This window comes from Corythoichthys intestinalis, chromosome 2 (genome assembly GCF_030265065.1).
Source record: "Corythoichthys intestinalis isolate RoL2023-P3 chromosome 2, ASM3026506v1, whole genome shotgun sequence".
NCBI lineage: Eukaryota > Metazoa > Chordata > Actinopteri > Syngnathiformes > Syngnathidae > Corythoichthys > Corythoichthys intestinalis.
The window spans coordinates 63,854,764-63,998,942 of record NC_080396.1 but is presented as its reverse complement, the minus strand read 5'-3'; the positions used below and the strand labels follow the sequence as shown (position 1 = coordinate 63,998,942).

At 39.8% G+C, this 144,179-nt stretch overlaps 4 protein-coding genes across 9 annotated transcripts in view; 1 reads left to right on the top strand and 3 right to left on the bottom strand.

The window, feature by feature from the left end:
- slc66a1 (solute carrier family 66 member 1) overlaps positions 1–17,450 on the bottom strand; it is a 20,691-nt gene extending 3,241 nt beyond the window's left edge. Inside the window, exons 1-8 of one of the 2 annotated variants that reach the window (XM_057855621.1) lie at positions 17,331–17,450; positions 16,483–16,676; positions 16,281–16,410; positions 9,098–9,185; positions 8,642–8,790; positions 7,978–8,070; positions 3,411–3,596; positions 1–864 (exon numbers count right to left, since the gene is read on the bottom strand). The exon at positions 1–864 is cut by the window's left edge and continues 3,241 nt beyond it. In XM_057855621.1, the coding sequence (XP_057711604.1) occupies positions 778–864; positions 3,411–3,596; positions 7,978–8,070; positions 8,642–8,790; positions 9,098–9,185; positions 16,281–16,410; positions 16,483–16,673 (924 nt within the window). In that variant the 5' untranslated portion in view covers positions 16,674–16,676; positions 17,331–17,450 and the 3' untranslated portion in view covers positions 1–777. Of the gene's footprint in view, positions 865–3,410; positions 3,597–7,977; positions 8,071–8,641; positions 8,791–9,097; positions 9,186–16,280; positions 16,411–16,482; positions 16,693–17,330 lie in introns of both variants that reach the window. The other variant, XM_057855630.1, reaches the window with a different exon arrangement.
- Positions 17,451–22,976: 5,526 nt separating this feature from the next.
- Positions 22,977–111,396, bottom strand: trim33 (tripartite motif containing 33). Of its 3 annotated transcripts, XM_057855591.1 has the most exons (21): positions 110,690–111,396; positions 72,782–72,900; positions 68,915–69,068; positions 62,828–62,960; positions 62,561–62,677; positions 62,007–62,121; positions 58,901–59,047; positions 50,545–50,662; positions 47,948–48,222; positions 35,635–35,829; positions 33,987–34,043; positions 33,580–33,780; positions 31,583–31,715; positions 31,361–31,424; positions 30,070–30,217; positions 28,565–28,845; positions 28,352–28,463; positions 28,196–28,270; positions 26,101–26,253; positions 25,000–25,050; positions 22,977–23,378 (listed from the first exon to the last, which is right to left on the bottom strand). In XM_057855591.1, exons 1-21 carry the CDS (start codon positions 111,240–111,242, stop codon positions 23,145–23,147), a joined length of 3,435 nt encoding a protein of 1,144 aa, XP_057711574.1. In that variant the 5' UTR covers positions 111,243–111,396; the 3' UTR covers positions 22,977–23,144. The 3 variants fall into 3 exon arrangements, with proteins under 3 accessions (XP_057711574.1, XP_057711583.1, XP_057711592.1); XM_057855600.1 differs by lacking the exon at positions 25,000–25,050 and having other exon boundaries at positions 110,690–111,395; XM_057855609.1 differs by lacking the exon at positions 33,987–34,043 and having other exon boundaries at positions 110,690–111,392.
- A 17,944-nt stretch (positions 111,397–129,340) lies between these two features.
- On the top strand, positions 129,341–131,630 carry bcas2 (BCAS2 pre-mRNA processing factor). The gene is made up of 7 exons (XM_057830644.1): positions 129,341–129,527; positions 130,299–130,391; positions 130,493–130,563; positions 130,690–130,851; positions 130,927–130,977; positions 131,063–131,143; positions 131,217–131,630. The coding sequence occupies exons 1-7, from the start codon at positions 129,435–129,437 to the stop codon at positions 131,341–131,343; spliced, it is 678 nt and encodes a 225-aa protein (XP_057686627.1). The 5' UTR covers positions 129,341–129,434; the 3' UTR covers positions 131,344–131,630.
- otud3 (OTU deubiquitinase 3) lies at positions 130,343–142,124 on the bottom strand. 3 transcript variants are annotated; one of them, XM_057830643.1, is made up of 6 exons: positions 141,863–142,010; positions 140,159–140,378; positions 138,681–138,829; positions 138,438–138,550; positions 136,310–136,432; positions 130,343–132,627 (listed from the first exon to the last, which is right to left on the bottom strand). In XM_057830643.1, exons 2-6 carry the CDS (start codon positions 140,362–140,364, stop codon positions 132,466–132,468), a joined length of 753 nt encoding a protein of 250 aa, XP_057686626.1. In that variant the 5' UTR covers positions 140,365–140,378; positions 141,863–142,010; the 3' UTR covers positions 130,343–132,465. The 3 variants fall into 3 exon arrangements, with proteins under 3 accessions (XP_057686626.1, XP_057686625.1, XP_057686624.1); XM_057830642.1 differs by lacking the exon at positions 141,863–142,010 and adding an exon at positions 142,025–142,124 and having other exon boundaries at positions 131,053–132,627; XM_057830641.1 differs by lacking the exon at positions 141,863–142,010 and adding an exon at positions 142,021–142,123 and having other exon boundaries at positions 131,067–132,627.
- Between the last annotated feature and the right edge of the window lie 2,055 nt (positions 142,125–144,179).

The following is a 144,179-nucleotide window of genomic DNA, read 5'->3' as shown; positions in this document are numbered from 1 at the left end:
ATCGTTTGTGTGTGCGCGTGTGTGTGTGATTGCTCAACGGCAAAGTGCATGTTTGTTGAGGTCACTACGAGGCTGTTACCGATGGGAAAACATCGCCAAATCATTCACGAATTTACAGTCACTCAAAAACAAATGAACAGAAAGCAGAAATTGTTTCTCTTATAATCTATTAATTTTTTGTACAGTAAACTGACCCAACAAAACTTTCTTTTCCCAAAGTACAAAAATATGCAAAAACAATAGTGTGAAAACGCTGGGAAAACTGTAGATTAACCATGTGTGATTTAGTGTATCCCTGTTTATGTGACATCTCACCAGCAGTGCAAATATCAATGGCTATTGGTGGTGGTATTTAAAACAAAACCATAAAACTGAAATTAAAATGTGTTTAAAACACCCCAAAACAAACAAAACTAATAATAAAGCACCTTTTTTTCTGATTACAGGACTTAAAAATGTACACGTTCTACATAAAGAGCAGAAAAACCCTAACGATTCAAGTTACAGTAATACTGTAAACAAAATCAGAGATCTTCATGCAGCAGCATTTGGCAACTTCGTGAGAAGAAAAATATTTTTCGATGGGAGAATTCTTTATAGAATTCTTTGCATTCGCTTTAAAACTACGACAGTACACTGTTTAAAAAAAAGTCTACCAGAAAAAAGGTGAAATAAATACAACTGTACAATTAAAAACAATGAAATGTGTTCATCCTGATCTGGTTATTTCCTTTTTTCGGTGGTGTTCAATAGAAGCGGAGTGGTTTGGGGGAATGGTTATCCCCCCATCAGAGGTGTCGTCTCCGAGGAACTGGCGTCCAGCCTGTCCGCTGATTTGCGGTACATAATGAACTGGACGGAAATCTGAAGCAGACCATTAAGGATAAAACACCAAGAGAATTAGATGGACCACAAACATACCAATACTAATTGACTTTTCCCCTAAGCTACGGTTGCTAAGCCAACAAGTTTCGTCATACGCCATTGCAGCAGTGCTGTTTTTGGCAGCCCTTTTTTATTTTTGTCTTGTCTTTTGGACGAGAAAACCGTACTAGTCTAAGACTAGACTAATTAGTCTTAGTTATATTTTAGTCATTTCAAAATGTTTTCATCTTCATCTAGTTTTAGTAAACAAAATCGCATACAAATTTCGTCTAGTTTTAGTCGACAGCTACTAAAAATGTTTTTGTCTGTAAAATTAAAAAGTTTTAGTCCCAAATAAAAAAAAGGTGGCCAACAATTTCGAATGAACATAGATGAGCACATGTTGTAGCATCTATAAGGACAACACCAACTTTGTGATGTAATACACTCAGGAGGAAAACCATTACATTTTTTATTATTTTTTTTTTTTATTAAACCCACCGAGGAGCCACAATGTATGTTTAGGGGAGAAAAAAAAAAAAAAAAAAAAAAAAGGTTCTCAGAACGTTTAACATCCTCTAGACTTACTGATCAAAAAAGCCAAGTGGCTCTTCTTTATACTGGCCAGTGTTTTAAGAGGACCCTCGCCATTCTGGAGCTAATGCTTACGTGAATGCTACGCTAACGCTAGGAGTTACATTTAGCGTCTGAGACCTCAGCATGAGGACCTTTAAAGGCTGAAGCAACACTGAAAATTCTCTCTTGCCAAGATAAGAAAACAAATCTTACCATGTTTCCAAACAAGCAAGATGGAGTGCAACCTAGCTTGAGATACATGCTACACCCCAATGAGGAGTTTAGTCACCTTTCCTTTTGGCAACAACCAATAAGTATTTGGAACTGAAGTCGCCAATTGTAGAAACTTTATAGGTGGGGATTATTGTCCATTCTTGCTTGATATCAGTACATCAGTAAAGTTTGGACTGACAGCAGTCTTGCTGAAAAAGACGTTGCTTGAATGAAAGTGTATGTTGCTCCAAAATCTGTATGTACCTTTCAGCTTGATTATGCTTTGACAGACGTGCAAATTACAAGTGCCACGGGCAAAGAACCATCACAGATGCTTGATTTTGAAGGTTTTGCTAATAACAATCCAGCTGGTTCTTTTCCTCTTTGGCCCGCAGATGACACAACCATGATTTCTAAAAACAATTTGAAATGTGGACTCATAAGCCAACAGCTCTCTTTTCGACTTTGCATCAGCCCATCTCAGCGACAGCAATGTTTCTGGGTAACTCACATTTGGATATGTAGCAATGAATTGTGTAAACTGAGAACGAAGTTGTAAAGTGTTGTTTTAAACATTGATAACTGATTTAAATGCAGTGGCAACCGCGGTTTCTGCAACTCAATGTTGGTTATCAGCGTAGCTGCTTTTATGCAGAGATTTCCACAGATTCTCAGAATTTTTTAAAACTATGAACCTTAGATAAAATCCCTCAATTCTTTGCAATTGTACTTTAATGAAAAAAACTTAAAATTACTGGGAATTTTACATCTTACGTTGTGTGTTCACATCACAAAATAATACATCTCACCTAATCCTTGCTTGTGAAAACCAATAATGTGCTAGCACAGGCTGAAGGGTGTGACGAAGAGCGCGCATGCCCTCTACTGGCTAACTCCTAATCTACAGGCACCAATAAGTCAGCAATTAATTATGATTCATCCATGGATAACATTGGATTTTAAAAAAATAAAAAGATAATCCATTGGCAGTGTATCAAATACTTGTTCTCCCCAAACATTCCAAAAAACGCAACATCAGGCTCGACTTGTCAGGCTTTCATGCTGTAAAAATGAGCATTTTGCAAATGCACATTTTATAGCTAACCAGGACACCAAACTGTTTTCAATTAACGTGTTCACCTGTCCCTGCTTTTTTAGAAAATGTCACAGGCATCAAATTCAAAATTTGTGAATTCTCTAAAAATATTTCCTCGTACAAACATAACCGGTAAGTCTCATACACAATGTTTAGAAGATTTTTGTTTTGTGTGCAAAAGAATTAAAATATTCGAGGAATCTATTATTCTACCAATTTTCCTATTAATTACTCAGATAAAATTGATCAGTAAATATGTCATTATCAAACAATAAAATGTGCATAAGAGGTAGAGGTATTGTTGTCTCAAATATTTTCCACTACTAATAATTATTTTTTATAATTCGGGTCCATTAATCAGATTACAGCTATAATACGGCTGAGTTAGTGGCGTGTTTAGTTATTAAACATTCAAAATACTCTTTCTATGTAGCATATTTGTCTATTATAACGATCTCATGTTTCAGCGTGATTTTTTGTGGCTTAGTCAGTGCGGCTTATCATCAGGTATGCTCCATAGTGCGAAACTGAGGATGAGCGTTTGGATGTTATTGATATTACGAGTACACACAAATACACACACGTGCGCACTGAGTCACGAGAACCAGGAATGTAGCAAGCATACGATGAAGTTGCCGTAAGCACGGATGTGAAAGGATACGAAGAGGTCCAATGAGAGTGTTCCTAGGCTTCCGATAAGCCAAGGCAGATGATGGATCACGTAGCTGTTCTCTCCTTGACCCTGGGCAGGGTTCTTAAGCAGTACGCTCAGGCCATACGTGGTGTTTCCAAGGATGACCAGAGCAAAAAGGAAGAAAGACACTCCCTCGGTTGACTTCCTCTTGAACTGTGAGGAGTAACAATTTAACAAAGTCAAAAACTGAGAGATGACCATTATAGATCAGCATCACTTGGTAGAGTACAATGTGACTGATAAAGCTAGGGTTGCAGGGCTATTTTATTAGGAGTATTGTATCCCCGAAACCAAAATTTCAGGGCTGCAAGCAAAACATAAAGAGAAGCAAAATGTAAAACTACTTGCAAAATAAATATTCACATTTCATCTCATCAATTCCTATATCACTGATATTGATCTACTGCTCGCTAAAATATAGAATTTGCTAGAGTAACAATTTGTACCCATCAGAATTTGTTTCCTCTGGCTGGCACACTTGCCCGCAAACTATTTCTGAAACATCTTCAATCCGTTGCCCTCTGGCAGGCGCTACAGTGCCATACCAGCTAAAACAAACAGACAGAGCGTTTCTTTCCAAGAGCTGTCACCATACTCGAGTTTGCACTGAAAAAAACTGACATGTCACTGTCATTGCACTGCTAACGCCACAACATTGTCACATGCATCTCACTAAGTAACATAGTCTCAGACATCTGTCTCAATCTGTGTACTGCATTTGCAATATTTGCTTTATTATAGCATTTTTGCACTGTTACATCAATATCCATGCACAAACTGTCGCTTGCACTATCATATCAAGTCAGCCATCTGCCTCCTAGTCTGAGTACTGTATCTTGTCATATATACAGTTATATTACTACTACATCACCATATGCTGCTAGTCTCTTATTCACTTTATTAGCAATCTGTGTATCCTCTAATCTGTGTTTTAATAATAGCCTTATTGTACATGGCGAAGCTTTAAGTCTCACTGTACTCTACAATGACAATAAAAGCTCTCTATTCTTTAAATGTCAAACAAGGTGATACCAAACACTGTGTTTTCAACAGTACAGATTTCTAAATATTTCTTTACTTCAGTCCAAGGCACACCGTTGCGCTTAGTTTGTGTTCAAATCTCTACATTAGAATCAACACTACGTCACCAAACGCAAGGAAAAAATACAAGATTTTGACAAACCGAGAGTGCGCAGAGGAGTCGGATGCTTTGCGAGCACGTTACGTACATTTAAAAAGTCACTAAAGAACTTCAAGTATAAACTGGCACACCAAATCGCACGTAACCTTAGTTAAACGAGCATCACAGGATTAAGATACCAGTGTTTTACGTCTACTTTTTCGTGACATGAAAGGGACTACTACCTACTAGATGTTACATGCCATCACTCCTGATCCAGGTTTGGGTATTTTTTGTTTTTGTTTTCACGGTTTCTTTATACATTTGTTCAATTAGATCCCTAAGCTACGTTTGAAGTGACTCACCTTTGTTAAATTGAGAGTTCAGAATGTTGAAATGGTATTTAAAACATGGACTGTACATTTACTCTAATTCAAAGTGTTACAATGGCAAAAGCTTGACCATGGGAAAGAAGACCGTACAGTGGTACCTCTACTAACGACATTAATTTGTTCTGGAAGTAGCCTCGTAACCCGAACATTTTTTAATTAGAGATGCGTTTTACATGTAAATGCACTAAACTGTTCCAAGCACTAATGACACGCCACATTGAATTTTGTAATTGCGGTAAAGCCGGAATAAAACAACAGCCAAACACATTTGAATAATTTCATATACCTAACCTAACCGTTAATACCTGTAATGAAGCAGATAATAGAACAAAATGCAAAGAAAAAAGAAAAATATATCTTACCTTTTGAGAGAGGCAATGTCCTCTTTCACGAAATCGATGGTGCCTATCGCCTAGCTCACACTTTGTGACACAAAAACGCGAGGAGACCTATACTCTAATGCAGGGGTCCCCAACCTTTTTTACACCACCGACCGGTGTGATTAGGGTCTTTTTTTAGACGGACCTGTGTTCTGTCAAATTTTGCACCCTTATAAAATTTTGCTCCCACAACTTTTGTGGCGGTGAAAAAAGCCCTCTTTTATGTTCAGTTGGACTCTCAATGATATCCAAGAGTGCTAAAAAACTATTTACATCATAAACATACATGTGCAACACGAAAACGGCGTAAATTTTAATGCTTAACGACACGGCGAAGTCGTTAAGTGAGAGAGCTGTGTGCAGCTGTTGTGTGCAGCTAACATGGCAAACATAAGTTAATATTCCTTTCTTTAAAGTAAGTTTGTAGTGTGTACTTTGGAAACTCTGCATTCGCGGTCATTTTTAACGTTACGCGAATGCCAAATTTGTCAGAACACCGGCAATGTGTGGCAGAAAAATACAGCAAAAATAAAATAACATTTGTTTTTAGCCCTGTCGTGTTAAGTTCAGGGAAAATACAACTCACCCGGGGAATCAGTGGGAGGCCTGAGCTTGTTTCGTTTTAGACGAGATGGCCCCGAGATGGGAGAGTGAGAGAAGCCCGCTTCACAAAGATACGATGTTGGAAATTGTAGCACAGTTTTCAGCGCTCTCCTGGCGATGTCAGGATAGTCCGAAATGACTTTAATCTAGAACCTCGGTAGAGTTGTTGTCTCAAATGTATGTTTAAGGTCGCCGTGATTTGCGATCTCTACAAGCTGATATTCCTCTTGCGCAGACATGCTCGAATCACTCGGTTTATTCACATACGGGTCACGAATCAACTCCTTCGCAGTTTGTGGGTCTTTAGTGATTGGGAAGTAGCATAGACTTTGTTTTCTTCGAGGTTGTAGGCTCATCTTCTGGCTCGTCAGGTGTCCTTTTCCCCATAAAAAATATGTCCAAAGACGTCTGTTTTTCAGTTATTCTAGTGTGGGGGCTAATTATTTCCGGGAACAAATGTGATGGGCGACAACCTACGTCATACGTTATTATCGAGGCCAAGTGCACATAGATATACATAACAAGATGTACTGCTAACAGTCTAATCAATGTATTTCTATGACGGCCTCCTATCCTGTAGTTCTATACCTAGAGTAGACAGGGACATTGGTGTGTTAGTGGCACAGGCCAAAGTCAATCGGCCAGAATGCAGCCGTTAATGAATTATTTATTATTTCTGCGCGGCCCGGTACCAAATGCTCCACGGACTGGTGCCGGTCTGCGGTCCGGTCGTTGGGGACCCCTGCTCTAATGTGCTACTAACGTAATGAACCATCTTTGGGCTTATAAAAAAAACACTCTCCGTGAGACAAAAACACGAGGAGCCTTTTGCTCATTTGGCTCAGACGTCGACCCCCTGAAGAAACAATAACACCGTCGCGCCTCTGCACATCCTCATACTGCGACACCCAAATTGAAACGTCATCAACAGGGAAATATTATAACCAATAAATTGGGCAGCAGAATCTTATGGCGTGCCATTTAAAAGCAGAAAGCAGGAAGTACATGTGTATCTTTAACAGTATTGTATAGTATTTTTGCGTCTCTTAACCTGACATTTTATTTCTTCAGAAGAGGCCCGCTTAAACGTAGCGTAACCTGCAAATAACGTTTGTAGAGACATTCGTAAGTAGTGGTACCACTGTACTTTCATTTCCTACAGAAACACATACTTTAAAGGACTTCCTACAATGGTTCCACTACTTATAAGCAGAGATGAAGACAATTATGAAGTAAGAGATGATTTACAGGGAATTTGAAATGTTGACGCAACATTAAATTTTAACTTGCAGGTTGACATAGCTGAAGATTTTTGTATTACTTATTCCTGTTTTTCAACCACTGTGCCTTGGAAAATCATCCAATATCACCTAAATGGTATTAAAATGTTTTTTGAAAATTAATCTGCAAATGTGCTATTCCTGAGTGTCTGTGATGTTCAATAGTTGGTAATCATGCAATACTGTTCCATATCCGTGGGTGTCAATAGGTAGCTAATTACTTTGTTTAGTGATGCGTAAGAGATAAGAGTGGCATTGGCGCTAGCGGCTAGCTAGCAAAACTATAATGGTGACAGCGATGGTAAAGGTTTTTAAAAAGGAAAAATGCTAAATCAGAACTGGACCCTGGACAAAAATCATTGAACGGCAGTCAAAAGGAAGCAAAGACAGTTTCCTCTCGAGGAGTCTCTAGTGAAAGGCAATAAACAAAAGGTATCTATCTTTCATTGGGATTAACTTCCATGGGGAGTGCAGCGATACCTCCTCCCAATACAACAAGCTCAGGTGTCACACTGAGTGAGTAACAATATGAATATTTGGTGTTTGATTCCTATTCAATACACGACTTTTTATTATTAATATACAGTACAGAAATTCATTTTTTACATGTAGTGTGCCTGGGATTTTTTTTTAATGAAATAAGTGTGCTGTGGCCCAAAAAAGGTTGAAAAACACTGATGCATTCGAAAACCCAAAGCTTATGAAACTGACAAGTCTGCAGAAGAAAAAAGGTCAAAGCGTCTATGTTGTCATACTCACATTAGTATATATCTGGGGAAGTCTGGAAAACAGGTACAGCACTGAGGATACAGAGCCGATCGAGAATCCAATAATCTCTTTTGGGGTAAATGACTGAAGAAATAAAAATAAAAGAGGAGCAGAGAAAACAAGATTTAAAACCTAGTTATTCCCTGGGACTTGTTTAATCCTAAATGAGCAAAAGACATGAGTGACATTTTGTTCACTCAGTTGCAAAAGGAATTTCAAATCCTGGATTTAACTTGGCCTTACTTTTAGCATTTAAGGCATTCTAAATACTGCAAGCACAATACATTCAAAGCAATGAATACAATTTAAATCTTTTAGTTTTGACAGAAATACATAGCTTAAGTAAATCAATATGTACACAGCATATTCAGATACATCTTAATAGATTATATATTTGAAACTTCTGCCCATCATACAGTAATAGGATTTTTGCTTTTGCTCATAAAATTGGGACTTCTTGATCAAAATTTGACCCCCGCTAGAATTTCTTAAAATTTGTAACCGTACTGTGCTTCACATTAACAAACCCATGTCGATGAAAACATGGCATTTGCGGCATTGGTTAAAATACAAAAAAAAAAAAAAAAAAAAAAAAAGCAAAATGTATCTAACGTAATAAAGTCTAGTTGTAGAAATGAAAAAGCCTCATACTGACCGCGGCAAGATCTGTGCTAGAGAGCAGTGTACGCCCCCTATATGTCTCAGGCATTGCTTCCTGTTGTGTTGAGACCCACGCTGGAAAGTGGGCGAAACTTGCAATGCTCAGGACACAGGCCACGCCCACTACGTGCAAAACCCGCCTGTCTAGTAAGGAACCGAAAAGAGACATTTCAGCACTTTCTTTCAGAAAAGGACTGCAAAGTAATGCAAATGCAAATAGATAGCATTAGAGGGAACAACATGACAGCATTTAATAATTGATGATGTCAGGACACCATCTTCCTGTGTCTGGAAGTGCAGCAAAGACTCCTCATCTCTGCAGAAACAAGTTCCCTATTTCACATTCATGAATGGTGACTCTTTTGTTAGGAGCACATGTCTGTAACCTTATGATCTTCCCCAGCAAAATATATTTGCCACATGAAAACAAATTTAAAATAAGATTACTCACTTTCAGCCATTCTGTGTTTGGTCTTGTAGTACAAATACATTGCCAACATCATCAGATCCGCCAGTACGTAATAAACTGCAGTGTAAGTCTAAAAGAAGAAAAAAATATCAAAAGAGAAATATTTCATGAAAACCAACATTCTAAAGTCAGGGAGCAAGGTTTAATGTTGCCCACTGAGGATTTATACTCTTATTATCATTGACCCTGGAGTTACACCGCCTCTTGAGGAGTCAAGCACACCTGCATTCATTACCCAACGGACTCGATCCGCTGCATCAACACGCTAAGCACTTGAGATATTATCGACAATTCATGCTTTGTCACTTTCCGACAGCTCTGACCATACTCAAGTTTGCACTGAAATGTCACTGTCATTGCACTGCTAATGCCACAACATTGTCACATGCATCTCACAAAGTAACATGTTCTCAGACATCTGACAATCTGGGTACTGCATATGCAATATTTGCACAGTTATTAGGGATGTCCCGATCGCATATTTTTGCAACAGAGTCAAAGTCACCTGATTTTGGGAATCTGCCGATACTGTCTCGAACAGATAAAAAAAAAAAAAAAGCTGTTTTTTTTTAAAAATCTTAACAAAAGTTCCAAACATGTAACAGTACGGTATGGTTTACAGTACTTCCTCTTCTCTTTTTCTGGGAGTGTTGCGGAGTATAAAACGTTTTGTGTTTATTTCTTTTGGCAATGCCATTGTATTTCTGGATTATTTACTTTTTAAACTTAAAAAATTTAATTAAAAACCTAATCCTTTTTACCCGATTCCAATCCTCTGAAAAGTGGTGCGATCAGCCAAATTTCCGATCATGTGATTGGATCGAGGACATGCCCAACAGTTACATTATAGGATTCCGATATTTGCACTGTTACATTATCTAAGCATACTTTCATTTTCACTATCATATCAAGTCAGCCATCTGCCTCCTAGTCTGAGTACTCCAAATTATTTTTTACAGTACAGGCCAAAGGTGGGGACACACCTCATTCAGTGCAGCACAAATGATGGTCCCAACTAGAGCTGGGAATCTTTGGGCACCTAACGATTCAATTACGATTACGATTCAGTGGCTATGATTCGATTATAAAACGATTATTGATGCACCCCCCTCTTTTTTTTTTTTTTTAATGTTTTGTACATTAGTTCCAAAATTGTTCAAAAATACTCTCAGGCTAAACCACACTACTATTTCAGTATCAAGTTAACATATAGCAGTAAACAAATATACAAAAATAACATTAAACAAAAAAACTCCAGTCCCCATTCTGTATCAGCAGCTTTAAACTACATTCAATTAATTTAATGTTGTGAATCAACCGTTAAATTTGTTAAAATTGCTCCCGTTATTCCATAATTTCCCTTTTGTCTACTTTCGACATGTGAAAGTTTTAAAACTATTTTAAAGATAGATTCAAGTAATATTTTACCGATTTAGGAGTATTTTAGATAAAAAGTTAATTAGGTTTGCTTGGAAGGTTCGCTACAACAGCCTTGCAGGGAAGTGTACTGCTTTAAGATGGCGGCCGTTTACTAACGCCCGCATCTAGCTTTTTGTAGATGTGCTGCTAACACTACCAAATCTATATTGCATCTAGTCATATATAAATGATATCCACCGTAACATTATATGGATGTACTTTGTAGCAGCTTTTAGGCAGCAGTCAGGTATGTTGTTGTGTTTTTTTTATCCCGTTGCACGAGTTGAGCTAGAGCCGTGAGTTGAGCATTGGCATTACCCGAGGGGCCGGGTAATGAGAAGCATGAGGTTTAGCTACTCTCGCTCCATTCCGTCCCGAAGACCGCGCGGCGCGCTGAGTGTTGTGTACTTCCGCTTTACTTCGCATATTTCAATAATCGGAATTTGGATGTTTGTGAATCGTTCTCGAATCTTCCACGGCCGAATCGCGAATAATCAAAGAATCGGAAATTTTGCACACCTCTTGTCCCAACCACATTGAGAAAGCTAAAAATTCCACCAATTAACCATGGTAACTGACATACCTGCGAGGTAAATCCAATTTCAGGTGACTACCTCTTGAAGCTCATCGAGTAAAAGCCAAGAGTGTGCAAAATGTAATCAAAGCAAACGGTGGCTAATTTTAATAAACTAGAATATAAAATGTTCAGTTATTTTACTCTTCTTTTATATGTGTGTGTATGTATATATATATATATATATATATATATATATATATATATATATATATATATATATATATATATATGTGTGTGTGTGTGTGTATACATATATATATAAATGTGTTCATTCATAGTTGTGGTACCCTCATTGAGAATCTACAATGTTAAATAGTCATTCAAATGAATAAAAGACATGAAGGAGGTGTGTCCAAACTTTTGGCCTGTGCTGTTATGCACTGTTATACTGTATTACCACTGCATCACCACTAGGTGCTCGACACTTACTCACTTCATTCCCAATCTGTGTACACTGTAACCTGATTTTTTCATATGGTGCACGTTATGGCGAAGCTTTAAATCTCATTGTACTCTGTACAATGAGAATAAAGGCTTTCAATTCTGTTCTATTCTTTTGTCTGTCTCTTGCTTTTAAATGCGTACACTGATATTTACAGGCGTTACGTTTTGCTTGCGGCGTATGGCAAAAGTGGAAGCCTTGCAGGTCATCTCTGACCGCCGGAACAGCAACGCAACATAGACACAATACAAACGTAGGCTGTTTAACTACACACACGAATCATAATGGTTATGAATTTGTTGCGGTTGCCATTCAATGGTGGATGGGAGCCGTGATGTATGCGGTATACTATAACTCAGCCATTGAGAGTTCTCAAACTATAAAACTACTTTGTTTTCCATTTGCTTTATGTTGAAAATGTGCATTACAATCACATTGGTAATAAACAAATAATTTAATTGAAAATGAAATCTTTTTATTAATAAAATCAATAGAGCTGGGAATCTTTGGGCACCTAACGATTCGATTACGATTACGATTCAGAGGCTCCGATTCGATTATAAAACGATTATTGATGCACCCCCCCTTTTTTAATATTTTTTTTTTTTAAATGTTTTGTACATTAGTTATAAAATTGTTCAAAAATACTCTCAGGCTAAACCAAACTACTATATCAGTATCAAGTTAACATATAGCAGTAAAAAAATATACAAAAATAGCAGTAAATAAAAAACTCTAGTCCCCATTCTATATCAGCAGCTTTAAACTACATTCAATTATTTTATTGTTGTGAATCAACCGTTAAAGTTGTTAAAATTGCTCCCGTCATTCCATAATTTCCCTTTTGTCTACTTTCGACATGTGAAAGTTTTAAAACTATTTTAAAGAGAGATTCAAGTCATTATTTTACCGATTTAGGAGTATTTTAGATAAAAAGTTAATTAGGTTTGCTTGGAAGGTTTGCTACAACAGCCTTGCAGGGAAGTGTACTGCTTTAAGATGGCGGCCGTTTACTAAGCCCGCATCTAGCTTTTTGTAGCTGTGCTGCTAACGCTACCTAATCTATATTGCATCTAGTCCTGTATAAATGATATCTACCGTAACTTTGTAGCAGCTTTTCGGCAGCAGTCAGGTATGTTGTTTTGTTTTTTATCTCGTGGCATGAGTTGAGCTAGAGCCGTGAGTTGAGCATTGGCATTACCCGAGGGGCCGGGTAATGAGGAGCATGATGTTTAGCTACTCTCGCTCCGTTCCTCATTGTCCCAAAGACCGTGCGGCGCGCTGAGTGTGTTGTACTTCCACTTTACTTTGCATATTTCAATAATCGGAATTTGGATGTTTGTGAATCGTTCTCGAATCTTCCACGGCCGAATCGCGAATAATCTAAGAATCGGAAATTTTGCACACCTCTAATAATCAACCATTTTATTTATTTTTTATAACGCTGTCTCTAGCTGGGAAACTCACATCTCCAAGACCATCACTTTCCGGGAAAACTAAAAAAAAAAACAGCAAGTTTGTCGAGCAGATTTCTCTGTCAAACCTCATTTTTACATGCTGGTAAATAACGCAGGTCTTCATGCAAAAATCAAATTTTTTTCGCGTTTTTCGGACTCGAGTGAGGCATTCATTTGACGGTCTGAACTGTACAAGTTGCATAGAAGTGGACCATTTCAAATCCGATCTAAGTCACTTTCGTATGTGGTTAAAATCCAATATGGGCCGCATTTTTCCAGAATGCGGCTGTGATCTAAACTGTCAAGTCTCCCAAATTGGAATTCATGCAGCAATTACATCAGCAAAGAACAAGAGAGGCAGGGAGGACGTCAGCATTAGCATTAGCGCCTAGACAAGCCTGAGAATGCACAATTTTCTGTCTGTGCCCCAAATGAGAAATATTTCAATATTGCTTACATGGGCGAAAGTTAGGTTAAACTGACTGTATGTGTGTGCGTCATGCATATCAATCCGTATAAACTTTGGGTCAGTTTGCTCAGCGTGTGTCGGACTGCGAGTTAGTGCGTATGCATAATACATTTACGGGCTCAATAGAAAAAGGCAGTCTGAAAAGGCACACCAAAAAAACAGATATGAAAAAAAATCTGACTCGTGCATCAAGACCTGCGGTCTGAACCTAGCCTAATTTACATGTGGCCTGAAAAATAGCATGGATTTGTTGCTAACAAAATTAAAAGAAGAAATTCCCCGTATTTGGTTTAACTCAACACAAACATTGCTTTTCTTTTTACTCTGTGTGCAGACAACCTGGCCAATATGATTGTTTCAAAATAAAATGTGGTCTTAAGGGACACAATTTTGTCCCACCCCCTTTGTCATAAACTGACAACATTGTTGATGTAGATCTAGTCAAATGACTATAATGACCAATTAATCACCACTGATCTTGAGGTTGTGAAGGATACTAATAGCCCTACCAGTTAACCCTTTCAAGGACAGTGGTCACGTCAGTGGACATCTATTCAAAAGGTATCATTTAGCTTAACTCATTCACTGCCATCTCAGGTTATAGAGTATGTATGTTGTGGTCAATAGTAATAGAGGGAAATTGATATGGGGGGGAGGGGGGGGTTGACCGCTTCCAGCCCCTAAATAAATAGATAAATAAAATTCCCACAGCAAAGTACACACAGGCCACACTTATTAGAATTTATGTCTATAGTCTTCCTTTTTTCAATTAATTATTTCAATTTTAAATTATGGATATACTTTTTGTTTCCCATTGCAAAACATCTCCGTGCAACAAAAACTAATACTACATAATTGGATGTCAAATGGGGGCCGCAGATTTGAGACCGGTGTTCTATATGAATGTAATATAAACATTTAAGAAAAAAAAACATCCTAATTCGTGCATGAAATAGTTAAAATGAATTTGACGTCTATCTCCACCAACAGCAAAGAAGTTAAGAATGGTAAAGGTTTATGCATGACGTAAGTATAACTTAATCATTCATCATCTTAATCATCATCATTAAAGTGACAAATAATGAACAGTGACTATGATTGTTAGGGGTGTAACAGTACACAAAAATTTCGGTTCGGTATGTACCTCGGTTTTGAGGTCACGGTTCGGTTCATTTTCAGTACAGTTTAAAAAAAAAAAAAAAAAAAAAAAAAGCTAAATATACAGGACTGTCTCAGGAAATTAGAATAAGAACTTTATCACAATATTCTAATTATCTGAGACAGTCCTGTATACAGGACTGTCCCAGGAAATTAGAATAAGAACTTTATCACAATATTCTAATTATCTGAGACAGTCCCAGGAAATTAGAATAAGAACTTTATCACAATATTCTAATTATCTGAGACAGTCCAGGACTGTCTCAGATAATTAGAATATTGTGATAAAGTTCTTATTCTAATTTCCTGAGACAGTCCTGTAAATGCTAGTTGTTTATTACACACTTTTGTGCTTTCAACAGTAAGAACATTAGCCTATACAAAGCTAGAATTCTGCACAAAAAGTAGCAGGTATTTAAAGATAATCCAACAAAAATTTGACTTTCAGACCACACGTATTGGTCAGCTTTCTTTCTGAAAGAAAGAAGAAAAAAAGAAGTCCTGTGCTATAGAGAAAAGCAATCCCAATGACAAAGATTTTAACATGTATTTTACAAATGAAATGCCTCAATGAATCATTTTTTTTTCTTATGAACGGTTTTCAAAAGCTTTATTGGTGGATTTTCTCAAGTTAAAGTGCCACACAGAAATTAATAAATTTAATTGTGTAAGTAGGATGTGTGTATTATTCTTATTATTTAATTACAGGTGTTTTAGCTCATTTCAATTTATTTTATTTAAATGGGCCATTATTTATTTTATTATGCGTTTATATTTTACAAATGGGATGTAGTATTCATTTATATTGTATATTTATATTGTATATTTTATGTTGTATAACTTTAGTTCCTATGTAACTATTAGTTCCTACTTGTTTTGTGGTAGGAAGGTTTTGTATTGAACACGGGGCCGTGTTGGTTATTATTATAGCAGAGAAGACAGCAGTAAATCAACAAAGACAAGTCAACTGTGCCCCGATCTACCACTCAAGAGATCTGATGGACTCAAAAACTAGGTCACGATTGCATATTAGTTTGAAAATCGACCAGATCCACCGTATTATTACACGAGTGACTTCCGGCCGCACTGTGACCGGTGTGCATTGGCTGATTCTTACGCCCGCGTTTCACTGCGTTCTCGCGGCGGCCAGGTTGTCGCGCCGTTGACGTTTCTGGACTGTCCTACCGTGTTGGTCCTTATTATAGTAGAGAAGACAGAGTAAATATAATCTACACAAAGAAACTGTAACCCGATCAACTCACAGCCTCGAAAAGTAAGGGTTATATTACGTCAGAAACTCGTTCGGTACGCGTCCATTCCGAACCGACTACCACGTACCGAAACGGTTTAATACTATTACATGTAACGTTACACCCTTAATGATTGTATTTACTTGTATGGTATTTGAAAAAAGTGTGAAAAGAAAAGTTGTTATCAAGATAGTTTGACACGGGAACCCATAACTTCTACTTCAATTGTTTTCCTGGTGATATATAGTTTGGAAATGTGGACAAATTTGAGGCCAACCAGCTACCTGGAATACAATGTTTCCGAGTTTCCCCCAAAAACACAATCAATATGTTGTCACTTGAGCCACTCCTCACCACAAAGATGCACTGACAAGAATGGAATCTACATTTTACCTGAAGCGGAAGCTGGTCTGCCAAAAAAGACCCCACCAGATTGCAGGTGTCGCCTCCCAACCACAGCAGCAGAAACCAAATTGAGAGTGCGCTGTCCATATTTCCAGTCTTGCACGAGCTATAGTACTGACTGTGAACAAATGTACATGCATTATGCTGCACTCAGGTGACCGTTTCTTTACCTTCAAAGGGCAACACTTACGGCAGAGACGACATCATGAAGCACAGGATTGACAGCAGACCCAGGTAGACGCTGGCCATGTCTCTCGCATCCTGGGCGCATTCTCCAAGACCTTCCCAGACCCATTTGGACCCGTTGGGGCACAATGTAGTCAGGTTTCCACCCGCAGCCCATCCAAAAGGTACATTTGTGAGGACGCCGTTTTTCAACATATTCTACAGACAACAATAACTGTGAAAAGCAATTGTAATTGATTGTCTACGAGCTGGTAAACAACACACAGTAGTGGCGTCATATGTTTTACATTAGACCCATGACATTGCAAACCCCCACTCAATCGTTTCGTTTAACCTCAAGTTCTGCTATCTGGTGACAAAACATTTCATTGTTCTGTCACTATATGCTAAGCGCATACTGTGGATAAAATATGGTAGAAAAGACTTAACTTTCGTACAACTGATATGACAACTGAAGACAAAGAATTGGTTGGGTTGTCTCGTCATGCGTCCAAAGAATTGATAGACCAAATTTAAATGATTGATTTTTAAATAAGCCTATCTTTTCGATTTAAATGGACAGTCGATGAGCTCAATAATCTCGACCCAATTCAGAAAACGCGGTTTCCAATAAAAACAAATTCGAAAGGACAAAGGTGGAACGCGTGACGCCACTGGTGATTAGATCAGCGGGAAAACCGAGTTATACATCTGATCACATATTGTGTTGTCAGCAATGAACAAACAGCATTTGTCTTTTTAGACATTACGCTAGCTTCTCAACTAGCTAGTTTCGTGATCAATTTCCTTTCTACTGTCTTGTCAATAAACACGCAAAGGGAAACTAATAAGAGCAATTAAACTGCATCTTGCCTGTGTGGTAGCTGGACGGCAGATGTAATAAACTCCAAGCAAGACGAAGGAACACCTCTATCGCTGTGCGGTGCCGTGCTGAGTCGAAAACAAGGAAGCGGATGACAAATAAATAAGATCTCTGGAAGCTGATTGGCTCGAACATATTGTCATGTGATTAAATTGGGCCAATCGTGAAGGCGTAAACACACTTGCCCTGAACGCACATATATCAACACGGCTAGATGTCTGATGAGCGCAGTGACTTCACGGGGACTAGCATCGTCATTTGTCGGCCATTTTAGGTCAGAGCTTTTTAGTTTAATGTCATGACGATATATGCCACTTGTCGGCCATTTTGCGTCAGAGCATTTCGCTTAATATGACAGTCAATGGAGCGCGTACTTTGAAATAGCGATACTTTTTTAATGCAACATGTGGAAAAGCGCTATACAAGTATAACACCAAGTATAATTATGAGGAAGCCGCCGACGCAAGATGGCCGCCAATGGTTTACGCTGCCGAATATATTTAGAATTCTAATCTAATATATGTGATATCTATAGTTCTGAGGCAATTAAAATAAGAAAAAACACGTTTTTAACTTCATTGCTTGGTTGTGTCTAAACTATGTACCGCGTCACATATTTTGTGCTGTAGTGTGTCAAGTAAATAATGTAATGACGACAATTTACCTATTCGAGAGAATAGCAAAACAATCCAATACCCTTCCAGGAGATTGGAATTAAAATTTTATACTCGAGCTTTATTTTTGTGCAGTTATGGTAGGTCACAAACTGCTATTTAAAAAAACAAATTTTGTGGCCACGAAGATGCGCTCCATTTACTTACCAAACAGTCTAAGGCTCTAAGCTGTTGATGGTAATTATTTTAAACGCACCAATATTTTATGCGCAAATGACCATTTTGTGCTCAAGGTAAACGGTCCTACCCACCACCACCATCTCACATGTCTGGGGATGCATATATGCCCCACTTCTAGAATATGAATATAGTCTACATGAGGGGGAAAAAAACAAAAAAATATTGGCTGCCATTGACTGTGATAGACGTCCAATACATTTTGACTGGGATCGCTGCCATCCCCTCACAATAAAATTGAATTGACGTCTATTGCCCTCAATGTTTTTTTTAAAAAATACATATATTTTTATTATCTACCACAGCACATAATTTGTGTATACTGACAGCCAATGCGTTATTTTTTTAGGGGGGGGGGCATGTCTTCTCATGCCACGTGACATTACACCACCTGCCATTGTTCATGTTTAAATTTAATTAAGCCTTGTGGATGTCTGTTAGGTGATGTGTTGTTAATTGCTTATTACAATGGGTTAGACAAACTGACATTTTGTGGACGCTGCGGAACAAGCTCATCTTATGCTTTCCAAGTAAATACCACTTTGCAGAGAGGTGTCATTACTGGTGCCGCGGCGCATTCCATGTAACAGCACACAAACATTTCACACGGCCTCGGCACATATCCACAAACCTTGGCAAAATTTGTATCGTGTCTCTCCACGTGGCTATTTAGTCTAGTCCATACTGTCACCCGCTTCTCATTTTGTAGAAGGAGGTTGCAAAACATTCACTGGTAACAATATGCCATCCCGTGCAAAAATAATAGTGGGTTGTTATTGATTTGTTCAGATTCAAGGACACGATCCAGCAGAGCCAACCGGAGGCTTAAGTCAATCATTAAAATAATTTTAATAGCAATTGAGAGCTCATATCCACATTTGTGGACAACACAATTTGCCTCATGTAGAATATCGCGGCCTAGATGAGGCAAATTGTGATGTCCACGAAGGTAGATGTCAGGTCTCAATTATATTTTTTAATCAGGCTTCGTTATTGTATCTATGTTTTAATGAATAAATACAATGTTGATAAAAGCAAACCTAAAATGAATTAAAACACAAATACCCTTTGGTAACACCCCCCCAACTCATTGTCTGCCATGAGCACAATAGACATCCAATTCATTTTTACTGGGAGGATTGGATGTGAATGCGCATTTCTCATGCTTTTATCTCTTTTATAAATTCAAGTTTAAAAAATATAAATATATAACATATAAAACAAAAGTTTTATTTTTTTTTTATCAGACATTTTAAAAGTCACTTTCCTTTTTTGTTTTTAATGGAATTTTTTTTAAATCCTTTTTTTTTTTTTGAAGTCTTGTTGTAGAAAAATTCTTTTACTTTAAAAACGTAAAATAAAAATATTTGAATGGTGTGAGATGGCAGGTCACTGCCAATCTCTCGCAGTTAGACGTCTAGCTCAGTCAATGGTACCAATGCGTTTGATGAGTGCTCATTCGTAAAGGGAAAATGTGCTCAGTACATAAAATGTGTAAAATGTTGAACAGTAATATATGCCAACCTCTATTTACATGTTATTCTGAATGATTAATTTACTCCATTTCATGATGAGTTATTAATGATTAATGATAAAAAAAAACATTTTTTTCCACTATTGAAAAACAAGCATGCTGGAGGTAAAAGGAAAAGCTAATTTCCTGAAACGTCAGCTGACTGTCGACTCAGCGATGGCTGGCCTGCGTCAGTCAGTGCCACGTGCAGGTTTTAATCAACAGGTCACGTGCCTTCATTCCGATACAGAGGGCCCTCAGTGTGTCGTCGACAAAAACATTTGGATTTTTTTGACCACCAGGAGGGAGGTCTCAAGTTTTCGCTCACTTTGCTCTTCTTTTATGGGAGGACACTAAGTATAATTTCTCTTCCTCCATTATTTGTGGACGAAACAGAGTAAAATTTGGTGTATATACACTATTGATGTACGCATATCGATTCTTGCGATAAAAAAAAACAAACAAAAAAAACAATTACAGTAATCGATCTTTCGCAAGCAGTCTCAAACAGCCATAGACTAATCCTACATCCTAGAGACCGTTAAGGGAGCATGTCCGACATGGGTGAAAGTGGGCCGGAACGGTCCGGAACGCTGTTCCAATATAAAATTTAGGGGCGGCACGATACTTTAATCCTGAAAATATCACAGCAGCTGTCAAAAATCCATGTTGGAAAAAAAAACTGCCAGGCTGCCACACACACATCTCCAAGAAGAAAACAATCTACAGTACTTAAGTCAGATCTACATACACAACTTGTTAACAACAAGCCTAATAAAGTGCTTGTGTAGCGTTATCAGTTTCCACCGATATTTATTATTTATTTATTCAACGGAGTCCTCCCAGCGTCTATCGGAGTCTGACAAGACAGTTGCTGCATGCGCTCAACAAACCACCCTACCTGGACTCCAGTTGTCCATTCAATTGGCTGACATACTGACATGTGAACAGCATGGATAGTTAGCTCGGATTGGTTCAAATGCACGTGTTTCTGAGACAACAAAAGAGGAAAAAACTTTTTCTATTAATGCGATAAAAAAGGGCCATGCAACAGAAAATTGATCAGATCTTTAAGAGAAAGAGGTGAAGAGGCTTATTTCATTTGCTCTGATGGGGAGGTTCAGAAAATATTCCATGTAATAATGCCTGACCCAGTTTTTTTTTTTTTTTTTTTTTTTTTTTTGCTTTATGTGGGCCTAAAACATGATAAAAAAAAATTAATCATTTTTTAAATTGTATGTTCCTTTAATTTGTATCATAAGTGATACATTATCCATTAGATGCAGTTCTCGTTGTAAAATAAATATAACTAAAGTGAGATTGAACACAATAAGGTTTCAACATTTTTTATTGCAATGAGGTCCAGAAATGCTTCTCTCAAATGTGATACATTTGGCAATATAATTAAGGTGCACTCTGGACTTATGTTCTTCTACCTATGTTAGGCTACTCATTTATTTCCGTATATAAACGTGTTAATGTTTGCGTTATCATCATAATAGATTCCATTTCACTGTGCATAATGGAAGTCTTTTTTTTTTTTTTAGTTTATATACTTTTTAAAAAATATTAAGTCAATGTTTTCATTAACATCAATTTTAATGTATTGTACATCCTATGTTCTTTAGTACTTGAAATTTAGGTTTTGTATTTAAATGTGAGGAAATGAGGGAAAATAAAAATTAGGAGGTTGGGATTACTGTATGGTGTTTTGTTAACTTATTTTGCACATCACTGAAAAAATAGTTTTGAATGAAAATCAGTTTCTCATGTATGCCTTGTTACAGTATGTGTAATGCAGTAGCCTGATGGATGTGTAAAACCTGTCATGTTTTATTGTTTGGTATAACTGCCAAAAGCAGTTTTCTTTGCATTTCTGTGATTTTAGATCAGTCCCACCTAAATGTCTCCAAAATAACAATTATACAGATTTCATGTCTTTGCAGTCCGTTTTATCAGTGTGCTAACATTAAAGTGATGCTTCTTTTTAAATCAACAGTGTTCTAATAAGCACCTTTATTCTCCATGTAACATTTTGTGAACGGACACCTTAGTATCCCTACCCTTGCTTGCTGTAAGTGTTCAATCTGTATTCTTTTGCCTTGATATCTTGCTACAAAGGAGCAGAGCTTTTGTGAAAGGCCCATTGCGGTTTTAATTGCTACTATTCCATTATTTGTGGATGGATTAGAAATTTGGTATATTCTAAGAATGTATATGCATTTGATTGGCAAAGTCCGATTTTTGTCCCAGGGCTGATTAAATACATGAATTGCGGACTTAGCATTCCATGTAGGTTCCAAGTTAGCCAATAGAGGGCATGCACTCTACGGTTGTGCTTTTCATGTCTCTGGAGTGATGCCATTTAGAGCGGGAGCCAGGCGGTCGTAGTTCATTTAGAATGAGTTTTAACCCCCAGATTTTTGTTGCCAAAATGTTAATCATCCAAATATTGAGTGCAAAAATATAAACTTCCCATTTTACACAGGTTACCTTTGCGCATTGGTGTCCGTTGGTTTTATTTCTCGCTTGTTTGTTCAAGTACCTAGTTAATACTGGCCCAGATGGTAGGCATGCTCACGGACACCCAAAATAAAGTGGTGTTTGCCCTTGTTATACTTAATTGCAGTTTGTGCACTGCAAGAGCTGTAACCCACGGAGAGCCAGTGTGAGCAACAGTAATCAAATGTGAATCTGCAAACCTATTGATTAAATAAAATTACAGTATATAATTGCACAGCTAATATTGCATGACAGCAGCCACAGTATTACCTGTACATACATTTTCAAATGTACAGTTTTAGCATGATGGTAGCATGTGGGTTGTGGTTGAAAGATCAACTAATAAAATTTAATCCATGATCTGTTTTCCACTTGCAGATTGGCTGGTAAAAGACAGCCTTGTTCAACTCCAGCGCCCCCTTGAGGACATCACGTTAGAGAATGGATGGATCTCTGGCCAAATTTAAGTGCACACGAACACCCAAAATTTTGGAAATAAAACAGACCTCGTCATGGCACAAAATCTGTCTGTACCAATCCAATAGTGCTGAAAAATAAAACAAAAGCAGATCCGACTTGAGCACGCCCACAAGCCCAATTTTACAACATATATTTCCTTTAATATATTTCGGTTGACGATGCACCCAGTCATGAATATTATAGTAATACTTTCATTCAGTGGGCTAAGTTACTCTTATACACAGATGTCATCAAGTCAACACTTGACAGTATCCAAATCAGAAAAAAAGATACTGTATGTTACTCATCGGTTGGTAGGATTGTTTTATAAAGAAATTGTCACGACAAATATACAAATGAAAATGCTTGATCTAAATTGGAAAAAAAAAATCTTTACAGCTGTCAAATAAATTCAACTTGAAAATCTGAAGAGGCAAATAGTGAAATGTTCATGAAATCAGACACAACAGCTTTCCTTCTCACTTGATGTGGACCAATTTCTCAACTGCATCTACTTTTAACCGTTTGCGTCGGGGTGGAATGAAGTCATCCTCAGAATCCTCCGTTTCCTCGCCATCCTTGTCATTCTCTTCAAAGTCCGCGGCTTCCAGTTCATGCGGTTCTGGGAAGCTCTGTCCCGGGAAGATTTCCTTCATCTTCTCCTCAAAGAACAAACTCACAGCTTTACCGGAGACTGCCATCTCTGATCCGTCCTGTCGGGGAAGGGTGAGAAGATAGATGGGGACAGGAAGGGTTGAAGAGGAGAAGACAAATTAAATGTGGTTAAAAAGGTGCGTTGAGAGGGCAGCCCTGGCTCAATGAGAGGTAGGTGAGTTCTAGATCGAAATTGTCGATTTAAAAACAAAATGTCACTCTTGGTGATCAGCGGTGACAGATTTAATCGAGCAAACATGGTAGAGATAGAAATTGACTGTAGTTTTTCAGATAGTAAAATATTCATCAAAAAGAGTCAAATGTTGGTTTTCAATCAGTTTATCACAATCTATTTGTTAAACTGGAACACCAAATGCACTGTGCATTAAAACACAAAATAATGTAAGGTTTAGATAGCAAGTTAGATTAATACTAATACACAATTGAAGACACTAAATTTAGCTTAATTTGGCTTATTTAACTCTTAAAATAAATTACTTATGTAAATAAAATTTTATACTAATTTCTGTTTTCTTATGTTTTCATTGCAGAATTTTGAAAAATGCCAATTTAAAAAATAAAATAAAATAGAAAAAAACAAGCTTGGAAAAAAATCGTGAAAAGAATCGAGATCATAGCCCAGCCTGAGGTTCAACCTTGGCGTACACACAGCAGTAATATCTAGAGGTGTGAATCTTGGGGCACCACACGATTCGATTGTGATTCAGAGGCTACGATTCGATTATAAATCGATTATTGATGCATACCCCCTCCAGCTATGGTTGGTTAGGTCAGTCATGCTTGTATGCATGCTTTGGATCTAGGGGCAAGAGTTGTGGATGACATGTACTCGCGGTCCGTTCCTAATTACGTCCCGAAGACCGCGCTGACTGTTTTAGTTTTGCTTTACTTGGCATATTTCAATAATTGGAATAAGGATGTTTGTGAATCGTTCTCGAATCTTCCACGGGCAAATAGCGAATTATCTAAGAATTAGAAAATTTCACACACCTTTAGTAATATCCTGTCTTTCCATACAAGAACATCCCAGATGCCCAACCCATTGTGGCTTCCGGAAACATTTTTCTTGGTATGTATGCACAGCCTTGGCCACCATAGGTGCCACACTATGCCGTTAAAGCTGGCAATCATACTGAACTCCGTCTGTTTGACCAACCTAGACTATTGCAATATCAATGACAGCTTCACCAACCATTTATAGCAGTCTAACACAATAAATAAAACTGAATGGCTAAACAATCTCTTGGCCTTAGCTGAAGTCTTTGCACTTGTGATTTTGTTTTCTTTGAAAATCCTTGTGTATTTTGCAAGTGAACGTACCACTAAGCTCATTTTGAGTCACATAAGGCCACTCGCTTAAGGCAATGCTGCTCGTTTGCTGTGTGAATCCACCACCTGTTGATTTTAATGAAGCATCTCACTTCTTGCCAAAACACAAAGATTAATCGACTTCAAGTTATAACTGCTATGGCAGAGTGGTCAAGTTCCATTTTACACAAATATTCCCATCTTTTATACAGAACAAAAACAATACTCACACTCAAGAGGCCAGTAAGTGAAATCAAATAGAACAATCCCAGCGCAAAGGCAATAAAAACATTTCTTAAAAGCCTCAGTGGGAGGGGAAGTGACCTTTGTGCTTTATTACAAACATCTTACCTGATTTTTAATCGCTTTATCCTCAGCATAAACCTGGATTATTCGAGACATCTAAAAAGGGGCAATAACATTACAACACAGACAGTCAAGTAGCAGGGGGAGAAAAGACTTCACATCATAGACAGGTGAGGTAAGAACAGATTGGAACTCTTGTGCATGGTGCACCGCCTCCAGGCTATCCCAGTGTCGTCCGATAGGAAGAGAAACATTCCGTTTGAGTGTTGTTAAGACCACACCTACTTAACTTTGTGATTTCTTAAAAACATGGTTGAGAGTTACCTTGGGTTTAGAAAAACTAACTACCTGCTACTAAACTCTGAGGCCAACATCACAAGACTAGAGGTTTAACTCTGCAAGTGTTTTTTTTTTTTTTTTTTTTTGTGGTACCACCACAGAAGGCATCTGAACACTAAAACTGAACTTAAAATTTATAGTGAGATCAGAAATTAGTAAACAAATCTCTTTAACACAAAGAGACAAGTCAGTAAAGATTGTCGCACAATTTTTTTTTTTTTTAAATATATTTTTACAATTCACAGTATCAGTATACTTCACTTTTCCACAAATAAGTGTTTAAACAGAAAGAAGGAAAGAAATGTTAAGATCTTAAAAGCAAGTTAATAAAGGTTTTAAAATGTTGACTGCTGCGATTGGCTGGGAATCAGTCTAGGGTGAACCCTGCCTGTTGCCTGATGTCTACTGGGACAGATTTCAGCACACACACACACACCCCGTGATAAGAATAAACTGTATATAGAATAGCTATACTGATGGAGGGATAAGGAGACTGCCGAATTAAAATTCAATAGTATCCAACCAGAAACATACAGATAATATCTCTTGTTTTGGGGGCTGAAATGGACTATTTGCACAATGGTAAGTTGGTTAGTGTGAACTAGCCCACTTTACCATCAACTTCTCCTCGTATTCAAGTTAATACTACATGCTTTCTATTTTCATGATCTTAACTGAGGTCTGTTTTATGTGGATTATTCTCTCCCTCTGCTACTGTCATTTTTGTTACTAACCTCCCCAAAAAATGCATGCAGTCACCAGATGTTATTCCCACAGCAGGCTAAAAAAAAAAATCATGCTGCTCACCTCATTATACCTTGCACAATTTTGGAAGATCATGCGCATGTCCCACACAAATTCCTCTATGGACTTGTAATACGGGGAGTTCTGTAGTTGCAGCTTTTTCTTCACTTTTTTCAGGTCCATAGGGTGCTTGATAATTCTGTAGTAGTTTGGCACCTGAAAGGGAAAAAAGGTCAAACTTGTGATGATAAACAGTGTGGATGGTGACTTGGAAAAAAAGAAAACACACACACAAACCAATGAAGAAAATGGATTTTGAAATGTTTTGTCATAAAAAATTGTACCGTTATTTCACATTGGAAAATGTCCAAATCTCAAGCTAGCGTCAAAGTGATTCACATTTCATTTAGTTGACAAACACCAAATATTTGAAGTAGAAATTAAATGTTGAATTGCTCTCTTAGGAATGGCCACTTTATTGTGGCGTGGAAGTTTGAGCGCCCGTATGATCCTAGTAGATATGCTGTCTGGGGGACTATCAAAAAGGTCCTTTCTGGCATTGCCTAGGAGGGGAGGCGGCAAACTGGTGTGGGCTTGCTCATCGCCCCCTAGCACAGCCGTCATGTGTTGAGATTTCACCCCGCTGATTTAGGCGGCCTGTGGGCGTAAACAGCAGTGCAGATTACCCAGCGTTCTTGGAAGTCCCTGTGATGGGTACTGGATAGGCTGGTGGAAGTAGTACTTCGAGGATCTCTCTAATCTGATCATCACATCATCTGATGAGGAAGCAAAGACTGGGGACTCTGAGCCAAGGTGGTTAGCAAGCTCCTTATTTGCATGTTTCCTGGAGTGGATGAGATCCATCCTGAGTACCTCAAATCTCTAGATGTTGTAGGAACTGCCTTGGTTGACATACCTCTGCATTATCTGTACACAGGACCAGCACAACACCGTGCCCCCATTTGGTGCTCGAGGGATTATAAGAGTTCGGCCAACCAGTTCACATGTGTTTTCTGGACCTGGAGAAGGCGTTTGACCGTGCCCTTTCTGGCGTAATCTGGGGGGTGCTGCAGAAATATGGGTCCAAGGCCCTTTGCTGAAGGTAGTCAGTTTCCGATATGACCTGATCAGGATCTTTGAATTGCCCGGCAGTAATCAGAACTTGATCCAAGTGCACACTAGCCTATGCCAAGGTTGCCCCTTGTCACGGTTCTGTTCATCATTTTTCTGGACAGAATTTCTAGACACAGCCAGGGGTCAGAGCGGCTCTGGTTCAGGGACCACAGGATATCTGCTGTTTGCAGCTGATGATGTCCTGTTGGCTCCATCAAGCCGGGACCTTCAGTGTGCACTAGGATGGTTAGCAGCAAAGACTGAAGTGAGTGGCATGAAGATCACCATCTCCAAATCCGAGGCCAAGTTTCTCCACTAGAAAAAGTTGCCTCAGTCACTCGAGAGGAGCCCTCTTCATGTCGGTGGCATGTCCTTGCCTCAATTGGAGGAGTTTTAAGTATTTCAGGGTGTTGTTCAAGAGTGAGGGACGAATGAAACATGCGATAGACAGATTGTTGCAGCGTCTCGAGCGAACGGATATCAGACTGTTGTGGTGAAAAAGGAGCAGAGTTGAAAGACAAATCTCTTCATTTACCGGTCGATCTATGATTCCACCTTCACCTATGGTCATAAGATTTGGGTCATGACTGAAACGCCAAGGTCACGAATACAAGCAGTCGAAACAAACTTTCTCCGCAAAGTAGGTGGGCGCTCCTTAAGAGGGAGGGTGAGAAGCTCAGTCATTTGGGAGGAGCATGCAGTAGACACGCTGCGCTTCCAAATCGAGGCGATTCAGCTGAGGTGGCTCAGACATCTGGTAGTAATGCCTCCAGGACACCTCCATTGTGGGGTGTTCTGAGCACATCCCACTGGGTAGAGGCCCACGAGGCATTCCGAGGACATGCTGGAGGGACTATATCTCTCAGGCTGTGAACATCTCGGGATCCCCTCCAGAAGGGCAGAAGGAAGTGTGCGGACAGGGAAGTCTGGGCATCACAGACCAGACTGCTGACTCTGCAACCCAGCCCCGGTGACGTGGAAGTAGATAGTTGGAGTTTGAATTGTAATGTATGTGGGTGTGCTTGTGTCCTGCATGGCAACTCACAGAGCTCGGGACAGGCTCCCTGAAGCCTACACTGAGCTCATGACAGAAGATGTAGAGTAGGAGGCGCTCACATTTCTGTAGAAAGACAACAACAGAATTAAATTTGTCATACAGGAAGGTGGTCAAGCTTACCATGGATGTGAAAGCAGTACATACCCTCTGGTCCTCGGGTTTCAGGGCATTTTCTCCAACCTCTTTCCTACTCTCATGACAGTACATAATCTCAGGGGTAGATATACTCCGGCAAAATGTGCACAGAAAATCTCCCCTGAGAAATCAATTTAAAAAAACGTAGTTAAAATATAAACAAAGAACATTGAAATCAAAAGCACATAAGTCATCCACATTAGTCTTTCATGGACTACTTACTTGGGGAAGATTTCGATGGTGGGCACATGGCATTTCATGTGGAACACTCTAGGACAGCGGTCGCAACATAATAACAAGTCGCCACCATTGATGCAAACTGCACACCAGTCTTCATTAGGGTCATCCTCCTTCCCGTTGGGATTGCCCGTTGTAGTTGCTTGCCCTTTGGCCATATATCCATTGGTTAGCTGTGAACCGGAGCCGTTGACTCCAGAACAAGAGCTCTCAGATTCAAGCTCCGCTTTAATTTTCTCAATTGTGCTTCCCTCTGGGCTGCTCATCTGTTGGGAGGATAAAGACAAGTGTGATTTCATAGCTATGTATATATCATAAAGCAAATGGTTGACAAACCTTCAAATAATTTGAAATTGTACAAAATTAAATTTCAGAACTATGAACTATGTCAGAAAATGAGTCTTTTTGGTTGATACCCTGTACCTTATTGATAGTCATGACCCCCTAACCTGGTACCCCAGATTTGTTGTTCCATATAGCTGCCAGGGAACTATTTTACACATCCATCTGGGAAAGTTCCGATTGAAACCTTTTTCATGCGAGGGACCTTAAAAAATATATATGGCTGCGGATTTTGGACAATAGCTCCTCTTTACACTCATCACTGACCAATCCATGTTAGGCAGCAGCATTACGTATTCATCAGGAAAAGAGCAAAGCATCACTTCCCGTCAAAAATGCTTTTAGTTATGCTCTTTGCTTCTCTTTTTATGAGGAAATTGAGTTTATTTCTGAAAAAACTTCTGAAATTGACCAATCCACTAGAATCCCTTTACACGCCGCCAGTGTATTCAACCAGATAGTTGCTTCCAGGTGATGTCAAGTGTGCAACTCCCGCCTCTTTCGCTGATTGGCCCGAGCCATCAGAAGTCTGAGAATGGTTGGACGCTTTGAGGTCGTCAAGACGGTACTGCATGATGAATCAGGCAGGACCGTCTTGCTTGCAAAGAAACATGACCCCTATTATAATAAGAAAAACCTTATCAACTTAATTTAAAAGGTACAGCTAGAAACTAATTTTATGAATTTTGACCTTATAACAGGTTACCCAATGATTTTGTAAGATAACCAAAAGTGGTCTGGAAATCTGATTAAAAGGTCCACCAACATACTGGAAGAGATTTTGGTCTAACCCAAAACTGACACTGAGAAAAAAGTCGAATATTCTGTCCTACTAAAAAAAAAATAATAATAATAATAACTTGTTAAAATTGTTAATATTTTCAATACTTTTTCTAACACCTCAGGGAGAAATTAACTCATAAACTGCTGTATATTTTCATTGCACACCACAAAGAAAGGCCAGATCATATATACAGTATGCAGGGCAGCATGAAAAGATGCCAGTGAAAAGGCCAAGCAAACTGTGCTCTCAAGATCTGGAAGGTGAGGGTGGCTGGTGCCTTGCTCAAGGCCACTTTTAATGACACACTGAAAACAGCCTAGCCGAGCATCTCTCCAACTACAACACTAGTTGCAGTTGTTCATACCATGCAAGCACTTCTCCCAGAGTCTTGCCCTCGCTCCAACTTTGTGGAAGAACCTGGGCACCCATACGAGTCATCTGAACCAGGCTCCTGTTTGACCCGGACAGGTTCCACAGTACCTCCACCTGCTGTTCTGCCTGCAGAGCTACAACTTGAGTGAGCCAGAAGAGAGAAAAAAAAAAACACCTTTAGTTGCAAAATAAAAAATGAGCAGATGAGCAAAACGTAATATGAAGAGCAAAACGTAATATGAAGCGCGAACGTGGCCGCACATTTTGGAACGGCATAAAGGAAGGAATTACAATTGGTGTTGAGGGTCACACCCAGAAAAATGTCTTTGGATAAACAGAAAATTGAATTGTTATATTAAGATGCTACTTGAGTAAATGCGTCAAATAAAAATGGCCTCTAAGTAGTACAGTGGTACCTCGACATTCGATCGCTTCGACACACGATCTTTTCGACATCTGACGTAAAATGCTCGAAATACGACGATTTATGACAGCGCCGGAGTTTCTTTGTTTTCCAGCAAGACGGACGAACGGCCGATTTTCTTGTGAGAGAAATCAACATTGGTTCCAAAGATGTAAGTGCAGGTGGTGAAAAAAATGAAAAAGGTGAGGCTTTCCATTGAAAGGAAGATGAGAATGATCGCAAAATATGAGCGTGGTGTGCGTGTCCATGAACTGGCTCGACAATACGGCCGTAGAATGTCTACGATCTCGACGGTCCTCCTCCGACTTCCGTTCGCCAGTCTTTATAAGTTAAGGTGACAATTATTATGATTGTAATATCGCCTAAAATCGCCAGCTTCGTCAGTTTTTTTTATCATTTATTTCAGAACTAGCACAACATGCCTACTGTCCACCGCAGCTGAACAAGAAAAGTGAAAGTAAAAAGTCCTCTTTCACTCTGTCATGTCAGCCATGTGGTGCGTTCAGGTATACTACATAAAACACATTAGCCACATTAGAGCCCGATTCGTTACATTATTACAGTTGTTATTATTACTATTATTATAGTATCAATTCAATTTTTATTCATAATTTATTTGTTCTGCTCTGTGTAATTGCTATTTGCAATAGTACCAGCAGAATTTATTAAGGATTTAGTGTAGGTTTTCGGTCTGTAGAATGAATTAATGGAATTATAATGTATTCGTATGGGAAAATCCAGCTTGACATATGACCATTTCGACTTACAAACAAGGTCCTGGAACGAATCGACTCCGTATGTGAGGTACCACTGTACTTGTTCCAGGAAATTCGAAAAAAGCGCGACAATGACACCTCACCTGCCTCTGCTACCTGTGCTGGATGTGCTGGAGGGTCGTGCTGGTGTGTGTGCATTGGAGAGACCTGCAGAAGGAATAATATAAGATATAATATGGCAATTTACATAATACTGTATGCAAAGTGGGTCTGAGATCAAAGAGCGGTATGATAAATTAATGTGAGATAAACATGCAAACATGTTTGCAGTCAGCAATAACAACATACTGTAAGGATTTGGGTACCTGAGGATCCAGGTGAGTGTATGGAAAGTCCAGGGGAGGGGTTCATGTCCCTAGAACCTGACTGGTGTTGCGTGCTGGCTGCGATGTAGCGAGTCAAGAGGCTGCCAAGGTTGCTAGAACCTGCATCTTCCAGCTAGGGAAACAAATGCACAATCGTGTTACAATTTTGCGGGTGTTTGAGATAAATGCAGAACAATAATCTAAAGCAGATTTACAGACTTCAAAAATGTTTGCCATCGGAGATCAGCTAATCACACAGCAGAGTGACCATCTGATCAAAATGTGGCATGCTGCAGTACGTCTCTACAAATAATAGGCCGAATTTCTCAAATAATTGTCTCAAAACTGTTTTAATCAAGTACAGAATAAATGAGGGTGAGTACAGAGTTTGCACCAAAACAGATCGCTACACTCAAGCACTTTTAACTTGTATAATTTTTTTCTTTTTTTTTTTTTTTTTTTTTTTTTTACAGGTGAAGTGTGTTCTGCACAAGGTATTGTGGCTATGAAGTACAATGGCTATAAAGTTGACACACTACTGATATGGCAAAATGAGTCCAAGATCAATTCTTTCAAAACATTTTCCACCATTAATGTGGCATAAAAATTCTTTTTTTTTTTTTTTTTTTTTTTTTTTTGAATAAAATATGGGAGGAGTGGGCAGGAGTCCAATTGCGAGGGCATCTCCTTTTAACCGATGTTCAATGAAATCATTGACACTTCATCCATCTCTAAAGCCACAGGTCTAGCTGAAGAACAATCAAAATAAAAGGAAGTCTGGGGCTTCCATAATGACCCAACCTGAAATGAGTGGTGAAAAAAAGGATGGAAAGCCGTCTTATCTTGGCCTCATTTTAAAATCCACAAAAAACGGGCATTTTAACAGGGGTGTGACTACTTATTATACATATAGCATGTGATTTGACACTGATACTTAGAGTCTCACGGTAACAGTAAAAGGAAATACAGTAATAGCGACATTGTGGAACTTTTTTTTATAAACTAATCCTTGCAGGGATACGGAAGGGCTGAATTCTGTTGATGTGCATAGCCAAAATTTCAAATTAGGATATATTTATACACAGAGGCGGGTAGTAACGCGTTTCATTTACTCAGTTACATTGACTTGAGAAACTTTGAGAAAAAATTACGTTTAAAAGTAGTTTTTTACAAAGCCATACTTTTTAACTTGCGTAGATTTGTGAAGAAACGCAACTCTTACTCCGCTACACTAGTCGTTACATTTTTCCTCTTTATTCTACATACTAGATTTTACTTTTTTTTTTTTTGCCAGAGGTGCCAACAGTGGCTCTACCAGTTTCATCAATGAGATGTTGCAACAATAATCACATGACAATTAACAAGCTTGCTATTTTATGATCATGGTGGCCTGTTCAATCATGTCGTGTAAAGCACTGTAAAAAAGTATGTATTTGATATAACAGCGCTGCTGTTAACATGACTCGAAAGCTATGATTTTAAACTCTCTCCCAGTTTTTATTTGGCATCGATTGACCACAGAAATCTGGTGATATGAGCCTTTTAATTTAAAAAAGGACAGATGTTTTCTGCACTAGACGGTACTCATGCTTTTTGGATGAATGTCGTTTCATTTCTATAGATTTTTTTTCTCTAGCCTCCAATGATTTTTTTGTGTATTTCTTTGGCTTAATGTGTTTATGTAATAGGTTATAGTACAGTATAATAATAACAGTTCATACAGATAACTGTGCTGAGAACATTAAAAAAAAAAGAACTTAAACATCATAAGCAGTTACAATGTTAAGAATTACTTGAGTATTCTTTTCACCAAATACTGTTTTACTTGCACTTGAGTATTTATTGGATGACTTTTACTTGAGTAATTCATTATATTTTGAAGTTACGCTACTCTTACTTGAGTAAAAAATTTTGGCTACTCAAGCCACCTCTGTTATTCCTACGGTCCTTTCAAGATGCACTTAACTTTGCTAGGAAAAACATTCTAATGTGCACACCTGAATGGGTGGGATCTCTGGTAGACAGGGCAAGTTCTCTGGATTGGTGACAGTGGGGATGAGCTCAATGGGACTGATGACAGGGTTGGCAGGGCCTCGATGAGCATGTGCTCCTGCCATGCTGGCACTGGTAGGACTTGTGGGGTTTGCATTGTGGCCTGACGCCACTGGGAAGGGGCCTGCATGCCCTGGGTTGGAATGCTAAATGAAAAGGAGTAAGGTAGACAAAATGGGTGACAGAGGAGATAAGAAATATAGGGAAAACAAGAAAGGTCTCAGTGAGTATTATTCTGAAGGTAGATTACATAAAACGTTTGCTGTGCAAAGATGGTTGATGAACATGCATTTGGATGACAAACGTGCTTCACAAAATGCACAAATGGCAAAGTAAGAAAAAGGTACCAAACCCCAGAATGCAGTAAGAAACGAAATCTTTGGTGGCTCATCTCAGATTCTAACGACATCTGGACACAGAAAGAAAAATGGCGGGGTATAGTCTCTTATCTAGAAGACGTTTCTCTTGTCTAGACTTACATGTAGATAAGTAAGCGAAGAAAGTAATATTTGGTAACTTTTAAATTTGATTGATGGCTAAAGGGAACCTAATGTTAATCAATATGGACTGCATTAAAAAAATAAATCTCGCTTGACAAATACTTATCATAGCTTCTCCTGTTCGTTTTGGGGGAAAAAAAAAAATCTTGATACAATGATGATTATTAGAGTACATGGAAATTACCAAAATCTGTTATATTGTTAAAAAAAAAAAAGATGTTTACCGGTACCAAGGAGTTTGTGAAAAATTACATTCATTGTCAAGTGATATGTGTTTTTAAAAACGCAATCCCAGCACACTTTGCTACACTCTGGACTCTTTGGAAATGAAATCGGTTGTTGAATTTAAGAGGGGTATAGGGTGTAAAAATGAAATTACAAACACTCCTAAATGTCTCTAAAATTACAAATGTATTGCTAACAAATAACATCTGCTCGGGAACTGGTCAACATTTGAAAAGCAGTTTACAGTTGTTTTCGCAGTCTTTTGTTAATGCAGAGCTTAATAATGTTTTCCTTTTTGTCTCTGATTGGTTGAGTCAAATAAAGGCTTTCTTCTGTGATAGTCAAAGCTCTTTGGTCTCACAAATAAAGTTGACAACAGCAATAGATTTGAAATGCAAAAAGCACACCATTAAATGATCTCTAGACTGTTAATATGAACTGATTATTAGTAGAATATTCAGCCAACAGCTGAGCAGGCAATTTCCCAATTACTTTTGGTTCCTCAAAAAGCGGCATTTTAAATACGCTATTGTTAACAGCAAGTGAGAATCATTCATTGCCAGGCAAAATAATTATTTTCAAGATCAAACATCAATTATGAATCCATTTCATTTTATGTATTTATTTCGATCAACAATTTTTGATTCAAGCTCCTTCATTTATTTTGATGTAATAGTAAGTCCACTGTGATCATTGACGGTTATTATGATTTTTACTTTTTTTTGTTCTATTTACTCTATTACAAGTCTTTTCATACTTGAAAAAGGTTTTCTGCTTACATCACAAATATATGCTGAAATTGGCTTCCATCAAGTACATATTATGAATATTAATTTTATGTAAATCATCTTGCTAGATTTTGGTAAAGCAGGAAAAAAGGCTAAGAATGTGCAAAAAAAGCCCTGTGCAATCTCAACAATGCTTCAAATGCAATTTGCTAACTTTCAATACAACATTAACTTCTAAACTGTCTTATTAACAACCAGTCAACCATCTCAAACTGCTGTCTACAGTAAAACTATTCAGGATTTATTTATTTATTCATTTATTTTTAGCAAAAAAGGACGCCGATCATTTTTGGGAGGAGTAATAGGTCTATATTGTGCTCTCAAGTTTCCTTCTCTGTAAAACTCATTACCTGGCTGTTTGAAAGCCTAAAGTGAACAGAGAGGACACAACAAAATAATATATATATTTAAAAATATATAGGAATGCCATTTCAAATCACCACGGCTTTATTGAATAGCTATTTTCCTGTGCACTGTGCATACTGACCTGTCGCTGTAGATGAGGCTGCATCATGCTAGGATACTGCTGCCCATTGAGTCTTGCCTGAGCTGTGGGCATCCTGCCCTGTGGTGGGCCCGGTAGACGCATGTGGTGGGATGAGGAGTACATAGGGGGAACATGCCCACCATTTAGGACAACTGGCCCTCTTGGGTTCTGCTGCAAACTGATGAGCCTGGGAGGCTGGTCAAGAAGTAATGCATCAAAAGCAAGTTAGAAACTCGAGCCAGAGAATATATGCAGATGAGATGACAGCAAAGTTCTTGTTTATGAGGGGGAAAAAATACACACTGCCGGCCAACAGTACTGGCACCCCTGCAATTCTGTCAGGTAATGCTCAATTTCTCCAAGAAAATGATTGCAATTACAAATGCTTTGGTAGTAATATCTTCATTTATTTTGCTTGCAATGAAAAAACACAAAAGAGAAGGGGGGGATCATTATCATTTTAAACAGAACTCCAAAAATGGGACGGACAAAAGTATTGGCACCCTCAGGCTAATACTTTGTAGCACAAACTTTAGACAAAATAACTACGAAAATGCTCTTCCGGTATCCATCAATGAGTTTCTTACAATGCTCTGCTGGAATTTTAGACCATTCTTCTTTGGCCAACTGCTCCACGTCTCTTGAGATTTGAAGGGTTCTTTTTCCAAACTGCCATTTTCAGATCTCTCCACAGGTGTTCTATGGGATTCAGGTCTGGACTCATTGCTAGCCACTTGAGAAGTCTCCAGTGCTTTCTCTTAAACCATTTTCTATTGCTTTTCGAAGTGTGTTTTGGGTCATTGTCCTGCTGGAAGACCCATGACCTCTTGAGGGAGACCCAGCTTTCTCACACTGGGCCCTACATTATGCTGCAAAAATTGTTGGTAGTCTTCAGACTTCATCGTGCCATGCACACAGTCAAGCAGTCCAGTGCCAGAGTTAGCAAAGCAACCCCAAAACATCAGGGAATCGCCGCCATGTTTGACTGTGGGAACCGTGTTTTCTTTGAAGGCCTTGTTGTTTTTTCCTGTAAACTATGTTGATGCTTTTTTTCCCCCCAAAAGCTCTACTTTTGTCTCATCTGAGCAGAGAACATTCTTCCAAAACATTTTTGGCTTTCTCAGGTAAGCTTTGGCAAACACCAGCCTGGCTTTTTATGTCTCTGGCTCAGCAGTGGGGTCTTCCTGGGTATTGAGTCCCTTTTCATTCATACGCCGATGGTTAGTACGGGTTGACATTGTTGTACCCTCGGACTGCAGGACAGCTTGAACTTGTTTGGAAGTTAGTCGTTCTTCATCCATCATCCGCACAATTTTTCGTTGAAATCTCTTGTCAATTTTTCTTTTCCGTCCACATCTTGGGAGGTTAGCCATAGTGTCATGGGCTTTACACCTTTAGATGACACTGCGCACGGTAAACACAGGAACATTCAGGTCTTTGGAGATGGACTTGTAGCCTTGATATTGCCCATGCTTCCTCACAATTTTGCTTCTCGAGCCCTCAGACAGTTCTTTGGTCTTTTTTCTTTTCTCCATGCACAACAATGTGGTACACACAAGGACACGGGACAGAGGTTGAGCCAACTTTAATCCATTGTAACTGGCTGCAAGTGTCATTTAGTTATTGCCACCACCTGTTATGTGCCACAGATAAGTAACAGGTGCTGTTAATTACACAAATTAGAGAAGTATCACATGATTTTTCAAAGGGTGCCAATACTTTTGTCCGGCCCATTTTTGGAGTTTTGTGTAAAGTGATGTGAAGTGTAATGATTTAAGCCCCCCCCCCCCCCAACCCCCATTCTCTTTTTTTTTTTCATTGCAAGCAAAATAAATGAAGATATTACTACAGTATCATATGTAATTGCAATCATTTTCTAGGAGAAATTGAGTATTATCTGACAGAATTGCAGGGGTGCCAATACTTCTGGCCAGCAATGTATATATTAAAGCAAAACCATTTTTGAAAAAAAAAACAGTGCATTGAAAGCTTTTATATTAAATGTGTCAAACGGTATGAGACATTTAGTGTTGCTTTTCCTTGTTGTTGGCAAGCTAACTTTCTACCAATATGTACTGTTAACTTGGATTTGGATAGGACTCTGTCGTCAGAAGCTGAATATTCCTTCTAAGAATATGACCCAACCAACACCAGATTTTACAGCACTGTGCGTGTCCTTGTAATTTCTCCCACTTGCTTCAACTTTGGGGTTTGTGGGTTGTCAGTCTTTCAAACTACACTACAAAACGTTGAATCGAAACAATGTATTATTTCTATTAAGATTTCAGTGTTTTTTAAATGTATTTTATGGGACTATTTATCTGGCTTTTTAAATTCCCATTATTCAGTTACTCTGCCAATTACTAGAGGTGTGCATCGGCACTGCCCTCACGATTCGATTCGATTACGATTCGGAGGGCCACGATCCGATTCGATTCGATTCGATTCAGAGGGCCACGATTTGATTCGGTTCGATTCGGCAATGCATCATGATGCATTAAAGCCTGGGATGCATTAAAATGCTAAAGCAAAGCATATTTTTCGTGAATCATGAGGCAACACAAGCGGTCAGACATTAAACAACTTTTTATAGGCTCTTGTGTCATTCCTGGTTGTAGTCAAATGAAAATAGTAATATATATATAAAAATAAAAAAAATAAAAAAACATCACAGCATTTAATTAGTGCTTTGAATGAGACCAGGGCTTTCTTTTTTTTTTTTTTTTTTACACACACCGCATAAGTTTGGTCAAGTTTCCCACCAACCTCATAGAAGCCAAAATGTCTCCATATGCCTGCTTTCAATGTCTTTGGTGCGTCAATAATCTTTCGCACTCCCTCTTTCTCCGCTTCAGCCATTGTTGTTATGTCTTATCACTCTGCTTTCTCGATTGGCACTGCGCAATTGCGCATGTCTGTGACGTTACTCCCGTGAGGAAGCAAATTTGGGTTCCTCGTCCCCCCTGCATTTCTTTTACAGTAGCTCCCTCTACAGGTAAACATGAGAATAATAATACAAATGGGGAAACCAAATCCATTGCATCACTGGAAGAGTTTTGAACGGACTTATATATTTTAATATGTGCTGAATCGATTCGGCTTGTTGCCCGCATCGAATCGCATCGTCCATGGCCCGCATCGGGATGCATCGCCGCATCGATTATTGTTGACACCAGTACCAATTACTAATCTTTTTTTCACCTTTACCTAAAAATGCTCACATGCATAGAACTAAGAGCTAGCGACGATCTACTACTCATGTTAATTTTAATGATTTTCAATATATATTATACAGGCATGAAAATAGGTCAGGGGTTAAAAAGGTGAGAAGGGTGTGGAGGAAATATGTTCCGGTAGGGCTGTCCCAAACGACTTATTTTCTCCCGATTAGTCAGCCGACTATTTTTACAATTAGGCGACTAATATTTTTTACTAATTTAGCAATGAAATTTTTGTTGACCCTTATTAACTCACAAAAACATTTTGGGACACTTAAATTCTTTATTAAAGTACAAATAAACATGTAAATAACAATAATTAATCACACATGAACACAGAGGTCAAATGCTGATAGTAGGCCTGAACGATATTGGAAAAGACTATCATTGCGATTTTGGGTGAGTTTGCGATATTACATTGTAATATTAAAACTAGAAAATTTTCACAAAATAACTTGAATAGCTCCATTCAGTGCACTGTTGACGAAGAAAAAAAGTTTGGTCGCGCTGCCTAGCAGGAGCGAGAGTGAGACACTGTGGTGCTGTACGAGCATGAAGCAGAAAAAACATGAATGTATGTTGTTTTTAAATAAAAACCCAATCCTTTTCACCCGATTCCGATGCTCTGAAAAATGGTGCCATCGGCCCTAATTTTTATGACAGAGTTTAATCCAGGATCTGCACACTTGCTGCGTTCATGAAGTAAAACAAAAGTTTAAATGTTGAAAAAAAGAAAATAGCACGTCCTGCGACGTGACTATTGCGCATTGGCACGTTGCGATGGCGATGTTCAAAAGATATATTGTGCAGGCTTAGCTGACTAGGCCTGAACGATATTGGAAAAAACTATTGTTGCGATTTTTTTTAGGTGTGCAATATATTGCGATATTATATTGCGATAGTAAAAAAAAAAAAAAAAAAAAAAAAAATTTTTTTAAGAAATATTCACTAGATGACTTGAATAGCTGTTTGGAAATACTTTGCATGACACACCGTGACCACAGTGTATTCATATAATACCGTTTCATTTGTGAATGATTAAGATTGCTGTATTATTATGAAGGGATCCAGGAAGCCATGTCTGCACAAAATAGATAATTTCTTGAACACAATATTTGACACTTCAACAGCAGCAAATACATTAAATGACAAATAAAAGAGCAGGTGCATTCGTCCCCTGAGTTTTTGACAAAATATAACAATAAATAACAACTTCGGTAAAATAACAACAAAGTTGTAAACATATTTGAACAAAAATATTAAATATGACAAATAAGAGTTGTTCACAAACTATAACAATAAATAAGAACCTCAGTAAAACAATAAAGTTGTCAACATATTTGAACTTAAATATTAAATCTGTCAAAAGTGCAAGTGCATTAGTCCCCTGAGTTGTTTACACAAAATATAACAATATAGAACTGCAAAACTGCAACAAAGTTGTAAAAATATTTAAAAAATATTAAGTATCAAAACTTTATGTGCAGCTGTACTATAGTTATTTGAAAAATACGATTTACAGTTAATTTAAATATAAAAGAAACAGAAACTCAATTGAACTTGTAAATAATTGAACCGAATAACAGCAAATAACTGATGAATAACAGAACCATTTTAACTCCCAAATTTATGTATTTGTCTGCATATCGTCCACCTTCCTTGCTCAGCAATTCTCAACTGGGTCTCATAGGTTTTTGGCCAAGACTACTAGTTGATCCACCATTGCAGGCTTGAGACAACAACGTTGGCACGTAACAATGTTCCCACCTGTACTAAAAAGCCTCTGATGGGAAGCTCGTAGCAGGAATGCATAGATACCTGCGTTTTAAATGGTCCCACATGTTCGACGGATTACTTCTTGTTGAGGCAACCATGGCGAGGCACTGTCAACAGGGCTGTTTTTTGTTCCTTATATTCTTGTCGATAGCCAAAATACTTCCAAAACTCCTTTTGGAGACAGTCTTCCCTATTAAACGTGCTGCTTGATTGCTTGCTTTCACTTTGAAAACGGCCCCTCCTCCCTCCGCTCTGCTGTTCGGCCCCTCCTCCCTCCACTCCGCTCTAGCAGGGGAGGGGGAGGAGCGGATGACTGCGAGCTGGAGAGAATGACAGACTGTGTGCACTCTCCTTCTCGCTCCTTGCTCAAAACAAACGTTTGTGGATTTATAAAAATGAAATGAAAAAACTATCGCACGTCCTTGCGATGGGACTATTGCGCATGCGCACATCGCGATGGCGATGTTTAAACGATATATCGTTCAGGCCTAGCTGATAGCATTTACCAGTGCGAAAGAAGGGAATGTAAACAGATTCAGAAGACTGACTTCGCCTTTCCAACATTATTCAAAACGAGAGTTACTTCTGTAACTAAGGTTCTATGAATTCCGGATGACCGCCAGAGGGCGGTGCTTAGCACCTGGATATCTACGTGTGCGCAGCACAAAGGTCGAGAATAAAATACCAACAAAGTCACGCCATTGGACGTGACCTGGGTGACGTCAGAGGTCGATAAGAGCCCCGCTCACCCAGCACTAGTTCCTTTTCGGAATGTACTCGCAGGGAGTCTGAGTGACAGGCAGCTCTGGCGGTCATCCGGAATTCATAGAACCTTAGTTACAGAAGTAACTCTCGTTCTATTTCATTCCTTCTGACCGCCAGAGGGCGGTGCTTAGCACCTGGATGACTTTATACCAACAATGTCACGAAGACACCACACATACCGAGGATCAGTCACGGTGAGAGGAAGCCGACAGCACTACTGAAGCTACCGGGTGAGGAGCTGCCACATTCACTCTGTAGAAGCGGGCAAACGTACAAGACGATGCCCACGTTGCTGCGGAACAGATGTCATTCAGAGGAACACCTCTCAGTGCCGCCCAGGAAGTTGCCATCTTCCTTGTGGAATGGCACGTGACTTTAGGAGGCTGAAGACCTTTGGATTCATAGGCCTGAAGAATAGCTTCGACAACCCAATGTGACAAGCGTTGCTTCGAGACTGTGCAGCCTTTATTTTTGTCACCAAAACATACAAAAAGAGCATCTGTTTTACGAGTGCTTGCAGTCACGCTAATATAGTGCTTCAGCATACGAACAGGACATAGCAAACTTTGCAAATGTCCGTCAGGTTCACTCACATCGTTAAACACAGCCAGGGTAACAGGCTGGTTAATGTGAAAGGCTGAAAGTCTCTTCGGTAGAAAACTCTGATTGGGCCATAATGTAACCCCAGAACAGTCAGGATTCCACTTTAAACAGTTCGGAGAAATCGATAAAGCATGTAATTCACTCACTCGCTTCGCTGAAGTAATTGCGAGGAGGAACGCAGTTTTTATTGTGACCCACTTAAGGTCAGCCCCATTCAAAGGCTCAAAAGGGGTTGAACACAAACCCTCCAGGACTAACGGAAGGTCCCACGTGGGGACGCGTGGTAATCTTGGAGGCCGTCGACGAAGGGCACCCTTCAAAAACCGACACACCAGGGAATGAGAGCCCACTGATCGGCCATCCACCAAAACATGGTGGGTGGCTATCGCAGCCACGTACACTTTTAAGGTTGATACAGAAAGTCCCTTATCAAGAAGTTCTTGTAAATAGCTAAGTAATATTGGCACAGAGCAGCGCACAGGATCCACATCGTGATCCTTACACCATTTATTGAACAGTCTCCGCCTGTTACTGTAAAGCGCCCTCGTGGACGTAGCACGAGCATCAAGTACAGTTTGTACAACCGCCTCTGTACAGGACTCTAACAGAGAGTCCGGCCCTTCAGAGGCCACAGGTACAGGTGAAGACGCTCTGGGTGGGGGTGCCAGATGCTCCCCTCCAACTGGGACAACAGGTCCATTCTCTGGGGCAGAGGCCAAGGATCCCCATTGAGATGTTTGAGAATCAACGGAAACCACATTCTTCCTGGCCAGAACGGAGCGACCAACAACACCCTGTGATTGCTCTGGCTGATTCTGTGCAGAGTCACCATTAAGAGAGGAAGAGGCGGAAACGCATACAGGAGAGAGTCTGGCCATGAGTGTGCTAGGGCATCCTGACCTAGTGGACTGTTCGGTTCCGCAAGGGAAAACCACAGTTGACAATGAGTGGTTGCTTCTGAAGCGAAGAGGTCCACCTCTGCAACACCGAACCTCCCCCATATCTCCTGAACCACAGCAGGGTTCAACCTCCACTCCCCAGGCGGTGGTTTCTGCCTGGAGAGTAAGTCTGCTGCACAGTTCCGCACCCCCGGAAGATGGACTGCCCTGAGACTCAGAAGGTGTGGAAAAGCCCACAGGAGAAGTTTTTGAGCCTCCACCAGTGAGAGAGGAGATCTGGTCCCCCCTTGGTGGTTTATATGGTAGACAGTGGACGTATTGTCCGACCGAACCAGAACATGCTTTCCACTCAGCGCAGGGAGAAAATGCTTGAGACCAAGTCGAACAGCACGAAGCTCCAATACATTTATGTGACAAAGTCTCTCCAGTGGGGACCAAACACCCCTGATCGTCCTGTGGTTCCACACTGCACCCCAGCCTGAAAGCGACGCATCCGTTACAACCACTTCTCGGCGTGAGGGAAGAGAACCTAACGTGACCCCTTTGCATATGAACTGCCTGTCCATCCAGGGCCTTAGAAGTCGATGACAACGCCCTGAGAGAGTCACAAGTCTGCGTTGATGTCGGGTGGGATCCAATCCCAAACCGTTCATCCAAATCTGTAACGGGCGCAAAAACAAAAGCCCCAATGGCACCACAACTGATAGTGCAGTCAGTTTCCCCAACAACTGGAGGACGGTCCCGTATGACAGACTCGCACTGTGTCTGACACGCGTGACCGTTCGGAGAACGTCGTCCACCCTTTGTGGCGACGGAGAGGCGGTCATAGTTAAGGAGCTTAAGCTCATGCCGATGAAAATCACATGTTGGCTGGGAATCAAATGACTTTTTGAAAGGTTTACCTTGAGACCTAGTTGCTTCACATGGTCCAACAGCAGCGTGGTGTGGCTGAGAGCTTGTTCCCGAGTCTGTGAACACACAAGCCAATCGTCCAAGTAAGGAAGAATTCTGAGGCCGCGGCTCTGCAGGGGGGCCAGCGCCGCAGCCATGCATCTAGTAAATGTCCGGGGAGCAAGAGAGAGGCCGAATGGCAGCACTCTGTATTGGTATGCTTTTCCTTCGAAGGCAAAGCGAAGGAAAGGCCTGTGGTGTGGTACCACTGGCACGTGAAAATAGGCGTCCTTTAAATCCACACTCGTAAACCAGTCTCCTTGAGTGATTGATTGGAGAACGTCCGTCGTGCGAAGCATGTGAAATTTTAGACGCTTGAGGTAACAATTTAGTGATCACAGGTCGAGGATAGGGCGAAATCCGCCGTCCTTCTTCGGAACAAGAAAATAAATTGAATAAAACCCTTTCAACAGGTTTGAACTGGGAACCAACTCTATAGCATCCTTCTGTAAGAGTTCTACGATCTCTTTTCTGAGGGCCATACGTTTCCCTGGATCTGACACAACTGTTGTCTTCACCCCATTGAACTTTGGGGGACGACGCTTGAACTGAATAGTGTAACCTCTGAACAGAGTTGAAATGACCCATGGGTCTGGAACAAGGGCGACCCAGCGTCTGAGATGGAGTTCGGTAAAATGGCTGAGGCCCTGGCAATGGTAGTCAAACTCTACCGTACCTGCCCCTACTAGCGGTAGAGTGCTTGGAGGGGCGAGTGTGTTGAAGTCTGTGAAATCGGTCGGCTCTTGGAGGTCTTCCTGTCGGCTCCCGAAAAACAGGCCGTAGAGAGGAATGTCCATCCGCAGAAACTGGACGTGCAGTTCTCGGCGCAGGTGGAGCCCTGGTAGCAGAGTGATAGGTAGGAGCACGTCTGTGGGGGGGCCTGGAAGCTCGTTGCAGGTCAACAAACTGTTGCCGGGACCTGTTGGCTTCCACAGCTCTCTCAAGGGTTTGTTGGGCTGCTGGGCCAAACACTTGACCCGGAACAACAGGTAGAGTGCGAAGCGCACCCCTACACGACTCAGTCAGAGGAGACTGTGCCAACCATACTTGGCGTCTGGTCACAGTAAGTGTCGACATGAGTCTGCCAAGTTCTCTGGACATATATGCAAATGTCTGGAGGGAAGCATCGCTCAGGTTCTGTAAACTTTCATTGACACCTGCAACCCTCAATGACTGTGAAAGGGCCAGGGCAAGGTGGGAAAATGTATTACCCAAGCGGCCAATCCGAGCCGCAACATCATAGGCCTTGGTAAGGAGATCATCAGTCACCCGGCACTGTGGGCGCGGGCATCGTGCCTCTGCGCGGGCAGCATCTGCTGGGTCCACTATCAGGCTCGCGACAATGCTGTCCACCGACGGCATCTTGTTTAACCCATATTGAGCAGCATCATGCATAGAGCTGAGTGCCCTACAGTCTTGGGACAAGTGGGTGGACGACTTAGGATCCGTCCAGCAAAGCTGAAGCTCTTTGATATAGGGTTGTGATGCTGGCACACAGAATTGTGGTTTTTGAGCGGTCTTAAAGAAGGCATTAGAAACCGAATTCTCAGCTGGTAATGTCTCAATACCCAGTTGTGAAAGGGCTAATTGGACAGCTTGCTTTATGAAAGACAAACCAGGACTAGAGTCTGGGGGTAGGGACTCGGAAGTGTCAGAGTCCGCTACCGAGGGGCATGGAGAAGGCCCGATGTCAAGGTCACCACCATAGGTAACATCTCCGGTCCTAAACAGCGAGTCACTTGCTGCTATGGACACAACGTCCTCCTCCAGGTGGCCAACTACACTGCAGTGCTCCTGCTCAGGCACGCTATCAATGACACCTGTGTTTGCACACATATCCCCCCCTGGCTGTAAATTCAGGAGTAATGATTTAATCTGAGCGAACTCAGAGGCCAAAGTGTCAACCTTAGCAGATAGCATGTGGTCGGTATCACAAGCCTTCTTTGATGAGGTGGCCCCAACATGCTGCTTCTTATGGCGCTTGGTCGTCTTTTTTGGGCTCGACGCCAACGCGCCGTGAGAAATTTCATTTTCCACCAAAGCCAGTCTAGCGGACCTTTCCGACAACGGGATGCAGACACAATTAAGACACGCTTCCTCGGTGAGCGCCTTTCTTAAATGCCCAACACCTAAACACGACGGGCATAAAGTGTGTCCGTCTTCTGGGCTCAGGTGGGCTAAACAGCGAGCACACGCGTTCACGAGCGGTCCCGACATGCCTACACACAGTGCGAGCCCTACTCACGAACTCCGGAGTGAGTCAGCAAAGTACGAGGCTCCCCGAGCGAATAACACTCGAGGACCAGTCCACAGTATTGAGGCTCGAAGCAAACAAGCCACTCGGTTACAGCTGGAGGAGGCGCGGAGCGAAAATACACTCACACACTCCCGTTGTAGAAATGCAAAGAGTGAGTAAAAACACTCCCGTTGTATAAATGCAAAGAGCGAGGAAACACTCACGGCACACCAAACAAAAATGGCGCGGAGCGGGAAACACTCACAGCCTAATCAATAACCCGGTTCGGAAGAAACCGCCGCGGCGACACATTAGCCAGTGCGGGCCCGCATGATTGGTGGAAATAGCCGCGGTGCTTCATTAGCGTATCAGAGCGAAATATACTCACAACAATACAATCAATAGAGTCCGGAGCGGAAAACACTCACAGAAAATATGCAACTGAAGATAATCCAGAACGTGAAGAAATCGATAGTCCAGCCGCAGCTCGCAGCCTCTGGAGGACGTAATCCACGTAGCTCCAACCAAGCCGGTTTCGAGGCTTCCGGCGAGCGCGGTAATACGACCTTCGCCGATGCGAGAATGTAGAAAAGGAACTAGTGCTGGGTGAGCGGGGCTCTTATCGACCTCTGACGTCACCCAGGTCACGTTCAATGGCGTGACTTTGTTGGTATTTTATTCTCGACCTTTGTGCTGCGCACACGTAGATATCCAGGTGCTAAGCACCGCCCTCTGGCGGTCAGAAGGAATGAAATAGAACAATTCTTATAAAAAATGTCTAGCATTATTATTATTATAGTATACTACTATATATAATTGTATTATAATAAATATTCATTGCCAATCATATTTTTTTTTAAAAGGGTGCCATTTTAAAGTTATTCTTAGTGTAAAATCTGAATTCTGTAGTATTATAGTATTTACATATTATAGTATTAATTCTGATGTATGTGGGATTAACTCCAGAAATCGTTTATATGACAAACGTGACGTGCTTTTATTTTGAAATGTCCACCGGAAGCACGTTCGCTAAACCGCTAACAACTTTACAGTCCGCAAAAAGCACTTTTCGTCATTGCTTGTGGTGTCACTTTTTTTTCCCTTCATTTTTTCGTTTGCAAATGCTGTTAAACCAGCGAATTTTCATGTTTGAAGTGTCACCTTTTAACCGCAAGTTTGTATTTTGGAAGACTGCCAATGTTTTATAGCAGGCTAAAGTAAGTTGTCTTTTTTCCCCTCATTAGTCTCAGTGTAGCAACGCTAACGTTTACAGTGTTTAATATAGATGTGTTTCCTTATTTTGTATGTGTGAACTGTAACTCTACGGCGTGTTGTTGACCAATAAACATCTGGGCACAACAACTGGAGTCTCATATGTCATCTACATGCACGCACAAATGTATGCACGCATGCGGTGATAAAACGCAGCCGTGAAAATTACCGCCCTCGTTTTTATTTACCTTGCGATAAATGGACTCATTGCATATCGCGACAGGTTTAGCTACTTCAATAAAATATGTCGTTAGCTAGATGGACTTACGACCCCCCTCCCCCTAAAAATGTTCTCTTCGGAGCTACACTATTCACGTAGGTCACCCTTTTTGACTTCAAAACGGCAAATTTCGCCGAAAGGTGATTTTCATGCCTGATTAAGGGAGCAAGCTGAAGCCTTCCACGGGCAAGCAAAAAATTGACGACTGAGCCCTGAACATTCATGCACAACTTAAAAAGAATATTAAGATTAGAGATCAGGGAAAAATAATTGCTTGTGTGACTCACTCTTCATCAGTGCTAAACAACTGATGTATGTCAACACAATACAGAGAGTAAGGGAGTGATATTCCCAAATCATGACACTAAATTACCTGCTGCTGAACCATGGATGGAACAGTCTGTCTGGAATGTTGCTGGGACATCTGGGAAGTGAGGCGCATTTGTTGCTGCATTTGCTGTTGTTGCTGATGTTGGTGCTTCTGTGCGATGGCCGCCTGGTGCATGTGCTGCAGACGGAGCTGAGCCAGATTGATTTGTCCAGGATTTTTGCTGTGTGGACCCTGGCCTGGTGAAATGGGACCACCACTACCACCCACCATATTGGCTGGATATATAGGTGGTGGTGGCTTCTCAATGAGCAGATTACCTAGAATTGGAAAAAGACAATCACTGATACAGTTAAGGGCCTATCTCACTGGCCTGAAGACAAGATGGAGACTTCAGACATCTTCAGACAGAACAGGTTGCCAAGGAGTTCTGGTTACGTATAGGTGGATGGGTGGGATCCATGTTGTTTGACAATCAAAACAGTTCCAGGATATTAAAGTATTAGAACAGCGTTTTTCAACCACTGTGCCGTGGCATAGTGACTGGTGTGCCGCGGAAAATCTTCCACTTTCACCTAAAATATGTTAAAATGTTTTTGGAAAATGAACCCGCAAATGTGCACAATCTGGTGTCTGTGCTGTCCAATGGTCGGTAATCCTGCAATACTTTTCCATATCAGTAAGTGTCAAAAGGTAGCTAATTACTTTGTTTAGTAATTGTTGAGGTAATTATCGAGGTTTGATTGATTAAATATGTTGAGGTAATTATCGAGGTTTGAGTGATTAAATATTTGCTTGATTGATTGATTGAATATTTGCTTGTGCTCATGTATACCATAAATAATACATATTGCCATATATTTTCTTACTAATATAACCAGTAAATGATTATTGCTTGCTATACCAGGTTGTAGTATAATGCTTAAGTGCTACAAAGAGTAAAAGAGGGTCGGGATGACAACTGCCTTGCTCCATGGCCGCATCATTGCGTAACTAGACCTTCCGAGGCATCTTCAGCACCTGGCGTCTGGACTTTCGTCTTGACCTTCGAGGACAATTTTCCATCCGAGGACATCTTCCATGGCCGCAGCGTTACATAACTGAAGTGTCTGGGTCATTTTGACTGTTTACATGATTGTTTACATGAGCCCTTGCTTACACAAGTGTATTTATTTAGTTCCACCAACATGCACACACATATCCAATCGAAAACCACATGGGAGTCTCCAGCTTGCACTCCCCTCCCTCAGGGCGACATCCAAGTTTTAGGACAAACCCCTAGATAAAATACCAAGGAGGAGTTTTTTTCTTTAGATCAATTTTGGTGACTGTCCCTAGTCACTTTTTGCTCTCCTTGGCCAAGAAAACTGAGTGTCTTCTCTCCTTATTTCTGGGTAATTTTACAAATGTCTACCGAAGGATCTATTTTTGATATTTTTTAACTTGACAGTAATGCATAAGAGGTAAGAGTGGCATTGGGGTTAGGAGTAACAGCTAGCTAGCAAAACTATAACTGTGAAAGCGATTGTAAAGGTTTTTTTAAAAGACAGATGCAGACTCAGAACTGGACAAAATTCATTAAATAACGGTCAAAAGGAAGCAAGGAGAATTTCCTCTCGGAGAGTCTTTGGTGTAAGGCAATAAGAAAAAGCTATCTTTCATTGGGATGTATGCTAGCATGTGAAGATGAACTGAACCTAGTGTAATTAATGCTAAAGGTGGGAAATTGGAGTTTTCCCAACCTCAGAGCAGGAAAAATATCATTGGAACGCCACTCGAGCTGGGAGGTCCTAGTCGTGAGTTGCTAAAACCCGAAGTCACTTGAGAAAATGGCGCTGCCCGTCTAAAAGCAGACCGTCAATGCTAAAACATAATTGATAACGATTACAAGAATATATTTATCTGTATCTATTTATTATTAATTTAGTGAATCAACACAACTGTAACACTATATTTCTACAGACTCTGCGTGAGGGTGTGCCACTAACTCTTTGCATGATTTTATCCGATGATTTGTACAAAATACATTTCTATATTCATAGAAACAAAGCAAATTATACAAATATATTTATCTTATGAGAAGTCAGGTTTGCCGTTGGTCAAAATATCTTTTGATGGCCTAAATAAAAAACTTGTCGCAGTTTGCGGTTGCAACTGGTACCATCCGAGTGGGATAAGTCAGACTTCCCATCTTTCGCCAATGTAGCATAACTTTCAACAGGGATGCAGTGATAGTGACAATACAGAGGCCCAGGTATCATACAGATAAAGTAAAAATATGATTATGAAATGTGTTTGTTTGCTAAATTCTTTTCAATTCACGACTTTTTATTGTTAATATAGTCTACAGAAATTAATTTTTACATTTTGATGGCGTGTCTTGAGATTTTCTGAATGAAAAACATTTCCCATGTTAACAAAAAGGTTGAAAAACACTGGACTAGACAAAACCTTAGCGTTGTTTTTTTTTTTCTTTTTTTTCTTTTTTTTCTTTTTCTTTTAAGCGTTCAACAGAATTCTTTCTGCTGGAATGCACTTAAGGAGTTGCTTCACACTTGAATAGGGAGGCATGTGGTAATTTGGAACCCTGGACAAAGACTAAATATCTACATTGGACAATTCCTCCAAACTTTGCGGCATACCTAGATTGACCACATTTTTGGCCCAGAACGTGGGGTCACAGAAAAATCGCACTTCTCCATTGGACATGGGCACTGGCTCTAGTCTCGCCTTAAAGAGCTGGCGGAGCTGGTACAGGATCTGTAAGTACAAGCATGTATTCACTCACAATGAACTTTTGTCTTCTTTGGCCAATGCACTGTTCCACTACAATAATGAAAAGCAGTTATCATTGGGCGAATTCTGAAAATTAAGGGAGAAAATTTATTTCTCCAACTAACAAAGTTATGGAGATCACAATATAAGCTCACCCCATTCATCAGTTTGATTGGCACATCAATATACCGGTATAAGCAGAGAATGACCAAAGTAAATTGAAATACTGACTCATGCTTGTCACTTGGTCAAGTTTCAGTCAATATAATACATATCATATATCATGGTTCCTGACTTTCTCTACATTAGTGGTCCCCAAACTATTCCACATAGGGGCGCAGTGGGTGAAGGATCTCACTCCAACAAAGCAAGACCACACCTTTTCGCCAATTTAGTGTCTTTCAAGTGCAAGATGATTGCAGTCAGGTGCTGCTTGTTTTAGCAGAAACCTCAATGGTGAAACTCGATCGGTAAGAACGAAAACCAGGACCCACAGCAGCCTTTGAGGTCCGGTTTGAAGACTCCAGCTCTAAATGGTTGTATTTTGCTACTAAAGTTGGAGATTGTGACTTTGTATAATGAAATTTGACCCGCCTATTCCTCGAAGTATAAGCCGCTAATTTTTTCTCTTCTTTAAAGTCAGCAGCATTATTAATGAGGTAGCAAATTTATGGATTTTTGCAGGCTGGGGAGCATTCTTTCTTTATGCAATTTAGTTAAAGTTTCTTCATTATAAATTGCTTGCGTTAGTTTGGTCGACAGAGATTTTTGATTAACACATTTTACGCAATACAAGGCGCACCTTCATATAGCTCAATATTGGCTAATCATGGTATGACATTCCCTTAAGCCCAGCTCTATCTAGTGGATGCATAACGCAACTTCAACCTTTACTACTGCTGCACCCGAATAATGCGGTGCACCCTTAATATGAAAAGTTTTAAATTAGGCTGTTCATTGAAGGTGCGCCTTTTGTTTGGAAAATAGGGTAATTAAATATTTCTGTGTAAAATCTTTCTCCCTAAATATACCGTATTGCAAGGTTAAGGCCTGTCACAATAATTTTGGGAGGACGATATACAGGCTGATTCAAAAAGAATGTGTCAAAATCACAACGTCATGTCAAAAATGAAAAACATTACAAATCTCTACCCTGGACACATGTTGGACGTAACTAAGTTTTATTTCATGTTTTAAAAGTGCTCAAATATGGCCACCACCAGGAGCATGGACAACACCAAGCTGACATGAGAACTCCTCCCTAATGCACCTCAGCATATCGCGTTCCACTTTGTTGATTGCATCTGTTATCCGATCATGTCATCAATATTTGCTGGAATTGGTGGAACATAAAATTTGTGTATAACCTATGTTACATGCCATAAAGATGGATAATGAACTTTTGTCTTTAACATACCACCACGTCCAGCAAATATCGATGACATGAAATATCGAACACAGTTGCAATCAAGACAATGGACTGCGACATGCTAACGAGCGTTTGGGAGGAATTCTCAGCTAGATTTTGTCCATACTGCTGGTCGTGGTCACTTTTGAGCACTTGTAAAACATTAAATAAAGCTTGAAGTTATCTTCAACACATGTGTCCATCACATCTTTTGTGAAGTAAGTTTCTTTATTGAAGTATCACGTGATGATTTTGGCACATTCTTTTTGAATCGCCCTATGTTCTATTTCATTCCTTCTGACCGCCAGAGGGCGGTGCTTAGCACCTGGATATCTACGTGTGCGCAGCACAAAGGTCGAGAATAAATACCAACAAAGTCACGCCATTGGACGTGACCTGGGTGACGTCAGAGGTCGATAAGAGCCCCGCTCACCCAGCACTAGTTCCTTTTCTACATTCTCGCATCGGCGAAGGTCGTATTACCGTGTTTGTACCGCGCTCGCCGGAAGCCTCGAAACCGGCTTGGTTGGAGCTACGTGGATTACGTCCTCCAGAGGCTGCGAGCTGCGGCTGGACTATCGATTTCTTCACGTTCTGGATTATCTTCAGTTGCATATTTTCTGTGAGTGTTTTCCGCTCCGGACACTATTGATTGTATTGTTGTGAGTATATTCGCTCTGATACGCTAATGTAGCACCGCGGCTATTTCCACCAATCCTGCGGGCCCAGACTGGCTAATGTGTCGCTGCGGCGGTTTCTTCCGAACCGGGTTATTGATTAGGCCGTGAGTGTTTCCCACTCCGCGCCGTTTTTGTTTGGTGTGCCGTGAGTGTTTACTCGCTCTTTGCATTTATACAACGGGAGTGTTTTACTCACTCTTTGCATTTCTACAACGGGAGTGTGTGAGTGTATTTTCGTTCTGCGCCTCCTCCAGCTGTAACCGAGTGGCTTGTTTGCTTCGAGCCTCAATACTGTGGACTGGTCCTCGAGTGTTATTCGCTCGGGGAGCCTCGTACTTTGCTGACTCACTCCGGAGTTCGTGAGTAGGGCTCGCACTGTGTGTAGGCATGTCGGGACCGCTCGTGAACGCGTGTGCTCGCTGTTTAGCCCACCTGAGCCCAGAAGACGGACACACTTTATGCCCGTCGTGTTTAGGTGTTGGGCATTTAAGAAAGGCGCTCACCGAGGAAGCGTGTCTTAATTGTGTCTGCATCCCGTTGTCAGAAAGGTCCGCTAGACTGGCTTTGGTGAAAAATGAAATTTCTCACGGCGCGTTGGCGTCGAGCCCAAAAAAGACGACCAAGCGCCATAAGAAGCAGCATGTTGAGGCCATCTCATCAAAGAAGGCTTGTGATACCGACCACATGCTATCTGCTAAGGTTGACACTTTGGCCTCTGAGTTCGCTCAGATTAAATCATTACTCCTGAATTTACAGCCAGGGGGGGATATGTGTGCAAACACAGGTGTCATTGATAGCGTGCCTGAGCAGGAGCACTGCAGTGTAGTTGGCCACCTGGAAGAGGACGTTGTGTCCATAGCAGCAAGTGACTCGCTGTTTAGGACCGGAGATGTTACCTATGGTGGTGACCTTGACATCGGGCCTTCTCCATGCCCCTCGGTAGCAGACTCTGACACTTCCGAGTCCCTACCCCCAGACTCTAGTCCTGGTTTGTCTTTCATAAAGCAAACTGTCCAATTAGCCCTTTCACAACTGGGTATTGAGACACTACCAGCTGACAATTCGGTTTCTAGTGCCTTCTTTAAGACCGCTCAAAAACCACAATTCTGTGTGCCAGCATCACAACCCTATATCAAAGAGCTTCAGCTTTGCTGGACAGATCCTAAGTCGTCCACCCACTTGTCCCAAGACTGTAGGGCACTCAGCTCTATGCATGATGCTGCTCAATATGGGTTAAACAAGGTGCCGCCGGTGGACAGCATTGTCGCGAGCCTGATAGTGGACCCAGCAGATGCTGCCCGCGCAGAGGCACGATGCCCGCGCCCACAGTGCCGGGTGACTGATGATCTCCTTACCAAGGCCTATGATGTTGCGGCTCGGATTGGCCGCTTGGGTAATACATTTTCCCACCTTGCCCTGGCCCTTTCACAGTCATTGAGGGTTGCAGGTGTCAATGAAAGTTTACAGAACCTGAGCGATGCTTCCCTCCAGACATTTGCATTTATGTCCAGAGAACTTGGCAGACTCATGTCGACACTTACTGTGACCAGACGCCAAGTATGGTTGGCACAGTCTCCTCTGACTGAGTCATGTAGGGGTGCGCTTCGCACTCTACCTGTTGTTCCGGGTCAAGTGTTTGGCCCAGCAGCCCAACAAACCCTTGAGAGAGCTGTGGAAGCCAACAGGTCCCGGCAACAGTTTGTTGACCTGCAACGAGCTTCCAGGCCCCCCCACAGTCGTGCTCCTACCTATCACTCTGCAACCAGGGCTCCACCTGCGCCGAGAACTGCACGTCCAGTTTCTGCGGATGGACATTCCTCTCTACGGCCTGTTTTTCGGGAGCCGACAGGAAGACCTCCAAGAGCCGTCCGATTTCACAGACTTCAACACATTCGCCCCTCCAAGCACTCTACCGCTGGTAGGGGCAGGAACGGTAGAGTTTGACTACCATTGCCAGGGCCTCAGCCGTTTTACCAAACACCATCTCAGACGCTGGGTCGCCCTTGTTCCAGACCCATGGGTCATTTCAACTCTGTTCAGAGGTTACACTATTCAGTTCAAGCGTCGTCCCCCAAAGTTCAATGGGGTGAAGACAACAGTTGTGTCAGATCCAGGGAAACGTATGGCCCTCAGAAAAGAGATCGTAGAACTCTTACAGAAGGAAGCTATAGAGTTGGTTCCCAGTTCAAACCTGTTGAAAGGGTTTTATTCAATTTATTTTCTTGTTCAGAAGAAGGACGGCGGATTTCGCCCTATCCTCGACCTGAGATCACTAAATTGTTACCTCAAGCGTCTAAAATTTCACATGCTTCGCACGACGGACGTTCTCCAATCAATCACTCAAGGAGACTGGTTTACAAGTGTGGATTTAAAGGACGCCTATTTTCACGTGCCAGTGGTACCACACCACAGGCCTTTCCTTCGCTTTGCCTTCGAAGGAAAAGCATATAAATACAGAGTGCTGCCATTCGGCCTCTCTCTTGCTCCCCGGACATTTACAAGATGCATGGCTGCGGCTCTGGCCCCCCTGCAGAGCCGCGGCCTCAGAATTCTTCCTTACTTGGACGATTGGCTTGTGTGTTCACAGACTCGGGAACAAGCTCTCAGCCACACCACGCTGCTGTTGGACCATGTGAAGCAACTAGGTCTCAAGGTAAACCTTTCGAAAAGTCATTTGATTCCCAGCCAACATGTGATTTTCATCGGCATGAGCTTAAGCTCCTTAACTTTGACCGCCTCTCCGTCGCCACAAAGGGTGGACGACGTTCTCCGAGCGGTCACGCGTGTCAGACACAGTGCGAGTCTGTCATACGGGACCGTCCTCCAGTTGTTGGGGAAACTGACTGCACTATCAATTGTGGTGCCATTGGGGCTTTTGTTTTTGCGCCCGTTACAGATTTGGATGAACGGTTTGGGATTGGATCCCACCCGACATCAACGCAGACTTGTGACTCTCTCAGGGCGTTGTCATCGACTTCTAAGGCCCTGGATGGACAGGCAGTTCATATGCAAAGGGGTCACGTTAGGTTCTCTTCCCTCACGCCGAGAAGTGGTTGTAACGGATGCGTCGCTTTCAGGCTGGGGTGCAGTGTGGAACCACAGGACGATCAGGGGTGTTTGGTCCCCACTGGAGAGACTTTGTCACATAAATGTATTGGAGCTTCGTGCTGTTCGACTTGGTCTCAAGCATTTTCTCCCTGCGCTGAGTGGAAAGCATGTTCTGGTTCGGTCGGACAATACGTCCACTGTCTACAATATAAACCACCAAGGGGGGACCAGATCTCCTCTCTCACTGGTGGAGGCTCAAAAACTTCTCCTGTGGGCTTTTCCACACCTTCTGAGTCTCAGGGCAGTCCATCTTCCGGGGGTGCGGAACTGTGCAGCAGACTTACTCTCCAGGCAGAAACCACCGCCTGGGGAGTGGAGGTTGAACCCTGCTGTGGTTCAGGAGATATGGGGGAGGTTCGGTGTTGCAGAGGTGGACCTCTTCGCTTCAGAAGCAACCACTCATTGTCAACTGTGGTTTTCCCTTGCGGAACCGAACAGTCCACTAGGTCAGGATGCCCTAGCACACTCATGGCCAGACTCTCTCCTGTATGCGTTTCCGCCTCTTCCTCTCTTAATGGTGACTCTGCACAGAATCAGCCAGAGCAATCACAGGGTGTTGTTGGTCGCTCCGTTCTGGCCAGGAAGAATGTGGTTTCCGTTGATTCTCAAACATCTCAATGGAGATCCTTGGCCTCTGCCCCAGAGAATGGACCTGTTGTCCCAGTTGGAGGGGAGCATCTGGCACCCCCACCCAGAGCGTCTTCACCTGTACCTGTGGCCTCTGAAGGGCCGGACTCTCTGTTAGAGTCCTGTACAGAGGCGGTTGTACAAACTGTACTTGATGCTCGTGCGACGTCCACGAGGGCGCTTTACAGTAACAGGCGGAGACTGTTCAATAAATGGTGTAAGGATCACGATGTGGATCCTGTGCGCTGCTCTGTGCCAATATTACTTAGCTATTTACAAGAACTTCTTGATAAGGGACTTTCTGTATCAACCTTAAAAGTGTACGTGGCTGCGATAGCCACCCACCATGTTTTGGTGGATGGCCGATCAGTGGGCTCTCATTCCCTGGTGTGTCGGTTTTTGAAGGGTGCCCTTCGTCGACGGCCTCCAAGATTACCACGCGTCCCCGCGTGGGACCTTCCATTAGTCCTGGAGGGTTTGTGTTCAACCCCTTTTGAGCCTTTGAATGGGGCTGACCTTAAGTGGGTCACAATAAAAACTGCGTTCCTCCTCGCAATTACTTCAGCGAAGCGAGTGAGTGAATTACATGCTTTATCGATTTCTCCGAACTGTTTAAGGTGGAATCCTGACTGTTCTGGGGTTACATTATGGCCCAATCCGAGTTTTCTACCGAAGAGACTTTCAGCCTTTCACATTAACCAGCCAGTTCCCCTGGCTGTGTTTAACGATGTGAGTGAACCTGACGGGCATTTGCAAAGTTTGCTATGTCCTGTTCGTATGCTGAAGCAGTATATTAGTGTGACTGCAAGCACTCGTAAAACAGATGCTCTTTTTGTATGTTTTGGTGACAAAAATAAAGGCTGCACAGTCTCGAAGCAACGCTTGTCACATTGGGTTGTCGAAGCTATTCTTCAGGCCTATGAATCCAAAGGTCTTCAGCCTCCTAAAGTCACGTGCCATTCCACAAGGAAGATGGCAACTTCCTGGGCGGCACTGAGAGGTGTTCGTCTGAATGACATCTGTTCCGCTGCAACGTGGGCATCGTCTTGTACGTTTGCCCGCTTCTACAGAGTGAATGTGGCAGCTCCTCACCCGGTAGCTTCAGTAGTGCTGTCGGCTTCCTCTCACCGAGACTGATCCTCGGTATGTGTGGTGTCTTCGTGACATTGTTGGTATAAAGTCATCCAGGTGCTAAGCACCGCCCTCTGGCGGTCAGAAGGAATGAAATAGAACGAGAGTTACTTCTGTAACTAAGGTTCTATGAATTCCGGATGACCGCCAGAGCTGCCTGTCACTCAGACTCCCTGCGAGTACATTCCGAAAAGGAACTAGTGCTGGGTGAGCGGGGCTCTTATCGACCTCTGACGTCACCCAGGTCACGTCCAATGGCGTGACTTTGTTGGTATTTATTCTCGACCTTTGTGCTGCGCACACGTAGATATCCAGGTGCTAAGCACCGCCCTCTGGCGGTCATCCGGAATTCATAGAACCTTAGTTACAGAAGTAACTCTCGTTTCCCAGAAACTATTATGATGAATTATAGTATAAATTTTCCCCATTGCAAGCATAAAATTACAACATATGAATTAACCATTACAGAAACACTTGAAAGACATGAAAAATGAGCAATTCAATAATCCTTTTACCATAAATATTAAATCGTATCTGTATCGGCAATACTGGCCGTGTAGTCACCTTGGGCCAGATCAATTCCAAAATATGCTATCACACGCCATTATTTTCCAAACCATCTGTGTCTATATGTGAGAGTCCGGCCTCCTGCAGAGCGCTACTTAACTTATAGAGAGAGAGAAAGAACAATACGACGTAAAGGAATGTTGATAACTTGCAATATACTGTGCAGTGAAAAACTGCACAATATATGGTTGCTCTTTATATATTGGGCAATAAATCGTAGCTCTACTTCCTCCCTGCTGATCGTCAGAGGGCAATGCTGAAAGCACTAAATGATCCTCTCACGCATGCGCATTGATTATTCTGCCCTTTCAGCACCGTCCTCTGGCTGTAATACAGGATTCATAGAACCGTAGTTACATTTGTAACTTTCGTTGTTTTTATATTTTGACAACATTGAAATATCGTAATTATCACATAAGACCTAACAGCGTAGGCACCAGCAACTTAAGATGCTGGTACAGCCTATATATGGAAAAATATTGTTTTCTTTAAAACATTAGTGTGTGCTTCTAGTTCAGAATGGCTTACAGTCAAGAGAATACGGGGTTTTACCTTTGCAAGGCCATCCCCAGTGTGCAACTTTGCATGCCTAATCTTCCACCTATGACCCTTTAACCTATAACTTTGTAATACGAACTACTGCGCCCCTGATAAAATAAATTAGTTTTGAGCCCTGCATTTTAACAAAGCTGAACAACATACCGGCCTCTTGCTATAAAGCAGCGCTGTGCTTCTGCCAGTTGAAATGGCCCACTGGCAAAAGTTCAATACATGTTGGATCTGCTGGGCAAGCTGGGTTGTATCCTTATGCTGGGCCATCAACCTTGCAGTGCGATCTTTGGTCACAGTCTAGACAGAAGTGTGACAATTTTAAAATCGAATTACAGTTAAAGAACTCTAAAATGTTCACAGAGAGGAGGATTCCAGCAGCAGTACAGCTCCCCATTTTTGATGAATAAATAATCAAAGCACATAGAAAGTCCAACCACATCTAACCTTAAAATTACGATGGCCGAGAAATATCAGGCGAAATGCAAAGTCCAAACAGGCCAAGAAGTGTCAGGCTAAATGCAAAGTTCAAACAATTTGCAAAAGGAAAAAAAGCACGAATGCAAATTTCCAAAAGAACAAACGCCAATTGCAAACAATTTGCAAAAGAAAAAAAAGCTTGAATGCAAATTGCCAAAACACAAATGCCAAATACAAACAATTTGCAAAAGAAAAAAAAAGCACGAATGCAAATTGGCCAAAGCACGATTGCAAATAGACAAAGCACAAATGCAAATAGCCAAGACATGAACCCCAATTGCCTACATACAACATGAATGCAAATGGCTTGCTACACAACTGCAAAACGACACAGCACGAATGCAAAAGGATGACCCGGAAGTAGACTAAATGCCACAGAAGTAGACATAAGGACTACAACTCCTGCACTTCTGCTGCCACCGTAAAGATTAGGGGTTTGACAATATATTAAAATGGTGATATATCGTGATACTTTGTATCCCAAGAGGTTATCGATATTCTCCCATCAAGAATCGATTGCTACCAAAGGCTATGTCTACACTAGGACGAATAATTTTCTCCAGGGTATTTTGCCCGCTATTTTTATACCTGTCCACACTTATGTTTAAGGTGCGTTTAAGGGCCCCTCGCTTCTGCAAGGCACGCCTGCATTTGCACAAACTACGCATGCATAGAAATGAGCAGCCTCATATGTCCCGCCCGGTTACCTCTGAACCGGAAACTCATTACTCGCCGGGGGGAAATTTTGAAATTACTACACCTTCTAGACTGTCATTATTTTGTGATCATTGTTTTTTTCGTGAACACAATCAAATGCATCACGCAGGTGCGAGAGTGAATGGTGAGCACACTCTGCTTTTACGAGAAGTCGCCGAGTTGTGATTGAAATAAATCTTTAGAAAACAACGAAAGCCTGACATCGTTACTTGGGATGTTACAATCGATGCTCAGTTGCGCTCTCACCATTTGGAAAATGACAAATAGTGTGGTGTGGCACTGTGTATATTTCCTGGAAGCCGCAACCAGGAGTGCTTGTGCATAACAGTGGCGATCCTGGAAGTGATGACAATTTTGACAGGCAGAAATGTCATGAAAAGAACTGATCACGCGCCTCTTTGACTGGGGGTACCACGTTGGTCACTTTTCAGGGTTTGATTTTCTTCTACGCATTTTTATATACTCATGTTCGGTCGGCATTGAGTTGGGAGGGGCCAGACCCGCAGCTGGCTGATAAGAGACAATGCTGGAGACGAGCTCTGTAAAAAAACGCTCATCTCTGCGCCATCCGCGATGGAAGGACCACAAATGGGCAGTGAATTGAAGCATATTATTGCGATGTAGTCTGAAGGTTTAAAAAAAATGTGTGGAAAAGAGGAGCAGCAATGCCACGTCGTGTTTGTCTGCCTCCATTGTTTACGATGCCTTCATGCCGCACTAAAAATGGTGACGGCATGACTTCATTTCCTTAGTATCCGATTGTTGTACGGAGACAGCAGTCCATATTAAGCGGCGGGTACATTATCAGTCTAACAACTAATCCGGATAATAGGCATACTAGTGTAGCCGACATGCCGTATAGTCCAACTAATTACACGTTTAAGGCCAATATCTGTCCTAGTATAGAAGTAGCCTTAATTAGCTCATTGGCTGCAACTGACGGCTCTAGAAGTCTAGTTAATTTTGACAGTCAAAATGGATTAGACGTCTAGCGCCGTCAACGACACTAAAACATGACAACGTCACTGTTTTGGGGGCATGTTCCTGTTCCTTTTGAGTCCGTTCCTATTTGGGGACGTTCCCAGGTCATTTCCTGTTCAAAAACCCAAAATCAACAGTGAGCTAACCATAAATGCCCCAAAATCAAAGGAAGTGACCCAGAAATGCCCCCAAAAGAAACAGGAGGTGATGGAAAATCAACAGAAAATGACCTGAAATGCCCCCAAATTAACTCATCGGCTGCCACTGACGGCCATTGATATCCGACCCGTTTGAACTGGGAGGGATGGCAGTGAATGAACGAAAGTTCATTCGCTGCCACCCTCCCAGTTCAAATTGATTGGATATATACTAGTGATAAACTTATTTCGATTCACAGCTGTTGTTATTAGTTGTATTGTAGAGCAGTGGTCTCCAACCCGGTCCTCAAAGGCCTGCTGTGGGTCTTGGTTTTTGTTCCTGCCGGTCCAGCACAGATAGTTGAACCAATGAGGTTTCTGCTAAAACAAGCAGCACCTGACTGCAATCGACTGGTGAAAAAGTGTTGTCATTTTTCTGGTTGGAATGAAATCCGGCACCCACAGCGGGCCTTTGAGGACCGGGTTGGAGACCACTGTTGTAGAATATCGTAGAATGATTTCCATACCCATCTATCGATAATTATTATATCGCCATGTGGTGAGATAATAGTTATCGTTAGCCTTAGCCTTGTATCGCAAATCATATCCCATCGTGAGCTACTTAGAGGTTCCCACCCCTAGTACAGATGGTCATAAAGCAATATATACAAAAATGTGATTTTTTGGGACAATTTGCAGTCTTGCTTTGGCAATTGAGGATCATGTTGTGGCGGTTGGCATTCGTGCTTTTTTTTCTTTTGCAAAGCGTTTGCAATTGCTGTTTGTGTCTTGGCAATTTGCATTCATGCTTTTTTCTTTTTGCATTTCGCCTGACAGTTCTCGGCCACCGTATGAAATGCATACAAGCCAAGAAATATCTGAAATATATCAAAGATCGTTTGAGGTAAAAAAAAAGATTTTAACCAATAAATTCGTTATCTTACCTCCAGTTGTTGTAGTAATGACTTCCCCTTTTTGTTTATCTCATTTATGAGAGTAAAAACTGCAATCTTTATCTCGTGTTCAATCTTCTTATGTGTTTCATCAAGCTCTTTTAACCTGGATTTAAAACCAAATATTAGACCCTTGGTAAAACAGTAATACTAATAGTCACAAATATATATATATATCTCAATAGTTTTTAAGCAATGACTTCAAGCCACGTGTGGATGGCACACACATATGTGTTAATATCTGATACCATATTGTAGGGTCTCCCAGAGAAAACAGTTCTTATAAACAAAACTAATTACACAGCGGAGCAATGGCAACTATTTACATTGCCACCTATCGTTTTCCTAGTGGTGAGTTGATAACACGAACATTTTGATATCAAATCATTTTATTTTTTTTCATAGGCTTGCCCAATTAAAAATGTCCTACGTTTTATTACATTGCAAATAAGGATATTTTTTAGTTGCCCAGGGCAATCGGGAACGTGGTTAACTTGAAGGCCCCGTGTCTACATATTTCTTATTAGAACAGTACATTTACTCACCTATTTTGTACTTGAGACACCGAATAATGGACAAAGCTTTTCTTCTCATGTAGTTTGGTCATTGTGGCCTCAATGATACCTTTATGGTTCTGATAAGCTTCCTCTAAGAACTGATACCTGAAAAAATATATTTTCATGAACAACTTTGAGATCACCAAGATGAGTGACTGACTGGATGAGCAAACAACAAATTGAGCAACTGTGCAGGAATATTAATCATGCTTAACAAGAATGCCCTCCATTTTCAGACACAACTTAAATGACTACCTATGCTCCTTGTGTTCAAGCAGCTGGCAGTCCCGGCATGTCAAAGTGTCGCACGTCTCACAGAAAAGCTTGAGTGGTTCTTGCTTGTGGATGGGACAAAATACAGGCCTCTGTCCAGGTGTGCCCACAGACTCTGAAAAAGAAAAACAAAAAAAGACACCGGTGAAAGAAATTATAAAATGTGTGACCACATATAGGGGCGTGACAATATATCAAAAAGGTGATATATCGCGATACTTTGTAGCCCAAAAGGTTATCGATATGCTGCCACCAAGAATCAATATATCGTTTTTAAAAAGTGTGACTATTTAATCACTACCAAAATCCTCCATTAGAATAGTGTATTTGTTAGCCCACTGGCTGCCATTGATGGCACTAGACAGCCAATTTATTTTGACTGGATTGGATGTCTATCATCGTCAATGGCACTGAAAACAGAGCATTCACAAATAGTCTTTTATGTGCATTTACAGGTCACTTCCTGTTCTTTTTAGGGCATTTAGCGGTTACTTCCTGTTGATTTTGAGTCACTTTCTATTCATTTGGGGACATTCTTGAGTCACATCCTTTTCATTATCCCCAAAAAATAGGAAGTGACCTGTAAATGCCCCAAAATCAAGAACAAGTGAACTGTAAATGCCCTAAAAGGAAAAGGAAGTGACCGAAAATCAAGAGGAAATGACGTGAAGTGCCCCAAAATGAACTCACTGCCTGGCATTGGCTGCCATTGATGGCAATAGACGTCCAATCCGTTTGATGTGAGAGGGATGAACAGATGTTCATTCGCTGCAACGCTCCCAATTTAAATGGATTGGAGGTCTACTAGTGATAAACTTGTTCCAATTCACAGTTGAAGGATGAAAATAGCTTGTTTTTCTCTTTAATAGTGGTTTTGTAGAATATCCTAGAATGACTTCCTAAGTCATGTATCAATAATTGTTGCATCGCCGTATAGTAAGATCATCGTTATCGTGAGCATTCTAATGTCCCTTAATGTCAGTGTTGTTAATCTTACTTCAAAAAAAGTATTTAGTTACAAATTACTTCTCCCAAAAAGTAATTGAATTAGTTAGTCAGTTACCTCATTGGGAGAGTAATTAGGTACTCAGCAAAGTAACTGACGCTATTTTTCCATGTTCTACACATTATACATTCTATAACATCTTTCACATTAAATATGTTTACGTTAACTGATTGAAATGAACTGATTTTTTTCATTCATTTTTTTAAAAAAATGTCACCTATATAAGATTGTGATGATTTACAAACTTTAAAATGCTTTGAGAAAAAAAGCCTTTTTGTTTTTCTAGTTGTACTGCACCCGCACCAAACCATGATCTCCGTCCCGAGGTATGTACTGAACCGTGAGCTGTGTGTATCGTAACATCCCTAATAAATCTATAGATATATTTTTCAATATTCAGGTAAGGCTCTGAATCGCATGTCTATCCTGTCTTTGCTCTGGTTTTGATTAAAACACATCAAACAAGGTTCATGAATACGTCAATCAAGAAAAGTATAGGGAAAGTGACTATTTTTGATAAGAAAAAAAATATTATATTGTAGTGTCTCCAAAGACAATACCAACTTGGTAATGATAATGCACACTCAGCAGGAAAACAGTACAATATTTTCAATTACCGTATTGGCCTGAATATAAGACGGCCCTGATTATAAGACGACCCCCTCTTTTTCAAGACTCAAGTTTGAAAAAAGACTTTTTGAACACCAAATTAATTTTTATACAGAAAATAATTACAGTACATCTGAAACAAATTATAACAATATATTTGAGAGAAAAAGCAAGTTATTTTTGCCTCATTCAAATCTTAATATCTGAACAATTAAATCTGTAAACTAAAGTGCAATCACATTTGTAAATGCATGGCTTCTGGTTTTTGAAATGTAAATAAACCAATCTATTGTAATAAACAACAAAAAAATAAACAACAAAATTGCAATAACTGCATTAACCATAAAAGTGAAGTTTAACTGTAACTGTAGTCTTGAAACAAATCTGAATAAGGAAAAACATTGCAATAAAATAATGCAAACTGGTTAAACTAATAGCTGAGATCTGTCATGACAGAACATCGCTTCAATGATATCTGGCGCCATCTAGCGTCGTGAATGGGTATAATGTCTAGACCGCGAATATAAGACTACCCCCCTCTTTTTCAATCTTATTTCAATGCAAAAAAACACCGTCTTATATTCGGTCCAATACGGTAATTGTAACCACCTGGATGCCACAAACTGTAAGTACAAAAAAGTAAACAAATAAATATAAAAAAGTTGCCCGAGAGTTTATGATGAATTTCGCTACACTAAATGGTAATGCTAACAAGAACCCGAATGTTACGCTCCAAGCCACCTAGCCAATCATCATCACCACCGCCTTTCCTCCTCCCCCTTCCACTCTGCTCTCCATTTTCATGTACCAAATTGTAACGCAATTGTAATGTTAATTGTAAAAAATCCAAAATTTAAACATTAAGTCAACATATTTTAGTTTTAATGGAAAACTTGCAAGAACTTCAGTTACGCAGAACTTGATTACAAAACAGTATAAAGGTAAACAGTTGGATTTGAACCTGGCTTATATGACAGCGCATCTTGAAGAGAGCTATACAATCTGGCTGACTAAGCCAACATTTCAAGTTGACCTTTTTCAAGTTCTGCTTTCTCAGAAATTGTTTTACGCCAAAGCCTGATAATTCTTTTTAGCTCAACTCATTTAATCAAGTTACCGCTGTAACTTTTTTTATTTAGAATATTCCTGACAAAAACGTGAACATTTAAGTTGTGCTTAATTAAAATCTTAGCACATCTTGAAGGTTTTGTTTTCTACAGTGTGCTTTTACACACTTAGGAATGTGGAAAAAGATTTATGACTTTATTGCTTTGACGTTCAATGACCGGTGCATACATAAATGTCACAATATTGCAAAATGTCATATAACTGGCCACTTCAAAGGATTTTATGGCTAACCAGAAAATGCCTAATGACCGTAAATAAGCATGAAAGGAAGTAGGAACAGTAATGCGCTATTTACAAAATGTTTATACCAATACAAAGGGTATTATTCTTGAAAGGAAATTGACCTATAATAAAATAGGAACGGAAATGAGTTTATGACTGTGGGAATGTTTTTTTTTTTTTTTTTTTTTTAAGTGTTTTCCGCGAGGGGGTGAGAGGATGTCCGGAGTGACTTTTTGACCTTGCTTATTTCTGGTCTCTTTTCAAAGTGTGTTTCTCCCCCCAGGGGAAGAGAGGAAATGAATATATGATTTTACAACAGTGGCAATGTTCTTTCTAATAGTGTTTCCTTGGGTAAAGAGGATGTCAGGATTGCTGTGTGACCATTGTTTTCGACGCGGAAGTTTTAAAAATATCAACGGGCCCCATCCCTTCCCCTTGCGAATTGTGGGTCATTGTTTGGGAACCGGAAGCAGATGTTTTCCTCCTGGAGTAAATGACTATTTATGATTTCACCACCATGGGTGTAACGTTACCATGGGGATGTGTTGTTTTCAGGTTTCTCATAGAAAGTTATCCTATTGTTTTTCAATGCGGATGTTTATTATTCCTTTATTCATTCATCTTCCGACCCGCCAAATACTTTCTTTAAAGAGGGGTTCACTCATTTTCCAATATTTTGAACTGTTTCATGCATAAGATTCCGAGTGTGCCCTGGTCGAAGTGCATTACCGCAGTAGTCTTTTATTTGATTGCAATCAAATCGTTAAATCCTTCGACAGATGATAGGATTTGAAATTGTGCACGGTGTGACGTCACACCATACACAATTATGCATGTGCCTGCCCTCTTCACCCCCCAACCCCCTAATTTCAGGATTGCTGAGCACAGAGAAAAGCAAGCTAAAGGTTGCCACTTCCTGGTTCTAAAATGCGCCGCATTAAGCATACAGAATATAAATACTGGATTAAAAAAAAAATCTATACATGTCAATTTGCTGTGGTTTATACCTTTATCGCACAACCATTTACAGTCTTTGTCACTTATTTTCCCAGCAAACTTAATTCTGCGGCATGTAAAAGGATCTAGTTATCTTGTAATTTTGTCATCTCAGATTACTGTGTATATCTGCATCAAAGATGAGCAAATGTGAAAAAATATACTTTTTAATAAAACAAAGGGTTGGCGTAAAGAATTTAGTTGCTTGCCTTACAGAAAACTGCTGTGCATACGTTCCACCCTTTTCCCGGTCACGTGATTTGCATTTCATAAAGGCGGCTTTTGTCCCCATATTAACCCCCTCCCATAATGCGGACATCCGCTGCAGATGTTCTTCATCAAAATATCAAAAAAACACACCACACCTGACCTTTAACCCCATCACCAATCATCGCCGTCCCTCTCTATCACCACTTTGTTACCCAACTGCCTTCAGCAAGGTCAAAGGTGAATGATGTTATTAACATTAATGATGTCATTAATGTTATTGATGTCATTAATGTTAATGAGGTCAATTAGAGATCAAAAGGGTAAGGATGTCATCAAGATTACTGATATTAAGGATGTCATTAAGGATAGAGATGTAATTAAGGATAATGACATCAATGAAATTCACATTCTTGAATGACAAAAAGTAGATGTTATTCTAGGCCGTGACTAATTTCTGCGGGAAGGTGGAGAGTTTATTCCTATTCGCGAGCTACAGTTCCAGCAAAACTGCTTTAAGATACATTGTCCGGCCCCCTCAAAAAAAGTCAAAACGCAATAAAAAAGGACATACTCTGAAAGGCGGTCCAATGAAATTTCAGAGTATGTCCTTATGTATGTCCATAATCACATGAATTTATGAATGAAGTCAAATAAAAGGAAATTTTCACATGTATAAAATAAATACTATACATTTGCTTTTGTGGTTAGTGGTATTATTTGGCAGTGAGATGACGCCATCCATACGTCAGTGTGCCCCTAGAGGACCTACGTACATACCAGTTAAGTTATATACCAGTTAATTTTTGATTAATCTCTTCATTACTTCAAGCACTTGCTCATTTGTTTTTATTTTGCATTTGATTACATTCGTTACATTTATCGTACTTACCATATAGTTTGAAATGGAAGGCCTAGATGCATTCAAACATTTGGGCACTAAGAAAGTCCAAAGCTTTTCATAACAGCATTGTTTTTGGCAGCCCTTTTAATTTTCATCTTAGTCTTTTGGACGATAATACTTATTAGTTGTTGTCGTATTTTATGCATTACAAAATGTGTCTTCATCTACATTTTATTGACAAAAACTCAAGACTAGTTTCATCTAGTTTTTAATGTTTTTTTTTTCTGTAAAATTCAAAAGTTTTAGTCCATAAATAAATAAAGGGTTCCAACAATTTCGAATGAACATTGACAGACAAGCACATATTGTAGCGTCTACAAGGACAACGCCAACTTGGTGATAATGTACACTTAGCAGGAAAACAGTACATTATTTTCAATTATTATACCCACATGGATGGCACGAACCGTATGTAAAATAAGTTGTCCGAGTTTAAGAGGACATTTGCATTAGCATTAGCCTAATGATAACGTGAATGCTACGCTAAGGCTTAGAATTACATTTGGTGTGTTGTTGAACTTGTTGATCACTCAGCACAGACCTTCAAAGCTTAAATAAAGCAACATTGAATATTATCTCTTTCCAAGATAAGAAAACAAATTTTACAGTGTGTGTTTCAAAACAAGCCAGCCTGGAGAGGACAGTGGTGAGTTAGGGGGCAGCACGTTACTCGTGCCACAACCAGACACTTTTACAAAGCAGGCTTACTACACATAAAAATGTTACAAATTGCGAACATATGACGAAAACTATGGCGCATGTTTGTCTCGTTCTCGGACGAAAACATGCATTCGTCTCATTATGTCTCCCAAGACACATTTTTAGCTTGTTATAGTCTCGTCATTGTCATGAAAAAAATTGTTCGTCAAAGAAATATTTTAAATATCATCGTTGACAAAAACAAGACTGTATAACAGTGTATAAAAAAGATAACACTGTCTTTGGCAATGTTACTTAGGTTTAAAAAATAAACAAACATGTTACCAGGCAATCTTACCAGAATCTGTGTCAGGATCTTCTCTGGTGCGAATCTTATGGTCTTTGGTTATTTTGACCCTCTGGTGGGCTTCTACACAGGTTTTACACAGCCATTCTCCACACTCCGTGCAAAAGCCTATGGTTCCAGCATTGTCTTCACAACTTGTGCACACCTTGAAAAAAGTCAGGTCAGATAAACAGCGTGAGAAAGCTGCATTCATACAGCAAATAATATATATAGTTTCCTCTACTGAAGAGACCTCAAAGCATTATGGGACCTATAAAATCTTTATTTATTTATTTATTTATTTTTATTTTATTTTTTATTTTTTTTGGAGTGGGGGGCTTGTTATATTTGTATTTATTTATTTTGCATATTAGTCTTAAGTTCTCAGGTGAATTTTTCCCCATAAAATGTTAGTATTAATGTCATTTAAGTAAAAATATTTTTCACATTTAAACAATTGTTTTGTGTATGGAATCGTGCATAAAGAACCGTGATACAAATCATATCGTGACTTTTTGTATCATTGCAGCCCTAGTGAATGCTTTTCAGCGGTAGGTTTTGTGAAATTGTTCCTCGATCGATTAATTTATACGCTAAAAAACAGACTTCAAGGAACAAGCAATGACTTAACAATGTAAGATATTCAATGGGTTTTTCTGCAGAGTTGTAAAGACAAATGCAACCTGTAAAAAAACAGTGAGCTGTCCCCTCTCAGCCCATTCGCCTTATACGGACTGTATATCCAAATGACATCTTAGTTTTGTCTAATAATTTGTCCTACTCGGCACTTCTTGGCTCCTGTAGTGGGCGATGTAAACAGTTGGTGAAAAAAAAACGGTCAAAGAGAGTTCCCCAGATATAGCTGGTCTTTAAAACAACAACTAACATTATTTAGTATGGGCACCAATTTGCTCCACATTCATACGTGTGTCATAATGGATCATTATGACACACTTAACAAAACATACCGTAATTGTCTCAATTTAGGATGTTTGGGGTTATGTGCGAAGAAAGACACTTATGATACAAGAGGGACTGGAAGTCTATTCAGGAATGAGTGAACATAACATGCAGCAATGTACAGTGGGGCAAATAAGTATTTAGTCAACCACTAATTGTGCAAGTTCCCCCACTTGAAAATATTAGAGAGGCCTGTAATTGTCAACATGGGTAAACCTCAACCATGAGAGACAATGTTGAAGAAAAAAAAAAAAAAACAGAAAATCACATTGTTTTTTAAAGAATTTATTTGCGAATCACAGTAAGTATTTGGTCAATACCAAAAATTCATCTCAATACTTTGTTATGTACCCTTTGTTGGCAATAACGGAGGCCAAAACATTTCTGTAACTCTTCACAAGCTTTTCACACACTGTTGCTGGTATTTTGGCCCATTCCTCCATGCAGATCTTTTCTATGGGGTTGAGATCTGGAGACTGGCTAGGCCACTCCAGGACCTTGAAATGCTTCTTACGAAGCCACTTTTTTGTTTCCCTGGCTGTGTGTTTGGGATCATTGTCATGCTGAAAGACCCAGCCACGTCTCATCTTCAATGCACTTGCTGATGGAAGGCGATTTTCACTCAAAATCTCTCGATACACGGCCCCATTCATTCTTTCCTTTACACAGATCAGTCGTCCTGGTCCCTTTGCAAAAAAACAGCCCCGAAGCATGATGTTTCCACCTCCATGCTTCACAGTGGGTATGGTGTTCTTCGGATGCAATTCAGTATTCTTTCTCCTCCAAACACGAAAACCTGTGTTTCTACCAAAAAGTTCAATTTTGGTTTTATCTGACCATAACACATTCTCCCAGCCCTCTTCTGGATCATCCAAATGCTCTCTAGCGAACCGCAGATGGGCCTGGACGTGTACTGGCTTCAGCAGGGGGACACGTCTGGTAGTGCAGGATTTGAGTCCCTGGCGGCGCATTGTGTTACTGTTAGTAGCCTTTGTTACTGTGGTCCTAGCTCTCTGTAGGTCATTCACTAGGCCCCCCCGTGTGGTTCTGGGATTTTTGCTCACCGTTCTTGTTATCATTTTGAAGCCACGGGGTGAGATCTTGCATGGAGCCCCAGATCGAGGGAGATTATCAGTGGTCTTCTATGTCTTCCATTTTCTAATAATTGCTCCCACAGTTGATTTCTTTACACCAAGTGTTTTACCTATTGCAGATTCAGTCTTCCCAGCCTCGTGCAGGTCTACAATTTTGTCCCTGGTGTCCTTCGACAGCTCTTTGTTCTTAGCCATAGTGGAGTTTGGAGTGTGACTGACTGAGATTGTAGACAGGTGTCTTTTATACCAATAATGAGTTAAAACAGGTGCCATTAATACAGGTAACGAGTGGAGCCTCGGTAGAAGAAGTTAGACCTCTTTGACAGCCAGAAATCATGCTTGTTTGTAGGTGACCAAATACTTATTTTCCACTCTAATTTTGAAATAAATTCTTTAAAAATCAAACAATGTGATTTTCTGGGGTTTTTTCCCCACATCCTGTCTCTCGTGGTTGAGGTTTACCCGTGTTGACAATTACAGACCTCTCTAATCTTTTCAAGTAGGAGGACTTGCACAATTGGTGGTTGACTAAATACTTATTTTCCCCACTGTACATGCTGGATGAAAACATTCAAAGTGCTCAGGACCATAGAGTAGACTACATTCCAACGCAACAAGGATCCTAAGCCTACAGCCAAGACAATGAAAGAATCGCCTGAGGACAACTCTCTGAATTGTCTTAAGTATTCCAACCAGAAACCACACTTGAATCCCGAATTAAAAGGCTGTAAGATGGGCGGGCGAAACTGCTTGATGATGTGTGCCAAGATCCTGCAATCACTTTATCATGTAAAGTACTATTGTCCTGATCTGTTATTCAGTATCGGGATTGGTGACCAATGCAGTTATTTTTTTAGTATGACAGTACTGGATTTGGTGACAAGATCTAATCCAGTATTCATGTATGCTTTCAGCATCGTCACGGTTTTCGGCTTACCTAACTCAAACCACTAGTCAAATGGCAAACAGCAAACTCCTATTGTCTGGGACTACTACTCTTAGAGATCAAAGATAGTAAAAAAACATTTCGTAATATTTGTAAAGGAGCATTTCTAGAGGAGGTACCAGCAGGCCTCACTTTGCTGCAAATCATGATTTGTAATTTACTGGATTCATTATTTGTTTTGTATTATTTTCAAATGTCTAAAAAATGTAAGTAGGGAATCAGCATCGGACCAGTACTAGCAAAACAGGCTTGATCGGATGTCAAAAACAATCTGTATCGGGACATCTCTGATGTAAAGTATCTTGGTGCTGCATTTTCCGTGCATGAAAAATGTATGTAATTAGTTTCATATGATTAACTAAAATATGCAAACCCATTACTAAAGAGGCAACAAGGGAGCTCACACTTGTACAAATTTGGCAACGTACACAATAATTATCCAGCCAAAGAATTAAACAAAAAAATAAAATTGAATTTTGGCATTTCAATTTTCGGACCCTTCCTTATCTCCATTCTTTATGAGTTTTTGACAGCCTTTCACCAGATTGAACAAACTGCTGTTTGAGGAAAAAAAAAGGCACAGATGGGCTTTTTTTGTGATTCATTTCTTGTAAGGTTGTCAATTTAGAGGTGGACAACAATGTGTGTCAATACTGCTACAATGTAGTACATTATCGTAGATGTCTTTGTGCATATGAGCTGCACAGCAAATTTGGTGTCCAGACTCATCAGTCACTTCGCAGACATGTAGATGTGTCACTATTGGCAAGGTAACAAAAATGGATTGTTTGTTAGTATTGAAAATTAATCCCGGTTTGATGTGAGGTTTTTGGCGCTACAGGCCCTTAAAAGATTGGGTTGGGCTTTCTCTTAACTTACCTGTGCAGCTTTTTCATCGGATGTGCTGGTCGGGTCTGAGGTATCCTTAATCAAGTAGTTGTCAATAATATCACTTTGTTTGTAGTCCTGGTGGCATACTGAGCATCGCATAACATTTACTGGAAAGAGAAGAGAACAAAATTAATGCAAGTCATTTGGTTACTAAGGTACAGGGTAAAGGCCTGTGAATTTTCCAAAGAGAAGATTGATAAAATACACTTTAGTAGCTACGTTTACACGCAGTCAAAACACTTTTCCAAATCGGGTAATTGGCAGTGTTATAGAAGGAATGGCGGTTCCTGGCACGGGCCACTGGGGCGGTCGCTCGGGGAGGCAAAAATTTAGCAATGCAATATTTCATGGTTAAATCTGCATGTTTGTAGCTCGTAATAGCTGAATGACATCAATATATCATTTTTTTGAGTGTGCTGTTTTGGCCGATCATTGATCATATTCCTTTCTAGGGTAAATTCTAAAATATTTGGGAGCACCTCTTGTCCAGAATGAATCTTCAGCAATGGAATGTTCTGTTGTACCAGAAGATCTGGAAATCCACCTCCACATCAATGTCATATGTCATGCCTCAGGAAAGCCACAATGAGTTTGCTGTCGCATTCTCCCTTCAGCAAGAGCTCATAAGTAAGTGGTATTCTGTACTCTACTGTATTGTTGTGCATGCATGCATGCATATCGCTTCATTTATTTAATATGTAATCAATAAAATTTTAATTTACATTTGAGTGTGGATGTTGAATATTCTCCTTCACATATTTATTTTTGTGCACTTTCAACTTGTTTAATAGTGTGAATAAATATAATATTCTTAACAAATACTGTGTTTTGGTTTTTGGGTTGTGCTTTGTACACTTCATGCACTGTATTTTTTGGGTTAATCGTTGTTGGTTTTGGGCTATGGTTTTTTTGGGGAGTTTTTTTGGGAAAGGAGTGGGAGGGCGCCAAAGCGTTTGTTCGCCCAGGGCACCATATAGGCTAGGACTGCCCCTGTATGCAAGGCAATGTGAACGAGCTCAAAAATCCAATCACTGTACATTCAGGTTCTTAAAAACCTGCTTATAATCTGGATATCCCTTTGAAAGGAGGATTCATTTGCGATTTATGCATTCTCTGATCCAGTGTTTCTCAAATAATGGGACGCGCTGAAGGAATCTGAGCTTTTCGCCAGATGGCCGGAATCACGCCAGCCGAACCACCGGAACCATGCTAGCGCAATTCCAAAAACCCAAACTTCGCGCGTTCATCTTAGGCTTAACCCCTTATACGGACTCCATTTTAAAAGCTGTAAAAGGCTTCGAAAAAGTTGACAATTTATTCCAAGTCGGCAACAGTCATACAGCACAGAGAGACCCAGGCAAGGAGGCAAAATGGATCCAGGGTCACCGTATCACAAGTCAAAAAAGATTCCTGAGAAAAATGGTAAATGGTGTTATACTTATATAGCGCTTTTCCACCTTTCAAGGCGCTCAAAGCGCTTTACACTATCTCGCCATCTACCTACTGGTGACGCAGCACCAGGAGCAACGTAGGGTTCAGTATCTTGCTCAAGGACACTTAGACGAGTTCATCGGGGCGGAGAATCGAACCCACAACCTCTGGTTTGGGGTACAACTACTCTACCACTGGGCCACGCCACCCCAAAATGACGATTAGTTAAACATTCAGTCTTTTAAAGGCTCTGGTGAGGCGGGCTGTGGTCCGGAAGAAGGTGTGTTTGGTCATTGCTTAGGATTATTGTCTGCTGGACAGGAGAATTCGGGCGTTACTGTTGTCAGGGCAACAAGAGTTAAGGATTTTGCCATCATCAGTGCCAAGTGAGTGCTGAGTGTTCACTTCTTGGTTGCGGGCTCCTCCCTATTAGATGTTCCTTGAGGCAAATAAGATGTCCCGCCATTTGTTCTGGATTGTCCAGAACAGCTGATTACGGGATTTGGTGGTGCTGACTTGGGCTTGTAGATGTCTTGCCTATCACATGCTTGTCAGCGTCAATCTTGCTCAGTCAGCTGCATGAAGCACGCGTTGGGCTTCCGCGGTCAGAAGGTGTCCTGTATCTGTTCTGCCCTTATCTGCCTGTTGTCTTGGCACTGCAAATTCTAATCATTAATCAACAGTCCAAGTGTTCATAATATCAAATATATTCTGCTTGTTTTTCTTAATATGCTATTTTTTTTATATTGGGTGTGTTCGAGTAATACAGTCGAACAGTAAATGTTAGGAAAGACACTATTTCCTAATTGATTATATTAAGTGTGGTAGAGTAATACAGTAAAACAGTCAAACAGTAAATACGAGAAAAGATACCATTCCCTTCAGCGCCGAGAATAAACTGTAATTGCACATCCACTTAGTGGGTGTCAGAGGCACTCTCATTTTCAGAGTGTCCGCATTGTTATTGACCCAAACAAGCGCACACAGCAAAGAGCACTGGAGATATGAAGTACTAAGACAAGGAAATATAACAACGCGTACGTAGCATTTGGCTTTGAGTTTTAATACAGTGGGAGACGAGGACAGAGCAGTCTGATTACTTTGTCTAAAAATGTTTGCGGCGGGCAGCAGGAAGCAGAATCGATTAGGACGTCACTTTAAGATATTAGACCAAAATCACATAGATAAGCTGCTGCTTCATTCTTTTTCAGCAAAAACCTGCCGAATATTACCAACAATCATCCCGCTTTGTCAGTGTTACATCAGTAAACCAGCGAGTACTGTTAGCATGCTCAGTGCAAAGTAACACCACACCAAAGCAAAGGAGCCAATAGTGGCTGCAGCAAAAAATAAAAACTGTCCCTCTGTCCAGTGACACTGTCGTTTTTCTTCTATTTTTTCTTTTTTTTCTCGGTCAAATTGTTTGGCATATTGTCCTATTGAGTTAATGTGGCTAATCAATTTGAATTTAGGGCTGTCCCAAACGACTAATTTTCTCCCGATTAGTCAGCCGACTATTTTTACGATTAGTCGACTAATCTTATAATTAAAATTAAAAAAAATTTTTTTTTACTAATGTAGCATTGAAATTTTTTGTTGACGCTTATCAATTCAAAAAACATATTGGAACAGGTAAATTATTTATTTAAGTACAAATAAACACGTAAATAACAATAATAAATCAAAAAATAAACGAGTTCAAATGCTGATAGAATTAACTAGTGCAAAAGAATGGCATGTAAACAGATTCAGAACACTGACTTCCTTTCCAACATGATTCAAAACAATTCTTAAAAAAACACCTCGCATTAATATTATAGTACTATATATAATAGTATTATAATTATAATTATTCATTGCCAATCAGATTTTTCATAAAGAGTGTCATTTTAAAGGTATTTTTAGTGTAGAATCTGAATTTTGAAGTATGTGGGATTAACTCCAGAAATCGCTATTTATATGAAGAACATGACATGCTTTTATTTTGAAATGTTTACCGGAAGTACGTTCGCTAAACCGCTAACTTCAGCTTTACACTCAGCAAAAAAGCACTTTTTGTAATTGCAAGCAGTGTCAGTAATAGATTTTTTGGGGTCATTTTTTCGTTTGCAAATGTTGTTAACCAGCCATTTTTCTTGTTTGAAGTGTCACCTTTTAACCGAAAGTTTGCTTTCACGAGACAACTGCCAATGTTTTATAGCAGGCTAAAGTAAGTTGCCTTTTTCCCCCATTCACCTCAGTGTAGCAGTGCTAACGTGTTTAATATGGATGTGTTTTCTTATTTTGTATGTCAGAACTTTAATTCTACAGCGTGTTGATAAGAGAAAGGAACTGGAGCCATCAGCACGCACGCACCAATGTATGCACGCACGCACGCACGTGCGCAGCGATAAAAGGCAGCCGTGAAAATTACCGGCCTCATTTTTATTTGCCGTGCGATAATTGGACTCATTGCATATCGTGACAGGCTTAGCAACTTCAATAAAACATGTCGTTAGTTAGTTAGATGGACTTACAAACTGGTTGACGGCGCTTTAGGTGTTCATTCTCGGCCGACGTGCAGCCAAGCTTGGCATTGAAGAGACAGGACAAAACAGTGTACCCTCCTTTGTTTCTTTGAAATAAGTCAATGTTTTGGACACTCTGGTGCGCTTTTTTTGTCTTTGTGCCGCTTTCCCCGCTTGCATGCAGAGCGTCCCACATTCTGAACTTTCCACGCATATATTTTTTTAACCCTTCATTAACCGTCGACGGGATGTTTTGCGCGTCGACGGATTTACGTCATCGATGACGTCGACTATGTCGACTAGTCGGGACAGCTCTATAAATTGAATTTATTATTATTTATTGATTTTATTACATTTTTATTTTTCAGGATCAAATGATCACAAAATGTACCTTGACTGTATTTTTAGTTTGGATGTGACTTTTTTTTTTACTCCTGGCAAATTGACGCGCTCTACATAATTTCTGTTACAAACAAAATAATGTTAATAAAGTTAATTTATTGTAAACTGATCTATACAACTTTTTTTCTTTAATATAGAAAGGGTATCATGTGATGCAGAGGTGTACTTATAATAATAATAATAATAATAATTCATAGACAAATACTATTTACAGTGGCCGCAAAGAATTGTGGGGGCGCGAAACATTTACAAACAAAATAACGTGACAAAATAAACAAGAAGCATTGCTCTAATCACACAGAATTTTGGTCACGTAAGTACTTGTTGATGCTTAATACATGGCAAAAAGCACCGTGAAATGCTTTTGGATTAAGAAATCAACTAATGACCTCTTGAACGTAGTGCTTTATTGGTGGTTGAAAGTACCAGGAGTCAGGACAGTAAAATTTACAAGACGCTGAACCAAATCTTACAAGTTCGCGTGGTTCATTACAATGGTTTTTGTTTGTTTTCGTTTCTGTCATGATACTCTCCGAGTGTGATAATGTTGCCTTGAGTCACAATTTGGAAAGCAATATGTCTCTTGGTTCTAAGCCGGTATGATAGAATATGCAAATAGATTGTTCTGAATGTTTTAAAAAATGTGAATATTGACCATAACCTCAATATTGGCTGTATGTTAAATTTTGCCACTAACTACGAAACCAGAAATACAAATTCTGATAAACGGCTTATATGAAAAGCTTTCCACAGTATTAATCTTGAATTATTTTTGTAATTATTAAAATATTATGTTGTTATCTCACAGCCAAGCCATGGAAGTTTATCGAGTTTTGTTTCTCTCATGAGGTTTCAATCTTGGTATGCTCGGGTAGTTTTACAAGATAATTCAATCTTCCATAATCAATTACTTTGTTAATTAAATCAATTAAAGTAAAATTACACTGGACCGCCAATAATTCTATTAGCATGGTTAAACCAACTTTTATTTTCCACACAAGTTAAAAAAAATAAATAAATAAAATCACGAGGTTAAGCAAAAGCCAATAAAACAGTCATTGACCGGCCATTTCAGCCACAACTAGCGTGAGATGGTTTGAGCCTGCCAGAACTGGTTTGAGCAGGCCACAGTCAGTTTGAGGAGGTGCCATCTGCTCTACTCCCTAAATGATTGAGTGCTAAGCGGACGTACAAAGGAACGCACACACAGCCACTTTAAATTAAACAGGTTCATAAAACCTCCATTTCCTACTGAAACCTAATCATGCAAATAAAGTGCATATTTGACATTGAGTCATTAGTTATTAAATACAAACACTTGCTTGACAAAATCGGAATGCATTGTTTACAATGGCAAAAATCAAATACAAGCATACTTTTAGCGAATGCTTAGTACTATTAAAATAGTATACAGCGCGAGTTGATTTTTCAAAGAAAGTCCAGAATTATTTACTCATCTAGCGAATCCTAATATTTTGAATTTGTATAAATAAAAAATGTCAAACTATTTCTAAAAATACATATTTTGGAAACTTATTCACTCAATTCTTATCTTCTGAAAATGACATGATCGGGACCGATTTCCGAACACGTGATCGGCTCAGGGACATTTTTACACATAGATTTTTGTGGCTTCTGACAAAGTTTTAGAGGCAATACAGAGACTAGATGTTGTGTGTCGTGTGCTTGTCCAAGTCGACAGCAAGAACCCACAAACAAAATGCAAAATTTAACCTCTGTGACCTACTAAAGAGTAACCATTAACTTTTTTACTGCTGTTTTTTGGTACACAGGTTGACAAATTTTTAACACAGACCAGAAGGTTCAGGTATTAAATGTCCATTGCAACCTCTAAAGAATGATCAGTGATTTTCAACACTAAACACATTACAAAATTATGAACTTAAAATAACACAAATTTCAAACCTCAACATGAACAAATTTAGGCGCACGTCTTTAAATGCCTATCAATTGTGAGAGAAAATTATTTTAAAATACCAACTAAGTAATACCGTAAAGGGCTTTACTTATACACAGATCGAAATCATAACACTCGGAGCCTCGATCCCGTCTCGTAGTGTGAGGAAGGAGAATCTTGACACATAACTGGCTGCATCTAGATTGAATGAGACTTGGAAATGCCACGGTCTTGCAAAAAAAGTGCTACCGAGAGCTGTGACGACAACCCAATTGGACCGGATATCCCTTCTTAAAGGCAGGAGATACAGATGTAATGATGGCACGATTACAAATTGATACAAAATCCAGGAGTAGTCCAGAAAAATATTGATATTGTCGAGCTGTGCACCGGCCATCGAGCATAGGAATGTATCGGTTGCTCGAGGCTTCACATCGTTTTAATTTTCAAAGCCTTACAGATGATCTGTATGATTACTAGACCGGTAGTACAAGCAAATAGCAACTAGCACTAAGCAGAAATACATCACTTTTGTCAACAATCCAAGCTTTCTACAACTCAAGGCAAGTAAAAGTCAAGACTTAAGGCATTTTAATGCAGTTTGAAATAGGGCTTTTATCGATTATTTTATTAATTGATTAATCTATCAACGAGTTAGTTTGAATAATCGAGTAAGTGAATTAGGAGCATTTAATGCGTTGCAGAAAAATTTTGGGGAGAATTTTGGGAAATCATTCAAACACATATTCCCACGAAAAACCGCTAAATATACCTATAAATTACAAATGTATTATAAAAAAATAAATAAATAAACAGCTCAAATGAAAACATACCTCATGTTGGTCTTAACAGGGAGCATGTTAAGCAGCCATGTTAAATGAGTTAGACTGCTGGCCAAAAGTATTGGCAACCCTGCAATTCTGCCAGCTAATGCTCAAATTCTCCCAGAAAATGAGTGCAATTACAAATGTTTTGGTATTACTCTATTCATTTATTTTGCTTGCAATGAAAAAGCACAAAAGAGAATGGAAAAAATAAATAAATTAGCATTTTACACAAAACTCCCAAAACGGGCCGGACAAAAGTATTAGCACCCTCTGCCTAATACTTGATAGCACAACTTTTTAACAAAATAACTGCGAACAACCACTTCCGGCATCAACCAATGAAATTCTTACAATGCGAATGTATTTCAAGACTAAGAATCTGGGGGGAAATCTGTGTATGTTTTATTTTTCTAATCTCATCCAAAAATGCCATGTGACCATATTCAATGGGTGACATACCCGGTGAGTATGCAGCCCATACAAGAAATGGAATGGTATCTTCTAGGAATTGTGAGCAGATCTTCACAACAAGGGGCATGTATTATCATGATGCAACATCATGGTCCAGTATTTCAAAATTTTAATCCAGATTAAATTGATCCAGATTTTTAAATCCCATTTTCCTGGTCCATGGTTCAGGATATTCAATCCCGGTATTTCAAAATGTTTCTTAATCGGATTAGCATAATCTTGATCATCTATAAACAGATTTCCTAATCCATTTCACATCTGAAACCACTTTACCCCAGGATCACAGACAGGAGAAAAAAAGTGCGGTTCATCTCAAGGCTTTTTAATAAATCAACGTACCAAATGCAGAAGTATAAAATAGACATTAAAAATATTTGCTGTGCTGTTGTATGTAGTTAATGATAGCTGACAATGGCATTTCACACTTAATCTCTTTACAGCAGTAACCTTAACTTCTCCCTAATGGAAAAGCAGTGGGGAGGTTCCCCCAGTACAGGGCTGTGGGGACGTTCCCCCTGTACCTCCCCTCCACCAAGACCACACCGGAAGAGACATTATGAGGATGGTGCTTACCAAAAACACTTCCATATTTAAACCGAGAAAGCACAGCAGCAAATGTCAAAAGGAACAAATGACACTTTCAATGCTTTGGGAAGAACACCAATTTGAAAATACAATTAATGCAAAAGCTAATGCAGACTGGACGTTAGTGTGAAAATTACGTTTTATTGTGTACAATTTTGAGTCATAGCATTTTCATTGTTGTTTCCATTTTTTCCACATGTGGATTTTTTGTTCTAACACAAAAAGCAAATATAATAATAATAAATATAATAAACAATATTAGGTTGAATTTACTAAAAATATCTCTCTATATATATTTTTTATCCAGGGAAAGGTTATATTCATTTTTTTATGAGTAAAGTATATGCAAAATTAAAACATTGGATAACACTAATCGTAGTTTGAGATGGGAATCATTTAATGCTGTTTTTCAGTATCAAAGCGACCCAGATTTGTGATTGGGTTGAGTATTTCAAAACCTCAAACGCAAATCTAGGTGATGAGGGATTGGATTTCCAAATCGGGATTTGAACCTTCAAGATTAAATGTGGTTTAAAACAGGGGTTCCCAACCTATTCCACTAAGGCACACTGTGGGTGCAGGATTTCATTCTTACCAAACAAGATGACAACACTTTTTCCCCAATCTGGTGTTTTACAAGTGCAATCAGTTGATTGCAGTCAGGTGTGGCTTGTTTTAGCAGAAGCCTCATTGGTTCAACTGTCTCTGCTGGATCGGCTGGAACAAAAACCAGGACCCACAGTGTGCCTTGAGGACTGGGTTGAAAACCCCTGGTTTAAAAGACCCATTTTGAAATAAAATCTGGGTTCTATTCAATTATGTACTTTGAACTACTAGGCCCGGATGATTGCCATGGATGAATGGCACAACATAGAACCTCTGGATCTTATGACATATTGCTGTGCATTCTAAATGGCATTAATGAAATGCTCTCGTGTTCGTTCGTTGCCCATAATTTACACTTGCTCATACCATATCAACACCACCACGTGCCACTTGATCCACAAAGTCGTCGTTGACACCAGAAAACCGCTCCCCCCACACTCCACCAAACAGTCTAGGGGTGTGACAATACATCGAAAAGGTGATCGCGATACTTAGTAGCCCAAAAGCTTACCGATATGCTCCCAATTCATAGACATGTATCCGTGGTACTTCCGCATTTCTGCTCGCAACTTCCGTTTTACACTTTCTCCGTCCAAAACAACAGTGGAGCTGGAGTGGCATCACTTATCAAAATCCCTCAAAAAAGAAAATTTGGAAATACCGCATCCATCTGCCATCATCACGACATGGGAGGAAAACATGTTCATGAAAGCAGATGTAGAACCAAGCCCGTGCCAACCACAAAGACCGGGTGTTTATGTAGCCATGTTGCCGCTGGTGTTATGGAAAGTATGTACTTCGTATCCCTGCATTTTCTTCCAGGAGTTCACGCACAGCAAAGAAAGTCTCGGAGTCTCCTCTACGTCGTGCTGAATCCCTTTTTTGGAGAGTCCTCTGTTTGACTTTGCAGTTTTAACTTTGACAATACACTGCTTACTTCAACCACACTTCATGTTGTTCTTTTTAAACCAGAGGTTCGGAGCAGAAATTATCAAGGATGGCACCGCCCATGTTTCACTCAAGAAACTTCTATACTGTATATTGTTTTGAAAAGGTGTTACTTTTTTAAAAAAGGAACAATTAGGTTGCTACCAAATTGTTCCATTGGAATAGTGTCTACGTTAGCTCACTGGCTGCCTTTGATAGCGCTAGAAATCAGAGCATTCACAGCCAGTCTTTTTAGGCATTTACTGTTCATTTTAGGGCATTTACAGTCCTGTTGATTTTGAGTCGATTTCTATAAATTTGGGAACATTCATGAGTCACTGCCTTTTCAGCTACCCAAAACCAACAAGAAGTGACCTGTAAATGCCCCAAAATGAACTCTTTGTATGAATGTATGAATGTTCATTTGCTGCTACCCTCCCAGTTCAAATAAACTGGACGTCCACGAGTGATAAACTCATTCCAGTTCACAGCGGAAGGATGAAAAAGCTTATTTTTCTGTTTCTTAGTTGGTTTGTAAAATACTTTAGAATGATTTCCTGACCAATGTATCGATAATTGCTGTATCATGTCAAATGTTATCAAATGTGAGCATTCACACACTGAATTCAGTTACGATGACTAACTGCAGCAATCGAGACGTCGATGAGGACGACGAGCATGCAGATGAGCTTCCCTGAGAGGTTTCCGACATATTGTAAAGAAATTCTTTGGTTGAGGATTGTTACAGCATCTACCCGAGGGTCTGGTATCAGACACTCTTGGAGATGTGAAGGTCCTGAGCGGGTGTGGTGCACTTGGTCTGCAGTTGAATGTACTGTGAAATTGTCTGAAACTCTTATGATAGCATATTTAAACTTCAATGCATCGGCAACAGCTCTATTGATTAAAGGTCAATCAATATATTGGCCAGCCGATACTTGGGCCAATATATGGACTTTTCCAACATCAGCCATCGGCCGATTAACAAAAAGAATAAGCCAATAAATAAGGATTTTGATCAGCTGGAAGGCAAGGTGCTGCAGAGAGTTTCAGGCTTGTCTGTTTTGTAAATACTCTAAGATTTTTTTTTATCTTGCATTAGAGAATGTGCAATGTTGCTTTAGCCTTTTTAGGTGTTTTCTGAGTGATCCTTAAACTCTAAATGTAACTTGTAGCGTTAGCGTAGCATTCATGTTATCATTAGCTTTAGCATGCTAACCATTAAGCCTGAACGATATATCGTTTAAACATCGCCATCGCGATGTGCGCATGCGCGATAGTCCCATCGCAAGGACGTGCGATAGTTAAATTTTTATTAATCCACAAATTTATGTTGCTTCATGCTTTCGCTGTCCCGAGCTGATCGCTTTAGTGTCACTCGCGTTCCCTCCCTCCCTCTCCCAGCTCTCTGTTCCTCTGTGCACTTGCTTATTAAAGTTAACGATGGTTGTGTTTAATCTTGCCACAGAAGCGGACTTCAAGCGCACCGCTTGTTTCAATCATCGTTTAACTTGTTAAGCACTTTTTGCATGAAGGAAGCATGTGTTGGAATGAATGTGTACGTGGAAACGTTCGAGGCAGCCGGTGTTCTGACGAATGGGAATGCTTAGTACACCTGTTGTGTTGTGTCTTGGAGATAATCGCTAGAAGTGATTCTGCAGCCAAGGTAGATAAACAGAAGCATTTAACAAAGCAAAGCATCTTTCTACTACAGTACTTTATTCTTGTTTAAAAATGATTTGCTGGGACAGTTATGTTTAAAACTGATTATAATTATTACATTTGAAGTGCTTAAAAACCATCTATTAAAATATATACATTTTTAAAGCATACATGGGGGGGGGGGGTGAAAAAAATGTCTAATATGCATCTCTTTTCAATGCTAAATATACACTCACCGGCCAATTTATTAGGTACACCATGCTAGTAACGGGTTGGACCCCCTTTTGCCTTCAGAACTGCCTCAATTCTTCATGGCATAGATTCAACAAGGTGCTGGAAGCATTCCTCAGAGAGTATGGTCCATATTGACATGATGGCATCACACAGTTGGTGCAGATTTGTCGCCTGCACATCCATGATGCGATTCTCCCATTCCACCACATCCCAAAGATGCTCTATTGGATAGAGATCTGGTGACTGTGGAGGCTATTTGAGTACAGTGAACTCATTGTCATGTTCAAGAAATCCGTCTGAGATGATTCCAGCTTTATGACATGGCGCATTATCCTGCTGAAAGTAGCCATCAGAAGTTGGGTACATTTTGGTCATAAAGGGATGGTCATTTAAATCTGTCTATGCGGTCCTCACTCTGAAGCGTCTACTTTTTCCAAAGCTAGACAGCTTGTGAAAGACGCCTTAATAATTAGACTTCTTTGTTTTTCATCTGATTTATTAATAAAATGGCCTCAAACCATTGTCCTCTTTAGACCGTTGTAAAACTACAAAAAAAAAGTACACAAGCATTGCATTAGCAACAACGTTAGCTTAGCACGCTATACAGGTTCACTAAACATAAACAAAAAGCGTCTCATACAAAAAATATAACATTTCGCTTACTAACATAATATGTACATTCTTTACAACAACCATACTTACGGACAAATCTTGTCCAAGGATCATATAAGCACAACATTATCAGCCCGAGACGTCGTGCAGCCATAATGAACTGGCAAGAAAACAATAAACCATGTCGCAAAGCGACCACAAGAGTTCGCTGTTGGACAGCACAAAAAGCCTTGCTGTAAAACTTACCAAAAGGCAGAATACTTTCTGAGCGGGACATGTGCGTTAATTGCGTCAAATATTTTAACGTGATTAATTTAAAAAATTAATTACCGAGTGTTACGCGATAAATTTGACAGCCCTAATATATATATATATATATATATATATATATATATATATATATATATATATATAAATTAGGGGTGTAACGGTACACAAAAATCTCAGTTCGGTACGTACCTCGGTTTTGAGGTCAAGGTTCGGTTCATTTTCGGTACAGTAAAAAACAAAATGCAAAATATAAATGTGCTAGTTGTTTATTACACACTTTTGTGCTTTCAACAATAGGAACATTAGCCTATACAAAGCTAGAATTCTGCTAAAAAAGTAGCAGGTATTTAAAGATAATCCAACATCCAAAGCTTTCTTTCTGAAAGAAAGAAGAAAAAAGAAGTCCTGTGCTAAAGAGAAAAGCAATCCCAATGACAGATTTTAACATGTACAGTGGTACCTCTACATACGAATTTAATTCGTTCCAGGACCTTGTTTGTAAGTCGAAATGGTCGTATGTCGAGCAGGATTTTCCCATAGGAATACATTATAATTCCATTAATTCGTTCCAAAGCCTAAAAACATACACTAAATTCTTAATAAATACTGCTGGCACTGTTACAAATGGCAATTAAACATAGAAAAACAAATACGTTATAAATAAATAATTCAGAATAATATAATAATAATAAGAAGAATTAATAATTATTCCTGTAAATAATGTAACGAATCGGATTCTAATATGGCGGACACTTTTTACTGTCCCTGAACGCACCGCGAAGGTGACGTCTCAGTGAGATAGGTCGGTGCGGTAGAGATAATACTTTCGTTTTCTTGAGAGCAGTCAACTGCTTAAGACAATGGGCGTTTTGTGTTGGATAAGTTCTTAAATAAATGATAAAATCGTGACGAAGCTGGCGATTTCCTTGGCAATGTTACCACAATAATAATTGTCACCTTAACTTATAAATAGTGGCGAACGGTGGTCGGAAGAGGACCATGGAGCTATTGTTGAGCCAGTTCAGGGACGCGCACCCCAAGCTCATATTTTTCTATAACTTGCATCTTCATTTCAAAGGTAAGCATCACTTTTTTCCTTGTTTCTCCAACTGTATCAACTTTTTTTGAAAACTGTGTTGATTTCTCACACAAGAAAATCCACCGTGCGTTCGTTTGCAGTGTTGTCATGTCGTCGTACTTTGAGCAACTCGTCGGATGTAGAAACAAATGGCGGCTCAAATTTTACGTCGGATGTCGAAAAGATCGTGTGTCGAAGTGATCGTATGTAGAGGTACCACTGTATTTTACAAATGAAATGCCTCAATGAAACTTTTTCTTATGAATGGTTTTCAAAAGCTTTATTGGTGGATTTTCTCAAGTTAAAGCGCCACAAAGAAATTAATAAATTTAATTGTGTAAGCAGGATGTGTGTATTATTCTTATTATTTAATTACAGGTGTTTTAGCTCACTTCAATTTGTTTTATTTAAATGGGCTATTATTTATTTTATTATATGTTTATATTTTACAAATGTGATGTAGTATTCTTTTATATTGTATAGTTTATGTTGTATAACTTTAGTTCCTATGTGAATATTAGTTCCTACTTGTTTTGTTTTGGCAGGAGGGTTTTGTATTGCCCACAGGGCCGTGTTGGTTGTTATCATTATAGCACAGAAGATAGCAGTAAATCAACAAAGACAAGTCAACTGTGCCCCGATCTACCACTCAAGATCTGATGGACTCAAAAAGTAGGTTACGATTAGAGCTGCCCCAACTAGTTGACATAGTCGACGTCATCGATAACGTAAATCTGTCGACGAGCACAGCATCCCGTCGACGGTTAATGAAGGGTTTAAAAAATATATGCGTGGAAAGTTCAGAATGTCGGACGCTCTGTATGCAAGCGGCACAAAGCCAAAAAAGCCCACCAGAGTGTCCAAAACATTGACTTATTTCAAAGAAACAAAGGAGGGTACACTCTTGTGTCCCGTCTCTTCAATGCCAGGCTTGGCTGCACGTGGGCCGTGAATAAACACCTAAAGCGCCGTCACCCAGTTTGTAAGTCCATCTAACTAACTAACGACATGTTTTATTGAATTTGCTAAGCCTGTCGCGATTTGCAATGAGTCCATTTATCGCACGGCAAATAAAAATGAGGGCGGTAATTTACACGGCTGCATATTATCGCTGCGCGCGTGCGTGTGTGCTTGCTGATGGCATATGAGACTCCAGTTCCTTTCTCTTATCAACACTCTGTAGAATTAAAGTTCAGACATACAAAATAAGAAAACACATCTGTATTAAACACTGTAACGTTAGCACTGCTACACTGAGGTGAGTGGGGGGGAAAAGGCAACCTACTTTAGCCTGCTATAAAACATTGGCAGTCGTCTCGTGAAAGCAAACTTGCGGTTAAAAGGTGACACTTCAAACATGAAAAATCGCTGGTTAACAGCATTTGCAAACGAAAAAATGAAGAAAAAAAATCTATTACTGACACTACATGCAATGACAAAAGTGCTTTTTTTGCGGCGTGTAAAGCTGAAGTTAGCTGTTTAGTGAACGTACTTCTGGTGAACATTTCAAAATAAACGCATGTCATGTTCGTCATATAAATAACGATTTCTGGAGTTAATCCCACATAGGCCTGATCGATATTGGAAAAAACTATTGCTGCGATTTTTGGGGGGGTTGCGATATTATATTGCGATATTAAATATATATATATATATATATATATATATATAAATACATATATATGCATTTTTAAAGAAATTCTCACTAGATGACTTGAATAGCTGTTTGGAAAGACTTTGGATGACTCACAATGACCAGTGTACAGTGATCCCTCGTTTTTCGCGGTTAATGGGGACCAGAACCCGCCGTGATAAGTGAAAAACCACGAAGTTGCGCACCCCGCGCCCCAAATTTTTTTTTTTTTTTGTGTGTTTGCTCAATGTATTTATTCAGATTTAGCATTGGAAAGAGATACATATAAGGCATGTTTTCTTCTCACTTTTTCCCCAAAGTATGATTTTAAAAAATGTGTGTGTGTATATATATATATATATATATATATATACACACACATATATACACATAATGTATATATTAATAAATGGTTTTAAGCACTTCAAATGTAATAATTATGATCATTTTTAAACATAACTGTCCAACCAAATCATTTTTGAACAAGAATAAAGTACTGTAGTAGAAAAATGCTTGGCTTTATTAAATACTTCTGTTTATCTACCTTAGCTGTGACTCTTGGTGGACATGTAGAAATTACAAACTCCTCATGATCACTTCTGGCATTTAATTTATATGTCTCAAACGTCTCCACACACACACACACATTCATTCCAAAGCGTGTTCCTTGCAGAAACTGTTTAACAAGTTCAACGATGATTGACAGCTGCTGCGCTGTGATGTCCGCTTCTTTGGCAAGATCAAAGATACCAGCATCGTTAACTTTAATAAGCAAGTGCTGCGGTGACTGTGAGGTACAAAGAGCTGGGAAAGGGAGGGTGTGAGGCTCTGCGCAGAGCAGAAAGCTGGGCGTATGTGGATTAAAAAAAAAAAAAAAACTATCGCACGTCCTTGCGATGGGACTATCGCGCATGCAAACATCGCGATGGCGATTTTTAAACGATACATCGTTCAGGCTTAAATTCCCACATACTTCAGAATTCAGATTCTACACTAAAAATACCTTTAAAATGACACCCTTTATGAAAAATCTGATTGGCAATGAACAATTATTATAATACTACTATATATAGTCAGGGGTGCACATAATTTTTTTGCCCAGGTTCTAGGCCTGAACGATATTGGAAAAAACTATTGCTGCGATTTTTTGGGGGTTTGCGATATATTGCGATATTATATTGCGATATTAAATTTTTTTTATATTTTTTTCAAGAAATTTTCACAAGATGACTTAAATAGCTGTTTGGAAAGACTTTAGATGACTCACCATCACCACAGTGTACAGTCATCCCTTGTTTTTCGCGGTTAATGGGGACCAGAACCCGCCGCGATAAGTGAAAAACCGCGAAGTAGCGCACCTCCTCCATTTTTTTTTTTTTTTTGTGTTTTTTGTGCCCAATGTATTTATTCAGATTTAGCATTGGAAAGATACATATAAGACATGTTTTTTTCTCACTTTCCCCCCCAAAGTGATTTAAAAAATGTATATAAATAAATAGTTTTTAAGCACTTCAAATGTCATAATTATGATAAGTTTTAAACATAACTGTCCAACCAAATCATTTTTGAACAAGAATAAAGTACTGTAGCAGATAAATGCTTGGCTTTATTAAATGCTTCTGTTTATCTACTTTAGCTGTGACCGTTGAAGTGACATGTAGAAATTTCAAACTCCTCATGATCACTTCTGGCATTTAAATGTCTCCAACGTCCCCACAGTACACACATTCATTCCAGCGCAGCTTCCTTACAACTGTTTAACAAGTTAAACGATGATTGACAGATGCCCGTGTGAAGTCTGCTTCTTTGGCCAGATCAAAGCCATCGTTGTGCTGCAGTGACTGAGGATCAAAAGGCTGGGAGAGGGAGGGTAGGTATGTGGATAAAAAAAAAAAAGAAAACCTATCGCACGTGCTTGCGATGGAACTATTGCGCACACGCACATCGCGATGGCGATGTTTAAACGATATATCGTTCAGGCTTACCAGGTTCTCAGAGGAGGACCTGGAGATGTGACTTGGTCCTCATTGAGCTTGAGAGCCGACCCGCCTGATGCGATAAATTTATGACAAGCTTTACTTAGAGCCAATTAACTTTAATTAATTATATTAACAATTAATGCTTGATTTACATCAACTGGCACAACAAAATTGCCATTACTTTGAAGTGAAATGTAAATAAATAAGAAGCACCAATTCAAAATAAAGGGCATCATGCGGCTCCCACATTAACTCCAAGCCCATTTAAAAGTGGGATATCCTCCTCATAAGACCTCATTGAACGTGCATGTTTAGCTTTGTAAAATGCGAGCAAAAACACGTTTGTCAGTAGAGCCTAGTTCGGGCCTAAAAAATCCAGCCCGACCCGACACGGCCCGCTGGTATTGAGGCCCGACCCGGCCCGAGCTCGATCACTTAACTAGATTTGCAGGCCCGAGCCCGAAAAACCCGATTTTTTGAGTGACACGGAAAAAACGCAGCAGCAGCAATTTATTTTCATTTCTTCGAGTTGGCAGAAAAAAACGCAAGTTTTCTTAATGTTTAAATAATCTACATATTTTTTTTAGAATTATCAAAGCATTCACACAACGAAATAACGCTGGGAAAGTTTGTTAAACATATTTCTGAGTGTGTGGGACATTGTTCTCACATGGACGCGCCTCTCTGACAAGGAGAGGGAACAGGAGAGGGCGGCGCCTCGGCCGTGCAGCGGGAGGACAAGAAGAAAAAACGGCCGGCGCCACGGCGTTCGTGCACACGCACAAGCAAAAGCGCAATACAGAGAGCATGCTCTCCATTTTTTTTTTTTTTTTTTTTTTTTTTTAATAATTTATTAGTCCGGCATGGCGGCCCGACCCGACCTGACCCGAACGTGAATGCTTAAATTGTGGGCCCGGCCCGACCCGACCCGACATGGTTCGGGTTCGGGCACAAAATCTAACCTCTATTTGTCAGTGCATGTCGCTGTTCATTACCTTTATTCCGCCACTTGTCCATAGGGCGAGTGGGGTCCTGTTTGACATCGATAGTTTGCTTAATTGCCACATGCTCTGTTTTTTTCGTGCTTTTCAAAGTTTGGATGGCTGAAATTCTTTGACCCAACATAAAATGCGCTGCTCTTATCGGCGACATTGGGATTCTCACGGCACATTTTGTACCGCACTACCGTGCGAGCATCATTTGCTTCTAGCCATGGTACCTCCTGTAGCCACTTTTCAGCAAAAGTCCTTTTTTTCGGTAGCTCCGGTGACGTCTCTGTCGTCTGTCTGTCTTTTGACGGGGGTGGGGGAACACGGAAGTAATTTAGTGATGGCCAAATGAAGCCTCATGAAGCAATGAAGCTTTGCAGTCAATTGGTTTGCACATGTAGCAAAGCTTCATGGTGCTTCATTTACCCTATGGCGCCATCAAGTGGTCTAGACGCCCAAGAGGTCAACACTGTTAAGAATTCAATGGCTATTTGCTTAAGACAAAGATATGAATGTGCTTGTGTTAGTAATTTAGTATGTGAACAAAATACAACAAGTGCTAAGGGTAATTTGTTATTCATTTTTATTTAGAAATAATAGCTTTCCCACAGTGGCTGGCTTTAAACAGTTTCTTTTTTTTTGGGAAAATATTTCACCAGCTTTAGAAAATATTCTTTCACAAGGCACAGATGAAGCTGGGGTGCAGAGAAATGTGAGTGCCAGTTTATATAAATTTGGATAGGTATTCTTTTGTGCCTCCCAGTACACTAATGGATTGTTCATTCTGTTGATGTTTGGTTCAGATAGGTACACACACACACTCACATTTATATTAAAGTAGTTTTTCTCCCTTACCTTATTGAAAGCAATCAAATCAAAATGTTCCCATACAGGGGAGGATCGCTCTTTTCGCGCAGGTTCCATCGCAAGCAAAGGACAAGGCTCGAAAAAAGATTGCACTGGTTGCACTGTTGCGCACAGATGTAACAAGTACAGGAGCCCGAAATCCACAAAATGTGAGATAACAGGCGATCGCCATTGCGTTTTGCAACCAATTTATACTGTAGTCTGTCCTGTTTTTGCAATGTGCGCCAAACGTTGGATCACTTCCGAAGCACTCACGAGATTCAGCCGGCCACCGGCCGCCAGCCACCGGCGAGGCTTCCCACGTAATCATTTCCGGGTTTTGCGGAAATGAAGCACGCCTCGCTACAAGCTTCGTGGAAACCCCCCTCCCATTACTCGAAACAAGCTTCGGAACCTCGGCTCATTTCGTCCCAGCACTAAAGTAATTACTCAGTGTGGCCTGCCTCTTCAAAATTTTGAGAAGTTATTTTCTCGTGTCCGCCGCAAATACAGTGGTCAGCCATCGGTACGCAAAAGCGTATGGAAGCCGTTGAGGGCCAGCGCATTTGTCTACGTCCAGTACGCATGCGCGCATGCAGACCACTTATGTGCACCCCTGTATATAGTACTATACTTTAATATTAAGGCTAGGTGTTTTTTTAAGAATTGTTTTGAATCATGTTGGAAAGGCGAAGTCAGTGTTCTGAATCTGTTGACATTCCATTCTTTTGCACTTGTTAATTCTATCAGCATTTGAACTCTTTGTTTATTTGTGATTTATTATTGTTATTTACGTGTTTATTTGTACTTTAACAAATAATTTAAGTGTATCAAAATGTTTTTGTGAATTGATAAGCATCAACAAAAATTTCATTGCTAAAATAGAAAAAAAATATATATATATATTTAAATTATTAGATTAGTTGACTAATCGTAAAAATAGTCAGCTGACTAACCGGGAGAAAATTAGTCGTTTGGGACAGCCCTAGTTACGATTGCATATTAGTTTGAAAATCGACCAGATCCACCGTATTATTACACGAGTGACTTCCGGCCCGATCCTAGCTAGTAGTATTGACGCAGGAGGGCCGCGTCTCACGTCACATAATAAACTCTGTCGTTCTTTTCGCGTGCGTCGCGTTGAGCCACTTCTTGGACGCATCTAACACGTGGCCGCACTGCGACTGGTGTACATTGGCTGATTGACTGTAACGCCCGCGTTTCACTGCGTTCACGCGGCAGCCACGTTGTCGCGCCGTTGACGTTTCTGTACTGTCCTACCGTGTTGGTGCTCATTATAGTAGAGAAGATGGAGTAAATATAATCTACACAAAGAAACTAACTCGATCGACTCACAGCCTCGAAAAGTAAGGGTTATATTACGTCAGAAACTCGTTCGGTACGCGTCCGTTCCGAACCGACTACCACGTATCGAAGCAGTTCAATACTATTACATGTACCGTTACGCCCTTAAAATATATATATTTTTTTCCCTTTTTTAAATATCACAGTATAATATCGCAATATATTGCAACCCCCCATAAAAATCGCAGCAATATTTTTTTTCCAATATCGTTTAGGCCTAGCAACCATCCTCTTAAACTCTCACTTGTTTACATCACGTCCTGGTGGGTTTAATTATTTGAAAATAAGGTACTGTTCTTTCTGCGTGTGTATATTCATTTAAAAAAAAGTGCTGCGTTCGTTAGTTTGGTAGCACTGGACCAAATTAATCCTGTAGGTCAATGTAAATCTGAAGCTCTTGAAGCAATTTAAAAAAAAAAAAAAAAATGCCTTTCATAATCTACGTGCTTTAAAAAAAGACAGTTTTAAAAGTACTTCCGGGACACTGGGCCATTTATCATGTCGTCCCCTGGGTTTGATTCCGCACCGTCTCCCACTTGTGCATATTCAAGATATATTTTGCCGATACAGATCCGAGAATGATACTTATATTTTTAGACTAGTAAAAAAATGCAAATAATTACTACAAAAATATTTTTTTGTATTAAACAGAGCTCTGCTGGTACTTCCTCAAGAATATTACATGATGCTCTGTTACGATCATTAGTTTCGACCGAGAGGTAGGTCTCACTCAGTGGTAGGCCTGAACGATATTGGAAAAAACTATTGCTGCGATTTTTTGGGGGGTTTGCGATATATTGCGATATTATATTGCGATTTTAAAAAAAATGTATATATATATTTTTCAAGAAATTTTCACAAGATGACTTAAATAGCTGTTTGGAAAGACTTTAGATGACTCACCATCACCACAGTATACAGTCATCCCTTGTTTTTCGCGGTTAATGGGGACCAGAACCCGCCGCGATAAGTGAAAAACCGCGAAGTAGCGCACGCCCCCCCTTTTTTTTTTTGTGTGTGTGTGTGTGTGTGTGTGTGTGTGTGTGTGTGTTTTTTGTGCCCAATGTATTTATTCAGGTTTAGCATTGGAAAGAGATACATATAAGACAAGTTTTTTTCTCACTTTTCCCCCCAAAGTAATTTAAAAAATGTATATAAATAAATGGTTTTTAAGCACTTCAAATGTCATAATTATGATAAGTTTTAATCATAACTGTCCAACCAAATCATTTTTGAACAAGAATAAAGTACTGTAGCAGATAAATGCTTGGCTTTATTAAATGCTTCTGTTTATCTACTTTAGCTGTGACCGTTGAAGTGACATGTAGAAATTTCAAACTCCTCATGATCACTTCTGGCATTTAAATGTCTCCAATGTCCCCACAGTACACACATTCATTCCAGCGCGGCTTCCTTGCAACTGTTTAACAAGTTAAACGATGATTGACAGATGCCTGTGTGAAGTCTGCTTCTTTGGCCAGATCAAAGCCATCGTTGTGCCGCAGTGACTGAGAGGATCAAAAGGCTGGGAGAGGGAGGGTAGGAGGCTGTGCCCAGACCAGAAAGTGAGGCGTATGTGGATCAAAAAAAAGAAAAACTATCGCACGTCCTTGCGATGGGACTATCGCGCATGCGCACATCGCGATGGCAATGTTTAAACGATATATCGTTCAGGCTTACTCAGTGGACATATTTGCTTGGTAGTTTGATTTACAGCAGCCGAAAAGTACGATGGTACTAAAAACACGTGACTACTAGATCAGTTCGGATCTTGTAACCAAATCGGCTACTGTGCGGTATTCCAAAAATAGCCGTATCGGGTGCTGATACCGACAGGAAGTATCGGATCGGGCAATCACTACGCATTGTCCCATTTTGGGTTGGGGACAACTGGTCAGCGATGACAGTCATCGAATTGCGTTTGGCAGGCTCTCCAAATAAGTAAAAACAAAGCTAATATTGATGATGTAGTTCCCATGGTGTCCCCATCTTGCCTGACAAGCAATTTTCAGCTCTGATTTATTGACATTAAGGGTGGGAACCTCACGATACGATTCACGATACAAAGCTCACGGTCACAATTTCATGGTATGGTGATACAGCAATTATCGATACATTGGTGAGGAAATCATTCTAGTGTATTCTACAAACCAACTAATAAACCGAAATACAAGCTATTTTCATTGTTCTGATTTGAATTGGAATGAGTTTATAACTAGTAGACGTCCAATCCATTTGAAGTGGGAGGGTGGCAACGGATGAACGAATGTTCATTCGCTGCTTTCCCTACCACTTCAAACGGTTTGGACTTCAGCGGCCGCCAGTAGCAGCCAATCCCAGGAAATGAGTTCATTTGGTGGATTTCGAGTCAGTTCCTGTTGATTTTCGGTCTCTTCCTTTTCCTTTTGAGGCATTTACGGGTCACTTCCTGTTGATTTGGGGGCATTTACAGATAGACAGAATTTATTAACAGACTCCAGGCCCGAATCACAACAACATAAGGAAAAGACTTAAAAATTAAAACAAAATAATAATAAAAAGTGACCTACCGTGCTACTGTACTGGGTCTCCTAGCGACCCACTTTTATAACGCACCAGTGCTGCCAGAACCATGACAAACCGCATGTAGAACTGAGCAAAATGTTAGTCAGGCCCAAGACAATCACATTTTTAGAACCACTCAAACGATTAATAAAATGAAGCAACATTCTTCAAACAGACTGGAGAGTATTCATAACTAATCACTTTTATTTTATTGGGGTTACTGAAAATGAAGTGACTTAATCTCCCCAAATGAATAGGAAGACACTCAAATCCACACGAACTATCTTGTAAAATGCCCTAAAATGAACTGGAAGTGACCTGTAAATGCCCACAAGACTGGCTGTGGATGCTATGGTTTCTGTGCCATTGATGGCACGAGGTGTCCAATCCAGTCAAAATGAATAGGATGTCTAGCGCTATCAATGACAGCCAGCGAGTTAATGTAGACACTAGCAGTGTGCCAAAAAAAATCGATTATTAGATCCATCGAGATTCAACACGTGACGATTCGATTACGATTCATAAATGTTCAAAAACGATGATTTTCCCTAATAACTTTATGACTGCCACTAGTAGCGGAACGAAATTCAAGACACGTCTGCCACCCAGACACCTTTAATGGACGCACACACAACGTTATGATGGATACACCTGAAGTTACTGAGCAAGAGATTTACTCCTTTTCAAAAGACTCGAAAATAAATTTGTGGTATGAGACAGGCAGGGACCCGGCGGTCGCGCTTTGGGTCCTATTCTGTGCATACCGTAATTTCCCGAATATAACGCGCACTTTTTTTTCCCCAAAATCAACTTGTAAAATCATGGTACGCATTATAAACAGGTACATTGATGGAGACAGAAATATATATATATATATATATATATATATATAAACCGACTTTTTTTTATTGACACGGCCACGTTGTGTTGAAGAAACGTATGCGGCGACCCGTTGCCGACCATTACGGTGCATGACGTCACCATTTTGTTTCGGTAATACTTCACTCTAATTAAAGATACACGATAATATCGGTCGCCGATAATTATCGGCCGATAATGGCAATTATGAAGTCACACAGATAATCCAGATAATTAAAAAAATTCAACCGATAATGCAATCCGATAATTATATACTTGATTTAGCCTCCAAATGTGCGCAACCGAAGAATTCAGCACGCCGCCTCCTCAACCCCTCCCCTCTCTGAAGCCCCTGAGGGAGGAGGGGTTGAGGAGGCGGAGTTACACGACAAGAAATAGTTGAATATTATGGCGGCTGTTACTAAAAAAAACGACGCTCTCGCCATCTGCGAAACATGTACCGGAGAAGTTCCACGAGGCCGAAAGAAAGCGTCCTCATTCAAAACCACTAACCCAGCATTCATTTAAAACTGCATCACAAAGATTTTTGGAACGAATACGAGGCTGCTGCTAGTGGGAATGCTAAAGCTATTGTAAACTCAAGCTAAACTACGGGGCTTGTGACAATACAGAGTCGGGTTGTTTGGGAAAGCAGCCCAAGGTGGGTGGTAAACTCGCATCTAAGGCTGAAACGCCGGCACGACTGGAGACCGATAGTCTGCAAGTAGCTGTCTTCCGATGGAGCCCGCCGCTCTGGCTGGTCCGGCAGGCCGCTCGGCAGGGCGGGCAGATCCTGGTTCCCCGGCTTCAGGACCTCCGGCGAACACCCCGGTTTCTCGAGCGTTCCCCCACGGCGTGCGAGCAGAGCCAGGCCCCGAATACGCCGCGGCGGGGGCGGATTATCCGGTGTTCTGCCAAAATATGCTACATCGGCGAAACGTCTTACATTAGTCGAATTTGACACCTAAAGTACTACCGTGCGCTCTAAACTTGTTTTGTTTAGATGCATACACGAATAATGTACTAAAAAAATGCCTGCAGAAAATACTTAAATGTAGTTATATCAAATAAGGACGGTTTAAATACGCTACGTGACTAATGTGGTCAACTGCTTCAAAGCTAACACAAAAAAAACCACAGTGGTTAAAAGAATGAGAGGGTAATACATGCAAAAAGTATCTTTGAGGCAGTGAAAAGGTTCTAAATAACTAAATAAAAACAAAAATATTGAGTATTCGCCGCTTCTAACCGATGTGCGCATGCGTGTGGATGCATGCGCAAGCGCCCTGAGCATTGTGTAGGACGTTTCGCCGTGTAGTAAGGAATGGCCGAACACCTGTTCTGCATATTCCGGTACGAACGTAGCCGCCGAGACGATACACATTTTTTTTTTTTTTTTTAACCGAAATGACCCGAGAGCCAAAGCCCTACGACCACCATTCTTCATGAAAAACATGCCAATCACATTTTCACCACTGATATTTGTAAATGTGATGTCCAGTAAGCAAGCTTATCATGACGGCACAGTGGTTAGATGATAATTTAAACATGGAGAAAACGAAGTCAGCCAGTCAATAATGCATTCAGTATGTAAAATGACGAGCGGTCAGATGATTTTGTAACACTGCCTTTATTTTCAGCTTAACAAAACTCAGGCACAAAACAACATGCACGGAGATGCGAGCTCCAACTCCATCCAAATAGTACTGCCGTGTATCAGTTTAGCTGCTGTAAAGCACATGTCGTGAGTGCCGCAAATGTAAACAAAGCGCTGCGGAATGGGTACATGACATCTCGCTCTTCGAGTTAATCATTTTCACAGTGCGCAATAAAGCATATAACATTAGCAATCACTTCTCAAATTAATTTAACGTATTTGTCTGCTCAATTACAGTCACAGTAGATAATCAAAACTTATTGGCACTTATTAACACTCATCAATTTTAATATGCACATTCCTGTTGTAATGAAATAACAATAACATTCTGTAGCCACAAATATTATTTTAAAAAAGTTTTTTTTTTTTTTTGTAGGATTAAGTATAATAATGTATTGCTTAAAATAAGGCTGTTAAGATTATTTTCAGCTAGCTATTTTTCTTCCAAGAAATCTGAGAGAAATACAGTTAAAGCGCTGGCAGATAATTTCACTTATTTCTAATAGATTTACACTTATAAAACTGACTAGTTTTAAGGAGGTGTGTTTTGCAGTGTATTAATGTTATATATGTTAGGAATGGCTTACTTTTAAAGGCATTTTTGTGCAATTTAGGTATTTACTCTGTTAGTAATTGTTGCCAAAAGTTTACCATTACACAATGTCAGACAATCTGTCATTATTTAAATGTTGGAATTGAATACCTGTTCATATTTTATGTTGAAAAAAAGAGCAATAAATCATATTTTTGCACAGTAATATTTTCTTTTGTGTATACTTTAAAATTTTACATAAATCTTTTAATAGAATTATCGGCTTGACATTATCGGTTATCGGTTGGAATGAGGAGGAAATTAGCGGTTATCGTTATCGGTTGAAAAATGTATTATCGTGCATCACTAACTCTAATCGGCCGAATGATTTCGTCTGTGTTAAATTCTGCTTTTTTCACTCTTCATAAAGCACAGAATTTAGTTTCTTGAACTCATTTGAATTTACTTTTATTTCCGACTTACGTTCTCACTTTCATTTTACCGTGTCAATCCATGGAAGAAACATTTATTCATCATGATGAAACGAGCAAGTTATACAGCAGCCTTTAGAAAAGTCACATCTGTTTTGTTTTCTCCTAGATTCTGGTAAGTTGGTGAAGTTGTCAAATCATATTATTACCGTAAATATTGTCAGTTTCTGGTAATGTTTTGAACTACCAATGTGCTATGCTTGTGCCGTGTTTCACCAGTCAGTAAAATGACATTTCTGTATCTGTACACGAGCTCTGTTTTCTTGTATTCTTCTATTTATTGGAGCTAAAATTAGGGTGCGTACAATACTTTCCCCTAGATTTTACAAGTAAATTTGGGGTGCGCATTATACACGGGTGCGCCTTATATTCGGGAAATTACGGTAAGTTATTTTTTAGAGTGAGAGGGGAAGAGAGATAGATCGTTGTTCCTTTTCTTTCAGTTGTTGTCCAGCAGTAGGTTCGTGTTAATTGGAAAAAGTCCCTAGTGTTTTGCTAAGTCCATTGTCCATCTTTCAGAGGTGAGTACACGAACCCTCTTGTACTGTTTAGCTTTTATTGGTGTTGTCTTTGAGATGTTATTAGTTAGCGCCAAGCGCTATGCTAAATAGCGACTTCGCTAACATGTGTTTTCATGTCAATTTGTGCGTTGTTTGGTGGTGTACAAAAGTCACTCCAGATGCAGAACGTTTAAAACCAGGATTACTGTAAGTATAGCGGTAACACTACAAACATGCGAAATAGAACAAAAATATGTTAAAACATGGTGTATTGGTTAAAAGAAGTCCTTTTTCTAAAGACACTTTTTTGCTTCTCAGAAAATGTGGAATTCATTCCACCAGTGTAAATTTTACTGTATTGCTGAGAGAAATAAGTACCTCCTTTGAAACAGCTAAGATTTTTGCACCTTCTTGTGAAAAAGAGCATCTCAAGGTCAGCTGTGTGTTGTATAGGCATGTTGACAAATATGTACTGCCTTTAAAATGGTTCATGTTTTTGCACTAAAAAATAAAAAAGGCATCTTAAGGGCAGCTTTTTGTTGTATGGGCAAGTTTCCATCGTTCCTGTTGAATCATTAGGATATTTAAAATAAATAATGGACATAAATTTGCCTGGGTACTTTAATAATTAGTAATGTATGATGCATCAATAATTGTGATCATCGTTCAATAATCGAATCGTAGCACCCTGAATCTTAATCGAATTCAATCGTGGGGTCTCTAAGATAAGCCTGTCGCAATATGCAATAATTCCATTTAACGCGCGATAAATTAAAATGAAGGCGGTAATTTTTCCACTGTGATTTATCGCCTCGCGTGCACGTGCGTGCGCGCGTGCGGCTGACGTGCTGTTAAAAGTTCGTTACCAACTGCGCAAAATGCATCTTCCTTCCAGGTCTGGCAAAAACTAGCGCCGGAGCCAATCGTTCCCATTATATCCTATTGTTCAACGTATGCCGGCCGCGTCAGTGCTCCGAGTGACTGTGGACCATCTACGGCGCGCCGGTGTTGTTGACGTGTGGGCGCTCCCGTCAGGAGTGACATTTCACGCGGGCCGGCTATTTTTCGGCACAATGCCGGATATTTACAATGAAGTCCGCCAAAACATTGTTACCGACTTGGCTGCTACGAACAACCTCGCTTTGACACCGAACAGTGAATGAAATTAAGAGCGCTGTGCTTCAAACTCGTCCTGTTTATGAAAGTCTGGTGTTGTGTAGTAATGAGCAGACGTGACTTCAGCGGTGCTTGTTAACTTTTTTTAATGCGCCCACACACTAGATATCATGAAATGGCAAACTAAATGTGCTACGTCCCATGCCATTGGCTACGTGAGCCCAGAGTGATTATGGGACACGTAGTCCATATACTACATAGATTAATTCTAAACTGTCATGACTGAATGGAAGTTAAGAAGGCCAAATCAATCCATACCAGTGACTATAGATAATGTTGCAAACATTGTTAATTCAGTACGTGACACAGATGGATTCGGACCACAAATAGGATGTCTTGCTCATGTAGTAAATCTAGCTGCTAAGAGAGCTGTAGCAGTCAACAGTGTGCCCTGCCTCACTTTACAAACAGTAAAGATTGTTCTCAGCACTTTTATACAAACTTTTTTCAGATCAGTAAGAAGTAAGCACATAAATATTATGCAGTAAAATGCATGTTTATATGATGCCAATTTAATTTTTGCTCATTAGCCAAAAAAAAAAAAAAAAAAAAAAAAAAAAAAAAACGAAACAATTTTTTTTTTTTTTTTTTTTTTTTTTTTACAGAGCATTAAATGTATTAAATCGGATCAAAAATCGTCTCCCTCGTATTAAAAATCGTACCGATCTGTGACTTAACTGTATCGTTGCATCCCTATGGAACACCGCTGCAGAGGCTATGACGGGAAAAATTTTCATTTGCCTAAATGCTTGTTATTAAGTGCAATTTTTTTTTTTTTTTTTAAAACACGTTTTATTTATTCTTCGTTTTTGTGCGGTATCAATATTGTTGTTTTTTACTTAAGAGGCATGGTCTATTGTTTTTAGTGATTTCTTAAAAAGTATTTTTGAATTTAGTCAATATTTATCGCGTTTAAATGGGTGTACTTGATGTATTAATATATAGTGTATTCTCACTGTGTTATTGTAAATTAGTTTTTAAAAAATTGGGGGGGGGGCGCAATAATATCGCATATCGCAATAATTTATGAGAATAATTATCGCACACTAAAATCTGTTATCGCGACAGGTCTAGCCTAAGACACCCCTAGACTAGACACTGTAATATTGGAAGATTTTGTTAGCAACTTGGCGATTCCTTTTTTTCTTCCCCAAACAGTTACAAATTTTAAAAACGATATATATATTGATTCTTGGTGAAATCATATCGATAAACTTTTAGGCTATAAAGTATCGCGAAATATCACCTTTAGTCACACCCCTAATAGACAATGGAACTTTTAGGTAAACAACTTGTTCCTTTCCAACTCACCTATGTACACCAACAGACATGCATTTTTTCTTAAAGCCTACATTTAATGTTTTGTATGTTATTTGTCCATAAAATGTGGAAATTCGATTGCAACTGGGCAGTTCGCACATGGTTTTGTAAATATGCAAAGCCTAATTAAGTAATATATTTGTACTGTTTTGATAAATCAAATTCTGGTTTAAAATAAGAACAACACTAAAAAGAAAAAGACCTGATATTTTTTTAATTTGCCTGTGTGTTTCTTTGAGTTGCTGTTGTGTTTTGCACTTCATGGCCAGGTACAGTTGGGGTTTGTGTTTTAGCTATTTGCATTTGTGCTATTTTTCAAAATAGTTCAGAATGGAGTTCGCCTGACACTTCTCGGCCAACGTAAAATACAGTGCAATTCAGTAACATTAAAATTCCGTAGCTCGCTAAATTGTATATTGAACCACAATTTTGATGTTTATAATTTAGTTAACTTTGGAATTTTTAAATACCAACTATTGTAATTAAACCTTTAATGTATACACACGGATACAAAATGTAAGAATCAAACAAAACATAATAGACACACTAAATATTCCACCCCACCCACAATCCCAACTAGTAGAACTGGGAATCTTTGGGCACCTAACGATTCGATTACGATTACGATTCAGAGGCTCCGATTCGATTATAAAACGATTATTGATGAACCCCCCTCCTTTTTTTTTTTTTTTTTTTTTTTTTTTTTTTTTTAATGTTTTGTACATTAGTTCCAAAATTGTTCAAAAATACTCTCAGGCTAAACCACACTACTATTTCAGTATCAAGTTAACATATAGCAGCATACAAATATACAAAAATAACATTCAATAAAAAACTCCAGTCCCCATTCTGTATCAGCAGCTTTAAACTACATTCAGTTAATTTAATGTTGTGAATCAACCGTTAAATTTGTTCAAATTGCTCCCGTTATGCCATAATTTCCCTTTTGTCTACTTTTGACATGTGAAAGTTTTAAAACTATTTTAAAGATAGATTCAAGTCAATATTTTACCGATTTAGGAGTATTTTAGATAAAAAGTTAATTAGGTTTGCTTGGAAGGTTCGCTACAACAGCCTTGCAGTGAAGTGTACTGCTTTAAGATGGCGGCCGTTTATAACGCCCACATCTAGCTTTTTGTAGATGTGCTGCTAACACTACCAAATCTATATTGCATCTAGTCCTATATAAATGATATCCACCGTAACATTATATGGATGAACTTTGTAGCAGCTTTTCGGCAGCAGTCAGGTATGTTGTTGTGTTTTTTTATCTCGTTGCACGAGTTGAGCTAGAGCCGTGAGTTGAGCATTGGCATTACCCGAGGGGCCGGGTAATGAGAAGCATTATGTTTAGCTACTCTCGCTCCGTTCTGTCCCGAAGACCGCGCGGCGCGCTGAGTGTTGTGTACTTCCGCTTTACTTCGCATATTTCAATAATCGGAATTTGGATGTTTGTGAATCGTTTTCGAATCTTCCACGGCCGAATCGCGAATAATCTAAGAATCGGAAATTTTGCACACCTCTACCAACTAGCCAGAACAACATTTAGGCAAACCATCTAAGAATGAAGAAGAGTTAATTGCAAGTATGGAAACGCATCACACAGAATCAGACTTCTTATTTTTATGCATATATTTGTCAAGGGCCAGATTTAAGCCCTCATGATGAGTTGGTTTGACTTAAATTTGGAATTTTTGATCCACATTAGGGCTGTCAAAAGTGGTGATACAGAAATGTTGTATCCTGATACAATAGATTATTGCAAAAGTATTGATACTTGCGTGACCGCAGGTCACCAGAAATTTGTCATCATGGGGGAAATTTGAATTTTGTAAAATTCTTGACAGTACTGGAGGACATTTTTACATTTTCCATGTTAAGTCTTTGGCTGCCATTGATAGCAATAGAAATGAAATCTTTTATGACCAATCAAAACGTCTATCGCCGTCAAAGGCACTTATAAATTAGCATTAACTAGGCCCGGAATGGCTAATCGGGAGGATCAGGACACTTCCCGGTGAGCCGGCCTGATGTTTGGGCCGGTCAAATTGTAGATTTTCAATGAAGCTGTCAGTTAAACTAAAAAATAACGGCATTAACGCAACCCCCCCTTTGCGCAATAAATTATTGCCCTTCTAGCGTATTTTGGAATTCAAGACTCCGCGACGCGCTCCTAATGCCTCTCGCTCTGGGAGAGTATCATCCTGTTGATTTGATCCTGCGGTAAAACTTGTCATTTATTACTGCAATGCACAGATACAGTAAACTGTGAATAAAAGTGTAGAATGAAAGAATTTGAATGTTTTAGAGCACCTAAAACCTCCAATATGGTGGCTCCAGCCACTTCATGCTTCTGTCGGGGCCATCCAAAGCTTACCATTTTTGGGCACAAAGACTGAGGATTGGGGCAAAATCCACATTCTGAGGCAAAAAAATAACCCAAAACATGGCACTCTGAGGTGGACTGATGGGCACGTACTACCCTGAAATGCACAGATTTAGACTATATAAGTGTGTTGGGAAATTGAGACCCCTGTTTTGGTGAGTTCAATCATTTCATGTTTCACATTTAATTTTTTTGTCATTTTATGTCATAAATAATATGAAACCACTGATAACCAATGATATATTACAAAAAAGCATATACAGCACTCCTTGAAAATTTTGAATATCAAGTTGTTTCATTTTGGCAATTTAACAAAAAATTAAACCAAAAAAATTGTAGATGTCAATTTGCATGTAATGGCTCATCTCAAGCAGTTCCGCGTAACTTTTCTGATTCTGAAGATTTTTTAGCTTATTGTAACTAGGGGTAAAACGGTTCAGTTAGCCCACGGTTCGGTTTGAACCTCGGTTTTGGGATCACGGTTTCGGTTCAATTTCGGTTTGCGGTTTGCTTTTTTTTTTTTTTTCTTTTTAAATGCCTTGATTTTGCTTTTTAAAAAATGAAATAAACACTTAAAATGTAAACATTTTCGACTGTTAAAATGCCTCTTAGCTCTTTGGCTAGTGTAGTGACTGACTACTGAAATACACAAACGGTAGTAAAAAAGTTACTTGGCAAAGTAACTGGTGATAACTTTCATGTTTTTTTGTTTGTTTTTTTTCATTAAAAAAAAAAAAAAGAAACAAACTAGGGCTGCAGCTATCGAATATTTTAGTAATCGAGTAATCGACTGAAAATTCTATCGATTAATCGAGTAATCGGATAAAATAAATATATTTTTAGGTGAAGAGCAATTATAAATTTACATGAGAAAACAAGACATTTCATCTAATCTTGAACCATTTTCAGTCAATCAGTGTCTATATTTTCGATGTATATTGTTGAAAACAGCCAACAATTGCATCTCAGATGTAGCTAGAATTAAAAAAAAAAAAAAAACTAATTCACTGCTTTCACTCAAAAAACTTTTAGATCTTTTTTTTTTTTTTTAATTATATATATATTACCTAAAAATGCCGTTACGCTTGATAACACACGTCACTTAAAAGTTAGGATTTTTTCCCACGTGTTTCAATTGAATTTCTCTTTGTGTCAAGCCATTTTTAAGTTCTAGTTAAGTTTTAAGTTAGTCTAAACTGTAAGTCCTGATAGAATTTTGAGTTTTTGCAGTGTTCAAAATAAATGTATGATACAGGCTGTACTGGAGCACATTAGGGACCATTGCTACTTGGTGTTTTATCCAGCAATGACTACTGAGCTAAAATTGATAGTTAGCATGATAAAGTTTTTATTTTACACCCTCATCACTCCACATTGCTATGTTATGTTAAAGACTGTATGTAAGACACGTTAGCCACGCATCGACAGTGGTCATAATTAATTGAAACCTAGCCCCCCGCAGGGCTAACTTTACGTGAGCTAGTAGCGACAGTAACGTTAATCTTATTTATTAGCGCTTAGCGCTCTTTACTATCGCTTAGCGCTGTACTGCTTTAAGATGGCGTCTGTTTAATAACGCTGCCCAGACGCGGCCGAGTCTGTCATTGCGCATCTAGTTCAACATACATGTGATCTTTATGAGACGCATCAGACGCTAGCTGTTACCTACGTAGCATCGTGCGGGCTAGTATTTGGCAACGTCGGCGTCGTTTGTGGCGGCTGTCAGCTGTAGTAAGTTTTTTTTTTTTTTCCTTCTTCCTCCCTGCACGTGACAGCACGTTGTCCCGCATTAAAAGTAGTCCGAGCAAAACGTGATGCTTAGAGCTGTCAAAATAAACGATTACTCGAGGTGAATAAAATTACTCGGATCAGTTTTTAAACTCGAGTTACTCGAGTTGCTCGAGTACTCGTTTCAGCTCTAAAACAAACCCAAAAACATAGTAACCTTTGCTATGTTTGGAGGTCATTTAATGTTGTGAATCAACCGTTAAAGTTGATTAAATTGCTCCCGTTATGTATGTGAAAATTTTAAAACTGTTTCATCCTTTAAAGATAGACTCAAGTAAAGATTTTGCCGATTTAGGAGTATTTTAGATAAAAAGTTGCTTAGATTCGCTCGGAAGGTTTACTACAACAGAGCCTTTCTGAGAAGTTTACTGCTCTAAAATGGTGGCTGTTTACTAACGCTATCGAGTCTGTCATTTCGCATGTAGTTCTATATGCATGAGATATCTAGGCGTGGATTGTATGCTGTCGGCTACAGCCAGGAAATATTGGAGCCACCTAGCCTAGCATCGCGTTTGCTACAGCGTCTCAACAAACACTCTTCCCTCTCCGTATGACTTTTCTCGCGTCATTCAACCAACGTATTAACGAACATTGTCTCGTTGCAGAAACGGTGACCAAATCCGATCGGATAAAAAAAAACAAAAAACATAATGCACGAAAAACAGGCAGATTTTGAACGTAACGTACGGCGTACACATTTAAAAATCAGTGATCACTTGTACAAATTACGATGAGACCGTACGACTCGAAAGGTGTGAATTACACTGGACCGTCACAGTTAGGTAGTAGCACTCTAGCACGGGACGTCCAACTATCAGTGGTCAGGGCGAAACTATGTGCTTTAGCGAAATCATCTTCGATAGCTTTGCGTGCCATTTCATAAATGTCGGGGATTACGTTGTTGGAGAAATATGTCCGCGAGGGAACAATGTAACGCGGGTCAAGCGTTGCACATAAATTAACGAAGCCCGCCGTGTGTTTTCACTTGTGTCATCTTCGGGGTTGTCGTGCCCTGAGAAAGTGATATCTGTGGGTGATGCCGGCTGAGGTGCCGGAGTCATGTTATAAAAGTGTTGCCATTAGCATGGGGAACAAGCGCTGAGCAATGCTTGCAATTTTTTTTTTTTTTAATATTTTCTCTCCCTCCACATTGTAGTCCACGGGGAAACCAAAATGTTGCCACACCGCAGATTTGAAAGAAGCCGGTGCTTCCTCAAAATTCGGTCTCTCTACTCCTCCGCTAGCCATAGCTATTTGTTTTCTTTCTGGTTTCACTTTCACTTCGATCGTAAGCGAGAGAGGGCGTTACTCGGCTTCTATTACACAGATGCTTGACAGTGATCCGACATTTACTTGCGGGGCGGGAATTTCTCCACAGCGGTGCTTCACGTCACACACAGGCACACAGAGCTCGATCAATTCATTCCACAAGCGTTTGGAATACATTAATTGCAAAACCGATAAGTCGCGGTTCATAAAGGCGTATTGAACCGTACAGGGCGAACCGTACGGTTCGGCTTTGAACCGCAAACTGTTGCATCGCTAATTGTAACCACAAACTTAAAAAAAATTTGAATACAATGAAAAGCTTCAGTTCAGTACACAGTTGCCACATGTGTAATTCAAAACACCTGAAAAAGGTTACTGAGCCTTTAAAAAATCAGTCTAATATAGAAGATAAAATTAGAGATAGTACCTCAAAAATAAAATGGTAACCCCACACAGAACCTGTGGTTGAGCCCTTGATCTCAGAACTGTCAGTGGACATGCTAACCACTCTTCCTTCGAGCCTCCCTTTTTAAAAGTTATTTGGGGAAAATGTATGTTCAATTCATCTTTACAAGTGTAAAGAAAAACTTTTCTTTCTAATGAGGCTTAAGTTTGAATGATGTAAGGTAAGCACATTGGTCAACTCCTAATAGCTAAGAGGTGTATTTAATTTTTGCATTTTAAAAAATGCCACCAATCGCAAGTTTATTATTGACAGCATGCAATTAATCGCGATCTGCACAATTTTTATGACAAGATTTCAATCATGATATAAAGTAGGCCAGTCTGTGGCATGAAACTCCCAGGCTGAAAATGAGTCCCACTCTGGCTCTGGCATTAACAGCTACGATGTGACACAAAATCAAGAGAATGTGGCCTGGAATTGAAGCTAAATCAACAGGAGGTGACCTAGGAATGCCCCAAACTCGGTAGAAAGTGACCCAAAATCAACAGGAAGTGACCGCCACGATATTTTCATTTAGTTTCTTACTTATTGGCCGTGATTGGCGGCGAAATGTTCATTCGCTAGCAGCCCTCCCGGCCATCTACTAGCGCAGGGGTCGGCAACCCAAAATATTGAGGGAGCCATATTGGACCAAAAAAAACAAACAACAAATATGGCTGGAGCCGCAAAAAATTAAAAGCCTTAATAAGCCTTATAATGAAGGCAATACATGCTGGTTGTATTTATATTAGCATGCTTCAAAATGACTAAGATGGCTACAAATACAATGAGCTTTCACGATTAAATATTTATTTTCCCTGAAGTGCATCCTATAGACCCTACTCACCTACGTCACAAAATGGGCGTGTCGCTGTCTCCGGCCGCCATATTGTACCTCTTTTTCAGACCTATTCTCATTGTTTTCAATTAGTCGAGCAAGTTATAGAGCAATTCATGGAAGCCCCGGTGTTATCTGACGCTGTAAACTCATTGGATCCGTTGCATAAAAGGTGTTACGTGGAAAAGCTTCAGTTTATCCATTTGCCAGATCCGTATTTGATGCCTACATCGATGTTTTTCGACCCGCTGGCTTCGCCTGACATCTGATATCCTGATATTTACAACAATCTTGTCCACACAAAATCAGCCTATTCTCACGAAAGTTTGAAAAACTTTGAGCTTGGAGGCTTATAAATGCTACGTTGCTGGTTGGGTGAAACAGGTCCTCGTACACGAAAATTCGGCAGGAATCTTGTGCTCGGAAGGTGAGTTACGAAATTTTCAATTCAAAATCTTTTGTTCTTGCTAACATCCACTGTCAAGTCTAATGTATTTCATATCATTTGTCAATGGAGCTAGGGATTTTAATGTTTATATGGTTTAGCGATAGCACTCTCACTATATACATATATAATACGTAATAAATATGAAGTGCGATAGCACTACTCCAGATTGTCCCTAGTTGAATTTATTTTTGGGCTTTTTACCTCAATAGTGAAATTGTAAATTAATTGTATGACAACTGTCTGATTATCCCCTTATAATTATATATTTTCAGGTAGTTCATTCACAACGTCTGAGTGTATGTTGTCGGCGATTAGCCTAGCAATCATCTTAATTGTGGTTGTCAGCCCAAAAACCCTCTAAATATATATTAAATGCATCTTACCAGATATAAAATGACTACTACATAATCTGTGGTAGTCGTTTGGAGCCCAGTTTTCTCGTCGAATTGCAGCAGTCAATCTCGGTCTCCTGTTCGGGTCTCTCGGAATACGGTCAAAATTCAAGTCTCTCCGTCTATCTTCTCTGTTTTTGCAACCGACCGCCACACACGACTTCACCATTTTGATTATTAATGTTAACGAGCAGAAAAACACGCCATAATAGGAGGAATTTGCGAAGCGCTAATGCATTAACATGACTAGTATCCGGACAACATGGCGCGGGGGCGTGGCTGTGACGTCACGTGAGTAGGGTCTATAGAGAATGACGCACCAGGTGACCTCTCTGTTGTACGATGCTGCCTCAAGTAACTTCATTACAATATTAATGAATTAAAAGAATGTTTGTGTCATGTTTGTCCTCCTAGAAAAACCATATTAAAACAAAATCTATATTTCCTTCCCCCATCCTTCTCCATTTTCAAACATTTTTGAAAAAGCTCCAGAGACCCACTAAGGCAGCGAGTGCTAAAGAACCTCATGTGGCTCTAGAGCCGCGGGTTTCTGACCCCTGTACTAGGGACAAACTTTTCACAGGGACAAACTTCTTTCAACTCACACCAGACAAATAATTGGAAGCCACGTGATTGGACGTCAGTCATTGTCAATGGTACGAAGAGCTCATTAATTTTGTATTTTTATTTAGTATTGAAAATCGAGTCATTTTTTGAGTATCGATATGGAGCTGAAAATCTTAGTTTCGTGACAACAGTAATCCACATACCTACTAAATCAAATGTGCCACACGCATGTCAACATCCAGTTGGTGAGTTAATACAGTGAAGTGCAAGTCCAACATAAACACGCATCAACGCAACTGCCGGTTGTTTTCGTCGCGCGCCGCGAAAGAAATTCAAAACTCACCAATATGTGTACTGGTCTGCCCGTGCGATCCAGGCACCTGCAAGCTGATCTGCCGTTCTGGTTCCGGGAGGCAATTCAGGCAAAACGAGTGCAGGCAAGGTAGAAGTTTTGGTTGGCATTCTCGGCCGTGAAATTTTTGTTTACACACTGCGCACGTATCCAATAAATTAATGGGAGTAGATGTCGGGGTGGTCGCCGGGGCCGTGGCAGGGGGGGACATCTGCGAGGCGAGTCCACTGATTGCGGGATCGCCCACGGCCGGGGCTTCGGCGGGACTCGGTTCGGCGTCTGCGGGGCTGGCATCCATGGGGCAAGCGGCGCTACCGCCGCTAACGTTGCTGATGCTAGCCTCGCCACCTCCTTCGCCGGTGGTTGTTGCCGCTTCGGGAGTGGAAACACGCGGCTCGGACTCTTCCGCGTCCATTGTCTCCGCTTCTGCGCCCGCTGGCGCAGTTTCGGTACCGGTCTCCCCCTGCGCGTTCTCCTGCGCCGATTGGGGAGGCTCGGGATTTATTGACGGTTCCGTATCATCGACGCCTTTGTTGTCCGCCATCTTCTTTCCTCTTTGAACTGCTTTGCACGTACGACGTGACTTGTCAAACTACGACGACGTCCGTGCGTCATGACGTCACAATTAGACCCTCGTGAGCTCCCGTTTGACTGACGGGCTGGATCCATGGATAACATTTCTATATGACGTACGTCGACCACGTGCAAGGCATCGTTTTCAGTGTCATGCCATCTACATCAAGTTCGTGGACAACACGACAAATTTCAATAGAGTTAAAGACTGCAGTGACGACTCCACATAATATCGATGCATTACCCTAATCACCTCTAGAAGACGCTGTTTTCTTCTCATTGCACTCACGCACACACAATCACACATACGAGTATACAGTGGGGAGAACAAGTATTTGATACACTGCCAATGTTGGCAGTGTATCAAATACTTGTTCTCCCCACTGTACCTAAAATTCAAGTGCCATGTTAAAATATTTTTACTCCTGGTGTTCAAAACTTCATTCATTCTGCTTGGGGTCCAACAACTTCACTGCAGTTGCTCATACCTGATTGAGGAAGGAAAGCGGTGAGTCCATTTAGAGTTACTACTGAAAAGATTAAAATATGATTAAATCTAGGATACTAAAACGTTTCTTTTAATTGTGAAAGGTGTATTTTCGGATTATTCCGACTATGTTCATCTTGGTGACAATTTAAACCGCTTTGCCGAAAGGGACTTGGTGATTTTGAAATTATACTTAATTATATTTAGTGAATATGTTGTTCATATTGTATTTGTCAGTGTATGTTAAATGTGTTAACTCATGCTATTTAGGTCGCACAATTGTTGGAAACGAAGAATTGGTGGTTAATTGAACATATGACGTCGCAAAGTGTTTCCTTTGCCTAGCCTAGCACCTGCTCTGTCAATTTTAACATGCGACATTGCACTATTGTTGACTTCACTCGACGATAATTTTATTTTTTCCATTGTATTTAGACCTCGTTAGTGTGCGAATTAGGTTATTTTTTTCATGTATTTTGTTAATTTGATAGGCGATTAAAGCTTGATTCAGAAGTGACTGAACAATTGTTGGAGTGAAAATTTCCTAGCGTGAGACCAGATGGCGAGCTATCCACAGACGACCTTTTGAACTGCCTCACGCAGGAGCAAGACACACACGCGACTTCGGTTTGGTATTCTTCAACCTGTTAGGATGCACCATATTTTTTGTTACCCAGCAGATGATTTTTTTCCCCTCTGGATCACAAGAAAGCAGCAAGAAAGACTGTAGATAAGGCATTGATACAGCGACCAGATATACTCCTTTCTATTGGAGCCGTTCAGCCTTTTGCTGAATTGTTTTGAGTTGACTCTTCTTGTCATTTTTATTTTTTATGCATCTGTCATGAATACTTTAAGTGTTATTGACTTAAGAATGTTGTTGATCAACAAAAGAAAAACATTTGATGGAGAAAATTGAATATTGAAACTCAAAATGGAAACCACAATTTAAGTCTATAAAATTGAGAAATTGAAGAAACACAATTGATTAAAAAATTATAAATCTGAAAGAAAGAAAAACGGGTTGATAAAAAGATCCTAAAAACAATCAAATCTAACTGACTAAAAGGTAGGAAAAACTTATTAAAAGGTAGCAGAGTTTCCCCTACAAATAAAATATTGTGGCGCACTGCCACACCAAAATAAAAGCTTCCACGCCTTGCAAAAGAGATGTTTTTTTAAGGCCGTTTCAAACTAGCAGCAGCCTAGTGTGAAGGGCTCCGCGGCAACCTATTCATTATAACAGCATAACCTGCATGTGCACTTTTGCTGGGGTCGGGACATTATTTAGACCAAACAGATTGGGTGAACGGGGGTCAGGGCTACATTTCTCACCAATATGAACCTAATTAATTGACAGGCTAAATGATCAATGCAAAAATAAATCTGTATTGGCTTGTACTTTCACACTGCAAATTTATAAAGTGCGTATGACACCAAAAAGCATGTTAATTTCATATTTCACGCGGTGTTTTATGCTCCTGAATTAAATGGACCACTTGGTTGTGTGTGGAAGCGATCATTTTATATATTCAATTCTTGAATCCCGCGCCATGAAAATGAGTGACTTCCTGCTACAGTCTCAGGTTTAGGACGAATGCGAATGTGACGTTACCCAGGTCAGCGTCTCACATTACAGCATTGCTTTATAGCATGCAGATTGACTGTGGATTCAGCTGATCTTGCTGATTGATTCGTTTATTTTTCGCATCACGCCAGCCAAACAGCTGCAGAAAATTGTTGCCGCACCAGGGACAGGCTTGTGAGCCTTTTTGGGTTTCAAAAGCTTCCCGTTCACCGCAGATATTGGCCAAAACAAGCCGAACTACTATGAGGCCATTAGACTTACAAGGAAGTCAGTAAACATCGTATATTGTAGTATGTCAAATACTGGGATCATGGCAAACGGTGGTAGCTTGCATTTTGTGGCTGATTGTCCACCGAAAATGCCACTCGACCGGCGGCTTGTTGCACACACCCCAGCCGGGAGAGCGCTATACCCGGCTTATTGCCCTCTTCGTGTGCCAGGTGTTCTGTCAAATTTTCAACCCCATCAGAAAGCAGCTTCCCCGGCAAGTTCTCCTGTCTGTATATAGCAGGGGAACGAGCTGTAAATTGCTCGCCGCCCGGCAGGTTGCTGATCGGCGAAGACAATGGACTACTCCACCGCCGTGTGACATGGTCCGGGCTAGTTTTGTGTGATTTTTCGCTTCGAAAAGAGAAATTAAGACTTTGAGACGTCTGTTGGCTAGCTGTCACGCCCCTTGGTATGTTTCCATTCTCCGAAGCCAGGGCAGGGAAATGACAAAAGCCTGACTAACTACAGCGACATCATCTGGACAGGGGAGGACAACATGTTCATGAAGGCAGATGTGGAACCAAGTTAGTGTCACCACAAAGACCAGGTGTTTTTGTAGCCATGTTGCCGCTGTGTTATGGAAGGATGTGTTCTTTGTATCCCTGCATTTTCATGTGTCCAGTGCTCAAAAAATAGTAAAGCTAAAATCTTGCGCATGAAACGCCTTGTTGCCTTTGATATTGTTATTACGATGATGATTGTAATTGTGATGATCTTTAATATTATTTACTACAACTACTGTATCTGCTGCTAGCCTGTTGCTAATCAGTATCTGTAGATGGCACAATTATGTCAACGCATTAATGCAAGTGTTACAAGGTTTTTGTTCGTTTGTTTACAAGTGGAAAACGCTGTTAGGCAAGGGAAGATAAATTGATGTGCCTCACATCTACACTTACTGTACGTTGATGGACCTACAGTATATCGAGACCACGTCGTTCTACCTGGGTCGGCCGAGAGGCTGGGCTTGGAGGCGGTGGCATGCCTCGCGGCCGACCGTCAGCTCAATCCCCGAGAACCATCTACAAGCTTTTTAACTGCAGCAACTTTAAGATTTTAAGAGCCGAGAGGCTTGCTGGAAGACTACCATCCCCCCAGTGGAGGTTAGATGCCGAGGCTTCATTGGGATGTCAACAACACGCCTCCGTAAGGATGCGGGACTCACAGGAAGAAGACTCAAGAAGGCAATGAAGGACCTGGATGAAGAGGCTGAAAAAGGGAGCTTTTGGCTCTGGCTCAGGAGGAAGGACTAAACCTGGAGGAAGAACAGCTAACCCCTAGTCAACAGCCGCAGGGTCAACACCCATCAGCTGCAGGGGGTGACAGGGAGACGTCTCTGTCATCCCCTGCAGCTGATGGGTGTGTGGGGTGACAGGGAGCCGTTCCTCTCACTGCTCCGCCACCAGGTGACGTACCAGAATTAAAGGAGCGAAACTTGGGTGAAGGGTGGTTTCTGGTTGATGACCCTGCAGCTGACCAATAGGCACCGGAGGAGGTGCGACTGGCAGTAATGCCCAGCAGGAACTACCAACTTCTTGTAAAATTCTGAACATGTTCAGGTCAATTACTTACAAAACAAAAATCAATATAAAAAATAAATAAATAAATAAATAAAAAGACGAGACGCAGGCATCATAACGTCGAAATTGCATAAGTCGAGTTCGTTGTAACCTCAGGACTACCTTTATTTCGTTCCAAACCCATGTCAACCCTTTCAGTGTCAATTATGTGTACAATCATTTAGTTTATTTTTCGTCAGTGAATTTCAATCTGTTTGTCACTAGTAAACATCCACTCCATTTGAACAAGGAGGGTGACTGTGAATACATTCATTCGCTGCCAGCCCTTTCAGTTCAAATTGAGTTGAGGTTTAAGTGCTGTCAATGGGAGACAAGATTTAAAGCAACACTTGGTAAATTTTCAATTTTAGTCGATTTTATCAATGCCGTTGGACAAAAGCGGTAAGTTTTGCCTTAAGGAAGACCATGTTTTCCATGAAGATCCGCGCACACCCAGTAGAGTTATAAACTCACAATGGTCGCCTGCAGATGGATAAAACATTATTTTCCAGCAGCTGTGTGAAGGACGGAAAGTAATATGGTAATGAACCCAGTTGCGGCTAAACAATAGCATATGACAGTTAGCAACCATGTGGCTCAGTGTGGCTTACCCACCCCACCCGAACTCGTCACCGCTGACGAGTTCGGTGTGGGGGGGGGGGGGGTTACGCCAGCGAGTGAAAGCCTGTCCAATGTTTATTTTGTATATCCTGGTAGACGCCCTTTATTTTTCCTCCTCAGACAAAAGTTTTTGTCTCTGTTGCTCTGTCATCTTTGCAGAATTCGCTCAAAAGTTTTCGCATCGACTTCCGTCTTTATAATGAAAGGGGGAAGTTGCCGTAAAGCGGTCAGCACATTTGTAGTTTTTGTGGGGGGGGGGGGGGGGGTGTATTGTGTGTGTGTGGCAGGGTTCCTGCCACTCTCCTCACAGTTAATTTGTGCAGTTAACCCTTTAAGGTCTGGGCCTATTTTGTCTGATTTTGCATGCCTTTGAAGTTGCCTTTATATTTCAAAGAAAGAATTGTTTACGATGACCTGGTTTGGTCCCTTTTTTTGTGACACCTTGAACTTCATGTCCAAACTGTTGTTTCCTTCACTAACCAATTATAAATCATCATTTTGGGCCCAAAAAGACCAAAAATTCCAAAATCGTTTTGTCCAAATTTTTAATATTGATGTCCAATTGACAACCAAACATGCGTAACGAACCGTTTTGAAACTTTGTAATATTTATTCAACATGTTAGGATGAACATTCAACCAAAAAAATTTAGAATAAATAGTCTTATATTTGACAATTCAACATAAACAACAGGTATAGCCATAGGCGTTTTTTGCCTTTATACATGCTCTAGTCAAAACAGGTTATATACAGCAGACCAAACAGTGAAGAACAGTGAAAAAATATATACCATCTAACACAAAAAGTGTTTAGAGGCCATCTCTTTATGAGTTTAGGTATTGCGGCCCATCACCTGATGAAAACTATGTACACACAATCAAGCTTCTTGAACACACATTTATATACACAAATTGAGAATGCTAATTGTGGGGGAAAAATATATATATAACATTGGAAAAAAAAGTATTTTCAAAAATATTTACAATAAACAAGTTAAATTTTTGTCAGGCTTGCCACTCTGAAAAGCAGTTTCGTCCTGGAATTAGACACAGGGCTACATCACACAGCTCACACTTCCATGGGGTGTTGGTCCTCTTTCCACCCTTCCATTTTCATTTCACTTTACTTTCATTGTCACTATAAATGTACATGAAAAAAGTCAGTATTTATGAAAATAATAAAGTATAAAATAAAAATATATACAGCAATAAATAATAATGGAAATCTATATGTATGACAATAGAAAGAATACCATAGCTGAATATGTGCTACATCCCTAATCTTCATATAGAAAGTAGAACACCACAAATTATAAATTCCTGCCTGGGATACCCACAGTGCACGTACGACTTTGATCTGATATGCACATTTTATTATTATATTCACAAACACACACTTATATTGCATCAAAATTAACTTTGTCTTGCAATATAAAAAGAAACTTTCAAAAGAAACTTTTTCATCATAAAAAAAAAAAAAAGAGTGAGTTGGCTTACCTCTGCTCGTCGATGGCGTCACCCACGTGTTCAAATCCGTCACTATCTTCACTCGAGGACTCTTCCGAAGAAGACGATGATGACGAATTTGGACCATCCTCTTCCTCAAGTTGATCAAAAAGCACAATTTCTTGCGCTAAATTTAGTTTTCCGTTCATTGTCAAAGTCACACAAAGTCGCTGCTCGAACCAAACGGCCGTCGCTCGCCACCTTGCTGCTTCAGAACACTCCTCCCCTCTCGTTCGGTAGAACCTCGCGCGGCAGTTATATTTATTTAAAAAAAAAAAAAAAACGCATTTTGTGCTTCCACTGTGACTTCGAAAGGGTTCGTTTGATTTGTGTTTTTTTCATGGAGCTTCCGTTTTGAAAAAGGACAAGAAATGATGGAAATATAGACATAAGCAAATGATCCATGCAGCGTTTTAATGTTTTTTTGAGAGGACAATAAAACTATAAAACTTAAATGACAATATCTCACGTTCTAGTTGGTCGATTGACTTCAAATAATAACGAGAGTAAACCGCAACTTCCGCACTTTAAAACGAGACCAACCAAAGGCACAAGGGTGACGTAATTAAAACGTGAGGGCGCTTCAAAGACGACGTGCGCTGAGGACGCGCCGGCGCGTCCTTCGACTCTCAAGGGTTAATTAAAGCAACACAGACCATCTCAAGATAGAAAAGAGTTGTCATTCGACTAGTTGTCAGTCTTCAGGTCACAAATGTTATGAAAGTATTTTATTAAGGTTGAAAAGTTACCTAGTCTTGCTTTGATCAATTTATGAAGAAATTCAGAACTGTTCAAAATATGTTAAAGCATTCACACAGTTTAAACATCACGTTCTTTTTTCAAGTATTTTTTAATTCATTTTGTTGTGATTTTTAAAATGTGCAAACACTTTGTAATATTAAACATGACTTTTCATTCAGTGTTTTTTTTAAATTTATCATTCATATTACATTCTCATATATGAATACTTCGATTACAGAAAAGTTACAGACGGCCCTGGCTTAGAGGAGGAGGGCCAACCGACATGTAAAACATGTTTGCGGAGGGTAGCTGCTAATGAGGCAATACTTCCAATATGATTTTGCATTTATACAAAATTAAAGGTTAGTAAACACTATCATGAATGTTTCCCACCTGCTACGAGAGTTAACTCCAGCATGTTAAGTGTGTCTAGCGGTGATAAAACCTTTTATTTTTTCTCTCTGGCAACTGTCTGTGTTTAGAGAAAGTGTGTGTAAACATGATACGAGTCATACACACGTGCTTTTTATCGAAAATAATTCAATTATTTTTATTCTGATGGTAATAATGTTGAGCTGTGGGTTTACGTTCACCTTAAGGACTGCTGCATTTAATCTCATATACCGGCATCTAGTTACCTATGTAACTGAACTCTCTATATAATGCAAATAAGGTTGCTTCAAAGTTGGTGGGGACAATTTGAGCATCTTGAAAAGTTGGTAGTGTTATGTCCTTACGCATGATTTTTAGAATACTATCAATTCCAGTTCAGCACCGCTTTTGCTTGTCAGGTAGCCTATCCTATCTGACTTCAGGTGAAAGGCGGACTACACCATAAACTGGTCGCCCGTCAGTCATAGGTCACACACACACGATTACAATCAAACTGCCACTGAGTGGGAAACGATCCCAGGCTGCCTGCACCGACGTCAAGAGAATGTACGACTACACCATCAGCGTCCCTATTTAGATATCGTAAAAACAAAATTGATTCCTGACTAGTGCATTTTTTTGGCGCATTTTATTTCAATAATCCATCAAAACTATATACAAAAATCTACAAGTGTGTATGTACACTGTTTGCTTTAGGAATTCTTTCAGCAGGAGAGGCATAAATAAGTTTAAATTTAATAATATTTATTTTTTAATCATTTGAAAATAATTTCAAATTTATATAACTAAATACACATATATAATAAATATAAAGGTTTTATAAAACATCTACATTATAAATATGAATAGAATTGATTTGAATTCATTTTCCTTTCGTAAAATCCCAAAGGCTTATCATTCCATGGGTCTTTCGTGTCTATTTGCCGAAGCAGCTTTAGAGAGTAATATAATACACCTTGTGTCAAGTAGGGTTCATGCCCCGATGATTTATGACTTTGACCTCTGTGACCCCGCCCCCTTTGATTGTAGTCCTTTGATCTCTATTGATGATGACAGATGATTGATGACCCCTCCCCCCTTCCCCTTTGATCGTGGTCCTTTGATCTCTATTGGTGCTGACAGGTGATTGATGACCCCCCCCTTTGCCCCTTTGATCGTAGTCCTTTGATCTCTATTGATGATGACAGATGATTAATGACCCCAGCCCCCCTTTGCCCCTTTGATCGTTGTCCTTTGATCTATATTGTGATGACAGATGATTTATGACCCCTTTCCCCCTTTGATCGTAGTCCTTTGATATATATTGGTGATGACAGATGATTTATGACCCCGCCCCCCGGACCCCTTTGATCGCAGTCCTTTGATCTATGTTGGTGTGATGTCATTGATGTGGTTTTGGTCATGACAGATGTTTTACAACTTTGAAGTTTAGCGCATGCGCGTTCCGGGGTATGGGTTATTTCCGTACATGTCCCCCCTAGAAAAAACGTAGTGTATGTGTGGGGGGCGTGTTTAGCGCATGCGTGCTATGCGTGGTATGGGTTATGTCCGTACATGTCCCCCTAGAAAAAAACGTAATAGGTGTGGGGCCGTGTTTAGCGCATGCGTGCTCCAGGGTATGGGTTATGGTTCTAATTTGGATTGAGTTAATCAAAGGGGTATTTTTGATGGATCTAATTGGGTTTAATTAAAGTTTTTTTTTTTTTTTTGATGGATCAAATTTGGATTGAGTTAATTAAAGGGTCTTGTAAGGTTTTGATGGATCTAGTTGAGGGGTTAATTAAAGGGTTTAAGGTTAGGGTATGACTTAATGGTTTGTAATTAGAGGGTTATTGTGGTGTTGATTGATCTAATTGGGGAGTTATTTAAAGGGTTTTTGGATGGGTCTAATTTGTGGAGTTAAATTAAAGGGCTTATGTGTGGTTTTGATGGATCTAATTGTGTAGTTAAAGGGTTTTGTGTGGTTTTAGATGGATCTAATTTGGTGTGAGTTAATTAACGTGGTTTTGTATGGTTCTGACGGATCTAATTAGATCTAGTTAATTAAAGGTTTTTTGTTGTTGTTTTTTTTCGGTTTGGATGGATCTAATTCGGGGAGGGGGGGTTAATTAAAAGTGTTTGTGATCATGGGTGTGTCTTAATTGGGTGTATGTCCATATATGTCCAAACGAGACGTTGTCACGGATGTTAGGATATGTGCGGTCATGCCCCTCTACAAAAAGGGGGGGGGGGGGGTGTTTAGCGCATGCGTGCTCCGGGGTTTTGGGAAATGTACGGACATGCCCCCCCCCCCCAAGAAAAAAAGTCATGGGGGCTGGGGGCGTGTTAAGCGCATGCGTTCTCACGGATGTTGAGACATGTCCGTACATGTCCTAACGAAGAATCGGAAGTAGTAGGGCGTGGCTAGCGCCTGGGCTAGTCGTAGCCAAAGCGATGTCCCCTTTGACCCGTACCTATTTGGAAACAAGGGGGGTTATGGGAAAGTGTGGGTGAGAAGGGGTAACTTGTCTAGGCATGTTCATGCATGTCCGGACAAAGCCTCCATGGGAGGGTGTGGTCTGTGTGTAGGCTAATTTTGTAGCAATGAGTGAGTGAGTATTTTTCCGGCGAATCTTTTACCTTCTGGATGAAGTCTCTTCTGTCAGGTTTGTGGTTCTATAATAAGTTTTAAGAAGTCTTGCACGAGTTCAATTTCAAGCATTTGTGAAACTACAGTTTTTATATCAAAGTAACTTCATTCCATTTACTCAAAGTACAGCGTCTTTCAAGTATGAAGTTTGCTTGATCATTTCACCACAGATACTACAGGCAGAGCATTGACTTCAACTCCAGACAGCTTTTTGCTGCAACTATAGGTTGGTACTAATGTATGCATATATACACTTAGGCAAATAACTATGTACGTATTTCAACCGGATTTAATTCATTCTATTTCGCAAAGTTAGCATGATCTCTATATCTTTAAAAGTAACCAAATAAGAGTTGGTGACATACCAGTTTTGTTGCTGAAGAGTCTTTTCTCCCCAACTTCTTCCTTGCGATTCCGCGGGCCGACTGATTCGACCCATGTCTCAAAACACGACGCGAATCTCCGCCCTTCTTCCATAGCATGGAAGCATAGTGTTCTGGTTATTATGCAGTCGACCTAACATACAGTTTCAGAGGTTTGCACTGGTGAACGGTCAGAAGTTTACATTCGAGTTTTCTCAACAGACTGTAATATATTTGATCCAAATAAATACCAAATGCTCTAAAATACTGTATATAGTGTTCTTATTCTTCAATCAGTTAATATACATATCTTTGATGTGAAAGATGTTATAGAATGTATAAGGTGATAACTTGTAGAACATGAAAAGCACAACATAAAATGTTGAATATGAACTACTACTGCATCCGAAGTGTTATGTAGATATTATGTGAATGTTCATACTTGTAATTCTTGAGGTTTGAGGATTTACTTCCTACTACAAAACACATTGTCTCTAAACTCGGTATATTTTGATATTTATGGAAATGTAACTATTTCGTTGTTAGTACGTTTATAAAGAGTTTAGTAAGCGAGATGACTAAAGTTATACACTACATGAGACAGAAATTCATTTACTTTTAGGGAGAAGTAATTTTTAACTGTAACTCATTACTTTTTAAAAGTAAGATGACCAACAGTGGTTACAAGTTAACTTTTTGTGTTTAAGAATGACAACTGCCATCTTGATATTACAGTGAGCAAACAATAGGATGATGTACAACTCAGTTTCATTGCAAACGTATTAGTTCAAGAGTGTTCCATTTAAAAGACCCCCTAACATAAGAAAAACAAATGGGAACTAATATTCACTTTGAAACTAAAATTACATGACATAAAATGTTGAATATAAAAGAATGCTACTTGTAGTTCAGCGGGTTGGACTATTTATACATTTATGTTAATGTAATTATTTCCTTGTTAGTATGTTTTTAAAGAGTTTAGTAAGCGAGATGAATAAGTTATACAGTACATGAGTTACTAACTCATATAGTCTTTTTGGCAAAAGTATTTTTTAACCGTAACTCATTACGTTTTTTTAAAGATTAACAACACTGGTTACAAGTTAACTTTATGTGTTTAAGAACGACAACTGCCTTCTTACTATTAAAATGAGCAAAACAATAGGACGATGTACAACTCAGTTTCATTACAAGCGTATTAGTCCAAGAGTGTTCCATTTAAAAGACCCCCTATCTTAACAAAAACAAATAGGAACTAATGTTCACAAAATTACACAGCATAGAATATTGAACATAAAAGAATGCTACATCTAAAGAGTTATGTGTTAGAATATTTTTAAAGAATTCAGTAAGCGCAATGAATAAGTTTAAACAGTATCCAGACCAAATTGACAGCCAGCTGAGTTATACTAGCCATCTCCACCCCCACATATTTTTAAAGAATTCAGTAAGCGCAATGAATAAGTTTAAACAGTATCCAGACCAAATTGACAGCCAGCTGAGTTCTACTAGCCATCTCCACCCCCACCTGCAAACACATACAACGTGATAAAAGATACATCTGAAAGTGTCAATTTCAACAAGGGGCAAAAAAGCAGGTTTCAAAGACCTAGACAATTATGTATTTAAAAATATCTGCAATGATACTATTATCTTGTTATTTCAAAAGATTTTATGAACATTACTTTAGTACAGTACGCATTTGTTTTGTGCATATATTCATTTCACATGCTAAAGAAATGTTTGTACGCCTGATACAGTTGGTATACCTTCTCTTACAAAATCATCTTGTAATTGCATAATAAGTGCTCTTATGCAAACGTGTTCATTTGAAAAGTGCAACAAGCAACAAATACGGTACCTCCAAAAGCATACTGCACATATCTGAACAATGATGAAGGAGGGGAATAACCCATTTTTAACCTTCTGTCTGTTTGTATTCCAAAAGCTACTACTTACACACACTTATCTCATACCTGAGTCAATCCAAGTTAATTAAAGAAATATTCAGAACAGTATATGTTGAGTTGGCAAGTTTGATTAAAAAAAAACAAAAAAAAACAAAACATTCAAATAAGAGTTAGGTAGTTACATACCGGCTTTGTCAATGACCATACGTGTGCGCAGTTTGAAGATGAGTCACGTTTCTCATTGGTTCTCTCATTGGTTATTCAAAATCATTCTAAAATACTTCAGCCATAAAACTATTCATTTAACTTTCTGCCAATAATGCAATTCAGTGCAATTGAGGTGGCACTGTCATGACTGAATGTCTGACTGTCATGCCTCATTGTGTGAAGTTTGCTCGTTCTTCCCCACTCCATGTGTGGGGTTTACGATGGGTGCTCAAGTTTCCTCCCACATTCTAAAAAACATGCATGTTAGGACTATTTAACGCATCAAACTGGCCACATAATTTTTTGGGTTGTCTGGAAATTAGTCTGGTAACCCTTCCATTTTGGAAGGATCTTAGTGTTCACGGCATGCTCGTAAGGCCTCCTATTTTTACCCATTACATACTTTCCTGAAGACTTAAAGATTGGCATTATTTTTTTTTTCTTCCTCAAAACCCTGTTTGTTTGTTGTTTTATTTTTTTTTTAATAAGAGCAACTTTATGTATCTTTAATACATCATAATAAAATATGTCCACACCATTTAGCAGTCTAAATTTGTCTTTTGAAAACTTCAGCTGTACACTCACTGACGTCATGCTATTGGCTCCGGCCATCCTGTGTGGACTTTGCATGTTCTCCCCCCTGTCGATGTCGATGTGAAACTCTAAATAAGCTTCATAAGTCACATCGACTTACCTCTTTTTTCACTAGCAGGCCAAAGTGTTCCACGGTGTGTCTGTGGTTTAAAAGAAAAAAAACTACAGTAAACATCAGTGAATAAAGAACTCTTGTGTCACCACGTGTGAACAATCCGTCATCCTCAGTGTACCTTTTTATACCATCCGCCAACAACGATGGCAGGTACAGTATTCTATTTTTTTTCCTTAATTTTATTAATACATCGTATAATACATGTTTTTGGGTAGTTATTTTTAGGTTTAGGGGGTATTTAGGGGGACCTAAAGGGTTAATTCCGATTTATGCGGTAATTTGGGTTATGTCGTCAGCGTAAGAACGGAGCTCGTTCGTAACCCGGGGGACTACCTGTAATCTGTATTGTATTGTGTGAGAAAATTGTATTCATGCTTAAAACACAACCATTATACATCATATTTTGCATGCTTTTGTTATGCTTGCATGAGAACATTGTAGCATAGAGCATCATTGTTATATTAACCGGCTTGAGTGTGCCTTCCCATAGCCTTGACTATCGTAGACTGTATCACAATATGCCCAAATATGGACTGTTATGTTCCTGTGCTTTCCAATATGCCCTGAATGAATACAAAGGGCGACTGTGGCTTATCATTGTTCTAGCCAGAGCCGGTGTACAAGGTCGTATCTTGAGGTGTTTTTCCCCCTACTGGAGATGTTTTTCTGTGGAAAACCACCAGAGTTGATACTTAAGTTTCAGTCTCGTTTTCATAGGTATCGTTTCACAGTAAGCATCCTTGGGTAACGCCCTTTCAACAGTATAAATGTCCGACCTCTATTGTACTTATGGGTGATCACAGCTCCTGGCAGAATCACATCATTTTGTACCCCTGATATATCATGTTTATAAAGTCTTCGAAGCAGGCAATCTTTGGTTGGTCGTATTCATTTCTCTCATCGAGCTATCGAGGTAACACTTGTCTTGGAGTTCAAACCTGAATTTCCCTGACATATTGTACTGAATTTTTTGTGGTTGTTGTTGTTGTTAGAGACTAAATACAAAATGGAAAAGGATTCACTCAAAATTAGAGAAAAGTAAAACAAACAGAAATTTCCACATAAATGCAAAATTTCAAAAAATGAACATGCAAAATGAAATGAAAAATAACTAAATATTACATTGATAAAATGCAAAGTAACAAAAAAAACTTTGACTATGTTCAAAAAAGAATACGTGGGCAGACCGCATTCATACGAATGGCTGGCTGTCAAGTACTGTATATACGGAGGCAAGTTGATGATAAAAACGGTCCCTTTTGAATTTTCAACAGTGTATATTCTATAAGAGGCACTTTATAATGTCTATGTTGAGCTTTATTGGTATGTGCGTGGCGTATTATATATTCTATCTAGGTGACGAGCTATTTTCTACTTTTTAAGCTGACTCTGCTAACTGGGAATGTATCGCCAGGGATAAATTCATTAAGTCGCTACCTCTTTAAATTGTCAACTCTTTCAGAGGCCCTTTGTGACGTTCACACTCATCTATATTTGTGACTATTGGTACATGACTGGCTTTCACGTGCTAATTAGCTCGATTTTGTAAGCTTTGAGCTAAGGTATCACCTTCATGGAAGAGTACCAGGTCGATGCATGACAACCTGTATTGTTTACACCAAAATGTTTGACATTATTATATTATAGAGATCTGTATAGATTGAATCTATTGGAAATAGGTGAAATTAACTGCCAGCACTTCAAGTATATTTCACTCAGATTTCTTGAAGAAAAATAGCCAGCTGAAAATAAGCTTTAACCGCCTTATTTTAAGCAATAAATTATTATACATAATCCTTAAAAAAAAAAAAAAAAAAAAATTGTCAGAAATGTGAAATGTTCTTTATTCAAGAATATGTATGGTTCAAAACATTATTTGTAAAGCAATTTTTTCTTGATTTAGGTGAAAAATGACATTTTTTTTAGATGTTTGGGCTTAATAAGAACAAATGGCAATATTTAGTTCAAGTGTAATAATCTGGCGCATTCATCTGTTAACTAGTCTTCAACACTCAAACAAGCTGAGGAAAATTATTTGACTAGATTTAAGACGAATTATCTGATTAAGACGCCATAAATTTAAAGCGTACTGAATGCATTACTGACTAGATGACTTCTTTGTGTGGTTTGGTGGATGTTAAAATGATCAACTAACCACTGTGCCGTCATGATAAACATGCTTTCTTGACATCCCTTGTGTAAATGTCCGGGGTAAAACTGATGTGATCGGCATGTCTTTCACGAAGAATCGTGGTCGTATAAACTGCATTATTTTTTCATCCAGAAGTTTGGCTATCGGGTCATTTCGGGAATTTCCTCCCGCCTGTGCCCTTCAGTCCGCCCGGCTGTCAAATTAGCACCCGCGCCAGGCCTCTGTCTTGAACCAAAGTGGCGGTGGCAGCTAAGTTCGTACCGGATAGCCGCCCGCCCCGGCCGGCTCGCTGCGGCGTATTCGGTGCATGGCTCTGCTCTCGCCCTCGGCGGCCTGCATGACCGGAACGGCGGGCTCCGTCGGAAGACAGCTACTTGTCGACTATCAGTCTCGTGAGGTGTTTAGTCATAAATGGGAGTTTACCACCCGCTTTGGGCTGCATTCCCAAACAACCCGACTGCGGGAGGACCGCAGCGTCTCTGTATCGTCTCAAACCCCGTAGCTTCCTTCATAGTTTATTTGTGTTTACAATAGCTTTAGCATTCGCGCTACCAGCAGCCTCCAAAAAATCGCTCCAAAAATCATTGTGATGCAGTTTTAAATGGCTGCTGGGTTAGTGCTAGAGGTGTTCAATGAGGACGCTTTCTTTACGCCTCGTGGAACTGTTTAGTAGATGGCGAGAGCGTCGTTTATTTCATTTCACACACGGGAAAAGCAACGCACGCTACTGAGAGCGCCTCAACACTGATAACACCGCCTCCTTTATGACGCCGTACTCCTCAACCCCTCCTCCCACAGGGGCTTCAGAGAGTGGAGGGGTTGAGCAGGCGGCGGTGGAGAAAACTGCTTGGTTGCGCACATTTGGAGGCTAAATCAACTATATAATTATCGGATTGCATTATCGGTTGATTTTTTAAAATCTGTATTATCTGTGTGACGTCATAATTGCCATTATCGGCCGATAATTATCGGTAACCGATATTATCGTGTATCTTTAATTTTCATGCTTTTTACTGCCCTCAAAATGGTCCAAATGCAGCAAAGGATCAACATTCTGCTTGTGCTGAGGCAACGTAGGCGACGTGAATTCTTCTTCTTCTACTAGCTTTGTTGTTAGCATCGATGTAACTACGGTTGTGGGGCGTGTTAAATGGGAGGCGACTGGCACGTTGTTATGACGCATCACGTAAGAGCCTATGTCGCCACATAGATTAGGGTGTTGACTGTTGACCCGGGGTTTTGCTTTCACACTTCATGAAGATCAGAGCCGAGGTGATTTTAACGCGGGTCGCTTGGCGGGTTGAATGACACGGGTCGAGGCGGGCCGCTGCACCTTTCCCACTGCCACCAAAAGCCGATTGTTAGTGGGTTGACATGGGTTTTTTGGCCAGTGGGGTATATGTCGTGTGAATCGGAAAGTGGTAAGAGGGTATGGAGGGGTATAGAAGGGCTTCAATTTGATTGTTGAAGATGCTACAGAAACCTGTTTTGGCTTCTCTAAATGTAAACGAATGTGGCGCTTTGCTCTCATCGAGAAATATATTTAACGAACTTTTCCAGCGTTATTTAGTTGAGTATATGCATTTATAATGATCATAAAAATATGGCAACTATAGTGTATCACAAAAGTGTGTACACCCCTGGCATTACTGCAGATATTAAAGTATATCTTTTCATGGGACAACACTGACAAAATGACACTTTGACACAATGAAAAGTAGTCTGTGTGCAGTTCATATAATAGAGTAAATGTATTTTCCCCTGAAAATAACTCAAAGTATAGCCATTAATATCTAAACCCCTGGCAACAAAAGTGAGTACACCGCATGGGAACTACGTACATCCCTAAATGTCCAAATTGAGTACTGCTTGTCTTTTTCCCTCCAAAATGTCATGTGACTCGTTACAGGAGTGCTGTCAGCATTGCTGCAGAGATTGAAGAGGTGGTGGGGGGGTCATTCCCACCACCATGCTTGACTGTAGGCATGACACACTTATCTCTGTACTCCTCACCAACCTCAACTCGGCAACTTTGTCACGTTGTGTCAGGCAAACCATTTTATAAACAACTTTGATGACAAATGCGGTTTATTCTACCGTAAGACATCATTGCTGATAAAAGCTCTGAAGAAAAGCAACAGGCTTACCTTTAAATATGGCTATCCTTAAATGAGGCGTTTCTAGTGGAGTTCGTTTGAGGTGATACGCTGTCTTCCCGCTCAACCACAAACTAATTTTTTACCATAACTCCCGCTCATCCATAATTCGACGACATTTCAATCATATTTCCCGGTCACTCAACAACCAACTATTTGTCAACATTTTTTAATCAACTATAAAACAATGTTAACCCAACCATCGCCTGACACACCACAGAACAATGTTGTTTCAACGTCACTGTCAGGTGTCATCGGTATTTGCAACGTTGATTCAACTTTATTGTCGAAAATTTCAATGTCAACCACACTGATGATTTTGATGGAAAATCAACGTTTATTCAATGTTGGTCTACTATCTGCGAAAGTGGCCGTACTTTCGTCAAAAGTCATGTTTGACTCTGGTATCCGCCCCCGAAAGCTGAACGCTCAGTAACTTTGATTGGGTTAACACAGGTTCAACTAATCAACCTCATAATCAGCGTCGTAGCACCGATTGACCCCAAACTAGGTAACCAGGTTTTGTCAACCCCGGCTTCCCGCTGGTACCCTGGGTTACTTCTGGGGAGGTTGAACTCCGTTCGTAGTACAGGCCACTCGCCAATTTATGTTTGTTTTGTTTTTGCTTTGTATTGACGACTGTTCGTTTGACTGTTTATCATGTAAAAAAAAAAAAAAAAAAGGGGGGGGGGGGGGGGGTTGGTTCTTGTGGAAAAACACCCCTACCACCAGAGAGCAGTGTCGCGAGTTAATAGTAATTTCCATCATTTAAATCGAAGAAGACCATCGTAACCGGAAATAATCCCGCATCGGGGGGGAAAACCGCCTGTTCTGTTTATTAATCGAGTAATTTTGTAGTATTGTCCATATTAATATGTCTGGGACTGCCGCAGTTGCGGGTGATGTGTTTGTTGATGCTTTACCTTATTTTGACCAAGGTTACGATGCCGCTGGTGTCAGGGAAGCTGTAAGTGAAGTTTATCATGCTAAAGCTAAGCATGTGCAAAGCTTGTTATTACTCGATTAGGTTCACTACTTTGTAACTTTCATGCATGTTTAGCTTTATCATATTATCAAAAAGCTGTTTGATTAACTTGAATTATTTACAGAAAGCCAAGACACAGATTTTCTGAATAATGCCCAGTTTTTTTTCCATTTTATTTTATTTTTAAATAGCAACCAGGTGTTGTAGATTAATTTAGTGCTGAAACAAGCACATAATCATTCAGTCAGTCAATAAGACGGGTTCCTGCATGAACAACCCCATTATTAACTGCCATTGACGGCACTGTACGTCCAATCCATTCTGGCTGCAGCGAATGATCGCTGCCATGCATCCCAGTCAAAATAGATCGGATGTGTACGCCGTCAATGACAATGAAACGTTAACATTCACAGCCAGTGCTCACAGTTTAAATGAATTCAATGTTTATCCTTGTCAATGACAGGCACCGAGTTAAGTTTACAATATCGGTTCACATGAAGGAATATATATATATATATATATATATATATATATATATATATATATATATATATATATATATATATGGTACATTTTTTATTAGTCATTTTGCAAGATGATTATCAATGTCCTGTTCGCTTTTTAACACATGGCGTAAATAATCTTTACTCTGATTTGCATTAAAACAAAAAATTGAGGGACAGCAATGCTGATAGCCACTTGGCAAAATCTCAGCCAGCTTTATTAAAGCAATGTGGTCTATGTGTTTCACAGGCTGCAGCATTAGTGGAGGAGGAGACAAGAAGATACAGACCGACCAAGAATTACCTGAGCTACCTGCCTACTCCTGACTTTGCTGCTTTTGAGGTAAAACATCGTATGTCTGCAATACGCTCATTAAAGTCAGCCTATGTGTGGCTTTAAAAACCTTAAAAAAATACCAACAACCTGGCCTCACTATCCTGCAGACTGAAATTATGAAGAATGAATTTGATCGCCTAGCCGCACGACAACCTATGGACCTCCTGAGCATGAAGAGGTAAATTGTCCACGTTTGTAAAAATTTGGGTGGGTACCAGCCTATTCTGGTATCAAGGGTATCATCGGAAGAAAACAAATACTACATTGCTCTTTGATTAAAATCATGTTTGTCATTTCTCTCGAGGTATGAGCTGCCAGCACCCTCTGCAGGTCAAAAGAATGACATTACAGCTTGGCAGGATTGTGTGAACAACTCCATGGCCCAGCTAGAGCACCAAGCGGTTCGCATTGAGAACCTGGAGCTGATGTCGCAGTATGGAACCAATGCATGGAAAGTCTATAACGAGTGAGTGAAGGTTGCTTTTTTTACTATCAAAATATAGCTTTTGGGCTTACAGGACTTCTCTGATTACGCTTCTAGTACACTGGCCTTCATGATCGAGATGGCACAAAAGGAACTTCAGAAATTCAGGTGAGTCGCTTGAAAAGGTTCTTGTGAGTGAAATGGAAAAAAAGCAGACATGTTAACTGGTTCGTTTAACTTCTGTCACACACAGGAAACAAATTCAAGATCTAAATTGGCAGCGTAAAAATGACCAGTTAGCAGGAGGAGCGAAACTTCGTGAGCTTGAATCAAAGTACGTAGAGTGATAAACTGTGTCTGTTATTTTATTGGTTTGTATTACAAATTTGCTTTTTGTCCCCCGACAGCTGGGTGTCGCTGGTCAGCAAGAACTACGAGATTGAGCGGGCAATTGTGCATCTAGAAAATGAAATGAGTCAACTCAGACAGCAGCAGGGAGATGAGAACAAGGAGAACATTAGGCAGGATTTTTGACTTCCTTCCACAATGGCCTACGAACTAATTCCTTCGTCATACACATCCCATATATTTTTTTTTACAATGACAAGAGAAAGTCAAACTCGAGGAAAGCCTATTTTTGAAAAGGCGAGTCTTTGAGAACAGATGAAGGAGGGTAGTTAACGATATGGGATGTTTCCCCATGTCTGGCTATGAAAAGATCTGAATCATGACTGGAACATTGTTTCTTGTCATATTGCCTTTTATTAGCAGCTCTATTCATCAGCTTCTTTCTTCTAATAAAGTTAATGTTTATTTCCTAAAGTTGACTTTTTTTTATTATTATTGCCATCATCATAAATATTAAAAGTCTTTGGGGTTTTTTTTTCGATGTGCCTAAAGATAATGACTTTTATTATCCATAGCCAACTGGAAGCTATGGACTTACTGTAGATATATTTTGGCACAGAATGTCATGCATTTTCATATTCCACTTTCAAATTGGCGAGATGTGAACCTAGCCAGACTCCAAATTTCTATATTTGCATAGTGTTTTGTGCTGATGTTAAATTAGATTAGCTGGGTAGGGCGACAAGGTTCTAACGTCACCTTCCAGTCCAAAGACTAATCTCCATTGATGTGAAACTGGCATGGTTTCGCTAATAGTGAATAGACTAATTAGGTTACGTTTCCGGATTAATGGGTAAAAGTAATAAGGGGATTAATGTCCTCCGTTCCATTACACTTGACAACCATGTAGTTACAGCCCAACAGTCAGCAAAATATTTATTCAAAGAATTTTGCAAACATTTGGTAATGCTCAGTTCTGCTGCGAGGAACATTGATTATGACAAAAAATAAACATAATATTGAATATATAATCTGCATTTAGAGTATTGCTTTGGCCAGACCGGACGAACACACTAACGTAACTCTGAATGTGTACAAAATCCTTGGGAGGGGGGGGGAATCAGGAATTGAACTCGACGCAGACGCAAGAAAACAAAACTTGAGGTCTGACCAACTGCGTCTTTCCTGAGCTCCACAGACCAGTTTGTAGGCACCCAAAAGTCACTAACCAGGATTCCGTCGCAAATTTGTGCACATATCTGTGGAAAACATTATCCACCAACTGTATTTTTTGTCCATGTAGAAGTTTCATATACTGAGGGTATTTAGAGCTGGTATTAAAGTTATAGCCTCTGGAAGATTCTTGTTTTGATCCCCTCGGTTGTTGAGAACTTTGAGTCGATTTCGGTCCTCTTGACGCTGCTTCTTCTTTTCATGTCTCCTGCCCTCCTTTCTAGATTTGTTGGACACCTGAGAATGACAGACCGATTCAAATATTCTGCAGTCACTAATATCAGTCAGACACAGTAGGTCTGACTGACAAGGTGTCATTTTCCGCATACATATGAACTTTGTGAACTATAGAAGAATATCCATCTTTAGAGGGAAAAAAAAAATAATGCGAGTTTCCACTAGGGCTGCAGCTATCGATTATTTAAATCATCGATTAATATATCAATTAGTTCAAATAATCAGATTAGGAAAATTTAATGCGAATAAATTTACGGAGATGTAAAACACAGGCTTACTAAAATTGCACTTTCAAAAAGAGGATTAAATGCTAATACAAAATAATATTCCCAAGTGTTTTTTTCCAAACTATTCAGAATTGCACTTTCATTTCACAAGACCAATAAATGCATTTTAAAATGAATTAAAATACCTGAGTTTAGCCTCATACGGTAAAAAAAAAAACTGGATCGAGGTACAACTAAAGAACAACTGCTAACTTGCATAGCAAAACTCGGATAGCTTAAATACTGTAAAATGTTTTTATTTATTTATTTTTTACAATGCTCTTTACAAATCTTTCAAACACATATTCCCACAAAAAACTGCTAAACATACCTCTAAATTACGAATGCATAAACAATCAAATCAGCTCAAACAAAAACAACTTTATGTTGGTCTTAACAGGGAGCAGCTGGATCCAGCAATGTTGGATGAGTTACAGTGGGGTAAATAAGTATTTAGTCAAACACTAATTGTGCAAGTTCTCCCATTTGAAAATATTAGAGAGGCCTGCAATTGTCAACATGGGTAAACCTCAACCATTACAGACAGAATATGGATAAAAAAAACCAAAAAACAAAATCACATTGTTTGACTTTTAAAGAATTTATTTGCAAATCATGGTGGAAAATAAGTATTTGTTTTGTCTTTTGTTGCCCTGGCTGTGTGTTTGGGATCATTGTCATGCTGAAAGACCCAGCCACGTCTCATCTTCAATGCCCTTGCTGATGGAAGGAGATTTTCACTCAAAATCTTTCGATACATGGCCCCATTCATTCTTTCCTTTACACAGATCAGTCGCCCTGGTCCCTTTGCAGAAAAACAGCCCCAAAGCATGATGTTTCCACCCCCATGCTTCACGGGGGATATGGTGCAATTTAGTATTCTTTTTCCTCCAAACAAGAGAACCTGTGTTTTTACCAAAAAGTTCTATTTTGGTTTCATCTGACCATAACACATTCTCCCAGTCCTCTTCGGGATCATCCAAATGCTCTCTAGCGAATCGCAGAAGGGCCTGGACGTATACTTTCTTCAGCAGGGGGAAACGTCTGGCAGTGCAGGATTTGAGTCCCTGGCGGGGCATTGTGTTACTGATAAGTAGCCTTTGTTACTGTGGTCCCAGCTCTCTGTAGGTCATTCACTAGGTCCCCCCGTGCGGTTCTGGGATTTTTCCTCACCATTCTTGTTATTATTTTGATGCCACGGGGTGAGCGCTTGCATGGAGCCCCAGATCGAGGGAGATTATCAGTGGTCTTGTATATCTTCCATTTTCTAATAATTGCTCCCACAGTTGATTTCTTTACACCAGGCGTTTTACCTATTGCAGATTCAGTCTTCCCATCCTGGTGCAGGTCTACAATTTTGTCTTTGGTGTCCTTCGACAGCTCTTTGGTCTTGGCCATAGTGGAGTTTGGAATGTGACTGACTAAGATTGTGGACAGGTATCTTTTATAGCGATAATGAGTTAAAACAGGTGCCATTAATACAGGTAACGAGTGGAGCCTTGTTAGACCTTGTTAGAAGAAGTTAAACCTCTTTGACAGCCAGAAATCTTGCTTCTTTGTAGGTGACCGAATGCTCGGAAATAAATTCTTTAAAAATCCAACAATGTGATTTTCTGTTTTTTTTTTTTTTTTTCACATTCTGTCTCTCATGGTTGAGGTTTACCCATGTTGACAATTACAGGCCTCTCTAATCTTTTCAAGTAGGAGAACTTGCACAATTGGTGGTTGACTAAATACAGTGGTACCTCTACATACGAAGTTAATCTGTTCCAGGACCTTGTTTGTAAGTCAAAATGGTCGTATGTCGAGCAGGATTTTCCAATAGGAATACATTATAATTCCATTAATTCGTTCCACAGCTCAAAAACCTACATTAAATCCCTAATAAATACTGCTGGTACTATTACAAATTGCAATTACACATAGCAAAACAAATAAATTATAAATAAAAATCGGAATAATATAATAAAAATAATTCCTGTATTAATGTAATGAATCGGGTTATAATGTGGCGGACGTTTTATGTGCTACCTGAACGCACCGCGGGGCTGACGTGCCAGAGACAGAGAGCGGTGAGCTTGAGAGTTTCACTTTCACTTTGAATGTTTTCTTGAGAACACCATCAATTGCAGCACACAGTAGGTGTTTTGTCTAGAATAAGTTGTGAAATAAATGATAAAAACGTGGCGAATCTGGCAATTTATATGGAGATGTTACCACAATAAGAATTGCCAGCTTAATTTATAAAGACTGGCGAACGATGGTCGGAGGAGGACTGTGGAGATTTATTGTTTAGCCATTTCACGGATGCCCAGCCCACGCTTATATTTTTCAATCATTTGCATTTTCATTTAGAAGGTAAGCGTCAACTTTTTCCTTGTTTCACCACTTGTACCAACCTTTTTTTGAAACCTGTGTCAATTTGTCACACAAGAAAATCCGTCGTGCATTCGTCTGCGGTGCTGCCATGTCGTCGTATTTCGAGCTTTTCGTCGGATGTAGAAACAAATGGCGAGTCAAATTTTACGTCGGATGTCGAAAAGATCGTGTGTCGAAGCGATCGTATGTCGAGGTACCACTGTACTTATTTGCCCCACGGTATGTCAAATTCACTGTTGCCACAAGAGGGTAGTGTATCCACCCAAATCAATAAAACTAAATGCAAACCCTTTCTAAACCATTACAACGACACTAATTAAACGAATCCTCGAAGCAGCAAAATTTGATTCAAAGCTTTTTTCTAATCGAATTACTCGAGTTAATGGAGTAATTGTTGCAGCAGTAGTTTCTTCTCACAGCTGGAAGAACTGCCAACAGCTGAGAGGAATCAGAAGCAATGCCGAATTAGCGGCATTTCTTCTCGGCGAGTAACCTTTCACCTCTCTTTGTCTTTTTAATTGAGTGTATAAATTTATATGATTAAGTGCATTAATAAACATTGTTAGGAATTAGTCATGCTAATAGCATAGCAGCTTTGGCCAATAACAACTGAAAACGGGTCCAAGTTGGGAAAATTTAAGTCAAAGTCCGGGAGATGATAGTTTAAATTTTTTATATTTCTGTTGTAACTACATTTGTTTGTAATCATATAAATGAAAAATAAAAATCAATGCAATTTGGTAACTGAAGGCTAAATTGTCCAAAAGTGAAAAGATGGCTGGTTGTATCAACACCAATTTAAAAAAATGTCAATAGGGAAAGTAACTGCTCTTGGTGGGACACAGAATACAGTATATGAGATATATTCCTTAACTCATTGAACACTACTGATGGCGAGAGACGTTCAATCTATTCGAATTGGGAAAGGCTGGCAGTGAATGATCGCCGCCAGCCCTCTGAGTTCAAATAAATTGGACGTATATTGCAGTTAATGGGGTTATTTTTGATTGACTTCGTTCACTGTCTCAAAAGTCTACCTGAATGCGTTGCTGACCACGGCTGTCCGAGTTGTCATCGATGCGCCTCACACTGTCATAATGATCCCCGTACCGATAAGCAATGTGTAGTTCTCTGCATATCTGTTTCTCCGCACCATTTACCTGCCAGCCGAAACAAAAGCAGCAAATCAAAAGACTTAAAGGGTACCACGGATAGAAAGACATGTAATTCTTAAAAGATAAATGTTGGTATGAGTTATCATAATTTGATAATAAACCCCCTCTTAATGTTTTCGTTTTAATCAAATTTGTCTCTTATGTGCGCAAGTTATTTTTTAGAGCGAGAGGGTAAGAGAGATAGTTCGTTGCTCCTTGTCTTTCAGATGTCGAGCAGTAGTTTTAAGGCATTTCAATTGAAAAATGTCCTGAGTGTGTTGCTAAGACCTGTGTCCGTCTACTGTATAAGAGGCGAGTACACAAACCGTCTTGTACTATTTAGCCTTTATTGTTGTTGTTTTTGAGATGTTAATAGTTAGCGCCGAGTGCTAAGCTAATTAGCTAATTCGCTAACATGTATTTCATATGCAGAACGTGTAAAACCATGATTAAGTACAGCGGTAAAACTACAAACATGTGAAATAGCACAGAAATGTGTTGTTGCAAGTGCTGCCTGGGAGCTGACAGGTGCAGTGGCGCCTCCAGAAATTTTTCATAGGGGTGGCCAGATGGGGCCACTTAAAATCTTGGGGTGGCACACCAAAACTAAAACCCATAATTTCAGGTTTTCATTATATTATTGCAGTAAAAAGGTCAGGGGAAAACTATCACAAAGACTTAAGGACACAGCTACTGAGATACTTTGGTGTATTGTGTAATATTTGATGTTACTAATGATTTAATGTGCATAGTCCATAACTGTCCAGTCAAAATTTTGAGTTCCACAACAATTCTGGTTTATTGTGTTATGTATACTGGACTGTCTCAGGAAATTAGAATACACAATATTCTAATTTTTTGAGACAGTCCTGTGTATATATACAGGACTGTCTCAGGAAATTAGAATACACAATATTCTAATTTCCTGACTGTCTCAGGAAATTAGAATATTGTGTATTCTAATTTCCTGAGACAGTCCTGTATATATACACAGGACTGTCTCAAAAAATTAGAATATTGTGTATTCTAATTTTCTGAGACAGTCCAGTATATTAGGCATAAGGTGTACATTTAACTAAACAAAATAATTACTGGGGAAAAGCAGGTGCATTTGGGATGAAATGCATAACTGATGCTACAACCATCTAACGACATACTGGCAAGCAGGGTGGCCAGTGGGGTGGCCAACAAATTTATAGGGGGGGCCGTGGCCCCATCCTGGTGGCGCCACTGGACAGGTGTATGTGCGCGTGGGCGGGCAGGGAGAGAAGAAAGTGCGCGCGCTGTAATGAGTGTGTGTATGTGTGTGTGTGTAAGGCGATGTTGGAGGCTGCCGGACTTTTTTATGTGCTCGGCAATAAACTCCACAAGTTAAAAGTGATCAAGAGCAGTTGTGATTTCCACCTGTGACTCAGTGAATTACACAAGGGACGTAACACTATGAAAACAAAATATATTGGTTAAAAAAAAACAAAAAAAACTTATTTCTAAACACACTTTGTTTGTGTCCAGAAAATGTGGAATTCATTCCACCAGTGTAAATTTTATTGGATTGTTGAGAGAAATAAGTACTCCCTTTAAAATGGTTTATGTTTTTGCACTTTCTTGTAAAAAATAAATAAATAAAGGGCTTAAGGGCAGCTTTTTTGTTGTATGGGCATGTTTCCATCGTTCCTGTTGAATCATAAGGATATCTTAAATAAATAATGGACATAAATTTGTTAGGCTACTTTATTAATCAGTAATGTACGATGCACCGATAATCGTGATAATCGCGATAACCGTGATCATCATCATCAATACGATGATCATCGTTCAAAAATCGAATCGTAGCACCCCGAATCGTAATCGAATCGAATCGTTGGGTGCCTAAGATGGCACACTCCTACAAATTAGTATAACTCGTACTAACATTTATCTTTTAAGAACTACATGTCTTTCTATCCGTGGATCCCTTTAAGTCTTTGCATACAATTTGGTTGCACACATTTGAAAATAGACATGACCTCACCTCCCAAAGTGGTGTGTTTAGCTGATGGATGACTACTTTCACCTGCTGACTTCGAGCAAAAGCCACAATAGCGTCATTGCCAGCAAATGTTCCAGCCTGTGCCAGGTTTGATACTATGTGTAAAAAGAACAATGATATACATTTATTTCTTTTTCACATAATTCGGTGTTTTCCCAGGGTATTGGTTTAGACCGAATATGGGACTTAAAATGTATAAATGTTAACGATGAGGTTTTTTCTTACTGTGCTCAGTGAAAGGAATATCGTCCTCTACAAAAGGTTCAAAGTCTTGTCGATGGGACTTCATATACTGGACAGTCTCCTCACGTAGCTCCAGATGAGATCGCGAGTGACCCTCTAACTGGTCTCCGAGAGCTCTGAACAGGCAGTTCCTGCAGGTAACAAAATACAAACTGATATGACACATCGACTCAAAGTGCAACCGTGACAGATCAAAAGAAATTATCATCAATATTTCATTATGGTGGGACTTTCACTGCCTTTTTCGTTTTTTTCATTATTTATTGCAGCTACAGCCGCTAAACACCAAGGCGAGTGATCATGTAATATACTGTACAAAGGAGCAACCCCAAGAAGTCAATCAAGCTACCACACAGCACGCTCACAGCTCTCGTCAAATCGAGAAAAGCCCTTTTCACAGTTGTTATAATCTCCAATTCCTCCTTAAAATAAGAAAAATTGTGGCTTTAATGTCCAACAATGAAAAATCCATGCATCCCTGTGTGGGACGAGAGTGCACTGCTTGGCTCGGTCAGACCTCCTGTATTCTTCCGTCGTATTGTATGGAGGACCAGGAGTGCAAAAATTAAATAAATAAACACACAATTAAATAAATTATTAAATGTGTCGTTAAAAGGCTTTTATTTCAATATTTATTTATTTGAATATCTATTTCAATATTTATTTCACTTTTTATTTAATTATTCCAATTTTAATTTTTTCAACATTTCCATTTTTATTTATTTCAACATTTCTTTATTTATTCCAATATATTGTATTTATTTCAACATTAATTCATTTCACTTTTTTATTTATTTCATTCTTGCGCTCTTGTTCCCCTTGTACCGAATAAAATAATTTTACTTGACATTGACTCATCAAACTCCATGGGCAGGCGTGAACTAGGCGGCGTTTGAGTTGAGCGAGTCAAGCTACATGGCTCTGGAATCAAGCTATTACTCCTTCCTTCCCAACACGGCAGCATTGCATTGACTGCTGAGGTTCTGCATGACATTTCTCGGGAATTAACAACGGACATGTTAGACTTAGCAGAACACATTGACGCAGGAAATTCGGACCCTGAGCACGTGGCTTACATAACACAGCGGTTTATCACGCTTCACTGTATGGACCACCTTTTCAGTAAGGTGATGGTTCTTTTTATCTTCCACCTCATGAAATATTCTGTCCATTGCACTTGTCTATATTCATTATTTGTATATCATTGTGGAATGCTGGAAATGATGGGTTAAAGGATGTCCATTCCTCACACACATACATCCTCGTGTACCACAACTGTAGTGTCCTTGAGTAAGACACAGTTTTGCCAAAATGCCCAGGCACTAGGTCGCACATGCACCAGTGTGTGCCACTAACTGCGTGTGTTTGCAGAGTTCACTAAAGGGGGATGATGAAAATGCATAGGACACATTTAATGAATATGCATGTGTCAGGGACAATAAAGATTTTCTGTGAATTACCCATCACCGGGGACTTCTTTCAGCTTCAGCCCCAGTGCCTGCAGCTGAGTGGAGAAACTGAGAAACTCTGCTCCGTCATCACCGTCCTGAGGATGATTCTTACGCGCCTTGGCGAGTGCCCGCCGTGCTGATCGTTCATCTCTCTTTCGTTCAAGTTCACTCTTCTTGTTGCCCCGTGAAGGCTTGCCTGTGCGTTTACTTGACATGCTTGGCGGCAGCCCTGGAAAAACCAGTCCCAGAAGTACAGAAATCAAGGTGGGGCGACAAGCAATGGAGACAAACTGATGGCTGCTAACTAAGTTCAAAATACTTTTGTAGCTATGAAATGACTGACACTCGTTAGCTTTTTTATAATTTTTTTTTTTTTCCCAATTTTCACACCAAAACACAGACACGACACTCCCCACAACAAAGCAAACACCAACACCAAACATAAAAGAAAAATATAACTAGTGAGCACCAAACGAGCCTGTGTTCCCATATATCATGATGAGTCAAAGTTCCATATTATATCCTTTTTCCCCTGTAAGTCAGCCACTTACCCCAGTTTTTCCAAAACAAATACTCTTTTATCTTTAGCCTGTATGTTAGCCGTTCAATGTCAAGTATTTCATCCACTATTAGCAGCCATTGTTCGTACGTTGGAGATTCAGTTCTTAACCAGTTCTTTGTTATGGCCCTTTTCGCAGCCACAAGGAGAATTTTCACAATGCACTGGTCCCCTTTGTGTATAACATCCTCAAAAAGTCCCAGATATAGTACCTGACAGGATTTGGGAATAGTGTATCCCAACATATCACAGAGAGCTGAGTGAAAATTCTCCCAGAATGATTGAATATTGATGCACGTCCAATATATGTGCATGGTCTGGATTCATGTCATTGCATCGTCTCTAGCAAGACCGTTGACTATTTGTCTGTTTACTTTTAATCTTAGGTGTAATGAAATGCCGAATTAGGTTTTTCCAAGGGAATTCCTTCCATTTTGGAGATTGTGTCATTGATAAGTTTGATTGCCACATGTTGTTCCATTTCTCCTCTGGTATCAGTTCGCCCAGCTCTCTTTCCCATTTCATTTTCACATATAGTGTTGAATCAGTTACAGAGTCTCTCAAAATGCGATATATAGTCGACACAGTTTTAGGGAAAACATTCTCATAGGATCGTACTACTATTTGTATTATAGGGTGTACTTCCTCCCCACCTATCTTAACATCCTTATTATAGTAATCACGTATTTGCAGATATCTTTTTTTAAAAAAGTCTTGGTTAGTAAGATTGTATGTATTTTTCAGTTTTTGGAAACTTTTTATTTCTCACCTTTTAACCACTTTACTTATAGATGACACTCATCAGCTTTTGATTCCTATCTAAATCTCGTGCAATTAGATGCAAGAAAATGAAGCAAAACAAAATAACCAGAATATAAATTGCCTTCAAAATATTCTAAACTGTTGATCCCACCAAGCATTGACAACAACCAAAAGAGCAAAGAGTGAGTCATTTAAAAATGACACATAAATCCATGCAGTAATAGTTGAAATGAAAATAAATTCATAGGTTGGTTCTATGTTTAGTACTAAAATAAAGTGAAGAATTACTTGTGGAAATTAATAGATACAAATCCAATGAACTGAACAAATCATTTTCGATGATAATAACTAATAATTTAACCGCTTTGCCATACCCCCCCCAAAATATTAACCTTGTTTCTTTTACGTGAGACAGCAAAACTGCGTTCCATGGAATCAACTTTCACAGCTATGCTAGCAGCTAGCATTTGGCAGCATGAAATTACGCAACAAATCACAGTGAAAAAAAAGGCAAACAAAAGGAAGATTCAATAGAGTCCATTGTACTTACTCACTTTGATGCGACTTGATTGTAAAACGCGTTTGGTTTCAAAGATTTCTAATCATTCTAACTACGTCACTACAAATGTCTGTTTACTTCCGTGTATCATCCCCCGGAAATAAAAAAAATTCAAAACGCTTTCAAAACAAGATAATATCATTAGTTTAAAAATAAATACATAAAATACATATCCGGTATTATATTGGCAGCGAGACATTTTTGAACCTTCAATTTACTTTCTTTGAAATTTGTGTATTTTGATAAAGTGTTTTGTACATCTGCCTCACAAGTTTAAGGTGGAGGTTTTGGAATCTCGGCTGTGGCCTTCCTTAGTACTCACCAACGTCACAGAATGACGTGTCGCTGTATCCGGCCGCCATATTGTCCGTCATTGTTTATCCGTATTCTCAATGGTTTCAATTTGTCGTGCAATTTATAGTGCAATTCATGGAAGCCCCGGTGCTTTCAGACGCTGTAAACTCATTGGATGCGTTGCATAAAAGGCGTTATGTGGGAAAGCTTCAGTCTATCAATTCGCCAGATCCATATTTGATGCCTAAATCGATATTTTTCGACCCGCTGTCTTTGCCCTCTCTGCCTGACATCTGCTACCCTGATATCTACAACTATCTTGTCCACACAAAATCAGCCTATTCTCACGAAACTTTGAAAAACTTTAAGAGCAGCACTCTAAGCAACATTACCCCGTGTGACCCTTTACTTCCAATTTTCTAAAATGGCGACAATCAATAAAAAAAAAAAAAAAAGCTGACTGCGATGGCCGATGCGTCAAGGATAGTTGGAGATTGGACTATTTCTTCAATAAAACGCGACAACTGTGTCTGCCTCATTTGCAAAGAGACAGTCGCTGTTTTCAAAGAGTTTGATGTGACGCGATAATGATATTACCGAACAAGACACGCTGATGTGTACGACAACATTACAGGGAAGATACGCAGCGAGAAATTATAGCAACTTGAAGCTAGTTTAATTTCACAGCAGCAGTATTTCGCAAGAGCCCGAGTGTCGAAAGAGAACGCCACAAAGACGAGACTGTTGAAATTACGAATTAAAAAAATAAATAAATAAAGCAAATGTGACACACAGAACGGCTTGCTAAAATTTGTTTAAATATATTGTTCTATGTAAATCAGCCAAGGTAGCCCCCTGTATTTTTACCACACCAAATCTGGCCCCCTTTGCAAAAGGTTTGGACACAGCTGTTTAACTGATGATCCGTAGACGAGGCCAGCTTCTTTCACTTGGTACCAGCTAAATATTATTCAAAATGTAATGATGGTGGAAGAAATATGCATCTTGAATTTGAAACTGTATGTTGTCAGGTATTAGCCTCGCAATGATCTTAATTGTGGTTGTCAGCCCAAAACCCTCTAAATATATATTAAATGCATCTTACCAGATATAAAATGACTGCTACATAATCTGTGGTAATCGTTTGGAGCCCAGTTTTCTCGTCGAATTGCAGCAGTCCATCTCGCTCTCCTCTCCGGGTCTCTCGGAATACGGTAGAACTTCAAGTCTCTCCGTCTATCTTCTCTGTTATTGCAACCAACCGCCACACACGCCTTCACCATTTTGATTATTAATGTTAACGAGCAGAAAAACACGCCATAATAGGAGGAATTTACGTAGCGGTAATGCGTCAACACGACGAGTTGACGGACAATATGGCGCGGAGGCGTGGTTGTGACGTCATGTGAGTAGGGTCTATTGACCCCTTTACTTGTGTATAGTTTCAACAGTGGTGGAATGTAATGAAGTAAAAGTACTTTGTTACAGTACCCAAGTACATTTTTGTGTGTCTACTTTACTTGAGTACTCTAGAGTCAGTTATGGTGTGCCACAAGGTTCGGTCCTCGGGCCCATCTTGTTTACGCTGTATATGCTTCCTTTAGGCAATATCATCAGAAAACATAGCATTAACTTTCATTAGCCACGTTTACATGCTGACTTTTATTCAGACCGATTCAAATCATTCCGAATGGAAATTTCACATCAGCTGTTTACATGTCACTTCATCTATTCCGATCCAGCGTTTACATGTGACTGCCTTTATTCCGGAAGGACGTTTGACAACTGCCGTCTGACATGCGCAGATTAATCAAAACAAAGCGTCACGTTGCAAAACATGGAGATCGATCGTCAGA

Excerpts from the sequence above, each read along its gene's own strand:
- bcas2 (XM_057830644.1), top strand. The coding sequence starts at position 129,435 with ATGTCTGGGACTGCCGCAGTTGCGGGTGATGTGTTTGTTGATGCTTTA. Across the intron at positions 130,852-130,926 it reads GCATGGAAAGTCTATAACGA|TACACTGGCCTTCATGATCG; the intron begins GTGAGTGAAGGT and ends TTACGCTTCTAG. Across the intron at positions 130,978-131,062 it reads AAGGAACTTCAGAAATTCAG|GAAACAAATTCAAGATCTAA; the intron begins GTGAGTCGCTTG and ends TGTCACACACAG.
- trim33 (XM_057855591.1), bottom strand. The coding sequence starts at position 111,242 with ATGGCGGACAACAAAGGCGTCGATGATACGGAACCGTCAATAAATCCC. Across the intron at positions 62,678-62,827 it reads CTTGAACACAAGGAGCATAG|GTATCAGTTCTTAGAGGAAG; the intron begins GTAGTCATTTAA and ends ATATTTTTTCAG. Across the intron at positions 50,663-58,900 it reads TGCTTTATAGCAAGAGGCCG|ATCCTGTACCAGCTCCGCCA; the intron begins GTATGTTGTTCA and ends TTGTACTTACAG.
- otud3 (XM_057830642.1), bottom strand. The coding sequence starts at position 140,364 with ATGTCAAGTAAACGCACAGGCAAGCCTTCACGGGGCAACAAGAAGAGT. Across the intron at positions 138,830-140,158 it reads AAAGAAGTCCCCGGTGATGG|GAACTGCCTGTTCAGAGCTC; the intron begins GTAATTCACAGA and ends TGTTACCTGCAG. Across the intron at positions 138,551-138,680 it reads TATTCCTTTCACTGAGCACA|TATCAAACCTGGCACAGGCT; the intron begins GTAAGAAAAAAC and ends TTTTACACATAG.